At 35.6% G+C, this 144,179-nt stretch overlaps 3 protein-coding genes across 5 annotated transcripts; 2 read left to right on the top strand and 1 right to left on the bottom strand.

Moving 5' to 3' along the window:
- The first annotated feature begins 9,908 nt into the window (after positions 1-9,908).
- Positions 9,909-11,471, top strand: LOC136036545 (uncharacterized). The gene is made up of 2 exons (XM_065718848.1): positions 9,909-10,196; positions 10,236-11,471. Exons 1-2 carry the CDS (start codon positions 9,909-9,911, stop codon positions 11,469-11,471), a joined length of 1,524 nt encoding a protein of 507 aa, XP_065574920.1.
- A 32,397-nt stretch (positions 11,472-43,868) lies between these two features.
- Positions 43,869-54,174, top strand: LOC136036102 (uncharacterized). Of its 3 annotated transcripts, none has more exons than XM_065718103.1 (4): positions 43,869-44,518; positions 45,500-46,381; positions 47,295-47,515; positions 50,985-54,174. In XM_065718103.1, the coding sequence occupies exons 1-4, from the start codon at positions 43,897-43,899 to the stop codon at positions 51,126-51,128; spliced, it is 1,869 nt and encodes a 622-aa protein (XP_065574175.1). In that variant the 5' UTR covers positions 43,869-43,896; the 3' UTR covers positions 51,129-54,174. The 3 variants fall into 3 exon arrangements, with proteins under 3 accessions (XP_065574175.1, XP_065574176.1, XP_065574174.1); XM_065718104.1 differs by having other exon boundaries at positions 47,295-47,519; XM_065718102.1 differs by having other exon boundaries at positions 47,295-47,524.
- A 7,329-nt stretch (positions 54,175-61,503) lies between these two features.
- On the bottom strand, positions 61,504-140,088 carry LOC136036101 (lysophosphatidylcholine acyltransferase-like). The gene is made up of 11 exons (XM_065718100.1): positions 139,923-140,088; positions 120,516-120,661; positions 101,119-101,333; positions 97,188-97,300; positions 91,422-91,576; positions 83,245-83,382; positions 81,593-81,718; positions 76,829-76,985; positions 73,470-73,568; positions 65,469-65,535; positions 61,504-63,193 (listed from the first exon to the last, which is right to left on the bottom strand). The coding sequence occupies exons 1-11, from the start codon at positions 140,025-140,027 to the stop codon at positions 63,042-63,044; spliced, it is 1,473 nt and encodes a 490-aa protein (XP_065574172.1). The 5' UTR covers positions 140,028-140,088; the 3' UTR covers positions 61,504-63,041.
- Between the last annotated feature and the right edge of the window lie 4,091 nt (positions 140,089-144,179).

Here is a 144,179-nt window from a genome sequence, read left to right as displayed (position 1 = left end):
TTGAATTCTTGCTAGCCAAAGAGTCTGTCAGACAAAGGGCGAAAAAAACTAAAATGTAGCGTATTCTATCTTATGAGGGCCAGAAACCTACTAACGGTATAAAGAGAAATGCTAGCTACGGTTCAGGCTTCAGGTACCAGTTGCGTAACTTCACATCACATGATTATATGATATTTAGATACACTTTATAATTTTCAGCGTTGACGAGTATTGATTGGCTGGGGTTCACCAACATGGGGGGGGGGCAACAACATAGGAAGATATGAATAACACAAATAATAGGACACCTTCAAAAGACACAGTAATGTAAGCACCACAAATAACAGAATACTAACAACTGATTGAATACCGTGTCTCAAGCTAAATAGATGTATCTCACTTTTTATCAGGGAGATTCTTGCATGGAAAATATTAGCTTTTGTAATTAAATAACAATAAAATACAATTTAACATAATTTAAATTAAAATATAAGCTTTTGTAATTTGTACCTGGTGTCCCTCTTGATAATTGTGTTTTTATCAAAAAATAGCCGTGTTCTTCTACATATATACTACCTGTTACAAAAAAAAAACACATGCAGAGTATATTATATCAAATAGAATAAAAAAAAAATAGTCGGTAATCTGGTATGGGACAGTAAAGCCGATTCATTTAAGACGCTAAATATAGGAATTTAACTTAGTAATCGGTTTTCCATGAAGTATCTGAATAGGGTGCTGTATAATTAGGAGAAATCACTAGATAAATGATAAAATAATAATTCATATGGGACTTGACCTGCGAAATATGATGGATTCTTAACAGCGGCTCCATTTCATTCTGATCTAAGGTTGGGGGCTAAGAAACCTCTGTGGGCTCCCTAGAGTGGCCGGCTCACAGTTGTTTAAGAGTAATATTTCTTCACAGTGGTTAGCACACGTCTTTCTCACAATCAACTAATAGTAGTAAGAAACAATTTAAAATTACTAATGAATACAGTGAGAAATTAAGTTAGAAAGTAATTTACAGTTATATTGCAACACTGGGAATCGACAAGGTATCATTTTTTCAAGATTATCGATCATAGCATGGAAATCTTGAGATTGTGTCGCCTATTGTTAATCTTAAATATGTTTTACTCTAGCTTAGTGTAGAAAAGAATCTCTCATTACTATCCGTTGTGATAGGCAGAGTAATTAAGATTCGTATGATTTTCAAAACTTCGGAATATGCTATTGACATCACCTTCTGACAATCGTGAAGTTCAGAGAGATCTTTTGACTTATTGGCTAAAGAGTCGATACATCTTCCCACAAGATCCTTTTGCAAGGCCAACAAGGTTGTGTTAATGTAAGCTTCTTTGTATTGCGCTGCTACAGTCAGTGTTTCCACCTCTACAGATTTTTTGGGAGATCTACCGAATTCTCTATCCATCTCCCGACAAAAAAATAAGATCCTGAAACTACCAAAAATCTACAGAAAACTCTGAATCCCCGGAAACTGCTTCAAAATGAACGAAATACGACTACAATTAGTTTCAAAATTAAATACATTTCATTACTTTTCGATTTTCTATCTGCTTCCGAAGTTCCCTTCGAAACAGAGTAATTTTTAACAAAAATTGATCAACGAAATCCCGCTTTTCTTTCCAGAATCGCTCTCTGAGTTTTTAGAATGGGGTACTTTATTCGCAAATCGCTCAAACACCTACAAAAACATAACACAAAATGAAAAACAGTCCTACAGAAAATTGTAAAGAACCATGAGAGCCATCTACCAATTTTCTACCGAAAATTGCCGAGGTTTTCCATTTTGTTTAAAAGACAAGTGGAAACACTGGCTACAGTAGCTATTTGGCTAGTATCGAAAAATAGCGGCGAATCAACATCTAATGCATATTGACTCTAACAGTGGAAGAGTATTCATGAAGCAGTTTTCAAACTCAAAGCACAATCTGTCTATCAAAAAAAAAATAACCTCTTCTGAACACATCTTTAGTTGATTCTTTCACTTCAATAAGATCGCTGTTCCCTAGAGTCGACATAGTTACAAAATCACGTATGAGCCTGGCAGTGAATGTAAATTGCATGCCATGCAATTGCTTTAATACCGGCTTGCACACCTGAAAATTAGCCGATTATGACTGGCTTGGTATTTTCCTAGAAAAAATGAAAAAAAAATTGCCCCCTTCCTTATCTAGCTGTTGAACAGTAAATTTTGCCCCCCTCCCCTCTCATCCTAAATTTTCTTCAATTGACACAAATTGATAGGTCAGACTTTTTTCTTTCAGTGATCTTGTTGTTCTTGTGTAGCTCTTATTTGTTTGGGTTTTCAATGTTTTTTTCACTTTTTTTATAAGTTGGTTCAAGCTAAGCCCCCCCCCCCCTTCTTAAAGCTTTTCGTCTGTGAATTCAAAATATTTGGTCTTTGATTGTTGGTACAATTAATTTTTAACTGGCCTATTAACAAATCTTGTCCTATTTTCATATTCCCATTTTGCTATAATCTTAGGTGAATGAGATTAAGTGCTGTCCTTCAAGATTTTTATTAATTCTTTGAATTGTCTTTTTATCTAATATATTTTTATTATCTTTCCTAAAATCATACAAAAACTGGTCAGAAATTCACACTTTTATTTTCTTAAAATTCGAGAAGCCAAATTTCAAGACCATTCAAGAACAAAATTCATGAAATAACCATTTTGAATGAAATTTAATTTCAAATTTAACGTATTAACTGGAGACAATGAAGAAAAAGCGCAGGAAACCTGCAAAATCCCTTGCGATCTGGCGTCTATCATAGGAAGCGCTATTAAGCCAACAAGTCATAGTAGCGCTGCTTAAGCAAAGAACGATGATAGCACAATGCATTATGATTATTTTTTTTGGTCTTAGACCAGAGCACTTCATATCGAAGGAGTTGTCGTAGAAACTTCAAAAAGTGCTCATTGGATTGGAAATTGAAACGGCTAATGCCCTTTTTAATAGTGAAAGTATTTGGAGGGCAACTAACCCTCCTCCCACGCCCACCTTTTCCCCATACACATCCAATCAAAAATTTTGAGATAGCCATTTTGTTCAGCGTAGTTAAAAATACCAGAAATTATATATTTGAGGATGACAACTCCCCTACAGCCCTCAGAATGAAAGTTGTAAGTTATGCCCTGGTCGCGTATAAAGGTTTTATTTAAAGTTTTGTCTTAGAAACTTCAAATACGGCTCATTCAATTGCAAATTTAGAGGGCTAGCGCTCCTTTGATATTCAACAGTAATCGGAGGGTAACTACTTCCCCTCCCAAGCCAATCATTTCTTAAAACACTTCCAATCAAATTTTTAAGATAGCCATTTTGTTTAATGTAGTTGAAAGATCTAGAAATTATGTCTTTGAGGATGACAAAACCCCGCCAGCCCTCAAAGAGGTTTTTATGGCACTTGGTATTAACCAAGTGACATATAGGAATCGCAAATTCTGTCGGTCTGTCGGTCCCGGTTTTGCTACTTTAGGCACTTCCAGGTAAGCTAGGACGATGAAATTTGGCAGGCGTATCAGGGACCGGACCAGATTAAATTAGAAATAGTCGTTTTCCCGATTTGACCATCTGGGGGGTGTGGGGGGCCCGTTGATTCGGAAAAAATAGAAAAATTGAAGTATTTTTAACTTACGAACGGTTGATCAGATCTTAATGAAATTTGATGTTTGGAAGAATATCGTGTCTCAGAGCTGTTATTTTAAATCCCGACCGGATCTGGTGATATTGGGGGGGAGTTGGGAGGGGAAAACCTAAAATCCTGGAAAACACTTAGAGCGGAGGGATCGGATGAAACTTGGTGGGAAAAATAAGCACACGTCCTAGATACATGATTGACATAACCGGAACGGATCCGCTCTCTTTGGGGTGGTTGGGAGGGGGTAATTCTGAAAAATTAAAAAAAGAGGTATTTTTAACTTACGAACGGGTGATCGGATCTCAATGAAATTTGATATTTAGAAGAATATCGTGTCTTAGAGCTCTTATTTTAAATCTCGACCAGATCCGGTGACATTGGGGGGGGGGAGTCGGGAGGGGGAAACCTAAAACTTGGAAAACACTTAGAGTGGAGGGATCAGGATGAAACATGGTGGGAAAAATAAGCACAAGTCCTAGATACATGATTGACATAACAGGAACGGATCCGCTCTCTTTGGGGTAGTTGGGGGGGCGTTAATTCTGAAGAATTAGAAAAAATGAGGTATTTTTTACTTACGAAGGAGTGATCGGATCTTCATGAAACTTCATATTTAGAAGAACCTCGTAAATCAGATCTCTTATTTAAATCTAAACCGGATCCAGCGTAATTGGGGGGGAGCTATTGGGGGGAACCGGAAATATTAGAAAATACTTAAACCGGTGAGATCAGGATGAAACTGGATGGGAAGAATGAAAACATGTCTAAGATACGTGACTGACATAATCAGACCGGATCTGCTCTCTTTGGGGTAGTTGGGGGGGGGGGGGGAATTGTGAAAAACTAAAAAAAATTCAAGTGTTTTTTACTTACGAACAGGAGATCGAATCTCAATGAAATTAGATATTTAAAAGGATATCGTGTCTCAGAGCTCTTATTTTAAATCCAGACCAGATCTGGTGACATTTGGGGTAGTTGGGAGGGGGAACCTAAAACTTGGAAAACACTTAGAGTGGAGGGATCGGGATGAAACTTGGTGGAAAAAATAAGCACAAGTCTTAGATACGTGATTTACATAATTGGAATGGATCCGGTCTATTGGGGGGGGGGGGGGGTTAATTCTGAAAAATTAGAAAAAATGACGTATATTTAACTTACGAAGAAGTTATCGGATCTTCATGAAACTTCATATTTAGAAGGACATCGTAACTCAGATCTCTTATTTTAAATCTCAACCGGATTCAGCGTAATTGGGGGGGGGGGGCAGTTGGGGAGAACCGGAAATCTTAGAAAATACTTAAAACGGTGAGATCAGGATGAAACTGGATGGGAAGAATAAAAACCTGTCTAAGATATGTGACTGACATAACCGGACCGGATATGCTCTCTTTGGGGTAGTTGGGGGGGGGGGTTAATTTGAAAAACTAAAAAAATGAGGTATTTTTAACTTACGAACGGGTGATCGGATCTCAATGAAATTTGATATTTAGAAGGATATCATGTCTCAGAGCTCTTATTTTAAACCCGACCGGATCTGGTGACATTGGGGGGGAGTTGGGAGGGGGAAACCTAAAACTTGGAAAACACTTAGAGTGGAGGGATCGGGATGAAACTTGGTGGGAAAAATAAGCACAAGTCCTAGATACATGGTTGACATAACCGGAACGATTCCGCTCTCTTTGGGGTAGTTGGGGGGGGGGGGGGTAATTCTGAAAAATTAGAAAAAAATGAGACTTACGAACGGGTGATCGGATCTCAATTAAATTTGATATTTAGAAGGATATCCGTGTCTCAGAGCTCTAATTTTAAATCCCGACCGGATCTGGTGACATTGGGAGGAGTTGGGAGGGGGAAACCTAAAACTTGGAAAACACTTAAGAGTGGAGGGATCGGGATGAAACTTGGTGGTAAAAATATGCACAAGTCCTAGGTACATGATTGACATAACCGGAATGGATCGGCTCTCTTTGGGGTAGTTGGGGGGGGGGGGGGTTAATTCTGAAAAATTAGAAAAAATGAGGTATTTTTAACTTACCAACGGGTGATCGGATCTCAATGAAATTTGATATTTAGAAGGATATAGTGTCTCAAAGCTCTTATTTTAAGTCGCGACCAGATCTGGTGACATTGGGGGGAGTTTGGGGTGGGGGAACCTAAAATAATGGAAAACGCTTAGATTGGAGGGATCGGGATGAAACTTGGTGGAAAAAATAAGCAGAAGTCTTAGATACGTGATTTACATAATTGGAACGGATCCGCTCTATTGGGGGGGGGGGGGGTTAATTCTGAAAAATTAGAAAAAATGACGTATTTTCAACTTACGAAGGAGTGATCGGATCTTAGTGAAATTTCATATTTAGAAGGACCTCGTAACTCAGATCTCTTATTTTAAATCTCAACCGGATCCAAAGTAATTAGGGGGGCAGTTGGGGGGTACCGGAAATCTTTGAAAATACTTAAAGCGGTGAGATCAGGATGAAATTGGATGGGAAGAATAAAAACCTGTCTAAGATACGTGACTGACATAACCGGATCTGCTCTCTTTGGTGGAGGTGGGGGGGGGGGGGGGGGCTTATTTTGAAAATTGATGTATTTGTAACTTACGAAAGGGTGACCAGATCTTAATGAAATTTGATATTTAGAAGGATCTTGTGCTTTAAAGCTCTAATTTTAAATTCCGACCAGATCCTGTGACATTGGGGGGATTGGAGGGGGAAACCGGAATTCTTGGAAAACGTGAAAATTGGGGTATTTTTATCTTGCGTATAGTCGATCGGATCTTAATGAAATTTTATTTTTAGAAGTAATTCATGTCTCTGAGCTCTTATAAATCCCGACCAGATCTTTCGACATTGGGGGAGTTGGAGGGGGAAATCTTGGAAAACACTTTGAGTGGAGGAATCGGGATGAAGCTTGGTGGATAGAATAAGCAAATGATGTGATTGCAAATGATGTGAAATGAATGTGATTGACGGAACCATACTGGATTCGCTCTCATTGGGGGAGTTGGGGGGAGGGGTTCAGTGATTTGGCGAGTTTGGTGCTTCTGGACGTGCTAGGACGATGAAAATTGGTAGGCGTGTCAGGGAGCTGCACAAATTGACTTGAAATAGTCCAAAATATGACCAAAATTGATAGTCCAAAATTGACTGAAAATAGTCCAAAGAATATATAACAATGCATCTAGGGTTGACAAAGCCCCCTGGTGACGTGGAGATAAGGTTGTAAGCCATACCCTGGGGGGATATAAGGTTCCTATCGAATGGGTGGTCGTATAAACTTCAGATGGGGCTCATTTAATTTGAAACTGGAATTTATGCTGCTCTTTTTAAGAGTCAAAAGCGATTCGAGAGCAACCAGTCCCCCCCCCCTCAAGGCTCTTCATTTCCTAAAATACGTCCAATAAAAATTTGTAAATAGCAAATTTGTCCATTCTAATCAAAGGGTCCGGGGAAGACAATCCCGTGTCACAGCTCTAAGGGCAAGGGTTGTAAGTGCCCCAGGGGCATATGAGGTTCTTACAGAAAGGGTGGTCCTATATACTTCGGAGGGGACTCATTGGATTGGTAATCTGAATCTCGAGTGCTCTTTATGAGATTCAAAGGGATCTGAGGGCAGCTATCCCCCCAACACGTCGTGTTTTCCGGAAATACATCCAATAAAAATTTTTGAGAAAGTCATTTTATTCAAAATAGTCCAAATTTAATATAACAAGGCTTTTGGGATTGATACAAACAACCAGAGCCTAGGAGCAAGGGTAGTAAGCTATGCCGCGGGGCATTTAAGGTTCGTATGGAAGGGATAGTTGTTTAACTTTAGAAGAAGCTCACTTGGTTGAAAATTGGAAGTTCTAGTTCGTTTTTAAGCGTCAAAAGTGATGGAGGGCATTTAGCTCCTCTCCCTCCCTGACAATCCCTCTTTTCACCAAACGTACCTGATTGAAATTATGAGATAGCGATTTTGTTCAAAATAGTTCAAAAACATGTAATAATGCCCCTAAGATTGACACTACCTACCATCACCCTGGAGACAAGGTTGTAAATTAAACCATGAGGGCATAGTTTTTCAAGATGCATCCAATAGATATTTTGAGACAGTCCTTTAGTTCGAAATAGCCCTAAGATCGTATAACAAGGCTCTTGAGGTTGATACAAACCACCAGACCCTAAGGGCAAGGGCTGTATGTTATACACTTGAAGCATTTAAGGCTCTTATGAAAGGGATGATTGTATTAACTTTAGAGGTGACTCTTTTGGTTGAAATTGGAAGCTCTAGTTCCCTTTTAAGAGCCAATAGTGATTGAGATCGACTAGCCCCCCCCCTCCCCAACTTCCCCTTTTTCTCCGAATGTATCTGATTGAAATTGTGAGATAGCAATTTTGTTTAGAATAGTCCAAAGAATATATATTAATGCCTTCAGGGTTGGAACAACCCCCAAGAGCCCGGGGGCTAGGGCTTTAAGTTATGCCCTGGGTTAACTTATCCTCTTATGGAATGGATGGTCACATTAAATTAAGATTGGTCTCATTTGATTTTGAAATTGGAATTTGTACTGCCCTTTTTAAGAGTCAAAGTGATTTGAGAGAAACCAATCCTTCTCCCCCACACCCATCATTTCCATAACAAATATCCAAACAAAGTTTGAGACATCATCGCATTTTTGAAAAACTCAATAATTATGTGTTTGGAGATGGTACCCCCCCCCCCTTTCCCTCGAGACCTCAAGGCAAGGGCTGCAAGTTATGCAATTTGCTCATTTTTTACGTATAGTATATGTTAGTGAGAAAACATATACATATTTGACTTCTACTTTCCCAAAATACAAAGGACATTAAGATGAGTCGCTCAGGCAGTGTTGGGTCAGTACTTAAATGCATGTACTTATTTGTCACCTCACCTGAAGAAATCACTGGCCTGCTGAACTTGTGAAAATCTAGCCCAAATACGAGATACATCATACAACTTTTGGAAATCGGAAATTGAAGTTATCATCCTTATAGTTGGAATTAGGTAGGCCTTTTTTTGTAGCGTGTCCACCTTCGCTCGCATCAGGCATTTCTCAAATACAAAGAGGAAGCAGTAAAACGGTTTTCCGCAAGGAAAAGAATCCTAATGAATGATGAAGGAAATAAAGAAAGTTTGGAAGAGGGGACACTGCAAGATTCGCGCTCTCCCCCAAGCGAAAGTAGCTCTGAAAAGCTGCCAAATTATGAGAGAGCAAAAACCGCGAGTGGATAATTTTTTGAAAAGAGACTGGTGAAACTAAGAAAAGGTAAGTTGATGATTTGATAGTCAACTATGTAGTTGAGTCTAATTGCCCTTTAAGCACAGTTGAGTAATCTGCCTTCAGAGAACTGGTTCAAGGATTGGCCCCATATGTAACCGTAATGATACGAAAAGCGATATATTCGTGTGTTGAATCGAAGTATATTACAATGAAAAGATCCTTGGCTGAACTGTATCGTGAAACTGACAATCTTTGCACCACTGCTAACATTTGGAGCACAAATTACAAAAGCTACATAGGTGTTACGGCCCATTGGCTTGACTTTGATTATGTAAAGAAGTCGGCTGTAATTGCGTGCAGACGAATTATTAGTACCGATTTATTAGGATTTTTCTGCTTGTGCTTCCCATCTAAACTGAATTAATGAAGATCCTAGCTTATGCCAGACAAAAACAGTCAACTTAGTCACGGATAATGCCAGCAATTCTGTTAAAGCTTTCAGCGAGTATGCTGCTCCATCAGTAACAGAGGCAGAGAGTAAACTGCCAGTTTTTAGTGTTTCGAAAGATTTTGATGGTGGTTTTGACTGTGCAAACTGATGTCTGTGACTGGCAGTTGCCTCTCCCTGCCCCATAGCAAATTAAGCTCCTGGACCGGATGTTCGTTTCAGTGATATGTGTGACTACAACAAGGTCGTGTTTAGGAGCTGCTGTTGGAGTTTTCGTCTTTCACAAGACAGTATAATGGTCTGATTTCACCAATAATTCCAGGTAAGGGGGGTTGTGGTACAAGTTTTCAGCATTTATTAAAATCAAGTTTAGTGTACCACCAGCAACGTGATTAGCGGTTTTGACAACTTGTTTTCAGACCGAGGCTAGAAATCAAATATTGTTTATTCGTCTTATTGAAATCTCCAGAACTCTCCTGCCTTCTCGGAACTTGTAGTGACAAAAAATTAAAGTGGGTTATCGCAGGCGACATTAACTGTGATCTTTCGGACAAAACGTGTTCCCATACTCAGGTCTTTCTTGCAGCATGTCGCGATACTCAAGCGATTTCAATGAACTGCCCTTCACTTGTGTACATAACTCCGGAGCCGCTTCTTCCCTTGATTTCATGCTTTCCTGCCCTGAAGTCAAGTTTACCGGGCCTTCCCATGTGGATATCAGTGTTAGTGCTTCTGATCATTTTCCGTTAATTAACTCCGTCGAGATAGTTCTTGCTCTTCGACCACAAAGAAAATGGTACACGAAATCAGATTGGAGAAAAGTCAACCAAATGATATACCACATTGTGCTTGATGATATCCTGAATAAGATAAAGGTGCCCTTTCAGCTATTATAGGAAAAGTCATGTATCCAGACTCCCGAAAAGCAGATTCTCCTGAACATATATTGTTGTGAAATAATTCACGCACTTCACTGCGCAGAAGATGCTGCAGTACCTACCAGACGAGTTAAAATTGGTTCCGAAATACCAAATTGGTCGGATAATAGTTTCCTTCAAGACTCATGCCAACATTCAAAATTTTGGTATAAAATCTGGGTTGAATGCGGCCGTCCCAAGTGTGGAAAAGTGAATGAAGTACGCCTCCTAACTAAGAGGCAGTTCGCTAAGCGTCTACGAAAACACAGGCTAAATATTGTAGATGACTGGAGCCAGTCGTTTAAAGGCTCTCCAAATGAAGCCTACAAGTTCATTAAGCGTAAGCGGTGTGCGAGTGATGGTCAGAATATACCTGGGTCAGATGAGGAGTCTTGGGTTAAGCATTTTAGTGCCGAGTTCACTCAACCAGACCCAAATTTAAAAGCTAAGTATGAAAAGTTACTTGATGATTCATCATCCTCTCAGCGTTTTGGGTATGTTGTAGATATTTCGATGCTTCGTCTGGCTATTCGCCGGCTGAAGAAAACGCATTCTCGCGGAATAGATAAGCTTTGCGGAATGCATTTTGTTTATGGTACTGAGATTTTAATCATTTATCTCCAAATTTTGTATCAGATTATCTTTAATACTGGACTTGTCCCAGATATGTTTAGCGACGGAGTTTTAACGCCAGTTCCAAAAAATATTAAAGATCTTGCGCAGTGCAAGTCTTACCACCCTATTACTGTGTCACCTGTATTGTGTAAATTAATGGAGTTATTGGTAATTGATGAGATAAATGCAGTATGTTTTTCGCCTGACACACAGTTTGGGTTTAAGCGTGGCATTAGTAGGGAACATGTTCATACTATTCTAGCTAATGTATTAATAGATTGTTTTGAGAAAGGAGAGACTGTGCATCTTGCAGGGCACGATATACGACGTGCCTTTGACATGGGTATACATTCTCATTTGTTGTTTTCTGCAAGTAGTAGAAGTTTAAACAAATCGATTATTGCGGTTTTTAGAAACATGCATAAGAAATTGAATGTAAGAATTAGGTTGGCATCTAATGATATTTCGGTTGTTCCAATCCCGGTTAAGAAAGGCATCCGCCAAGGTGCAATTACATCACCACCTTTGTATAACAACAGTATCACAGATTCACAGACACGTGTTATGACTAGCTTCAATTTTTTGTGGATAGAACTTGCCACTGCTCAATTATGCTGACGACGCTCTAAATCTCAGTAGAGCAGTTTATATGATTGAAAATTATTTCGAGTTTTAAGTGAGTTTGACATGGGTATCCATTCTCATTTGTTGTTTTCTGCAAGTAGTAGAATGATTGTATGCTGCAAGTAGTAGAATGATGAGTATGCTACTACTGGTCTGTTTTTTAATGCAAAAAAAGTGAAGTCTTGACATTCCGCCGTGCCTATAGACCTCATAGTGCTGATACATTTAACCTTTACAATCATGAGGTGTAGTCCTCGATGTCCCTTGCGTATCTTGGACTGCCTATTGGTAGAACCATGAAGTCTACTCGGGATCAGTCATTTTATAAATCAAACTCGTAAGGCATATGGAGTGCTTTTACCATGCAAATCGAAATATAATCGACAGATCCTAGCCTGCCTCTATTCAATTTTTGTAAGCCCCCACCTTCTTGCACTTTCCCCTTTTTGGCCCATTCTTATAGCGACTGATGTGAACTATATCAGATCAATTTATTTTAAGTATGCCAAGTTTTTACTGAAATTACCACTTTGGATTAAAAATAATCATGTGGTGAAAAAATATAGTCTCACAAAACCAGTTCAGCGGGTAAAAGATCGGCGTGATCGGTTTGCGGCGGGCTTGGATGCTAATCGTAGCTTGTACCTTGTTATGGAGTAATTTAGTTTGTGGTGCCTCATGTGTTGTATAGATTTAGTTAATGAATGAATGAATGACTGTATTTAAAGCCATTTTTCAGGCCGTATACATACATATACAACAACAAATACATATACAATTTAAAATAAAACTCTTCGCCATAATTTTATATCACCTTATAGTAAGAACTTAAGCTTTCCGACTGGCTAGGGTCGTTCCACCATTTCTGAATTTCTTGATCTTCCAACCTTGTTTGGATTGCTGACAGAAAAACTTTGTGATCTGAGCGTGCCATCTCCTCCATTCCACGCATACGATAAACCTGTGCTGTCCAGGAGTTTTTTGACATGGAAGGGCCATGAATATTTTTATCCCAGGATAAGTAATTCATCATACGCTGTTCTGGTGAGTCTTGAGGAGGGACATTGCAGTATTTTCAGCCAAAACTGAATTCATTGGTTCTGTCTATGTTTTCTCATGGAGAAAAGTCCCAAATCTCCCCTGATGAAAAGTGTGTGGGTTGTGGCGTGCAGACCTAGCATTCGTTTATAATATTGTATCTGTAGAATTTCTAATGAATTTGCCACATCTAGGCCCCATACTTTTCCTCCGTAGTAGAGGATCGGCCTTATTTTTGAGTTGAACACATTTTTGTGCGTCTTTGAGTCACCTATTTCTGACAAATTACTGTTCGTGAACAGTGTTACCATTGCTGCTTTTCCTCGATTTTCCATCTTTGAAATATGATTGCTCCATCTTCCGTTCGATGGAATCCTAAACATATTGCCTCTGACACAACCTTCACAGTTTCACCATTCAAATTAAAACTCTCTTCATCTTTATTCCCTGTTGATTGTCTACGGCAAAAAATCATCACCTCTGTCTTTTTTGCGTTAATTTCCAGTTTCTTTTCCTCTAAATATTCAGCTGTCAGATCCAGCAGAGTTTGAAGCTCCGAACAGGGTCTGGTGACCAAGGCAATATCATCGGCAAATAATAGTAATGATAATACTTTATTCCCAAGGTGTACAACTGACGCCCATAGGGTACTACCCTGTTTTACACCTTTTACATTAAAAAAAAACTCTACATATACCGCTTCCTGCTATCTTTACCACATTTCTGGTCAAACAATACATCGAAAAAAGAACCCTTAAAAAATAGTAACCATTAATGTGGATTTAATGGTTTTTGTATGTAGGCTAATGTGGATTTACTGTTTTTTCTTGTTTTCTTGTTTGTTTTCTTTTTTCCTTTTTGTATTATTTTATACTTCATTTAAGACAATCTTTTTTTGTCCTACAAATGGGAAATAGATTTATCATCATCATCATCATCATCAATAACGGTGGGGCAGCTGAACATAGTACAGCAAAAATCTACCTCTTTTGCAAATGCAATAATAGTGCTTAGTGGTTTCTTGTGGTCTCCGGATATAAGGCGGGAGAAGTGCCGGGGTAGTACTTTAGGCCTTGTATAAATTCCTAAGGATTCATGGATGGGGTCTTCCAGCTGGGACAGGAGCCTGTGGGGAATGTAATTTCTGCAAAATATTTCTACACCTTAACCAATACGATGCTGTGTGATAATTCTATTCGTAAAACCAGGGACACCATTAGTTTGTTCAGTCACGTTCCAGATTTATGTAATAAAAGCAACTGAGATATTTGTAATACTGAGATCTTTGTAACAAAAGACTGTTTCCAGGTCTTCATCTTGTTCGAGGGTGACCGGGCGTTTCGAAGTAATAAATTTAACATAACTCTCTGGATTGAGGAAAGTTCTGGTCACAAAAAAGGAGGTGGAAGGTGCGAGCAATTAACTTGTGGCATAGTGATTGCCAGCTAGAGCTTCTAGGTACAAGACATTGTTGATTGTGTGGTTTGGGCTTACTTATGGGAACAACTCCCTTGTAGTTACAACCACGGGAACGAGATTACACATTAGTATTTCTCTCCTTTTTGCCTTGGTGCCGGCCCCGCAGCTACAGTATCTCCACAGTTTTGTTTCCTTAACAACATGCGCGTCATCTACTAATTCCAATTATGCTATGTTGTTTGGCTAGATGTCGCTAGAGCAAGTGAATTTAAGATCCAAGTTTGTGCAAGCGTAACTTCGCTACGGAGGCTTCGATTAGTAGGACATCTCTTCTTTGGGTAATTGACTGCATCAACTTCAAAATGCCCCAATTGATGTTCTTTTTCTGATAATTAATTCAGTTGGTCAGTCTAATAAATTACCATCAAATCCACATTTTTATTTGTTAGTGAGTATGCATCAGATTAAGGTCGCCAATCCAAACGAGATGGTAGTTTCTCTCCATTTTAACTCAATGCTCTTGGTTTTTGTTCTTTGTATGATGCATTGAAAGAAGTAACGAGTAGTGGCCATCCAGATTTTAAAGGTCTCTGAGAGACTTTTCTCGATTCCAAAACTGAATTTCTTTTATATTTCGCTGGTTATAATATGGAATACTTGAATCGAAGCAGCAAGGATAAGGGTAGCCTTGCTGTCTATGTTATGGTATATCTTACGTGTTTACATATTTTATGTGTTGACAGTCCTTGTAATTTGACCCATGTTTCTAGGTCTTCGATCCTACTTAGGAATTTAAATTCGTCACAAAACAGACAAGCTACCCCGGTCGTGGGCCAGGCTACGTCCCCATCGGTCCCGTGCCATCTTCAAGTGCCTTAGGTCCTAATCTTTCCAAGTCGATCCCTGAGTCAGTTCCCTGGTCAGTCCCAGTACACAAACTTCCCTTGGCCTATTTTGGTGGCTTCATTTCAGTAAAATGTCGTAACAAATCAGGTGATAATTTTTTTTTATTGAATATACTAAAAATGAAATTGCAATGGGAACTGGCACTGGCACAAGAATCACCAATTTACTCCTTTTATCTTCAACCATTAGCTCTCGACTTCTTCTTGAGAGTACCCTCGCCGTCTGTTTCCCTTATATTTCCCCCAAAGTGTTGACCCTCACTTCTAACAGATTTACTCCCCTTCTTTCAAGCCCTCAATATGATAAGATGTGCAGGGATGCTACTACTCCCAATATTAGGAGTCGAAAATCCCTGGTTCCCCCTTCTGGTCACCCTACTACGACGCAAATTGATCTTGAGCCTATCCATAGTAGCCTGCTCAATTTTGGAGCTTGGCTTTCGGAAGAGCAATGGGAATATGTATTTGCTGCCGACCAATCGAATAAAAAAGCCGAACTTTTCCAAGAAAAACTTATCAATAACTATGTAGTTCATTTTCCAGAGGTCAAAAAGAAAAGTTGCTCTAATGATAAGCTGTATATAAATGATGTAATAAAAAGTTTAAGCCGATAAAAATTAAGAATGTTCCGCCAAGGAAAAACATAATAAGGTCCCTAAGTACAGCCTGTTTATGTTGAGGCAAAAATACGTAAACTAAAGAGAAATTCAATATACCCCTTTGATATTTCAATTGATTTAGTAAAAGCAGTCCCTGATAAGCTATCAAAATCTTTAAAAAACATTTTTAATACAATAACTAGAATTGGCTCATTCCTTAAGTCCTGGACAAAAGGATACATTACGTTATACGGAAGAAAGGTGTTAGATTGGATTTTTATGGAGTCTGATCAAATACCTTAACACCAATATTCTCTAAACTGTATGACAGCTTCGCAGCAGATTGGCTTAAAAAGACGATCCATGTACTTATTGATGAACAACAATTCGGCAACATGAAAGGTTTATCAACAACACATTACCTAGTCAGTCACCTCGATACTGTATATACATTACTTGACGAGCCAAAAAGGCTTTTGATCTGATTAGTCAAAATGTTTTAGTTGAAAAATTGCTGAATGAATCTAATATAATATTATAATAGTTTTTTAGTCAATATTATTGCATCTTTTCTATCAAATAGGGGTCAAGTTGTTAAGTGCAAAAATGTTTATTCTGACTCACTCCCTATTTCTTGCGGAGTTCCGCAGGGTACGCTTTTAGGTCCTTTACTATTTTCAGAAATGCTTAACAATCTTACAAATGAATCAGCCGATCGATGGAAGTTTGTGGATGACAAGGCATTGCTCGAAAAGTGCAGAAGAAATATCAAGAGCAGTGCAATTAATATTCTCGAAGATGACCTCATATCATTACCTTCAGTTTTCTTAACTCAAATCCATCATTAATAGCTACAATACCTAATGAAATAATTACAACAAAAACTAAACTCTTAAGGGTCACACTGACTAGTGATTTGAAATGGGAGGCCCACATTTGCTCTATTGTTGAACAGGCTAGTACATCTCTGTCCCTACTTAAGCTATTTGCTAAATTTTCATGCCCAAAAGAAGATATCCCCTGCCTGAATATACCTTTTATCCGTCCACAGCTTGAGTATGCTTGCCCGATGTGGTATTTTGGTCTTACGGTGGATTAGTCTGATAGGCTAGAAATTATCCAGAGGAGAGCCCTGAGAATTATTTATGGTCAGGGCAAAGTACCTTACATTGTCCTCCACAAGGAATTCCATCTCCCTACCTTGGCAGCCCGACGTATTACTCTTTGTACCAACTTCAGAAATAATCTGTGTCGTAGCCCACACTTTCAATGTATATTCCCAGCCCATTATTTTCCTCCAAAGCCCCATTTATCCCAATCAAAAACACAAAAAGTCCCGGTTTTAAATCCAACTAATGCAATAACTGAGCATTACAGAAAGAGCTTTGTGCCAGCGCTCGTTGAAATCGTAAATAAATGGAAATTGTAATGCATCATGTTAATATGTCATTTGTATTGTTAATATGTTAGTTTTCTTGTTTCATTTTTATTTGACAGGCCAGTTGAATTAATCGCTGTATGTTTTTTATAATGTAGCCTACTTATGTTTTTACTTATGCCCTGATTTTTAATCAATTTACTTATATTACTTGCTTTTACTTATCTTACTTACATTTTACTTATGTACTTATGTTTGTTCACTTAAGTAATCATTTTTATTCATTGTACTCATTTTATTTGGCAGGCCCGTTTGGTTCATCACTGTAAACAATGTTTTAATATTACACTTATGTACTTATGTTTTTTTTATATACAATGTAGGCTAGCTGACAGAAGGCAATAAGTGTTTGCATGACACTTTGTTTGATAAGAAAGTACTATTCCAAAAAAAAGTGTCTTGTAAGAGGTGAACTGTGAAGAATATGAAAAAGGAATTTTCAAATACATTTTATTAAGTTTAAAAACCCAAGTTAAAACTCTAATTGTTGACAATACGTAACAGTCTTTTAAAGGGTCTATGACTTCTTTCGTTCAGATTCTTTATTAGGTCTTGGAAACAATTTAGTGTTATTCTTTTGGACTTGTCATTATGGTGACTGTAGCCTTAATTTGTGTGACCAGCAGTCATCCTTGTCTTTGGATTTTCTTTCTGCTATGCTCGCTCGCGGAATGTTGCCCTCTGGATGCATTCCAACTTTTGCAACCGAAACTAGTGCTTCTTTGCTTGATAATATTTTTTCTTCACTGGCCTTGCTGCAAAATTCTATGCCGTTGGTTGATTCATGGTCTAATTCATGGCCAATAGAGAGCCAAAAGTATGTTTTTCTTCATTAAAAATTAATGATACGGAGCTAAGTCTTCTTGAATAAATTGGTGAGTCATTCGTGGAGTATCTCGTAAATAGAATTTGATTTAGGTTCTCTGTTTTCTCTGTTTTCTTTGACTAGATTCTCTGTTTACTTGTTTCGTTGTTCGTTGATAAAATCGATCTCTGATTTTCTGGGTTTTTTTTATTAGATTCTTAACTCGTTTCGTAATTCATTGTAAGAATTTATCTTGGAAACATGTAGTATGTCCCACTTGAATACAGCATTGAAAGAAACAGCCCCATTAAATCTTTGGATGAATCCTGGACTCCTTTGAAGCTGAAGGAGGAAAAATAATGTTTGGAAGGCTAATCGGTGCTCTATGACATTTCTGCATGATTTTCTATTTTAACTTTTAAAAATTTACAGAAGAGTTTGCAATTTCCATTGTCGACAGGCTAAATAATCATTTTATTAAAGAAAAGTTTTAACGTGCGATAGAGACACTAGGAAACATTGAAAGTAATAAATTATTTTATCAGGTGACTGTAGCCTTAATTTGTGTGACCAGCAGTCATCCTTGTCTTTGGATTTTGGATTATATTTGATTGACGCCAAAACTATAGAACATGAGCTTAAAGTTCAAACACATTTACATCCTGTTTTCCAATATTATTAAAACTACAGCCTCATATGCGAGTGCTTTTGGCTCTCTACCTGCTTTTAGGCCTGATCATTGAAGTTCTTGTTCCAAAACCATGGGCTTAAAATCCATGGTTTTGGAACCTATTCTTTCTTCCTGTTATTATTCCCATCCTCACGAGCTTTGCAATCTTTCTTTCCAAAATGGTGTCTTCTCTTAACTTTGAAGCGCCCTCGAGTTATTATACTTTTAAATAAGTTCATGGAATCCTGTTATTATATTGGATTCAAATGATTACGACAAAAAAGTTCGAGAAATTTTAAATGATTCTAACACATGTGAACAATTAGCTACCGATCCCACAGAAAAATTTGTCAAGGCAGTCCTGAAAGAATTTCTTATCTAAAAGGAAAAAGTGAAACTACAGATCAATTATACAAAAGTTTTTTTCCCACGTGGGTGCACGTCTCCTCATTTTATGGTCTTCCTAAAATTCATAAGCCCGGTAAGCCACTTCAACCCATAGTTTCCTCATTTAATTCTCCTACAGCAAAAATAGGACAATTCTTATAAGTTGTATTTCGCCCAGTAATTCCGGCTCATACCTCAAATGTTAAAAATTCGGCCGATTTCGTTTCCAAGTTAAACAAAGTCTCTGTTAAACCAAATACAAGAATAGGCAGTTTTGATGCGGATTCAATGTATGCCACTTGTGATCATCGAAAGTCCAAGAGGATTTTGGAGGATAAACTCAGTTCTAACTCATCTATACCGGAAAAATCTACACTTTCTAATCAGACACTTCTTTCACTTAGAGCCCTTTATAACAGAACTTCTTTTTACTTCCATTATAGAGGCATTTTTTATAGACAGAAATATGAGCTTTCAATGGGCGTCTCCCTTTCACCAATTGAGGCTGATATCCTCATGGAAAACCTTGAAGAAAAGGCTATTTTGCAAAGTTTTGTAAACCGAAATTTTGGGTTCCTTTTAAAGATGACATTTTTTATTTGTGGGAGCATGGTGACGAATCTCTGGAGTCTTTCTTTCACTTGCTTAACTCCTTGAATCCAAAACTTAAATTTACTCAGGAATTAGAGGTGGAAAGGCGTCATCCTTTCCTAAAAAGGAAGTCCAGTTTGGTGTCCCGGCTCACCGAAATGATACATGCTTTCATTTTGTAGTCTATAAAAAACCCACACATAGTGACAGTTACTTAAATAATTTCTCTAATCATTCTCCTGCTGTGAAAAGAGGGATTGGTCACTTCTCTTGTTGACAGAGCATTGCAAGTTTGTTCTCCACGTCTCCTGGATTCAGAACTTGACCACCTTAGAGATATTTTATTTTGGAATAGTTATCCAATTTGTTTAATACATCCTGTAATTGCAAAACGTATTAAAAAATTATTAGATAGTTCCCAAATCTACCAAGGTAAAGACCCTATCCCGATAGGTGAAAACTCCGGTGTCTACATAATTCCTGGCTCTTGTGGCCTTTGGTACATCGGAAGAACTGATCAACGACTGATCATCTGATAAACGAATAAATTAACTCAGCCCTCAACCTCAATTAATAATACCCTTAATAATCAGAAAAAAAAACAGAAAATTTTAGACTCTGCCCTCTCAGAACACATATTTAATAATCCAGCCCATAAACCAAGCTAGCCTAATTTTGCATGACAAAGGTATTGTCCGGTACTACAAAAAAGCTTTTGCAGTTTATAAATACCAACATTTAGGTCTAGCTTTGAACAGTGATACATTTGATTTAAGATTAAAGGAGTCGTATTTCGGTTTTCTAATAAGAGAAGCTGATACTTTAGAAATCCCAAAATAAACATTGAACCACTTCCCAAATCACATAATCAAATACATCATCAGCCACTCAGGTCTTAAAGGATATCCACAGGAAATGCAATGGTTAAAATCACAAATCAGGTGACCAAGTTCTCCAATTATTCAATTACTACTTCGTCTGTTTGAGTGAATGACATTCTTTCTTTTATTTCTCAATTGTTCGTTAGTATCCGTCGTTGGCAGTTTAAATTTATTTATTTTTTGCAAATCACAGATATTGGCGAATAGCTTACTTTATTGTTTGTTAGGTATTTGATTTTAACTCTTTTAATTTGCGGTCTTTTATCAAATTTTATTAGATTTTTTGGCGTTTTTTTTCATCGGTTTCGTTGTACGTTCCGCGCTTGTTTTTTAATTTTATTTTTTCCTTGATCATATTATTTTGCTCTCGCTGAAGAAGAGAGGTAAATGTTTTCTCGAAATATTGGCTTTCTGTGTTTTCTTTAGTGTTTTCATTTGACCTTTGAAAACTCCATTTTTGATCGTTTTCTTTCTTTATGGTAGATGGTTCTTTTTCACATAAAATCGTACACAAATCATCCGAGACAAAGCTGCTCTTAGAGATCAAGCGGAAAATCGACGAAGATTGTATTACTTACTTGAATAAAATTAATTTTTTAGATTCTTATATTTTTTCCCCAAATCCTTAAGCCAATTGATTCAAGTACAGGAAAGTGACGATTTTAATAGCTTCTTTTTCCTTAAACAGTGCTTTCCAGATGGTGAAATGTATGATTTATTAATGTGTAAGGCCAAATACCCGTATGAGTACTACACCACAACCTCGAGACTAAGTGAGAAAAAATTTCGTTTTATGATTCATATCAAGATCGTAAATGCACTACTGCTAACTATGAATTTGCTCAAACAGTTTGGGACAAGGGAGGGTATAAAATGGGGAGGATTGTTGTAAAATGTACCTGGTGAGTGATGCATTGACGTTGTTGTATATTGTGCGTAAGAACACGGACAAAATTTATGTGGAATTTGGGGTATTATTTTTCAACTCCTCATTTGCTGATGGATTTAATTCTTGAAATCAGTAAAGAAGAAATAGGTCTGATTGCTGACGTGGATCAGCACTTATTCGTAAAGATATCAATGAGGGGAGGATATGTTTTTCAAGGGGATCGTATCCTGGAAAAAACGTATCCAGTCGTACCCATTCAACTGGACTACGCACCGGTGAAAAGTCAAATGCAGTGTTTCTGGATATGAGCTCCCTTTATCCGTCGACAATGTCTCATTGCTCCTTTTCGTGTGGGAATTAAAAATGGCTGGAAAATCCGTGTGCTCCAAATTTCCCCAACATTTACACTGTTGATGAGAACAGAGCGCAAGGATTGCTTTTTTCAAAATTGATCGTGAAATATCAATGGAGTTCGTGACTATGTAAAGGAATTTTTTTTCCCGTGAGTAACAGACTCGTACCTAGAGATTCATTGAGTCCCAATAATTTATCTTTGGCAGAGGATGCACTGGATACCTTCAAAACAAAAGCTTATTGCCAACCTTCACCTGAAACAGAATACTGTTGTATAGTTCTTTTGTGGTGGATGCTAGCCAACGGTTTCAATGTCACAAAAATTTATAGTGTCCTCCAATTCGAACATAAGCCATACATGAAGACATTCATTGACACCTTTGTCAGTAAATGATCTGAGACCGAAACCAAGGCGGTAAAAGAAATATTTCAACTCATTTTAATTTCAGCCTTCGGTAAGATGGGCGAGAGTTTGCGCCATACGAGTTGTTGTGACATTTTTAATGTTAATTTTTTAATATTAAGAAAAAAACTTTTACTATAATCGAAAACTTGCTAATCTTAAAAAAAGCTTGTTACTACTAAGAAAAAAACTTGTTATTAATAATTTCTTAGACCACAATGCTTTTCTATTTACGAAAAATTGATTGAAGAACAATCCTACGGGTGGCAAAAGACCAATTCAATTTTAATATTTTTGAATTTAGCAAAAAAACATGCCAATATAATTACACAACAAAAGTTTTTAGAAAAGTACAAAGAAACAAAATAATTCCAAAATAGTTTCGTTTTAAGTATTACTTAAATACATTTAATGAGGCTAATCACACGAGAAAGGTAAATTTACTAAATTTAAACCATGTATTGAAGGATAAACGTTTTCAAAGATCACAAGTTGTAAAAGAATAAGATTTCTTTAAAAATATACTTTGCAGGTTTTGGATATCCCGTTTCCTCTTATTAGAGCCTTCGATGACTTCCTTTCTAAGCCCTTGTCTGTCCTGTTTAACGAAATTACTAAGTCTGGGCAAATTCCAACAATTCGGAAACAGGGTTTCATTAACCCCTTGAAAAAGAAAAACGGAAAGCCTGGCTTTGAAGGCGTTAGACCTATTACTCTTACTCCTATTTTTTCAAAATTGTATGAAGGATTCCTTGCAGATTTTCTAAAGGAAACAATCCTACCTCTTACTGACCTGAAGCAATTCGGAAACCTAAAATCAACTTCTACTTCCCACTACCTCGTTTCTCTTATTGACCACATCGAGAAAATCCTCGAAAAGCCTAATTGCTGGCTAAACTTAATTTCTATTGACCTTCAGAAAGCCTTTGACCTTGTTAACCACAATATTTTAATTGAGAGACTAGTAAGCGAGTTCAATATCGATCCATTACTGGTAAAATTGGTTGCCTCCTTTTTAACAAATAGATCGCAGGTGGTTAAATACCAGAACCATTGCTCAAATCGTCTCCCTATCTACAATGACATACCCCAAGGAACTCTCCAAGGCCCCCTCCTTTTTTCAGTCATGATTAACAGCCTCGCGAAGGAAGTTCCAGACCGTTGGAAATTTGTTGATGACCTAACGATTGTTAAAAGTTGCTTCAGAAATTTAATAAGCGAACCTATGAGTATCCTTAATGAAATTGGAAGAGAGGCTTTGGACTTAAATATGACAGTAAACCCCTCTAAGTCCATGATAATGCCAATTTGTCTCCTCAAATCCTCGCCCTGTTTTCTTAATCCTATCCCTCCTGAAATTTACGTGTCCTCGGTTAAATTACTTGGAGTCACAATTTCTTCAAATTTAAAGTGGGATATCCACGTTAAAGACATCATCCATAAAGCTAATGCGTCTATCGCCCTCCTTAAGCTCCTAAATAAATATAGCGCCCCCCTTCTCACTCCTTAAGGTTGTACACGTCTTTTGTCCGCCCGCATCTTGAATATGCTTGTCCAGTCTGGCACCCTGGCATCTCTCGTGAAGAATCAGACAAAATTGAGTCAATCCAAAAAATAGCCTTGCAAATAGTTTTCAAAGAAGGCAAGGTGCCTTACTCTCTGCTCCTAAAAAAAGCTAAATTGGAAACCTTTGAGCGAAGGAGGTTGTCGTTGTGCCTCCGTTTTTCAAAAAATGCAATAACGAATCTTCGAACGGCAAGTATTTTCCCCAAACGTCACTCACCATCCAGATTTCGACAGCCTCGAGCTGTTTCTGAGCCTATCCCAGTTTTTTCCCCCATTCGCTGCGTTACTTTCAGATATGAAAAACCTTTGCCCCCTTCATCACAGAAAAAATAAATAAGATATCCAACTAGTTTCTCCCCCCCCCGCTTTTTTTGGTGAAGTGCTGCCTAGGTCGTTGCATTAATTTGCTTGTCCCCCGCTGTTTTGGTTTAGTTTCCCTTTTAATTCATATGTGTCTTTCGTGTGTTTTATGCTTCGTTCTTCTTCTTTTTGTGAGTTTTTGGACTTTTTTTAGTGTCCCTTTTAATTTGTAGATATATATATATTTATTTATTTTCTTTTCGGTATTATTTGATTATTTTTTACCCTTCCTTTTTTTCTGACTTGTATTTGTTCAAGTTTACTTTGACCGGTTTTTCTTTTTTTTTTTTTTTTTTGCTTTGTTAGTGCTTTATTACTGTTAGTGTTTTTTCTCTTTGTTTGCTTTGTTAGTCGACTCCGAAGTCCGATTTCGGCCCTTTGAGGGCTTATGATAGAGATTTTTTTTTAAATAAATATCTTATCTTAATACGTATGATTTCCAACAAATTATATCAATTTTCAAAAATTCTTTTGAACATGTTTTAAGGTTATCGAGGAAAAAATTAAACCAAAAATTTTTGCAATTAAAAAAGGAACATGAAAAACAAATATTTCAATGTATAAATCTAAACATTTACCAGGACCAGGTGTGATTAATTTAAGCAAAAAGAAGTTAACCAAAGAACAAAAGGAAATCCTTGAAAAAGGTATAAAATTTGGACTATCTCCTAAAAAAGTACCGGTAGAAGAAATAATTTCAAAGATTGAGACAGGGATTCATGTGTTTTCAAAAGATGTTAATAATGTAGATGATTTAAGACTGGGAGTCGTAAATATTTTAAAAGATTTTGGCAATTTTCAAGAAAACCTTAAGAACAAAGATACAAAAATTTTGAAAGATTTAAAAAAAGATGATTCTCTAATAATAATGAAAGCTGATAAAAGCAATACGGTAGTAATCCTAGAAAAAGATGATTATGATAGTAAAATAGAAACAATTCTAAAGGATATTTCAACATACAAAAACTTAACTCAGACCCAACTAAATCTTATGTTGCAAAATTAAGAAAGGATTTAGAAGACCTTAAAAATAACCAAAATATCCCACCACAGATGTACTATAAGTTCTTTCCGAGGGGATCAGTTTGCCTAAGAATATATGGTTTGCCAAAAATACATAAAACAGACATTCCTCTAAAACCTATAGTATCAAAAAGGAACTCACCAACAGAAAAAATTGAAAAATGGGTAGCAATGACGCTTAAGCCTTTATTATATCTCCAAAAGTCTTATATAAAAAATAAACTTAAAAATATTGAAATATCAAATAATTCTAGACTTTTTAGTTTTGATATAAAATAAATGTATACGTATATGCCTTTCGATAAATCAGTATTTGTTTTATCCAAAAAACTTGATGTGCATAAAAGTGAAATGGAAGAATTACCTGCAGGTATTGAGATTGAAACTATATTAAATTTAATTAAAATAACTAGCAGGTATACTAATTATTTCAAATTTGGAGATAATTTTTACCATCAAGTTAGAGGATTAGCAATGGGAGGATCCTTAAGTCCACTGTTAACAAATATTAATGTAGAGTATGTAGAAAATTTAGCTATTGATACATATTTTTTTAAACCTAAATTTTGGGGCAGATAAATGGATGATGTATTAGTTATTTGGAATTATGGGGAATCACAAATTGAAGGTTTTCTGGAACATTTAAATAATTTGGGAGAGGAAACTATGTTTTTACAATTGAAAATGAAACAGAGAATAAGTTACCGTTTCTGGATATTTAGATCCATAGAAAGAATAATAAACTAGTGTTTTCAATTTACCGTAAACCAATTAATAACAACCGCTATTTGTCTTTCGCATCAAATCACCCGATCCAAGTAAAAAGGGGGGTAGTTATTTCTTTAGTTGAAAGAGTGTTAAAATTAGCTTCACCAGAATACATGAGTAGTGAATTAATTTTTATTAAGGATATTCTAGTAGGAAATGGATATCCCGAAAATATGATTTCTCAAATAATTGAAAAAAGGAAAAAAAGTTACTGGAACCTATAATATTAGAAGAAAATGGATCAAATCAAAAAACAAATTAAATAACTTTGCCTTATATCCCAAGGTTGTCACAGAAATTAAGGAGAGAATTAAAAAAAAAACATAATATAAAAACAGCTTTTAAATCAGGACAAACTATAAGCTCATGGCTAAATAATGGAAAAGATAAAGTTCCAAGAAATATACAACAGGGGGTATACAAAATTCCATGCTCTTGTGGTAAATTTTATGTAGGTAGAACACAGCAGAATTTACAAAATAGGCTACAGCAACACAAAAATGCGATAGATTGCTCGCTAAGACAGAATAAAAAACCTGAAAAATTTGAATCCGCTATAGCGGAACACGTATATAATTTTCGTCATCACAGTATTTTATTTGATCAGACAAAAATTGTTGATAAGTCTGTAGGACTTTTACAAAGTTTCAGAGAAATTATAGAAATAAAAATGATTATCTATGGGGGTATTAGTATCAATAGAGATGAAGGGGATTTTAAAATAAATTCAATTTATAATAGTTTAATTATAGACCAGTCAAAAAGTTCAAAGAGTATTGATTTGCAAAATTGTCCCGAAACAAGTAATAACCTTGCAAACGAAAGTCAAAGCAAGGTCAATACTGTAAGAAGTCAACGGACTGCAGCTAAAATAGCAAATGAAAAAATCCATTCAATTTATAATTCATAGCTTTATTTCATTAACCTGTAAGATTTTGATTGGATTTGGGGTTGGGTGACCTGCTTTTGTTTTGTTGCAAGTATTTATAATTTTCATTTTTTAATAGATTCCCATTTATTCACCGAATGTGGTAGAGGAAGGTTTCATTATATACAATTGCTTTAGTTTTATTCTAAAGTTATTACCGTCAGTGCAGGAGTTTTGTTTTATAATGTGAGTTTGTTTCTTATTTATTTTATTGTTTATATTTTTTGTGGTGTTTTATTTGTCGTGGCATTTTATTTATGATGTCTTAAAAAAAGTCTTAAAAAAGATTTGGGGTTGGATGACCTGCTTTTGTTTTGTTGCAAGTATTTATAATTTTCATTTTTTAATAGATTCCCATTTATTCACCGAATGTGGCAGAGGAAAGTTTCATTATATAAAATTGCTTTAGTTTTATTCTAAAGTTATTACCGTCAGTGCAGGAGTTTTGTTTTATAATGTGAGTTTGTTTCTTATTTATTTTATTGTTTATATTTTTTGTGGTGTTTTATTTTTCGTGGCATTTTATTTATGATGTCTTAAAAAAAGTCTTAAATTTTCGGTTGGTAGTTTTCTTCTTTTTTTCCGCTGAGAAAGGATCTTGGACGTGGGGCCGAAATTTTCGGAGTATTTTTATTTCTTTTAGTTAAAGTGTAGTTTATATATTTTATTTTTGTTCACTGCTTTATAGAAATTAAATCCGTTTTTTCTTCAATCAATTTTTGTTATTATTAATACAAATATTTTTATCAAGAACAAATGTTATTATTACTCGTTACTATTTGAAAAACTTGTTACCACTAAGAAAAAAACTTTTACTATTGTGAAAAAAAGCTCACCACTAAGAAAAAAATTTTAATATTATGAAAAAACTTGTTACTAGTATGAAAAAACTTTTTAACATTATAAAAATTTTGTTAGTATTAAGGAAAACATGTTACCATTAAGAAAAAACTTGTTGCTATTAGAAAAAATTAGTTAGTATTAAGAAAAACTTGTTACCATCAGGAAAAAACTCTTACTACTATGAAAAACTTGCTACTGTTATAAAAAAAATTTCGTATTATGAAAAACATTTTACTATTAAGAAACAAACTTGCTAATATTCATAAAAAACTTTTTGTTGTCAAGATTAAGTTTGTTACTACTAAGAAAAAAAACTTTTTATTCTTAAGAAAATGTTTTTATCAAGAACAAAATGTTATTATGACTCGTTACTGTTAGAAAAAGTTTTTTAAGATTAAGAAAATCTTAATACTATTCAGAAAATGTTTTTACTAATTAAAAAACCTGCTAATCTCAAAAAGTTATGTTAATATTAAGAAAAACATGTTACCATTAAGAAAAAAAAACTTGTTACTATTCAGTTCAATTCTTGTTACAAAACATGTTAAGAAAAAACATGTTACTTCTGAGAAAAATTTTGTTAGCATTAAGAAAGAACTTTTTGCTATTAAGAAAAACCTTGTTAATATTCTGAAAAACTTTATTACTAAGAAAAGCATGATACTATTAAGAAAATAAACTTATAACTAATCAAACAAGTTGTTGGTATTAAGAAAAGACTTGTTATTGTAAAGAAAAAACTTAATAGTATTACGAAAAACTGTATTGCTATTAAGAAAAATATTATTATTAAGAGCAGTCTTTTTTCTATTAACAGAAAACTTGTTACTATTATGAAAATACTATATAAACATAATATAAAAGAAAAAATTTCTGCTATTAAGAAAAACCTTGTTACGGTGGCAATTGAAAAATTAACGGCTAGGGGAGATAATATCAAGCAGCTCGTTCCAAATACAATCACGAATCAACGACATATTGCCGTCGTTGATTCCTCATGGCCTGGAATATACAATCTGCACGCCTCGCATTAAAAACTTTCTCGAGCAAAGTGGAAATATATTATTCAAAATTGGAAACGATTACAATATTTTTCAACGAAAAACTGTTATTTTCATACCCTATTATATTTTACTGTCCGATGTTGAGGATATACCTACAGTGAATTTCTTAACATTTATGGTGATAATCCATGATTGAACAACTTTCTAGCTGAAAGTACTTTTCCCTACCTGTATAACATAAGTTTCAGTGCCATAAGAGTAAAATGCTTTAAAAATGTCTGTAAATTTGTTTATTAATAAAACTTATATATATATATATATATATATATATATATATATATATATATATATATATATATGTAAATATATATAATGAAAAGAGAAACCACCAATGCTACAGCACAAAAAAAAACAAAAAAAAACCTGTGAATATAGATAGATATATATATATATATATGTTTTTATCTACGTAAAACTTGCGAATATACAACATTCTTGGCTGTCCCATTGTCTGTGCATATAAATAGATTGTCAGGTTTACCGACTCTTGAACGTGCAACATATAATTGTCCATGGGAAAAACAATCTGTATTCAGATCTATACCTCATTATTCTAATGATTGCCCTTGAGCTTTGTTGATGGTGATTGCTAATGGAACATTACCTGTGTCCCCGTCGTCATTTATATATCTCCCTGTGCCCCCCGGCGTCCCCGTTGAAGTTGTGTTCCTGTGTCCCGGTCGTCATTTATATTCCCTGTGTCCCGGTCGTCATTTGTGTCCCGGTGTCCCAGTCTGTAATTTCTCTTTGAGTGTCGCGGTCGTCATTTATATTCCCTATGTCCCGGTTGTCATTTGTGTCCCGGTGTCCTGGTCTGTAATTTCTTTTTGAGTGTCCCGGTCGTCATTTATATTTCCTGTGTCCCGGTCGTCATTTGTGTCCCGGTGCTTTGTTGATGGTGATTGCTAATCAAACATTCCCTGTGTCCTGGTCGCTTTCTCTTTGAGTGTCCCGGTCTTCATTTATATTCCCTATGTCCTGGTCGTCATTTGTGTCCCGGTCTGTAATTTCGTCAGTCGTCAAACATGACGTCAGTCGACATACAAATATGACGTCAGTCGACAGACACACAAACAAACAGCTTATTTTTAAATATATAGATATATATATATATATATATATATATATATATATATATATATATATATATATATATATATATATATATACAAAATTCTGTGTCCTTTACATTTCTTCTTCCACGTATAGGTAACCATCGTTATTGATAAGTGGTTGCAGTTCGTCAGAATTCAACTTGTATTCATCTTGGCATGCTAAGTCTGGGTCTTATTTTCTACAATATAATATAACTTCATTTTTATCATATCTCTGCGTAAAGTCAATAATACCATTTTGATTCATATTACAAAATTCACGTGTTTTAACCTGTTTGAAGTAATGTCATGCACGAACTTCTCATATGAAGAATCACTTTTTATAACAGCCAAATAAAAATGAGTAGGCTTATAATCATAGTAGCCGGTATCTTCACAGTGATGTCGTATAAACCAGACTCTCTTATTATTCCAGCAATTGAAGCGTAGACCAGGTTATTCCTCCCAAAACCGTACAAACCATGACAATACCAGTCTCTTAAAAATGAACTAAAATCATGTTTAGGGTTTTTTTGCAATCATACCAGGGTAAGCATTTTTCTATTGATCACATATACCGTAGTGCCAATTGGAGCACAGGAATGAGAGTCACAAATCACAGGAAAGAGTCACAGGAAGTATGAGAGTCACAACTCTTCAAGACAGGAATTTCAGTCTTTAATTTACGCTGCATATTCTCTATGCAATTCACAGGGATTGCATAATCTACACTTTTTATCGAAAGCCCTCTCTCTTCCTCTCTCGTGTGTTTAATAAAGCTGATATGATTTGTAATGAGGAGCTGACGAGAGTTTATGGAGCACTTACGTGCTCACTAGGGAACAGAAATAAAGAACGAGAAGACTCCCTTCCGGCGTGCGGGATAGAACCTGAAATTCCATGATTCGTAGGCACAATTTCCTCCACTACATCACCAAAAGGTTTCCTCCCATCTACACTTTTCATTATAGTCATAAACAATAGTAAAACTCTCATAGGATGACCAGCTGCTCAATTGATACAGACAAAATGGAAATGTGTAAAACATTTTCAATGTTGACTATCTCACTGCTAAAAAGAAACTGGCTTAGGAAAAGGAAAGTCTTCTAGGATGAGGAGTAATCGAGTGACGTCACAAAACTTGTTTAGGCAAGATTTTCGACTTATTTGTTGTTGTCTTGCAAATGGCTGTCTAGGTAGCGGTTAAAAGCACAATCACAATATCCTTTTGTTTCAATTAATATATCAACAAATTGAGTAAATGCATCTAGGCCATGACGTAAAAGGTTTATGCAATAGTCCAAAGATGGAGACTCATTTCTCATTATATCGTTAAACATTTTTTGAGAAAATATTTTCCTTTGAAGAAATAACTCTTGAAAATCATCATCTAGAATCAAACCTTTTTCCAAAGTTGTAACATTCCAGATGATTTTTGGTTCTCAAATTCAGTCTTTTTTAATCTTGACATTCTCACTACTGATTATAGACTAGCAATGGTTTTTCCTGGCTAGTAACAAACTCACTCCTTTTTATAGTTTGATTAAGGTTGTTATCTTCAATAAATTTCGCTAATGCATTTAATCCATCTAAGCTTCATTTCACCATTGCTAGCGCCTTCAATATCCAATAGAGTAAAAGTATCCATTACTAAAGAACAATATCCACAATGTTGACCCACTGAACCCTTTTTCAACACTGAAGCAAATTGTAAGATTCAACAAGTCACGCACGATTGCGTTACCCTCACCTGTAAATATTAGACCATGGTAAATTTTTTTAAACCGGGACTTCCGTGCTTGACTAACGGACTCTAACATTCCCTATTACACAGCAATCAAAGGACTCCTGATTTGCTAAGGTATCGTAGGTTTTTTAAACACTCAAAGAATTTATTAGGTAACAACTATGGAAATCCTGATTTAGCGGGCCCTGACACTTTCTACCTGCACCTCTAGGTTCTTAAGGAGAAAAAACCTTCTCTATTGCATAACGTACTGGTGTACTATACCATTACACGTGTTTACTATAATAGTATTGTATTATAATAGTATAGTATTGCACACGACCCAGGTGTACGTATTAACGTCTTGAGGGGATGGTAGCTCCTTTTGTACACCCCCTATAGACGCTGTTGGATCCACACTCCTGTTAATGCTAGCATCCACTAATACGATGACCCAATCCTTTTCCTGAGCAAGTTTTAGATTGTTTCAATCCTTAGAAATTAGTTCCTAACATGGAATAATTCTCTGCCTCCAGTCCAGAAAGTAATTCCAGAGTAAAATATATATTTGTTCTACGGCAATTGGTTTCCCTTTGTTAGAGTGCTGTTTTGTATCAAACAGTTCATGGTAACGAACTGCAACTAAGGAGGGACACGGGCTAATAGTAACCAAACTATGAAGAAACAAAGTTTTGATAACAGTATATACCGTATGTCTAAAGAATTGGCTTTATTTCGTGATTCTGAATACGTAAAAATCAAGTTTAGGTTTAATGTTATCATTAAAAATGCAACCCAGATAAGATTTGCTCCATTTTCAAAAAAAGGGGAAAACAACCACAAAAGGGTAAAAGATACTAACGAAAATCACACCATCATATTCACATATCAGATTACTCTATTACAAAGTTTTAAAGCACCCACCTACAAAAACGTAGACTTTTTACGTTGTTTTTTTTTAGAAGAAAGATCACGGATGGGTGTTTATTTGTTATTTTTTTCCCAGGGGTGATCGTATCGAGCCGGTGGTTTTAAGAAACTCAGAAAAGGCTCATTCGAACTGAAATAAAATTTCTAGTGTCTTTTTTAAGGTGGATAGAAGATTGCACCACTGTAAAGTGGAGCTTTCTGTCATTTTTTGGCATAAAAGTGAGCAGCACAAAACTCAAAACTCCGGGACAGTCGCTTGAGTTAAAATTATTGAAAAAAATATATATTGAGTTTCCAAGCTTCAGAGTTCGAGAACAGGCATCACTTGCATAATTTGAGACATCAAGGAGGTCATGCTCATTGCCTTACCTGAAACAGCAGCGTCAGGGTTCACTTAATTGTGAACTTTGATAGATGTAAATAGCGCAGCTCTCCTTCTTCCTTCGTTTCCTTTTCTTATTAGTTTTACTAATATTTTCCGCGGGTAATTTCACCCCCTTCCTATAGGTGCGCCTCTATAGAATATGGTAAAGAAGTAAAACAATTATTAATTACAATGATATACAGTATTATAATTCTATTAATTTCAAGTTATTTCTATTCAATAATATAGTGATTTATGTGCTAATTTAGTGATTTTTTTTCAAGTATCTAGTGGTTTGATTTCCGCCTGGCGGCAACCCTGACTGTCCCCTTTAAGGGAATTATTTACATTTTGCAAGATTTCACCTATGGTAATTTGCTTTAATTGGGTAGATTAAGAAGCCAAGAATATTAACACAGACCAGACTATGGTCGATATATTTCAGTAGGCCTAATTGTAAAACAAATTTGGAAATAGAGCTTCTAGGCTAGCCTGATCATTAAAACTACAGTTTCTGGCTTTGGCCCAGACCTATTTTCTCGCCTTACTAATTTATGGGTTAGGGTAGTATAATCGAAACAATTACGATTTCTGGATTTAGTATAGCCTGGGTCTACGTTCTTGCCTTTCTAAATTGTAGGCTATCAGAGCTGGAGTTAGGTTTTTTCTTGGAAGGGGGGGGGGCAACTGTAGAATTTGCTGCCCCATACTGCACCATTATTACTGTAAACATTACAATCTGCCAACATATATTGCAATTTTAGCTTGTTTTGCTCCAGGCATGCCACCTGTTGGACTTGCCCCCTTTGAATTGGCCCTGTATGCTGTGATATTAGGTCATAACTACCTAATTTTATTTTCAGTGCAATTTAAGATATTATATTCCTGCAGAATAGATTGGCTACTTCAGTTAAGCACAATGACATTCTGAACTAGGAAAAAATTAACTAGGAACTAGGAAAGTGAATTTTGTTGACAGTTTAGGGCAAAATCAGATAGAATAAAAAGCAAAATTACAGTTTAGTATCTCTTGTGAAAGACTCATAAAATAAAGAGTGGGCTAGTAACAGTATATTCCTTTTTATTTCCTTAGATTCCTTATTTGTGGCAACAAATAAAAGTAGTAGCCTGCCATTAGGCCTAAATTCCTTATTTTATGCTATTTTGAAATATCATGATCACTTTTCTGATGATGCATCTCCCCCTGACGGTCCCAGATGTACTCTTATTATTGTATTTCTCTACTATTTAAATCCCTTCAAACATCATAGGTTATTTGTTAAACAGATTTCTGCAGTTTCATCTTGATGAAAATTAGTTTTTTCCTGGGTAAATTGTAATGAAATATGAATAAAATATTTAATAACTTAAAAATTGGATAAAAATAGAAGAAAACAGAATAAGTAGACTAGTAACTTAAAAATTAAAAATGAAAATAACTTAAAAAATTGGATAAAAATAGGAGAAAACAGAATAAGTAGATTAGTGGAAATATCTTGCATATTATAAAGTTAGAAATTCATTTTTTAATGTTTATTTTAGTTCTTCATACTGTCTTAGGTCTACATTTGGGACCATAACTGGAGGACAAGATAGGATATATTGTGAGAAGAGCAACCATGATACATCAAAATAGCATAAAATATGGAATCCAATAGTATGTTTCCTTCAGAGGTGGTCACCATTATGTGTTAACCTTACATTTCTTTGTTGTTTATCCTATCATGATGTGTCATGTATTCTTTGTTAAAACAGGTGTACAAAGCAAGGATTTCATTGTTTTGTATTTTCTTTTAGTTTTGTATATATCCTAAGCCTGTATCTAGAAACATCAGGGGAAGTGGGGTCTATTGTTAGCATATCCACTATAGACCTTAATTTTGATCTGAAGTGGAAATTAAGGTAATGACTGTTAGATTGAAAAAGAGCATTATAACAAGAAATCTAATAGTACCACTTATTTTATTAATTTGATTCCTTCAGAAGAGCCACTAGACCACAATTTCATCAAAAAAGGCTTAAGGTTAAGCAAATGCATAATAACCATTGCCCTCACAATTGTCTCCTCACCTTCCTCCTCCTCCTTCACAATTGACAGAGTGCAATAATTCTTTCCTGAAATTTTTAGAAATGTGTTATTTTGAGTTCTCAATGGTGAACTTTTTTACAAAAACTTGTTCAAGGTGGGTTCCCCAAATGCTGTTAGAAGAGCACAAAAACAAGCAAATGGGGCCCACATTGACTTTCCTCAGCCACTATCATAAAGGTGGCAATGAGCTTTTGAATCATTTTGCTACTCATGATGAAAATTGAGTTTTGCACCTCATTCCATAAACAAAGCACCAATCAATGAAATAGTGCAATTCTAATTTTTCATATTAGTTACCAAAGTTTTTATATGAAATGTTCTTTGCTTTCCAAATGGTCCTTTTACATGACATTAGTCAGTCTAATGTGCTTGTATTGTATATCATGCAAGTAAAGGCTCTAGAGATTTTCTATCTGCTGAAGTGTCTCTTTATGATCTATAAATTGAAGACCTAAGGGGTCTGATGAATGAATAAATTTTGTGTTAACCATGACTACTCACAAGGTGAAATGGCCAAACTTGCAACATTGTCAAATAAATGTAAAGATCTAAAATAACATGGTCAGTAACTACTTGAGATTCTGTCATATTGTCCCTTTTTAGTCTAATATTCAGGCAAAATAATTTAAATACAAATTGGTCTGCTTGTCACACTAAAAAGAACTAAAGAAATAATAAAAATAAAAAGAAGAGAGACAACAGGCTTCTCCTTGCTACCACTTATTATTGCTTGTATTGTAACACTTATTGAAGAATGAGGGCATAAAAGATTACCTATAGCTGTCATTGATAAACACCACAGAGCAAAGAATAAAACTTTTCTTTGTGCATTTACAGTGAATTTGTTATTTGGTGGAAATATAAGATAGGAGGAAATACAAAAAAGCCAAGGATCAGGAAGACCATTAACCCTAAACCTTTTGATAATTTTAGGGATGGGTGAGAATGTCAGAGGAAGTGGGGAGAAAATCAACAACCCAAGGATTGGGCTTTAATCCCAATCTTTTTTTTTTTTGCAAACCATTCCTCCTTGCAGTCAGAGTGGTTTGTTTTAATTTTTGCAGGTGAAAGTGGCAACAGGCTGGGTAAGTAAACTCTCAAATGATATTGAACAAATGACAAGGACAGCCCTAAGAGATGTTTTTCTGTACAGGAGGAGGGTTAAATTTTAGGGAGGGAAAGCCTTAGAATAATGCTGAAAAATACTTTTTTAAAATGAGTGATTTTTTTGTAGGGTTTGCCATCACATCTAGGGCAGTAGTTTCTGTTACTGTATCTTCCAGAACCTCCTGTTGAGTCACTTGTAAGATCTTTCTTGCAAATTTCTGCCAGTGAAAGTGTATTGAGGAAATTGCAAGGGTTATCATAACTAGATGTAGAATTGTTGACTATCAAAAAGATGAGTATTGGATCCAGCAGGGTCTTCTGGGATACATTGATTTGGAAAGGATTCAAAAAAATATATAGTTCTATATTTAACTGATTGAAACCATCAAGAAAGAATTGATGCTACAATTTTAGTAAAGAATGGTTGAAGACAAATTTTTTGCAGTATTTTTTCCATTTAAACTGAGTGACTTATAACATCAAATGCTTTTTGCAACTCAATTAAGAACAGATTAATTCAGGTATCTGGCTTTTTTAGATTTTTGTAAATTATATCTAACAAACTGCCAAACTGTTGAATATCAATATTATCCAGAATATCCTTCTTTAACAATTTTGTTTGGAAGCTCTGATGTAATAAAAAAAAAATAGAGTAAGAGTAACCAAGGTAGACCCCAGAAAAGTCCTCACTGATAAGTGTCATGTAGCCAAGTGTCCAAGATAGTGGATCTACTAGTGATGCTGAAATCTAGCCAGCAAATGCTAATATTAGGTTCACTGGGACGAAAGCAGGGCAAATTCTTGTTTTTTTTTCATTTATGCTATTTCCTTATTTATATCAGAGCATATTATGATGGTGATCTCTTCTGGTTAGGAAGTTGGGGATAAATGAAAGCTTTTGTTGTGGGAGAGGGGAGGGTGTCTAGAATATATGACAATCAATAGTCTAACTTCAGGAATCAGTCATATAAACACACAAATGTACTGAGAAAGAAATAGAAAGAGGTGCTATTGGAAAAGTACCTCAAAAACCAAACAGAAGACCACTATAACAAGTTTGCTCAGACTCAAAATACAGTACAAAATCTTTGTGAGTGATTTGGGTAAATTTTGAGTCCAGGCTGGCTTATAATTGTAAAAGCAACCTGAAGAAATTCTGGAATTACTGATCCAGTCAGGATCATAAAGGAATATCATTGTTCTAACATCATTTTATGGAAATAAGTTTGCGATCACGTTTGTGATTGCAAAGATTCTAGTGCATACTGTAAATGCTAACCCTCTGGTTCATGTTTTTAACAACAATCCTTTATTCCCCAGTCAGCCCAGTTTCCTGCAAGAAAAATCTGTTGATACTAACCTTTTGAGACATTTAACACTGTCACTAGTTTGCTCAGCAACTGTATCCCCATAGACCCGGTTCTTCTTGACCTAGCAAAGGCATTTGACAAGGTCCGTCATAAATGGCTTAGACTGAAATTCTTAGCAATGAATACATGTGCAAATTTTGTTATATGATTTCCTTTCAAAACATATACAACAAGTCTGACTCTCCTCTTGTAATGGTGCAAAGTTCTTCTCTAGTCCTTTGAAGTGACCAGTGGTGCACCATAAGGTACAGTACTGGGCCCTATCCTGTTTATTGCTTACATTAATGACATTAGGAAAGAAACAGAAAATGATATGACTCTTTATGTCAATAGTTCTAAATTTCTAGAGCTGCTAGTAAACCTAGGATACAATCAGATTGACCCAAAGCATAATTATATGACTCTTTGTGTCAGTAGTTCCAAATTTTCAGAGCTACTAGTAAACCTAGGGTACAATCAGATTGTCCCAAGGTCTAAGCATGGGCTGCAGACTGGAACTTAAAACACCCAAGTGCAGTGTGCTCCATTTTGGCTATCATAATCCTTGTCACTTGTACACTGTGTTTGACTCCAAGTCACACTGGCTTACAGTTGAGTGATGAAAAATTATAATTCCGTGAGCATTTGCAGCATGTTATATGGAAAGATATCTCAATGAAAAATTAAAATTCAATGAGTATTGGCACGTCTTGATCTCTGTAAACTTTCACTTTCAAGCTACTCATGGAAATTTTTTGAAGGCTCAGAAATGCCCATGTGAGACCCATTTTGGACTTTAATATCTGCTGGTTTCCCCCTCATACCATTGTGATGCAGCATTGCTTGACAGGGTTCAGAGGCATACAACCAATTGTATAACTAGTCTCTTAAACCTACAATACATCTAAGATAGGAGAGATTGAAAATGCCTACTCTAGTATTCTGATGCCATGATACAGATATGATGCTGACTCACAAATATCTTAGTGAATAAAATAATAATCATTTAATACAAACATTGTAACCTGTTGATTGAGAGGACATTCAAAAATGTTTTTATAAAGACACTGTTAGCAAGAGTGTATGAACCAATATTTTTACTGAATGAATCATTAATGATGGAATGGACTTGGTGATAACTACTCCAACTACTACGTTGTTCTTCAGACCAAAATTGCCTGCAGAGAACAACAAAGTCAAGGATCCTCCTCCTCCCTTGCAAGTACAAGAAGAGGTCACACAAAGAAGCTACAAGTCCCCCATTGCCATCACCGTGGGTGCCTGCAATTTTTTTCAGTACGCGCTGTCCCTTACTGGAACAGCCTCTCCAAAGACACCATCCAGTCCCAAACCATAAATGCTTTCAAGAAAGGAGTTGATCAGGACTGGGCCAATGCAGAGTGTGGACTAACCTGGGATGTCAGACCATAGTCATGTCAAACCACCAGCGAGATGTTCCATAGGAGGCTCATCACCACCTTATCTCACTGGACATGCGATTTAAGGTAATTTTAAGGTAAACCCTGGAAATAAAGAAGGCATTCATCATACTACTCAACAAATAACTAACCCTTTAGTATGGTGTGTCACTAGGCCTTTAACAGAGTAACAATTATTATTTCCCTTTATGTTTCACTAATCTTCAATGTTGAGCTTAGCAGACCCAAGTTGGACCTTAGTGCAAATTAAGGTAATGGCAAGTCAAATAGTCTAATATATTTCAGCTACTGAATTAGTCAATTCACTTAAAAACTAGCCCAAATTAGTGCCGAGAAAGGTAATGTCAAGTGCCTACCTTCACCTTCCCCCCTCCAGAACATTGACTTTTTATAAGCTTAACCAATCTTATGCTAGGCCTACTCGACTAAAACCTTCGCGATCTAAGGCCAAGTACTAGTTTGGTGCTTTGGGCCTCATACTTCTGCTGCATCCCAATTTCTAGTTTTTGATAAATTCTGTAAAAGTAGGTCTTAAATATTGTCTTCTCAAAATGTTTAAAGCCTTACAAACAAGAAATTGACTTTACTTGTACTTGTTATGGGACCATACGCAACGCCTCACCCAGCATCCAGAACATTTATGGTTGACTCCCATCTGTTGTGATCTTGTCCCAGCTCTTCAGCAAACCAGATTCAACATCTTTCCCAAATTCCACCAAACTTTTGATATCTGCCAATGGGTTTCAGGTCATTTTTGAAACAACTGAATAAAAAAAAGGAAGTTTATTTTAACTGCAAATAAGGAGCGAAATTAAAACTTAAAACGAACAGAAAATATTCCGTATATGAAAGGGGTTGTCCCCTCCTCAACGCCCCGCTCTTTACGCTAAAGTTTGACTCTTTGTCACACCTCTACTTTTTAAAACAATTTTGGCGTAAAGAGCGAGGCCTTGAGGAGGGGACAACCCCTTTATATACGGAATAATTTTTTGTTCGTTTTAAGTTTTAATTTCGCTCCTTACTTGCAGTTAAAATAAACTTGCTTTTTTCTTATTTAATTTCTGAACGTTTTTGAATCAGTGCATGTTTTGATTTTGGCTCACTGCACATGAATAATTAAAACGAAATTTCTATATAATTTTTTTTCGCTAAATGGCTTTCTCATACTTTTGATCTGACGATTTTGATAAAAAAAAGGGGGTTGGGGAGGAGGCTTAGTTGCCCTCCAGTTTTTGGTTACTTAAAAATGCAACTAGCATTTTTTATTTTTTTACGAACGTTTTCGTTAGTAATAAATATACGTATTTTATGAATTAACTTACGCAACGAACTTCTATATTTGTGTATTTTCATTACGTATATGAGGGGGTTCGCCCCCTCGTCAATACCTCGTTCTTTACACTAAAGCTTGAATTTTGTCCCAATTCTTTAAGAATGACCCCAACTATTTATTTACAAAGGCCGTAGAATAAATAGTTGGAATTACTAAGCTTAAGCGTAAAGAAAAAGGTATTGTGGAGGAGACGATGCCCCTTATATACGTAATATTTTCTGTTCGTTTTAAGTTGTAATACTGCTCATTACTTCCAGTTGAAATTTTGTATTTATTTATCTCATTTTTTTATTAATACTAGAAAATCCTGCGCCCGCTTCATGGAAATTTTCTTCCCTCATGGTGAATCCCTCCATGGAAAGATCCTCCCACGTAACCCCTTCCCCCCGACACACCCCCACCCCAACGCGAAAAAGTCCCCCTGAAAACGTCGTTACATTTCATAATATATATATATGTAACAATGTAACTATATGTAAACAATGGTCAAAGTTTGTAACTTGCAGCCCCTCCCCTGGGGACTGTGGGGGATTAAGTCGTGCCCAAAGACATAGTTATTAGGTGTTTTTTACTAAGCTGAACATAATGGCTATCTCAAAATTTTGATCCTGTGACTTTGGGAAAAAATGTGCGTGGAGGGAGCCTAGGTGCCACCTTCATGGAAAATCTCTTTCCCCTATGAAAAATTCCTCCATGGAAAGATCCTCCAATGTAACCTTCTTCAGTAACTTCTACAAGAAAACTTCTCCAGTAGGGCTTTCTAATACTCTGAATTGGATCGTGTGACTTTCATTAAGATTCTGTGACTTTTAGGGGGTGTTTTTGCCTCTTTTTTTTGAAAATAAGACAAATTTTCTCAGGCTCGTAACTTTTGATGGATAAGCCTAAACTTATACCTTATATATTTGAAATCAGCATAAAAATCCTATTCTTTTGATGTATCTATTGCTATCAAAATTCCGCTTTTTTAGAGTTTCAGTTACTATTGAGGTGGATCTCAATTACAGTTTGTTACCACAAACTGTTTGATGACTATCATAAGATATTATAAAATGAGTTCATATTTCTAGTAAAAAAAAATGCAATGAAAACATATTGAACGTGCATATATTGAATTTTCTATATGTCAAATTTCATGCAGATGCAGTTTTCTGTTGTGCCTAAATATTACTTTAGTGATTGAAGAATCAGGATCAGTAGCTTAAAATTCCCAAATTATTTGAGTATTCCAGTGCCGTAGGGGCAAACAAAGTAAATATTTAGCAAAATGGCAGAAAATTAATCAACAGACTGGTTGGCTTTGATCAGAATCTTCCATAAGGGTGTAACATTCAAGGTATAATGAAGAACTATTTACGCTTTCTAAAATCAGGCAAGGGTATTAAACATTTTCTAAGGAGGGTTGGGGGTCACAGCTGGAAAAATTTTGACCACTTCTTCGGCTGCTGAACGAGGAAGGGGCTTCCAAACCACTCAGAGCAGGGGGTGATGAGTTCCCCCTTCCTATATACAGTGGTGGCTAAGGTGTGAGTATTTTTAAAATCCCAAGACTGTAGAATCTCTTGTATGGTTTCTTTTTATTTTTGCATGTTGGAATATTTCTCAGATATTTTTTACGACATTGAAATTATTTTCGTCCATAGCTGTATTTAGACCTGTAATAGCCTGCAGACCTTTATTATGGGAAAACAAAACTGAAGCACAAGACCACCAAGTTAAATTCTCAGTTACTGAAACAAAATGGAAAGAGAAAGCAGATGTTTCTGGAAGGACCTCCACCAAGCCATCTTTAGTTCTAAGTAATTCATGAAGAAAGTTAATAAAGGAATAATTTTGATGTTTAGCAAATAAGAGAGCTTATTGAAAACTTTAAAACCAATTAAGGGAAACCTTATACAGCCAAAATGATCCATCTTCTTATGGTAAAGTTGAAATATGTGTTAATAAGAGGCTAAATATTTTTTATGAATGATTAAATTCACATTTAGATTTGTTTTTTGTGGGTTGGGGGGTTTATTGTTTGTATGGTTTCCCTCCTTCATATTATGAAAGACGGGTTAAAAAAAATCAGGAGGGAGGGGGCTAAAAAAAAGAATTTCAGTTTTTGATTTTTCTGGAAAAAGTTTTGTCATGTTTCATTGTGGAGAATTTTTTGTATGATTTCAATAGCTTCCCTGTCCCAGACTGGAAAACTATGTTTGCCCCTATAATTCTTATATTATAATATTTACTTTTCAGGGTGGTTTGAAAAGTTCTTGGACTATCGCTGAAAATGGCGTTTCGTGATCTCAAGGAAGCTCATATTTTTTAACATTATCACCTTAGCACTTGTAGATTTATGATTCACTGTTCATATGCCATTATCCAGTTTACAGGCGCAATAAATTCACTGTTAACACACTGTTAACACATTGTTTTTTACTGTTAACACTTTTTTGTAGACAAATACATTTTCCTTATAGAACTTTTTCTTCAAACTGGCTCTACCTTTGTGAACAATTTTGTCCAATTTCGTGTAGTACTCTCTAATACCCCCCCCCCCTCCTTCCTATTTTAGGAATATAATAAAATCAAAAATATTTGGTATTCCAAAGAACCTGTACCATAACTTTTCCCACCTGTGGGACCATCTCACCCTCTTCGGGGCTGAAGAACCAGCATTGATCCACTGTATGCCCTGTTGGTTTAATTTCAATGTGTAATCGATAGTCTGTTTCACCCACTGACACATATCGATGCAGAAAATTGCTTTTGTTTTTCATAAAATGTGCCAAAGACAGTTAGGAATGCATTGTCGAAAATAGAGGTTTTGATTCAGAAAAGCTTCAAGGTACCCATTTTGCACAAGGCTTTTTCTTGTGCAAAAATACTGCTAACATATTCTATTAATATGCTTACAGGATTAGCGCTTTTTAAAACCTTTTAGCGATTTTAAAATCAGTTTCGAGGAAGAAGAGTTATCATGTTTATTTACAAATCCTATAATGATTTTCGGTTGGTATACCTCTTTTTTTTATAAAGAATTGTATTACTGCTCAACACTCAATTTGTCCGTGTCTCATAACACACACTCCACACCTGATTTAAATGACTATCTACTATGAAATGCTGGATCGAATGACTTAAAATTTTATGTAGTCCCTATTTGCAGCCATGTTAGTATAAGAAAAAACAGCTGAATAGGTATGCCAATTCTTCAATTTCAAGTCTCGTTTATAATGTTTTCAGTGTTATGATTCTAGGTTCAGAATAGAATATTGACAATTTAATCTATTTCAGGTACAATGCTGAAATACTTTATTGTTACCCTCTCTGCCTTCCAGTTTATAAACAGCCTTCCTATAAACATTGTATTTAATACATGGAATTCAACGTTAGGGAAATGTCCTAGTTTATTTGGCCCATCCTCCAAGCCCCATCCTCCAACCAGCATTGATCCACTGTATGCCCTGTTGGTTTGATTTCAATGTGTAATCGATAGTCTGTTTCACCCACTGACACATATCGATGCAGAAAATTGCTTTTGTTTTTCATAAAATGTGCCAAAGACAGTTAGGAATGCATTGTCGAAAATAGAGGTTTTGATTCAGAAAAGCTTCAAGGTACCCATTTTGCACAAGGCTTTTTCTTGTGCAAAAATACTGCTAACATATTCTATTAATATGCTTACAGGATTAGCGCTTTTTAAAACCTTTTAGCGATTTTAAAATCAGTTTCGAGGAAGAAGAGTTATCATGTTTATTTACAAATCCTATAATGATTTTCGGTTGGTATACCTCTTTTTTTTTATAAAGAATTGTATTACTGCTCAACGCTCAATTTTTCCGTGTCTCATAACACACACTCCACACCTGATTTAAATGACTATCTACTATGAAATGCTGGATAGAATGACTTAAAATTTTATGTAGTCCCTATTTGCAGCCATGTTAGTATAAGAAAAAACAGCTGAATAGGTATGCCAATTCTTCAATTTCAAGTCTCGTTTATAATGTTTTCAGTGTTATGATTCTAGGTTCAGAATAGAATATTGACAATTTAATCTATTTCAGGTACAATGCTGAAATACTTTATTGTTACCCTCTCTGCCTTCCAGTTTATAAACAGCCTTCCTATAAACATTGTATTTAATACATGGAATTCAACGTTAGGGAAATGTCCTAGTTTATTTGGCCCATCCTCCAAGCCCGGATTGCTTGGAACATATGACAAAATAGAAAAGACATGCTTTGATAAAAAGGGACCTTTATGTGCTGGAGTATTGGGCTTATCCCTGGGGGTCTGCCAGATCCATCAAGGGGTCCATAAAACTGATATTGCGGCAGACCACATTGTACTTCCTCCACTAGCTGAAGATGCTACGCCAGATCAAATATGTGAAGCCATGGTAGAGCAAAATCTTAGAAAACGACTGACCTATCATGTCACCAAAAATTTTTTATTTAATGCATTTAAATCTAAAATATCTGGTTTTATTCCTATGGATAATACAAAGGCAGAATGTGTTGAACGGTGCTCCCCACCTGAACTTGAAGATTTAGATCCTGACAAATTTAGTGACGAAGACAGGACCTATCTCTGTAGGACTGCAGTGAGGGGAATTCAAACACTTGCTGCAATTCTTGGACCCACACCAGAAGAAGAACAAGAGTTTGGAGTGCCCAGTCAAGATGCTCAGGGTTTGTACTGTTATTTCTTATTTAAGTATGTAAATAGATTAGGGTGTGTTTGTGGAAAACATTCATTTGAAATCGTATTTACCAATCCTACCATTGTTGACTAGGTAGGATATAGGTTTGAAGGTTATTAGGTCTGATTATAGTAAGTTTGAATTTTTTTTCTCAGTAGGTTATGTCTATCAAAAACTATGTTATGTCTTGCTTCTCCTGCTTTTTTCCTGCTTATTTTCAGCTAAATTTTCTGGCCTGTCCATATTATATAAAAATATTCTCAAGGCCGGATACAAGCATGGACTAACTGCACTAGTATTGCTGATTCCATACATCTTTCCTTGTCGAGCTGCTACTGGAGTTACCGTAATAAAAACGATCAACGATTTTGACAAGACTCTTCCACACTTCATTAACCCATAAAAAATAAAAAAATTAAAACTCAAAATTAGCATATATTCTTTTCCTTAACTTTTTTTTCTAAATTCTTTAAGACTTTTATTTCTTTACTTCTGTTAACATTACTATTCCATAATTCTATTCTTAATATTTAAAAAGGATTTCACCTCGCAGTGGTAACAGTTTAAGCTCACAGCTCGTTCCTCGTGCGACTATCATAGGTGGGGCAATCAGGCCTAATCTGAATCTTGCCTGAGAAGCATAAAGGTTAATTATTGTGATTGTGAGATTCAGATAAGATTATTCCTCAAATGTGGATGGTGATATAGTTTGTAATATGGTCCACTTTCATGTGGATTAGTCCCAAATTGAGCTGTAAACAAAGAAAAGACACCTAACACAGTTCCAAAAGAGAAATATCAAGTAGGCTTATATTGGGAGCTAAAAGAAGTCCTAGGAGATATATTTGATCAGTTGATCTAGTGTGATTAGCTTAGGATTGTTTGGGGCAGTCTCAATTGCGCAGAAAATGTCACATAGGGTCTTTTGATCTACCGCGCGCATCTATTTTCTATGTTGTGTTTCTTTCAGGTATGGAACCTCCAAAAGCGCCATCAAAGATCAGTCCGATGGAAATGAACCAAGGCATTTTTAACATGATAAAAAATCCGGAAATATCTGCAGCATTGAAGAAGCCTGAAGTTCAGCAAGTTAAAGAAAAGGTAATGAATCTGTTCAAGGACGATGATGATGCTAATGAGAAAAATGAAACAGTTGACGAGGAAAGGAAAAACGACAAGGAAGACGAAATAGTTTTCGAAGAAAGGAAAATAGATAACAAAGAAGATGAAACAGATAATGAAGAAAAGAAGATTGATAACAGAGAAGATCCTGTTGGTGATGTGGAAAAGGATGAAATTAAAGTGGCCCAACCAAAAGAAGAAGAAAATTTTAATCCATACATTGAAAATAATGATGATGAACAAGGAAATAAAAATGATAAAATTGTACAAACCAATCATGAAGTGAAAACTGGCAATGAAGATGATATAAAAATTCAAGAATTGAGCAAACAAGAGGCTGATAAGACCGAAATTGGTAAAGAGAAGATCGGAATGATGGAAAGCAAAAAGGGTGACAGTAAAGCACTTGCTTCTAACCAAGAAACAGTAACACCAAAACCCAATCTAGGTATTGACTCGAATAAAACTGTTATTGCCAACCCTAATTCTGTGAACAAAGCCAAAAAAGTAACACCCACGCCTTCCTCCTCGTCAGACGATAAGGAAGCCAAGAACGTTGCCCCGATTCCAAATATAAAACAGGATTCAGACTCCCTTGTAGATAATATCGCTAATCAAAATATAGAAGAGAAACAAGCAGCAGATGAAGTGGGAAAAGAATTGAAGGAGAATTCCTTTATCCCTGGTGCTGAAAGCGAGGTTAAGGAAGAAGAAAATATTGATGATGAAGGTAATTTTTATAATCAATTTTAGTATTTATAATTATATATTAACACCCACGTGCACATTTAAATCCTTCGTGTGCATAACCACGTAACATTTATAACCATTATCTTTCGATGTTAAAATCCTTTAGAAAGCAGAATATCACCATTACAACCAGATGAGGATAATTCCATGCTCACTGAGCAGAGAAGAGAAATATCATTCTTATAAAAGAAGGATTCTTTACAAGATCACTCATAGAGGAATGCAGAGGGATCTCAGCCTCCTCCCCAGTGAGAAGTCCAAAAATATAAAAAATGCGGAATTTATAATATTTTTGGAGAATGTGATAGTTCTCCACTAAAAACTTCTTTTTATATCTTATGAAATGAAATTCTTATATCTTTATATATATCTTTTTATATCTCCATGAAAGAATTTCTGCTGTTTCTTTTGGCTCTGGTTCATTATTGCATAGTCTTTATGCTCTACTGCAGTGGGGGAGTATCCGTATTGAATAAGAGTCCTAAAAACCTCAGGGAGCATTTTAGGAGAGAAGGAATTCATTCGTCAAAAGAGCCCTAAGTCCCTTGAACAAATTAAAAAATAGCAGGCCAAAAACACACTTTTTTTCGTGTTCCCCATAAAAAATCGTCTAGTTCACCTCCTCTCTATTGGCATTATCTGTGTGCATGTATAGCCTACTTACATACATACCTGCAAACATAGCGGAATAGTCCCTTAATCCTCTTTCCTCCCGATATTGGATAGAAAAATCTTTTCGCCTCCGGAAATCGAGAAATAGTGGCTTAAGATGCAATTTTATTGTGTTGTCTCTGGGAAAATCTTCAAGTTCCGCTTAAAATCTTTCAGTCCCATTCCCATTTAATTTTTGAATTTTTTTTTTTTTTTTAATTTGTAACTGAGTCATTTTCCAGGCAATAAACAAGAAGAAAAGGATTTTGAAGATGATGATAATCTTGCAAACGTTTTGCCAGGAAAAATGGATTATGTTATCGATGAGAAACCACTACCTCCTCATCAAATACCTCCTCGGTATTACGAAGAAAACGTTGAAGATTCAAATTTAATGACTATTCTTTTAACAGTCATTGCATTTACCCTGCTGGCATACCTAGTCATCTATAACAAACACAGGGTAGGTAGGGTAAGTTCTTACTGCTTCTACTGCTAGGGTAAGTTCTGATGCTTTCTCAGCGTCAATAAGCTGTTTTCTATTCTTGGTGCGCTGATCTTCGTTCCAGCGTCTATTCGTTGCTTTTTATTCTAATGTGAATGCGCTGTTCTTTGTTCTGTTGTCAGTATGCTGTTTCTTTGATCTAATTTCAATGCGCTGTTCTTTATCCTAGCTTAAACGTGCTATTCTTTATTCTAGTGTCACTGCGTTGTTCTTTGTTCTGTCGTCAGTATGCTGTTTCTTCGATCTAATTTCAATGCGCTGTTCTTTGTTCTAGCGAAAATGCGCTGTTCTTTATTCTAGCTTAAACGTGCTATTTTATATTCTAGTTTCACTGCGCTGTCCTATGTTCTGTCGTCAGTATGCTGTTTCTTTGATCTAATTTCAATGCGCTGTTCTTTGTTCTAGCGTCAATGTGCTATACACTGGTCTGAATGATTTAGCAGTTGATGAACTGCTAGTACAGTCAGTGACTATTAGTGAGGAGACAGGGGTGTTGTTCCTTTTGTTACTAAAAATGATATTTGGAGCATTAGATAACTAACGATTATATGTTTATTCCAAAGGTACGCCCCTACCTCCGATATGATTTTGAAGTTAAAGTGCTTGTAAATACATTATTTTGTATGTTTAGTTAATAGTAGGGATATTTTCCCTAATATTGGTTTTAAGGACAACCTTCTGAGGAACACGTGTACCTAAGAATATTCTTTTTTAGTCATCAGACAACCCTCAAACCCCCTCTGTGGAAATTTCACTTAAATCCAAGGTTGTAAAGGTCATATCTGTTTCCACTTATTATGGAGTTTATACTACTGGAGGAAACGAAATTCCTTGGTTGGGGTTCTTGTATGCACTCGAATAATTTCCTGTTTCGATCATGATTACGACTAAATTTTAAAAGGGCATTAGTTTTTTTTTTTTTAGCTGAAAGTAAGGAGCACCATCAAAACGAACATAAAACGAACAGAAATTTCCATATATGAGGGGGCTGCCCCTCCTCCACCCATCGCTCTTTCGCTAAATTTTGACTTTTTGTCCCCATTCTTTAAGGACGACTTCTGAAGCGTTTTAAGGTGCTAAAAAACTTTCGCGTAACGAGCGGGAGATTGAGGAGGGTGTAGCCCCCCTTATATATGGAATACTTTCTCTTCAGTTTAATTTTTAATGTTGCTCCTTGCTTTCAGTTGAAAAAACTTGTTCAGTTTTATCGTTTTTCAAATCATGCCAAGAATTGACCCCCAACCCTTTCCGTGGACAATCCTCCAACAAAAATTCCTCCCATCAAAACTTTCCCCACGGAAAATTCATCCCGCGTAAAATTTTTCTCTCTTGGAAAATTTCCTCTGGCAATCCCCTCGTCAGTGAAATTCCCTCAGAAAATTTCTTCCAGACAATTCTCTCTAAAAAATTATATTTATTTTTGTTTGAAAAAAACTTGTTTTTTATTTACTTTCTAATCGTTTATCAAATCCTACGAGAAATCTTCCCCCTCCCTTCATAGAAAATCTTCCTCTCGTAAGGAATTCACCAACCCACCCCCGGAAAAATTCCCTGGGGAAGCTCCCTCCCCGTTGAAAATTTCCCCTGGGAATTGTCTCAGGGGGGGGGCAACGTAAAATTAAGTAGCCAAGATAAACTATGGCAAATAAAAGGAATTTTGTATATGAGTTCTGGAAAATTTCCGCCCGAAGATTTCCTCCCCATGGCATTAAGTATTGTGTGTCAGTTGGTTTCTGTATATTTTTAAAAGCCATTTAAAAGGGTTTGAATTATTTTTGTATTAATAACAATGCTATTTTTTGTTTCATTTAATGGGGTATTCACTTAGTCACTCACGTTTTCTTAGACGTTTCTGTTGCCTATTTAGGTCTGGTGTAAAGGTATGCAAAGGACGAAAAAGTAGTCAAACCATCATATTTCAATTTTAGCATACTACTTTTAACTGCCACTTTTAATTTAAAACCAAACAAAAACTTTTCATGGTTAGATCTGAACTCCAGATCTTAGTGTGACATGGAGAAATTATTGTTGTTTTACCACTGAGTCTTCGTAAACTAGAACAGATTATTTGCAAGCTCGTGTCAGGAATGGCTTAATATAACTCCAGTCGATAGTTCATGGCTGTCACAAAGTCCCTAAAAGCAAGTAAAGATCCCCATGGTCTCTAAAATTCTTTAAAGTTCCTTTTTATTCTTTAGTTAAAAGGTTGATCTATTATAAGAGATGTTTAAATAGGCTGTAGCGTTACTGCCTGGACAAAGTAGTCAGACTGGTCATGGTTACACTATTCTCTATAGTTAAGCCAACAGCCAGAGAAGCAAGGAGCCACGCAGTGACGGTAAAACCCGTATGATAATAATATCTGTGTCTGTAGTTTGAATTCAAAATATAAACATTCCGTGTGTCCTACAGTTCACAAAAATTCACGTGCCTAGTTGTGTTGGTCTTTGCAATCTGCCCAAAGCGATCTGCTGCAATGTAGTAAAGAGGGAACCACAGCCAATAGTGACTGAAATTTTACGAGCTTATTTTCGAGATGTCTTGTGAGGAAAATTACCCAATTATGACTGTTCGCCGCTGGAATTCTTACCTCTTGATTTGTAAACTCTATCCAGATTAAACTGAAGAATAGCCTGTAATTAAGGGAACAGACTTCCAGAGTCTATGCCAAAGAGTTAAGGCTCCTGGAACCAAGGAGGTTCAGAACTTCTGACTCATTTATTCGAGAGATCTGCTGTGCTTTTGATAAAATTTTTGTAATTGAGTGCTGAAATTACGACTTTTGGTGTGTTCGATAGCCACCAATGAGGAAAAGGCTGCAATGGCGAGTGACAAATTTCCTCTTATTGTGAAGACATTTTAATGTAAGATTTCTGTTAGGTGAACAAAATTACAGACTTTTAACTGTTTAAGCAATAAAGTGCTTGTAACGAATAGGATATTAACATGAAGTCTAAATCGATAGAATAACTCTATCTCTGTAAAAACACGATTGGGAGTCACGACAAGGATAAACATCAACAGTGAGAAAAGAAAATCGCCCGGCTAATAATAAATCTCTAGCGGGCTGTGACCCCAGCCGTGTGCACTAGAAGATTATGACCCTGGTCGGGAGCACAAACCCAGTGCTTTTACCGCTTAGCATACTAAAGATTGTTGACATCTTGCTACTTGGATTAGGCTGTATATGCAAGGGGTTGAGAACATCTTTTTCACCCTTTTTAATAACGCGCAAGCATCTCCATGCCTAAATCCACACACTTTAAGCATTAGAAAACTATCTTTTAAACACTAAAATCTTCTGCCCTCCCCCCAAAAAAATTATCTTTCTCTAGGAAACTTTTTATACTCCTTAAATTTATGTAGTATAATTTTTAGCTTAATTTTGGTCCATTAAGTTTTTCATGCAGCCTATCTTTTCTTTTAGATTATCGCCGTTGTTATAGAAGGCAGACGTCGAAGAGCAGGCCCAAGGGGACGCTATGCCAATGCATCATACAAAAAAGTAGGATCTGGTTTCGACGACACGCTAACATCGAATCTGCTAAGCAGATCTGAAGTTATTTACTAGTTTTACAAGAAAATGTTTTTTGAAAATGAAGATATATCTTTTCCCGCTAAAGAAGCGTCGTAACTTTGAAATCTTATACTTTTTATCTATATTTGCTGCAGTTTTTGTTTGTGTGAAGCCGACACGCCGTTCGAGTATTTATGCTGAAAATGCTACTCTTTTCTAACCAAAATCAACTTTTCCTGAATAAAAATAAAATCAATCTGATTTACAATAAAGTGATATCTCTCCACTATCGGGGAAAAAAGTAGATCGGAAACCATATTCAGCATTGTCAGATTTTACAGATATTACGCTCTTATCTGGGGAGGGGGGGGGCAACGGTGTTCATATTAGTAACGCGCCGTGTGTATTTACCTCCGATTTATGTTTGATGCACTAAACATGTTTGTTGGCCTTGATGTATCGATTAGATCAGTCTGAGAAACTAATGATTGTCTCATTTAGACTTTTGGGAATTCAAAATACAATTCAAAATTATCCTTCCTTTAACCTTGTAAACTTCAAGTTTTTTTGTTTTTTTTTATGGATGGTCGAGCACAACTCGGTTACCTATTCTATGTACGTTTCATTTGTTGTGTTACCAAAATAGACTCTTAAGAATTTTGAAGTTTATTATGAAATACAGCACAGTTTATTATACTAGATAATGTACTATGAAAATGTGTATGTCCCATGTATTTTTGCACAAAAAAATACTCTCAAAGAACTTGTTTTCGCTGGTTAGCTTTTTTTACTTGTTTTTCTCTTCAATGCACTGTTTGAGAATAGTTTTTGTATTGACGGACCCTACTATATTTCACTGTTGAAGAGAAATATAGTTACTGAAATTATGGCTTATAATGTTCATTTTAAGTTTTTGTTGTTTGTTTTTTTCTTCTTCTTACTGAGAAAATTTTATTTTGGTGGATAATATTGTTTCTATTTACCAAAGTTATATTTCAAATAAGGCATCTAGATAGTTTAATCGTTGTACGGGATAGTGCATTTTTTGACCTCTTAGAGCCTTTGTTGGTGAAATGGTTCTTAAAAGTGGCCTTGTTGCTCATTCCCACAAAGTTCGGCATCCTTATAGTTTGTAAAGTCGACTCAATGTGGAAAAATACGGATATAACACTGGTATACTAAAAGAGTAGAACTAAAGAATGACAATAGCGGATATTATTTTACTGCTGTCTCCATACTTGATTGGACAATGTTGTGCAATAAGTATCTAACCCACAGAAACTTGAAGTTTAGAATAGGTCCGTGTCCCGAGTATAATTTAGAGTATTCAAAGCGTAGATGGCTCTTTATGTAAATGACCAAAGACCTCAGAGTAATATTGACACCAATAACATTCAGTGTTCAAAAGGATCTTTATGAAGAATTTTTTGAAGGTAGAATAGACTTTACATCAAAATCTTAGAAGAGAGAGGAGCGACAGAATACCCATATAGCTAATCCTTTACACTCTACCCGCGGAAAGTATTACCCATCATCGGGTTTTTAAATGTAATTTTATCCACAGCAACGATTTACTGATATACGGTCTTTCTATATAGCTAAGGGATGTCCTGGCCAAGTGGGTTGGTGCGCTGGATTCAGAATCCTTTGTCTGAGAGAACGCGAGTTCAAATCTCAGTGTACCCAATTGTTCAGTTTGGGACTGGGGTCAGTGGCGTGACTCTGTAAGCTTAGCCAGGGTCGACCCAGCTCTAAATGGGTACCTGGAGAAATCTGGGGAAGATAAACAGGAAGGGTGTGCGAAAGCACAGGATGGCTGGCCCCCAACCCCCCATTGCACTTCCTGGCTGAAGGGCCAAGAAACGGAGATCAGCACCGCCGGTAGGGACTCTAAAGTCTAATGCCGTATCCTTTACCTTTTACCTTTTTTTATATATACATCCTGTTAATTCAAAGATACGCGTAAGCAAACATGTGTGCCGTCTGTATTATCCCAGTCCTAAACGCTACTCTCAGACCACCCTTGGTGTCTGGGTATTAACTGCGAACCAAGCCAAATACCTATGGGTTTTATGAGAATTTTCCACGAAATTTGATACACGCTTTCCGACAATTTAATATGAAACCTGAGGAAAAAAGCAAGGAGCAAAAGGCATTCGCAGGGCTAGCATTAGCATGCTTGTTTATTACCTATTCTTCATGCTATTATACTTGTCGCTTAAACAAAGATAACCGTTTGACCACCTTTCTATCAATTTTAAATTTAATGAAATAAAAATAATATAGCAATAGCCATTTAGCTTCTAATTAACGATTGCCATATTCCAATAATAGCCTACTGATCCATGTGGGACCACTGAAAAATTATTGTTCCGGAGTAGGGCTAATAGTAAATTCCAAATCTCCAGTCCTGGAGATCTGTAAACTACATTGGGCTCAAGTAATTAAATTTGTGATATCGAATCCTTCCAAATCTCTTCACTGAGAATGTGACTTTACTGCTAGCTGGTTTTTTATTATGTGGGTGGGATGCCTTCTACATAGCTACGGTCAAGTTTTTTTTTTTCTTTAAATTTATCTAGTTGAAATAACTTGAGATTTCTTGATAGCCAAGGTTGTAACCTGAAGAAGGGTGCTGGATTTAACCTTACCACATAACTGAAAAATCACATGAAATTCAGACCTTTCTGTTATTCAATGGGAAATAGTTTTTTGGCAGGCCTATTTAAATCCCACTTCCCCCACACCCAGCTTCATTAAAAATTAAGCTTGAGCCTAAAAAGAAGTTTAGTCAACAGATTTAAGAAGCTGCAAAAAGAATAGTTAGCCCTTAAAAGCTTAAGAGTCTTTTGCTTCGTTATTTTGTTGTTTTCTTTTTGCGTTCGACGCCATCTAACTTCCTGTATGTATGATGTTAGTCTAATATAGTTATGTGACTAGGTTCTACCGGAGTTGTTTAGAAAATGAACCTGAAATTCCGTTTACATTATCCAGTGACGATCTTTTAATATTTTGTTACAGGTTTATGGTGATTTTGGATATGTTAAATAGATACCTTTTTATATTTATTGCATCTCTAATAAAGATATGTGTTATGTTATTTTAAACTTCTGATGTTACATATTACTGACTTCACTATAGATCTTCCGCCTTCATTCGGCTTTTACACCTTAATATTTGAAAAAACAATTACACTGTTTCAAGGTACATTTTTTTTATTGTATTACAGCAATATATCACGTTCTGGTCCCCTCAAAACTTTTTCCTTATATTTCTGAAACGCTTTCTTTTTGTTTCAGGTGCATCCTCGAAACATTTCTTTGAAGCAAATCTTAGTTTATGGGTTGTTCGTGTGGGGGGGGGGGAGTCATGGGAGAAAGAAATGTATAAATGTACGTGAGTTCTTTTAAATATTGCGCAGAGTATACGGAATACAATTTTGTAGAACCAAATATATATTCTGGCTGTTATCAGCTGTAAAGTGACGTGACAAAGATATTAGGGAGAATAGCCTGTATCGGTTGGACGTTGAAGGTCTAAGCTATGATAAAATTTCTGAAGTTTTCTTTGTCATTGTTTTTGCCCTGCCACCGATGTGATGGTAGTTATTTCATGACAAATTTTCATTATATAATATATGGTTTTATTGGATTGTTAAAAGATAAGATCACCTATGTAGTTCTTCTGTCTGCAACTTTCTCATCAGCCTTCTCCCGCTGATGAGAAAGTAAGCTATGTTAGGGAACAAGACAGAAAGCAAGTAAAGATGTCTTCATTGGAGAGTTACACCCTTAAACCACAACTCAGTAACTCTCGTTCCAGTTGTGACGCTTATCACAGTATTACACCATCTTGTTGATGCCTTCTTCCTAAAACATCGCCGCCTAAGACTTCAATCAGTTTGTTTTGGCTTGGAGATGGGAGGAGTTTGATTGACACTGGGTAATTTTGTCGAAGCGATTTTCCTGCCCAGTATATGTCTATCAACGAAAGAGCCCATTCTTTTTCCTTTAAGAAGTTGCCATGATCCTTTTTTATGTTGGCCTGCACTTCTTGGGTTTTAGGGAATGTTTTTTGGTCTCATTCAACATGGCTTCTCTTTCAACATTTTTTTTTTCAAATGAGAAGCAGCATGACCGTCTCTACTACAACCGGATGCTCACTAAGTTAAAAAATGTTCAGATGCAAAAAGGTAGAGGCACTTCTCCCATCTTCTAGACAAAACAACCTGTTGGAATTTTAGGTGGCTGGGTCCTTACGAAGAGGTGGCCAAAAAGCTATTGCATTGTTGTGTCAAGTGTCTTAGTTTCGCTTGAATCTAATAGTGAAGACATAACAAATATTTAATGTGTGACGCTTTTTATATGACCATACCCTGTTTCATCACTTTTTAAACATTTCCCTGTAGATTGCATCTCAAATAGATCCAGATTCTGACAATTACTAAACCGTGTTTAACCTTTTACGTACCAAGCCTATCTCGTCAACGTTGTTTACCAAATCAGGGTCTTTTGAAGACCCCTGATTTTTTTCTTTATTTTTCAACTATTTGTTCGGAAGATTGTTCAAAATACACTTTTCGGGTGTCTGGAGATACATTCCAATTAAACAAGTGGTGTGAGCAATTTTTTTTGCTTATTTCTACACAATTTCTGTATGCTATTGTATGAACATTTGTATAACATTTTATAGACTTGTATTTGTAAATCTGAATAAATAATTTTGACAGTATATTGTACCAATATTTTATTATAAACTTTTGTATAATTGTGAGAGGAGAGAGAGAGAGAGAACGGTTTATTAAACAACTTTCGTAGCTATTGGCTAATCTGCAGTTGCAAAAACATTAAAAACAAAAATTATGCACTGTTAAACATAGACGTAAGAAAAGACACAAATGAATTATAATATTGGTTTGTCCGTGCACGTATAGGAATCAATTTGAACTTCTGCCTGGTTCTGCTGTCAGGCGGGTGTGCGGGTAAGATGTGTCGATGGGCCGTGTCTAAAAGCAATGATTTGCCAAACCTCTTGATGAGATCACACAGTCTTTGTCCTAGGCACTGAATGTTTAGTATAATGAGTGCTTCTTGGTAAGGAATATCTCTAGAACCCAGGATAATCCTAACTGCCTTTTTTGCACTTACTCTAGGTCGCGCATCAGGTGAGCAGTGTGTAGTACTGAAGGGCCCCGCACAGGGCAGGCATACTCCAAGACTGGTCGCATAAAACAAAGATAAGCACGGAGGAGACTTTTGACATCGAAACCAAAGCGGCACATTTTGGACAGTGTTTGAAGGGAAGCATTACCTTGCCTAATTGCACTGTCAACATGTGCGGCGAAAGAACAGTCTCTGGAAAAAATAACACCGAGTATCTTCACTTCAGGGGGGGGGGTAAAGTCTTTATTTTAGGGGGACGAAGCCGAAGAATTTTTGACTTGGTGGCGGTAATGATAAGATTGGACTCACTACACAGGGAATTTAGTTGGTCAAAAATGTCAATAGTAGACTGGGCTATAGGAGTATTACCCTCAAGTAGATACGTAAGCACGACTGATAAGTCATCCACAAACTTATGCCTCTCTTTTTGCGCGCTCAATATGTAGTTGACCACAGCAAGAAATGTTATGCCTGCGAATTCGGTGCCTTTTGGGGCCCCGAAGGCTATATCACTCCATTCGGAGTCAGTGTCTTCTTCAAGGAGGGCAAATGCTTTCTTTTGGTGTCCAGACAGAAAATCCAGTAAGATTGCCAGAGTTTGATGCGTAGCTCCCATTTGTTTTAAGTTCAGGCATGCAACGTGGTGACATAGGAGGTCAAATGCTTTGCGAAAATCGATCGCAGCTAGATCAACAAAATGACCCTGGGTCCCAAGCCCAATTCTACAATTTCACAAAAAACAAATGACACAACTTCATTGGTTTCTTCCGATACAGTCCTTAATACATGTCATGGTTGCGGTTGTTTTCCTCTGCGTCTCACAGACAAAATGTTTGCATTCCCCAGAGACGGTGTGTACTTCCTTGTCATTTTTTCTGGGACACTTTGAACTTATTCCCCTCTTTATATGCTGCTGCCTTGATGTTGACGCTGTGCTTTGAGCTGCAGTGGTGCGTGCAACCAATACTCTCGCAGCTTCAATTGCTCTAACAACGGTAAGATGGAGATCATTTGGATTAGTTTCCTAAAGCAGAATATTAGGTTTGTTCAGTTCCTTGCCTAGCTTCTACAGGAACTGATATAACATAGTATACCAAGCGGGGTTCTGCCGGGGCACCAAACGTATTAATATATTTTTTTTTTCTTTTTTTAGTAAATATTTTTTATGTATAACTGTGAAATTTTTATCTTTACCCCATCCAGGAAGAATAGAAAAATTTAGGTTAAACTGGTTGTCATAATTACAGCAGAAATCGCCAAAAATTGATATCATTTAAGGCGAGTTCCTTCTGCCATATTTTAAGCCCAATACTTCTTTGGATGGTTTTTCCTTTACTAAGTCTCCCAAGTGAACTGTGACATTAGTAACCACCTGTGAGAAAGAGCTAAGATCAGAGTTTTTCCGTTGAAATTAATATTTTTAGCCTGACTCTTCTTGTGATCGTTTTTTTCTTCTTTCTCATACCGTGTCTCCCAAGTAAATTTTGGCATTGGTAACCACCTGTTACCAATGAGGTAACATAATATTTTATTTGTTGAAATCATATCGTGAAATTGTTGCTATTTAAATTTAGATTAAAAAAAACTTTATATATCAAAACCATAGTAAAACAATTTCAAATTTACTTCAGTTAAAATTTACAAACGAAACTTAAGACAAGTGTACATATAAAATGTAAAAAATATATTAGAAATATCATGGTTCAAAGCTACCCAAAGCCATATAATTAAACATAAAATATATGAAAAGGTTGTGAATATATAAAAAATCTGTTAGAATTGGAACCTGTCAGTTCTGCTTTTTTTCAATCCTTTGGTAGAAAAATTTGCTTTTTTCTGAAGGGCACTTCTCAAGGGATTATTTGTTTTAGGGCAAATCTTGACCGGACTTATTTATCCTCATTTTATCTTTCAGAGTTTCTGCTATATATTTGTAGCTCTTTTCTAACATCTTGAATAGCTAAAGTCGGGTATTGAGGCTTGCAGCTATATTCAAAGGTAAAGGTGACCGTTTGGTAATTATAGTCTAGAAGCAAAGTGGTCAAAGCGCATATAACTGTGACTTCAACACCTTGGCAAGACGACTTTCCTGTCTAAAGTCCACTTACTACAAAGCAAAGGATTCAATGGAGTTCCTCCTGTGTTAGTGTCTATAGATTCTACTGAGGCTAGAGTCGGGGCTGCATTCGTAGCTTTTTTCTCGCATTAGTATCTAAATTCTTAAGCTCACCACAGTTTACTCGTCTATATTGTTCGAGGAGAAAGCTCAAGACATTTTGTCCAATTGCTCGTTTCAAAAGTGCACTAGACTTGCCTGTCAGTGGCATCACTTTACGAAAATTTAGAGGGGAGGCAGTTTTTAAATCTAGGGGGACCAATCTGTCCTTTTTTTTCAATGAAAATACCAAAAGAGGTATTATTTATGAAATTGTCCCCCCTCCTCCGCTAAAAAGATATTTTTCAAGTTATCCAAAGATCACCAAAAATTAGCACATTACTGTACCGATTTGAGAAGGCTAAAAAATTGAAAAGTTTAAAACTGTTTTACATGTAAGCAGTCAAAACCCTCTGGCCACTGTCATAATAGAATACGCTGATTAAGGATTTTCAGAGGGTTCGCTTTCTTATTAAATTGGCTTTATTTAAGTGGGATGGTATTTCCCCAAAAATCATTTTTATAAGGGAAAACCTAAGAACTGTTGTTGACTATTTGTCCCAATTCTTTAAGGAAGACCGCTCAGACGCAAGGGCTATTAAATTGGAATGAGAAGTATTTTTAAAGTACTATAAAACTTTTGCACAGACCCTCCTATGGAACGATTTCTGTTTATCTCAAGTTTAAGCGTTGCTCTTTGCTTTCATTTTAAGAATTTATAAAGTTATTTTATTTCTTTTCGTTTTTAGGATTCACCATATTTTCATATATATATATATATATATATATATATATATATATATATATATATATATATATATATATATATATATATATATATATATATATATATATATATATATATATTCACTTTATAAGAAAAGAAGGAATCTCGCCTTTATTGCCTTTAGGTCTCTCATATATTTTGAATCTTATTGAATAGTTTCCATAATGATGGTGCCCCTTTTGGGGGGTGGGAGTTCCCTGTTTCTAAATTTATATACTAATTTTCGTTTGCTAATAGGTTGACACGAATGACGTAGGTATCTGTGTATAGGGGGGGGGGTAATATCAAAAGAATTTCTTAGGAGGGGCTGACGAACTCCAAAAGCTGCATTTTAGGTGGAACATCTTTATCAATCCCCCCCCCCCCTCAATGGTCACTTTAATTTTGTTCGTTTTTGTGCTTCATTTATTCAATGATTGTAATTTCTTTCATTTTAAGTTTGAACTATTATCTGATTTGTTTTTCTAGTCCTCAGAGGTTTTAATATGGCTGTTAACTTTTCATTGAAGATTCATATTTCGTTTAAAGGCTTTTTAAATTAATTTCTATATGTTTTTTCATTGACATAGTTAAATTGTTGATAAATACCAGGAGCATTTGAAATTATTTCAATTTTTCTCTTAGGAATTTAAATGTTAGATTGTAATTTGAATTTTAAACAGGACTTGAAGATTTAGGCAAAATTTTCGATCAGCATTAGTTTATGCACAATACATTTTCAAATAATAGCATTACTGTAGAATTTTGGGTAGATAGGAGGGGGGAAGATTATTCATGTGAATTGTAATTCTTTGTAGTTTTTACCTACCATAGGGCTGGCTGAAACCACCCTAATCCCCATTATATAGAAACTATCATAGAATATTTTGTTTTTATTTCAATTAAATCCATGTTTAGGTTATTTATTAAAAATATATCTGTCTTGTCGTCTTAAAAAAAAATAGGACGTCATGAATCAATACAACCAGATTTATTTGCCTAATTTTCGTCTAATTAAGGTTCCCTTGATCCTGATATTCTAAATAAAGTTTCTACACTCTGTCTAGATGCCCTATAAATTATAAGCCTATCAGAGAATAAACTAAAAGTTTTGACTCGATCCCAAGATATTGCAGATACACTATTTAGATGGACTTGGTAAATATACTGACTTTCCATTTATCTCACAATTTCAAAGTAATTAGATCAAAAGTTGTACTATGGCTAATAATGCCAGAACTTTTTGGCGGATCCTAGATGTACATTTGCTGCCCCTCATACCGCTCCTTCCAAGTACGAAATACGAGGTCCCCTTGCCTGCCACCGATACTCTGAAATTTTCAACTCGATCCCCACAAGTCGCTCCTGAGATGTTGCAGATATGCTATTTTGATAAACCTTTATATATTTTTCGTTTCTTTTACGTCTGCATTTCCCTCCAAGTCCAAATCCAAGGTCTACTTGACCCTCAGTCCCTCCCGCGTGAAAATTTCAATTTAAAACCCCTTGGCGTTGTTCCTGAGATAATGCAGATACGCGATTTTGATAACCTGAGTGTACATGGTTTCTTTCGGTGTACATTGCTACTTCACCTGTATCTAGTTGGCCCTATCTACATATCTTGTAAGTTACATGTCTGTCAAAGAGGGAATCTGATTTTGGATCCGATTTTTAAGGCGACAGGAATCGAAACAGTCAAAATTAGTTTCAAATTTGCTTTTTGGCACAGGGGTTCAGCATCCAGAATCCTGTTGTGTTTTGGTTGGGAATGAACAAACGCATTGAAACTCTTGTGACTGGCCTAAACAAATGCAGTATGAATCCTGACTAATCGGAAAAAAAGTTTTAAGCGAATCAATTTGTTTTTCAAGTTTGTTTTTGTATTCTATTTTTCACGAAAGTGACACATTTGTCATTACTGTGGGCGGGCAGATACTGTCTGATAGTAGCCTTACTCGTTTGCTTTAGTTTCTTGTTCTTTCTGTTTTGTGTAGTGTTTGTTTTGTTTCTTTTATTGGTACTCCGCTTTGATTTTTTTGTAGCGGTTAAAAAATAAATTATTATTATTATTATTACATCACCCCAAAGGAATATTCCTAACGTGTCCTGAGGCTCCACATGTGAGTTTTCAAATGCAAAGAATGGCTCTGACAGGACTTTGAAATGTTGTTCAAGCTAGCCCTTTTAACAGTATTATCTGCTCGTCATGTAAGATAATAATTATCCAAAACTGTTTTCAAGCTCGCTAAAAACACTATCTTTTTAATTTCAGCCATTTTGAAAAATCTGCATTATGTTTTTAGTGTAAGATTTACATTTTGACTATACGCAAAGCGAAAAAATACGTAATAGAAAAATATATGTTTATTTACAAGAAAATACAAAATAAACCATAAGAAAATCCATAAAATTCAAACAACACAACAATCATGGTTCTTATTCAAAATCATAAACTTTTTACAGTATTTCAATATTTCCATGGAGAAAAAGGATTCATGCTCTTTGATGTAAGAAAAATAATCATGCAACTGAGAGGGAAGGGGATTGAGCGGCAAAGAGGTAAAAAAAAAATAAAAACAACTAAATATTAAGAAATATAACATATCATGGGTGCAACTTGAGCTTCCTTTTACATACTGAGGAAGGTGAGAGGAAAAGAGAGTTACGCCACCTACTGTCTATCGTTATTCACCATAAAATGTATTTTCAATTGGTTTTAACGAAAATAAGTACAATAAGACATTTTACTTTCATTTCCAGATTTGAATAATTACAAACCAAATTTCCATTTCCCTTTTTGAAAAGTTTTATAAATCACGATTATTTTTCCTCCATTGAAGAGCAATTGAATAGCGCAGAGCTTAAATAACACGAGATCAATAAATATAGTACAGACGAATATTGAAAGATAGTATAGCTATTAATTGCATCTTTTTTTTCTTCATAACACACACTATAATAAATACGTAGAAAGTATGGTGTCTCTGCAGGTACTTTAAGTCGGCATTTCTCTATTTTCAACCGTTCACTAGAAAAAGAGGCCATTTGCAGGAGGGCCAGGGGTCGTGTCCCTTTTTAAGGGTGAAAAATACAAATACACACCAAAATTGAGCAAAATATTAATAGAGTAAAATCAGGCTATAGTAAAAAATATATTCTACGAGGGGGGGGGAAGAGACTTTTCAGTATATGTTTCAAAATTAGGCCCTTTTTAAGCTTTTGTTTTGGAAATTTGCTAGGATATTGTTGGAGTTCTATTTTCCATAATCCTAATTGGTAGTCATTTTTGGGATTGAACCGTTTTGGTTCAGTCCTTGAACTCTATTACCCATTTCTTCGTTGTCTCCCCCTTCGCATATTTTATAGAATTTTATTCTTATCGGCGTGAAGCCTAAAACAAGGAACTTTAAGGTATTTGAATGTAAGTCTTAATCTAAGCCATCCTGCAAATCAAAGCTTCTCAATATTTTTTTTTCTTCTGGCCCGGTTTCTTTTATTAATGATTTTCAAATGAACGGTGTTGGATCATAAAGCATACATCCTTTGCATTTTTTTTAATTCCAATCTTCGATGAGTCTAATTGCACCTCAAGTGTAAGAAATACTTGCATGTAAATCAACCCCGTCTGAGTTGCCTCCGTTTCAAAAATTGTTTAGTGGGGTCAGTCGGGATCACTTTTACTTGGCACTTAGTACAAACCATGTCATCATACAGAGAAGTTCAATGGTTATCAATCGGTATGTCCTTGAAAATTTATATCACAATCTCATACAAACTTTGAGTTTAAGTAGCATCAACACTTAAGTATTCTTGCGGAAATGACGACTTAAATTCTGGTACCAGCGGGACAATCACTCAGCTGTTTTCTCATAACTGCATTAGACTCACTGGTTTTCCGATAAGTGGCAGTTCGATACTGGCAGTCTCGAGTCTGATATTAACTGTCGCATCTCGTGTGAATTATTGTTCGAAGAGCACACGATTTCAAGGTATTTGGCTAATTCTGGCTTTTTAATAACTGAAGTCCTGAACGTTTCTGCAATTGTAAAAGAAATATTAGACAGAATCTAGGTGTACTATTGTTGACAAATAACATAACGTAAATAATACAGAGTTTCATCGAAATTGAATGTTCTGTACTGTAAACTTCTAGGCCTAACGGAAAGCAGGTAGCACCCGAATGGAATGGGGAATTATTATACAAAGGGATTTAAATGACAATTAAACTTCATCAGAGTGAGCTTTGAACTTCGAATTTTGAATTGGGGCTGAGGAGGAGCATGTGGAATATGAGCATGTGTAGAAGTGTTTGCCTCTGGCGGTTTGGTCCCTTAATGAGTTTCTAGTAGTAGCGGTAATGGTAGTGGTGTAGCCAAATTTTTCTGGGCATATTACTAATTGATTGTCATATTCCTGTGCTGCACACATGAGGGGGTGATAGGCAACTTTATTAGGATCATAAAAAACTTCATATCCCAACAAAATGTTGAGTAAAAAGCGTTAATATGTTCGAGAACCCAAATATTTTGGTGCAAAATTGTTCTTTCCGCATGCATTAGGACCAAGCTGAAACATTAATGCATAGCCACTAGATTTAGTGACCGTTCAGATTTAGGAACCGTTGTTTACTCGCAGCCTAAGAGTATTTGTTATTTTGTTGTTTTTTTCTGGTGGGGGGAGGTTCCTCTCAGTTAACTTTTAAACTCAGAAGTCAAATGAAATGATTAAAAAGGGAAAGCTAATATTTTTTGTTCGCAAATTTTCTAAAAACGATGAAAGTTCAGTTTGTGAGAAAAGCCAAATGAAGAAAGAACATCAGTGTGTTTGCATTTATAGTGATTGTTTCTTTAGTTTGTTGTATTCCTCATACATCCAACTACTGAAGTACTTGAAAACCCAAACTGCACACATTTTTGTGCATTCAGTCGCGAAAATTGAGCAGCTTCCGTCTAAAATTTGAATCGATGAAAATGAATCACAGCATTTTTTTTTCTGGGTACCTGCAGCTTGAAGAGACATGACCAAAATTTTGCATGTTAAAAATGAGGCCATTTAATCTGCAACCAACTTTGATATTGCTAACATTAGGTTGCTGGGCCCGAACACAAAGGCATAGGGGGAGGAAGACATCAGGCACATGCCACCACTGTTATCAAAAGATTTATACAATGAATATTATTGTTTTGGTTTTAGTACTTCTTTCTGGCAGTTGTGCTTATTTAATATACTTAGATAAAAGTAATCCTGACGAGATAATATTTAAATCGAAGATAGCTTATATGTCATATCTGAATTGTAGTATTCTTTTTATTTAACCAGAAATAAAGCTTCGATACAACTTTTCAAACATGTTTTCTCAAACTTCTTCTACCCATGATTAAAGTACCCTGTTGAGATTATTTTCATGCAAGATCTTCAAAGTAATAATTCCTCTTTAGTCTTTACTTCTTCTATATACCAGAAATAAACCTGTTCAAGGGTTGTTTCTCTAATAGTCCCCAAAAAATCATTTAGTACTTTTTCGCCACATATACAAAGTACGAAGGACAATAAAAATGAAATCTAATTCTTCACATTGGTTAAGTGGAAAATTAACACAAACATAAGGAAAACACGGGAACTCAATTCTTCATACAAAAGATGTTCGACGCAGCTATTCAGTTTTGGCACTTGGTAGGCGCCAAGTATAAAAATAAAGAACGTGTGAGAAAGGTCATCAGAAATTGAGCGAAAACTATTATCATGGAGTGCTAGAAAGTATAACTTCCCTGATTGCTGCAGCGAAAGACAAACACTGCCATTAATTGGAAGTAAACTTGGTACAAAAATACTAATTCATTAAAAGGAAAATCTTTTTTTCTTCTGATTAAAAAAATATCAATTTGTTACTTAATTTTTACATGTTCCCGCTAGTCTATAGTTTGTCAATAGTAAATGGCCTTAGCACCACATTTATTGTTAAAATACTTGACTAAATGATGTAGGTAAATTGAGCGGTACAATCTTTAGCTTTGTCTTTGTATGCGAACACGACAAGTTTTCGCCTGTTTAGTTTCGCGATTCAGTGTGGCAGCAAGGAGAAACTTTACTCAATGAGAAGATCTTAAAAATTGTACGCCAACCAAAAGGAAAATAGTATAAAATACCAGTGGGAACAGACCTAAGATTCAGCTAGGGGGGCAAAATGTTTAAATTTTGATATTTTCTTCGATATTCATCCTTAATAGATGGTTCACAACCTGATTTTCCCTCTCCAACAGAACGTTACAAATTTCTAATACTAATGTAAAATATTAGCTATAACAACTCACCATAGGAGAGCAGATTAACGTCAAGTTCTTTGGTTAATAGCGTAGTTGCGTTGTATTGCTTAATAATCTGAAAGAAGAAGGCTGTGTTTAAGCGTAAATTTGACAGTAAAGGTCACTAAAAACATATGTTTTTTACACCAGGAAACTAAACCGTTTCATAAAATTATGAACTTTCAATATATTAACTTCACTTTCCATATATATATATATATATATATATATATATATATATATATATATATATATATATATATATATATATATATATATATATATATATATATATATATATATATATATATATACTTTCAAATTCCATATATATAAAATTAATTCAACTTTCCATTTCCATATGTATATAAAATTAATTTTCTATAATAAAAAGTTCAACGTTTCCAGAGCACTAATACTTTAATCTCAAAAACGCTATTACTGTATGTTCACAAAAAAGAAATATTTTACAGTAGGCAGTTGTCGTGAATTACATCTATGGAAATCTTCAACAACATTTATGTTCGCATGGCATTATCTTCTCTCTGCAGCGCATAAATATCATATGATATTTATGCTTTACTACGGTTTACTACGTTACGCTTATGCTTACTACGGTTCGTTACATGAACTGTTTGAAAGACAGTGTCAATAGAATGATTATTGGAATTGGTAGAATGAAAATTGTACAACCATAAACGTCTTTAGAAATTAGGAAAAAAAAAACTTGCAGTTATGCAGTTTTTAGTAGTAGTAGGTATCAAATTTAAATATGTGAAAAAAATAAGCAACAAATAAGCTAAAAACAGGTGACACCTTTGAAGGTGTCACCTTTGCAGCGCATAATATCATATGACATTTATGCTGTGCTTCTATGACTGTTGCTGTTACTCAAGAAAAAAAAGAAGCATTACTACAGTAGGCAGTTTTCAATAACATTTATGTTCCCATGGCATTATCTCCTCTCTGCAGCGCATAAATATCATATGATATTTATGCTTTGTTTCTATGACTGTTGCTGTTGCTCCTTACTACGGTTCGCTACATGAACTGTTTGAAAGACAGTCTCAATAAAATGATTATTGGAATTGGTAGAATGAAAATTGTACAACCATAAACGTCTTTAGAATTAGGAAAAAAAAACTTGCAGTTATGCAGCTTTAGTAGTAGCAGGTATTAAATTTAAATATGTGAAAAAAATAAGCAACAAATAAGCTAAAAACAGGTGACACCTTTGAAGGTGTCACCTTTGCAGCGCATAATATCATATGACATTTATGCTGTGCTTCTATGACTGTTGCTGTTATTCAAGAAAAAAAAAAGAAGCATTGCTACAGTAGGCAGTTTTCAACAACATTTATGTTCGCATGGCATTATCTTCTCTCTGCAGCGCATAAATATCATATGATATTTATGCTTTGCTTCTATGACTGTTGCTGTTGCTCCTTACTACGGTTCGTTACATGAACTGTTTGAAAGACAGTGTCAATAGAATGATTATTGGAATTGGTAGAATGAAAATTGTACAACCATAAACGTCTTTAGAAATTAGGAAAAAAACTTGCAGTTATGTAGTTTTTAGTAGTAGTAGGTATCAAATTTAAATGTGTGAAAAAAATAAGCAACAAATAAGCTAAAAACAGGTGACACCTTTGAATGTGTCACCTTTGCAGCGCATAATATCATATGACATTTATGCTGTGCTACTATGACTGTTGCTGTTACTCAAGAAAAAAAAAGAAGCATTGCTACAGTAGGCAGTTTTCAATAACATTAATGTTCCCATGGCATTATCTCCTCTCTGCAGCACATAAATATCATTTGATATTTATGCTTTGTTTCTATGACTGTTGCTGTTGCTCCTTACTACGGTTCGTTACATGAACTGTTTGAAAGACAGTGTCAATAAAATGATTATTGGAATTGGTAGAATGAAAATTGTACAACCATAAACGTCTTTAGAAATTAGGAAAAAAACTTGCAGTTATGCAGCTTTAGTAGTAGTAGGTATCAAATTTAAATATGTGAAAAAAAATAAGCAACAAATAAGTTAAAAACAGGTGACACCTTTGAAGGTGTCACCTTTGCAGCGCATTATATCATATGATGTTTATGCTGTGCTTCTATGACTGTTGCTGTTACTCAAGAAAAAAAAAGAAGCATTGCTACAGTAGGCAGTTTTCAATAACATTTATGTTCCCATGGCATTATCTCCTCTCTGCAGCGCATAAATATCATATGATATTTATGCTTTGTTTCTATGACTGTTGCTGTTGCTCCTTACTACGGTTCGTTACATGAACTGTTTGAAAGACAGTCTCAATAAAATGATTATTGGAATTGGTAGAATGAAAATTGTACAACCATAAACGTCTTTAGAAATTAGGAAAAAAAAACTTGCAGTTATGCAGCTTTAGTAGTAGTAGGTATCAAATTTAAATATGTGAAAAAAATAAGCAACAAATAAGCTAAAAACAGGTGACACCTTTGAAGGTGTCACCTTTGCAGCACATAATATCATATGACATTTATGCTGTGCTTCTATGACTGTTGCTGTTACTCAAGAAAAAAAAAGAAGCATTGCTACAGTAGGCAGTTTTCAATAACATTTTTGTTCCCATGGCATTATCTCCTCTCTGCAGCGCATAAATATCATATGATATTTATGCTTTGTTTCTATGACTGTTGCTGTTGCTCCTTACTACGGTTCGTTACATGAACTGTTTGAAAGACAGTGTCAATAAAATGATTATTGGAATTGGTAGAATGAAAATTGTACAACCATAAACGTCTCTAGAAATTAGGAAAAAAAACTTGCAGTTATGCAGCTTTAGTAGTAGTAGGTATCAAATTTAAATATGTGAAAAAAATAAGCAACAAACAAGCTAAAAACAGGTGACACCTTTGAAGGTGTCACCTTTGCAGCGCATTATATCACATGATATTTATGCTGTGCTTCTATGACTGTTGCTGTTACTCAAGAAAAAAAAAAGAAGCATTGCTACAGTAGGCAGTTTTCAATAACATTTAAGTTCCCATAGCATTATCTCCTCTCTGCAGCACAAAAATAGCATATGATATTAATGATACGTATGCTGTGCTTCTATGACTGTTACTGTTGCTTAGATTAAAACTTAACTACAATTTTCAGGACTGTTGCAAAGATTTATTATAATACCATTATAGAAAATGCATTGTAATACGCGTACAGGTAAAAATGACACTAGATATCTCACAACACTAATGGAAAAAAATTCTGTAATAGAGAAGGAGACTTCACAGCATAGTGTTTACCTGGAATGACTTTCAGCTTACAAAGTCAATGAACAATAATAATAGTAATGCAAAATTCATTCATGCCTTTACTGGTAGCACCGAAAAAAAGCACAAGGAGCCCTCCAAAAACTTAGTTTTTATAGTCAATTTTATATTATCAAGTCTATCAGCTGTTGCTGTTGTGTCGAAAAAATTGTCTAATGACCGATAAAAGGTTAGTTTTTTATCCCAACAACTGATTTCATAAAGCAACTATAAATCTTTCATTTACCAACTAAATTGCAGAGACAAGCGGATGTTGCTCACGTATGAACAATTGTGAGAACCAAAAGTAAGAATTTCTGAGATAATAAGTCATCTTAGGCATTAAGGTTTGAGTAGCTGATCCTATAACAGCGAAATTTCCTGTAACACTGGTCTATGAAACTTAATGCATTGAATACATCGAAAAATAGCACTTCTCTTCGTAATCTCGAAAGATTGAACAACGCTAAACAAAACAAAAAATACCATATGACCTAATTGGGCTGGTGGAAGAACACAAAATAATACGAAAAAATATTAATCAGAAAAATTCTAAGATAACAAGCATACTTTTTTAAAAGACTTCGTTTCATTTCTAGAAATTTTAATTTAATTTAATTAATATCGAGGAAAACAGTTTTATCAAGGAGGCACACTCGTGCCTTTATAAAGAGGCGAACCACGACAATGTTAAGCGATCTTCGGTTCAAGTGGTCGCAGTGGGATGGGGAGGTATGCATTTCGTAGCCCGAGCTTCAACTAAGAAACCTGCCAAATTTCATCCCCCTCCGACTTTTCCTTCATGGGGAAAATCTGGCCGAAAGTTTCGACCCACCAACCCCAGCCCCCCTTTAACGTTGTCCGATCGGGCTGAAATTCACAAGTTAAGGTCCCCTAGGGCCCAGGAGCTTATCCGCGAAATTTCAGCTCGATCCGATAACTCCTTCCCTGTTTTCCAGAAACCACGCATAACCACTTAATCTTCATATTCTTTTTTTTCCTCGATGCCTACAGGTCACAGCCGACATCGGATCTGGGTGTACGAAGACTCATTCGATGCGGAATTCTCCGAGTAAGTTTCCTTGAAAGTTTCGTAGGAAAATCTTAACCCCCCGAAAGTTTCGACCCCCCAACTCCATCCCACCCCTTTAACGTTGTCCGATCGGGCTGAAATTCACAAGTTAAGGTCCCCTACGGCCCAAGAGCTTATCCGCGAAATTTCAGCTCGATCCGATAATTCTTTCCCTGTTTTCCAGAAACCACGCATTAGCTACTTAATTAACCCATTTCTCCATAAGAGCCCATGTTAATTTGAAATTTTTTAAAATTATTTAAAAGTTATATTTACACACATGCAAGTGGTTAGCACAGTCGGTAGAGTGTGGGGCTTCTAATCCTCGGGTCAATGGTTCAAGTCCCTTACGGGCGGTTTTTTTTCACAAGATCAAAATAAAAGTGTATAATTTTGATAATACCTGGACAGCTTATCATTTGAGAGATAACAGAATATTAGCTTCTTATGAGCAAAAGAAACGTTTCGGTCATTCTATCTATTTTTTTTTTCTATTTTATACAATGATTTAATGAACCGTGGATATTTACTTATTTTATATAAATAGTTGCTAAATAAGATAAATAATATATAATTTACTATAATTACCTAAAGATGTTTCCTATATGAGAAGGCATTTTTAGAATAAATTCTTTATTATAGGGTTTTGGACGTAGCGATCAAAATAAAAGTGTATAATTTTGATAACACCTGGACTGCCTATCATTTGAGAGATAACAGAATATTAGCTTCTTATGAGCAAAAGAAACATTTCGGTCATTCTATCTATTTTTCTATTTTATACAATGATTTAAAGGCGGGGGGTTGGGGGGGCGGCAGCCACCCAACTTCCTCTCCTAATTCCTGTACGAGGAGTACAGGAATTATTAAATTACGTCCACCATGGATTGTAGAAAAACGTACAGAAATAATATGAAAAAAACTTCGTTTTCTTAAAGAGTTAAAGAGGCTGCGTCCCAAAGTCGAACCTTAAAACGTACAGGAATTAGGAGAGGCAGTTGGGGGGCTGCCGCCCCCCAAACCCCCCGCTTTTAAAGACTATTTTGTACAGGTTTTTTGTTGTGGGGGGTTACCGCCCCCCTAAACCCCCGCTCTTGGCTTCGGAAAGGCCCTCTTTTAATTAACAAAAAATTGAAATGAATGAATAATGGAATAACTTCGCAAAATGTTAAACACAAGAGGACAGGAGAACCATTGTGCCGAAACTAGTAATTAGTAACAATCAAGTCCCCCCACAACAAAAAACCTGTACAAAAGAGTCTTTAAAAGCGGGGGGTTTGGGGGCGGCAGCCCCCCAACTGCCTCTCCTAATTCCTGTACGTTTTAAGGTTCGACTTTGGGACGCAGCCTCTTTAACTCTTTAAGAAAACGAAGTTTTTTTCATATTATTCTAATTAAAATCAAGTAGTTGCGGGCATCAAGCCATTGCTAGTTGTAGAAAAAGCCCAGACAGATAGTCTGGGTGAGAGGCAAATCTGGCATAAAACCTTTCTTGGATTGTATAAAAATACTGCCATTTCAATTGTTGACATTCATAAACCTCTGATTTTACTGATTTTAAAGTTTAACTTAAAGCTATGGTATGAAAATCTAAACCGTAAAGTTTTGAATGTTTTTAATCATAGGATTACAAGAAAAGTAAACCGTATGAAAAAACAAATTATTGACCTTAATCCACGTATGCACCAATGTGTACTTAAGTAAGGCAATGATGCAAAAAAGTCAGATCCTTAGGTGAAGAGGGGAAGTCGGATATTACTCTCTAGGTGGTGAAAAATCAGGGAAATGTGCTTTTAGGGCACAGTATTTTCCTGAGTTCAATTAAATGTAATGAGGAACAAACATTGATCGTATGCTAATCAATATTCTAAATCGTATGTTTTTGCATGTGCCTTAGTTTTCGCAGTACATTTAACGTGACACAGGTTGCAAGTAAAATCAAAAAGATTCTTGTTACAAATTTTTTTCGATTATATGTCTGTGATCTTTCTGATTTCTAAGCTTATCGACCAAGCCGGTGTGAAATGTTAAAGTTTTGAGTTAATATTCTGATGAAAAAGAAGCTGGTAAATAGGCTTTTTTGCTGGTAAGAGGCTTTTTTCTTTTTTCTTTTTTCTCTTTTTCGAGAGAAAGTTGCGTAGGACAGATAATTTTACTGATAACTAAGAATATAAAATTGGATGAATTATATAGCAAATCAGTGTCGTGGAGCTGAAAACTTAGTGTCAAGTAGTCAATGTCGAGTAGATAAAAATAAAAATAAAAGAAAAATAGAATGCAATAAACAGGAAAAGGTCTAGCAACAACATTGGAATTTTCTAAATCGGAAGCTCAACACAGTTGACTATGAACATAAATACATATTACTTAATTGAGGGAAAAGGCATATTTTCTCTAATCTTACATTCTGATATCCCTTTTTTCGTCCTTTTTCAAATTTTTTGAAAAGTTTTATTTTCTCTTTTTGATCACGTTTTCCTTATCTATTCTTCCCTTTCTTCTCAGATGCATATCTAATATCTACTATCATCTTTTTTTTCTGCTTCAAGTGTATTTTCACTCGCGAATTAATTTTTTGTATTTTTCATTCTTCATCTAGATGTATTTACTTCTGCTAGATTCATCTACATTCTCTGCTACTGGAGCATTGAATTCGGTTCGTCCCAATTATTAACTTGGCCAAATTTTAACTATTATTCATATTCTACTTCTTGGTTTTTTTCAACAGTATGTCTAATTTTTGTCATTATCTTTCCTTTTTCACATTTTCAATTGTTCACTGGTCTCCAAATTCGCAATTAGCTTTTTTCACTCTGCATCTGTATTTCTCTATTCTGAATAAACTTCTTTCCTCTTTCTTCTTCTGGAAGGACCGTACGATGGAGCGGGTGTGGAGGGGGTTCTTTTGCCCAATTATTGAGACAATATTTTGCAGAATTTGGAGGGAGAAAAATGTGAAATAGTAACTTGATAGATGGAAGGTAGAATAATAACTGACAGACAGCATTACTTGTAAACTGATTGTCTTTTTTTAGTTGTGTTTGTTTCATTGGGTGGCCCCTGGTTGGGCTTTTATGCAGTGTTGGCTCTTTACAAAGGACCAATCGAAAGATTCCCATCCTGTGGTTAGCTAAAATATTTTCTAGAAATGTTTCTGAAGGAATTATATTGGGATAATTATTGACAACAAGGCTTTGTGAAGAGGTTTAAAACTTGAGTATTGCGAAAGACTTGTTTATCCTGAGACGTAACTCTCAAGCTAGAGCAGTTAAACAGGACACCCCATATTTGAAAAAAAAAATGAAAACTATACAAATTCATTAAAATGTCGTAGGTTTTTATATGAAACAGCAAAAGCTGTTTTCTTATTATTATAAGAAACCCAGAAAGGGTGAAACTAAGGAAGACTGTTCACCTACGTGTTTACTATAGGAAACTTAGAATTTTTCGAAGAAGAAGTGGTAAATTTGATGCCAAACAAGACAACTTTTAGACAAAGAAAAATGAACAAGTAAATGCAACACTCAGGCGATACCACGCAGATCTGGGACATCCTTTAAAAAAAATTCCTTAAGAAAAGGACTGTTTCAAAAATAGTATGTATTACTTGTGATGAATGCATAATAAAATTTACATACCACATATAACACAGGTAAATTTTCTTCCGACATGCAGTTCCTTATAATATCCAAATATCCCAAGATGTAGTTCTTGAAGTTAACATACCCGCTAAAATCCTAAAAATATAAAAAGTTAATGTTTAAAAACCTTTTTATTGTTGCCAAGTAAAAGAAGACTGGAGAATAGGAGGGGGTAGGCTTCCTAGAAAAGTGTGTAACCCTCCTTCAAATTTCTGGGCGAAATAGGATGGAATCAAATATGTTTAAAGAACTCAACCCTTGGGAAGGGCCCTTATCTCCTCTGGGCTATACCGATAGATGGGATGCAATATGACATCTCTAACGTTACGCAATCCAGGAAAGTTTGCCAAAAAAGAGAGGGATGAAGAAATTCTAAAAATGGAACAAGAACATAATTTTTTTTTCCGCATTTCCCCACTCAATGGTTACTTGGCTCTTTCCCACCATTCCTTTGATGAAATCTAGAGCGATATATCTTCGAAACAACTATAGTAACGGACACAATCTGATAACTATTCAGTTGCGATTTGACATTTACCATGACTTATTCCAACTCAGGCGAACCTGGTTCATAGCTTTAAACTAAATTTTCAAGCCCTAGGAGTCCTTCTGGAGAATTTTGAAATATCCCTTGGCTTTTATTTTGTGTAGGTTTTTGTGAGATCAACTGCCAAAATCTGTTCTCAATCCAAATTTGTTGTTGGGCAAGGAATCATATTAATTGGCAAGCCATAGCGTTGTGAAAAATAGAGCAAGAAAAAAAAAATAAACTAAGGGTTCTCAACCTTTTGAAGATTCTAGAAGCTCAGTGAAATTCCTAATATGGTCCTATGCCTTCCTTGCGTTATTGTGGAAAATAATCACGCCATTCCTTAGACTAGTTCCCACCATGACTTTCAACCACAGCTCCGAAATAAATCCTGAGAAAAAGGCGTATGGGCAGCCCTTGGTAGAGTCCCAGGAATAGATGATCGAATATTAACTTACCGCAAAATAGTAATATTTGAGTATTTTTGAAATAATATAGTGCTCCTGCAAGCACTGTTAGTATGATGACATTTAAACAGTTTGGTAGAAATATGGTTTCTGAAATAGTTTAGTTGTTACTTATTGTCACTTTCGCTAATAAAAAAAAATAGCAATAACAGAAAATTATAATAGAAGCTTTCTATATTAAATGTTTCTAAAAACTAAATCATTACAGAGGTAAATTAATGTTAGCAGAAGATTAAGATTTGTGCTTTAAACACCAAATATAGAAATTCAGATATTTACGTTGTTTTCGAAAAGTAATTCGAAAAGTAATCATAGAAAATGAGGGAACCAATCATGAAATCGTCAATTCTGAAAAGGTATATACCCAGAACACCCCAGCCTTCTGTATGTATCTGTGCAATATTTCCTTTAAACATATTAAACGTCCCTGGACATACCACGGCTGCTGAATATACGAATAGACATTTAAATAGTTTTAATTACTAGCTTTAAAGTCCTATTGAATCTCCGTTTGGAGGAATCACCGGGCAACTTAAAAGGAGTAGCCTCCTAAGGATGACAGTTTACATAGAAACAATCACACCGAGTCCGTTGATTTTGAATTAAAATCAAGTAGTTGTGGGTATCAAGCCATGGATAATAGTAGAAAAAGCCAAGACAGATAGTCTGATTGAGCGAGAGGCAAATCTGGCATAAGCCCTTATTCGGATTGTATAAAAAAGATGTCAGTTCATTTGTTCATAGATGTCTACTTAACATCCGTCCATGTGTCATTCTTGTCACCTTGATTTTTGATGGTTTTTGAGGTTTTAATGATCAAATCTAGCGATATCAGTTAAACCTGACAGAAGTTGTGCACAAAACAAAAGTGTTTTTAATTCCAGGAGACGAAAATTAATTTTTAACACTTGACACAAACGCATATTCACTCAGACAAGTGAAGGAGAAAAATTTCAAACAATAAATTTAAAATTTATTTAATTTCTTCTTTAGCCCTTATTTTCACATTGAATTTGACACAGTGTTTTTAGTAGAAAGAAAAACAACAAAATTATGTTTTGTTCGTGATGTTTGATCAGCAGCCTTGACTCACTTGGTTTTTTCCAAATTACGAAAGCTCTTTGTTTGCCAACATTGCCCATTGGGAATACCTTAGCAATATGCGTAGACGTGGTTTTAATCTGTTTTTTTTTTCTTTGAAATTTTGCACGAGAGAAAATCAGGTTCAGACAACACTGCAATGTTTGTAATTGCACCTTCCTATAACGTTTCTTTAAGTCGTTAAAAAACCGAGGTGGCAAAATCGCAGCAAAAAACCCACAATATTATTGATTTTGATACTGCTTTGTTGAATTTTACCGAAATAGATATTTTTCTTGGTAAAAATGACTAGGCAGTCGGTAAAAGCGACAGAATAAAGGAAAGAAACTCTGTTTCTCAAGGATATACGGGAAAGACGGCACACTTTGGCTCTCCGATTACAAAAATCAATAATATTTGCATGATACCAGTTCAAACAAGGTGCAAAATGTGCAGCTCTTTTATACCCAACAAGTTAGTCCGAAGCTTGTGGTTACAAAGTTATAATACGATTATGTATCATGATGCTAATATAATCGTCACACAGTATTAGCGTAATGATAGTTATATGTATAATTATACCCCTTCTTCTTGGAAACGCTTACGTACTATTTTCAAAATCTGTTTTACAGACTACTTTTGGCTCGTAGTTTTTTTTTGGGAAATAGAACTTGAAACGTATGTTGCATGATTTTTCACAATTTTAGCACATAAAAAATTAAATTAGTGAACAAGAAGTCTGAAGATAATAAGGAAAATACCTCAAAAACTGGACACTTTCTATTCTATATTCTGCAAGCTTCAATCAAGTTAATAAATTTTAGTCATGCTATCCATTAATTTTCAAGTTTCATAAAAAAAAAACTCAGTTGAGAATGAGTTTACCCACATGACTTGGATACGTTTATAGGCAAGTGTGTATTCTCCTGATGAGCCCTTGTCTTGGGTGGTCCTCTTTCAACTATTTGTCTTATTTATTGTTTTAAATATTCGGTATATGACGATTTATACTTACTTACTTACGACTGCCTGTCGTGTCGTAAGTAAGTATTCTTAGTTGCGACACGTTCTTTCTTTGTAGTCTTTTTTCGTCTTTATTGCTTTTAGCTCTCTTTGAGGTAAAATAAAAAAAAAATGGCTATCATTAGACTAGATGGGCTGCATTTTCATTTTGAAGTTAAAAAAAAAAAAAAAAAAAAAAAAAAAAAAAAAAAAAAAAAAAAAAAAAAACTTACCTTTTGGTAATTAGGCTACTTTACAAAAATAACCAAAGTACTTACCTTATCGAAAAAATTTAAAAGTTTAATTAGACTCTTGCTTTCTTCTTCAATGCCAAGATAGCAAGAAAGCGACATCAACGTGATTGTACCAAGTTCTTTGTCGGCAATGGAAGCAAATTTCTCCAGTAGTTCCCCTTTTAACATCTTCTGATTGATTCTGAAAAAGAAATTTATTAGAAACTTTTTCATAGAAACACGTAGTCGTTGTTCTATATGTAACTATATCATATAACTTGTTTATGAAAGTAGATAAACAGGATACTATATAATGTTAAACGTAAAAAAACCCTTAATATGAAATGCATGACCTTGGAAAAACAGCAAAGCATAATTTAAAAAATGAATATTTTATAATTATAGAAAGTTTCTTTAAGATAACACCGTTGTATGTGGCATACAGGACTAATTATCAACTTGTTGAAACCGACTGAAGACCAAACTCAAAATGTAAATAATCCTTGATGGAAAATTTTATTATACTTAATGGTACAAAGCAACTATTAATAATGTACAGTGGCGGTGATAGGGTGGTAGGGGGCATATACTCCCCAGACCCCCCTAAATTTTGAAAAAAGTACCTTTTTTTTGGGGGGGAGGATAGCTGAAAAATACTTTTTTTATGTTTTCATTTAAAGAATTGAAAAAACGACAAGTTTGCCCCCCTCTTAGATTTTCAAAAAATAAAGTTTGCCTCCCTCTGAATTTTCGGGTATTGTAGCCACAATTAACTTAGTGACAGATTAAATTGTTTCTAACACAAATAATAGGGAAAAAATTCCAAGTATTCCATGCGAATTGCCCTGATTTTCATTCTCTTGCAGTAAAATTTTATTTCAACCCACCCTTAGGGATTTTTCATAAGATCTCAGGATTTCAGTCCAATGCTTACGGTCCAGGAAAAGTACATATATTCAACATTACCCTCGGACAGCATATTAGGAGTATTATCTGATATCTTCGGATTTTATTCAAGCCTTTGAATTTTTCATAACTGCCCCTTTGGATATTGTTAAATTCTCAGTGATATCCCTCATTTCAGCGCCCTAGAAGTGATTTTATATATATTATGCTAACTTTTGATTATGATTCAAATAAGTCCCTCCAATGCAGGAATAAAAACTAAGACATAATCGAAAATGACATAAGATGGAGTTAGATTAAGCAATAGAGTAGTCTTGATACTTTAGCGAATGAGAGAGGAAAGCCAGGATAATTTAAGCTTTTGCTAACTAATAAAGCAAATAGAAATGTGATGTATTATAATCAATAAATAAGTCTGTCGCGATTGAAGATTTAACACGGAAGAAGTTTGATTAGTTTGAAGAAGTTAGTCATCGAATTAGTTTTAAGTTACCGTTTACGAAAAAAAACTCGAACAAATTACTTCATCCAAACACATATCATTCTTGGGATACTGAGAAAAACCAGTTTCAAAATAATGAAACCTCACTTTCTTGGAATCAAACCAAAATACCCGTCAATTTTTCTTCTATTGCAGCTCATTTTTGACAAAACAGGAAAAAAATTTTCAAGCTTGAAGAGATCTTGGGAAACAAATAGTTACATGAAAAAAAAATTAGTGAAGGTAACCTCCTAAGCTAGAATACTATTGGCGGATTTAAGTATTTTATTCAGTTTTTAATAAGAGCTAGAATACTATTGAGCTAGAGCTAGAATAACCTAAGCTAGAATACTATTGGCGGATTTAAGTATTTTATTCAGTTTTTAATAAGAGGCAGCGATTATATTTAATTAGTGAAGATACAACGCCAACTTCCAGGCAAAATGAAAAGAACTGGCTTTCAATGTTGCCAAGTTGCCACGAAAATACTTTGTTGCATATAAAAAGGAACAGTATTACGATGACTCCTGAACTTTTTATAGCCTAAGATACTTGTTGGAAGTGAAAAGGTAAAGTGATGGATAACTTCTTGTGTGGAAAAAAAAAATTATATTATGAGACTCATTCTCAATAAATATTCCTAAGGCACAGAATATCAGCTGTTCCTGTCTCTTATTTGCCGCTAGTAATCACTAGTAATGAATTAATGATTGCTTATAGACACAAATGTTGACTGGCAAAATATGTCGGTCGACATTTGTGTCGACCAATTGCATCTTAAAATAAAACTTGCAAGTTTTGTCTTTAAACTTTGAATTGCTTAATACTATGCTAAAGATGATCACCCTTAGTAAAGCACAATTACATGAGTGATATTTGCCAATCATTGTTTTTGAAAGAACACATTTCTTAGTAAAAATAGTTTGTAACCTTTTGTGGGGAAACACCAGAAACGTGATTTGGAGACATATTAATGGTGTGCACTGGATTTCTTGAAATAGTGACAGATAATTTTACTAAACTATGGTTCCTTATTTTACATTACATCTTCCTATAAGTTTGACTTTCACAGATGATCAATATGTTCATATTACAATTTACCTCAACAACAGATTTGCAAAAACCTTACAGTTTATTAAATTCTAGGGATTATTTGCCTAAAACACTTATTGTCTACAAACGTTTAGTAGTCAAACCAAAAAAAGTATCAATTTTTCTGAAAAAGATTGTGATGTATTACCATTTTTGAGATTAATTGATAGCCCTTACTGTGATTTCAGCTTTTATGATCTTGATTTTGCAAATTCACAAGCCGATCAATAATGAACGCTGTCTATTTGGTAAGAACAAGAATCAACGGGCGACTTTAGCTTCCCCTTCTAGTATTTTCTGTCACCCTTAACCATCTCGCTCAAAAATTCTTGTAATGCATTCTTTTTGCTATATTCTTTTACCTATATCTACAAGATTTATACCAGACTTGTAACTCTGTTCTTCATCTATTATCCTCTATAATTTCTTTTTCTTTTCCAAAACCTTTACTTACGTTTTGCTTACTTACTTTTACCCTTTACTTACTTTAGAGCTAATCTGTAAGAATAATTGAACAGATCCCGGGTTTCCTTTATTCTTCAATGTCATTCACCTCTGATTTATACATATAAGTTAAACTTTACTGGAATCTATCGAACTGACACAATTCAATTAACAGATATTAATTGTTTTTTCTTTGCTTGAAACAGTTCACTTCATACTATACTAAATAAAAAAAACAAGTTTTTTTAACTGAAAGTAAGGAGCGACATTAAAACTCAAAAAGAACAGAAATTACTTCGTATATGAAAGAGGCTTTTCCTCCTCAACGACCCGCTTTTTAAGCTAAAGTTTGACTCTTTCTCTTGACTCACTTTTTAAAACAGTAAAAAACTTTAGCGTGAAGAGCGGGGCGTTGAGGAGGAAAAGCCTCTTTCATATACGGAGTAATTTCTGTCCATTTTGAGTTTTAATGTCGCTCCTAACTTTCAGTTAAAAAAGACTTGTATTTTTTATTTCATTTCTGAACGTTTTTGAGTTAATGCATGTTTTGATTTTGGCTCTCCGCGAATAAATAGTTAAAACGAAATTTATATATTTTTTTGGCTAAATGGTTTTCTCATGGTTTTAATCGGAAAATTTTGAGAAAAAAGGAGCGGGGGAGGAGGCTTAGTTGCCCTCCAATTTTTTGATTGCTTAAAGAGGTAACTAGAACTTTTAATTTTTTTACGAACTTTTTGATTAGTAAAAAAATATTACGTAACTTACGAATTAACTTACGTAACGAACTTCTGTATTCGTATGTTTTTATTACGTATATGAGAGGGTTCACCCCCTCGTCAATACCTCGCTCTTTACATTAAAGCTTAAATTTGTCCCAATTCCCTAAGAATGGCCCCTGAATCACAAAGGCCGTAAAATAAATAGTTGAAATTACTAAAAAAAACTTTAGCGTAAAGAGCAAGGTATTACGAGGAGGTGAACCCCTCATATGCGTAATAATTTCTGTTCGTTTTAAGTTTTAATGCAGCTCCTTACTTTCAATTGAAAAAAATATTCATATTTATTTTTTCACTTTTTTTTAAATAATGCTAGAAAATCCTGCAGCCCCCTTCACTGACATTCTCTTCCCCCATGACAAATTCCTTCATGAAAATATCCTCCCACGTAACCCCCCCTCAACTTCTCCCCCAAACCAAAAAAATCAAAATTCCATTTTTTAGAGTTTCGATTACTATTGAATCGTGTCGCTCCTTACTACAGTTCGTTACCACGAACTGCTTGATTAAATGAAGCTAAGAAATAAACCTAATTCATTTTTAGTACTTATTGAAGAAGCGTTATAAAGGTTTTTTGAAGTTTACTAAGAATAAGAAAATAAAGAAAAAGACAAGAAGAAGAAGAAGAAGAAGGAGAATAATAATAAAATCTTCATTAAACACAAGGAAGACTGACTAAAAGTCAAGCGCCTTTAGCAAGGTCTTATCCATTATTTTTATTCGGGGGTGGGGGTATTTTCTTTCCTTAAAAAATATTTCTTTTTTTTTGGGGGGGGGGGCAAGCAAAACTCTAAAGTCCATCGAAAATTTGTTTATATACATTTTGTTACGATTTTAAGAGGCGGACAAAAACTCCTGAGGGGTTCAAGCTCCTTAGCTCTCCCTTTTGGATACGGCCTGGTCTTAAAATCACTTTTAGATCAGTCTATAAGAAAGATTTCATAACAAAGAGCGTTAATGCTTTAGCTTTCATTCTTCTGTTAAATTTTACCATTCTTTCAGGCTAGGTACTGTTTAGAATTTTAGACCTTAACACACAAAACTTTAAATATTTGGAAGTTTTTTTCTTGAAACAGTTCATTTCATACTACATCAAATGCATCAACTTACCCATTCTCAATTTTCACTGAACGAGCGTTAAGAAGTCCCACACACGACGGTAGTCCAAGCTCCTTAGATTTGGCAACAAGCTGAGCATCGTCAAAACTATAGTCTGCAACAGGGACACCGAGATGCCTATAAGCAAACACAAAAGAGCCTGTGTTGATTATCCCAATTCTCCTTTAGTATTTTGTAATCTCAAATTCAACTATTTCACGAAAAAAAAAGATTGGACGCTTTTCAGGCAAAATTTGTTTGGAACTTTCCCAACCCCTTGGAAAGTATGTACAGGATCCCACCTCCTTCATGCAATCTCAATGTTTGATGTTATACCCAACTTTTACTCTATTTTTCATATGATTTGCCTGTTTTGGGCAGTTTTAACACTCTCCTCCCCGAGGATAATTGGGATGTCGTAAAAAAGAAATGTTTGTGTACCTAATGTCCTGTTTGTGTAACTTGATTTCCATGGTAGAAAAAAAAACCTCATTCAGGCTTTGGTCCATCAAAGTCAATTCAACATACGTCACATATATCATTTAAAAGTCTAATACTTCAAAGGACAACATTTTCAGGAAGCAAAAAGTGTCTAACATAATTATAATATTTAATCATAAGCACATATACTCCTTGGATTATTGCTTGTTTTATGCCTAACTTATGGAAATAAGTTCTCTATTTTAAATGGTAACTATTCCCGTCACTGGAACTAAATATTTATAGTTGTTTCGCAGAACTTTTTCACTAGAATCTTGAGTAATCAGTACATTCAAATTTATTTATCAAACTGGGTTAAATTCTCTCCCTTGTCAGACACTGCCTGCTTGATTAGTAATAACTCGTATCACTTTAGTAAAATATGTGCGATAATCGAAGCTTATCCATGAAATATTTTTCATTAAACGTTATCGCCCTTCAACTTCTTGTTTTAAAACAATTAATACTTTCCAGATTGAGTTCCTCCCCCTCCCATTGTAATAATAACAATGAAACTGGCAAGGAAAATTATGCCATCAATGAGGGACTAAAACATATACTTGTTTGGTAGTATACAAGTGTCTTGACTGTAGGCCTACACACTAGAATGTCCCTGGAAAAATCTTGTGTATTAAGATTTTTTCATCCCCCATGACAATGCTTTAATTACACATATATGTAAAGACAAATCAAAACAACAATTATTAGTGCTTAAATCATGTTCACTCAGTGTGATAAAGTGGATAAGTAAGGTTATGGCCTCGTTCAAGTACTGATCTATATTAATTACTAAAGTAGGAAAACAGTCCCTTTCTCCTTCTGTCTTTCTTTTTTGCTTATATGGTTTAATTTTTTTTTAGTATTTATTATTATTTTTATAGTTTATATTTTTTATGTTTGGTTTTATGGTGTGTGTTTACTTCTGTGTTTGTGCTGTTGCACTAGTGATTTCTCTTTTCATTATAAAAAAAAATGGGGAATTCAAACATGTGCTCCCATTCAAACCGATAAATGCCAACGATCTAATAACGCCAAAGCTTAAATAGGAGTGGCCAAGCTTACCTATCTGTGTGATCCTAGAAGCAACAAATGATAATAAAGCAGCAGTTAAAGACAGATAACAGCAGAACATTAGGCTGATAAGATAATGAAAAAAAAAACTGGGTAATAAAAAGCAAACTAACCTGGCCATTAGCAGTTGAACATTTTCAGCAAAGAGGTTGGGATCAAGCTTTTCTTTCTCTGAAGGTACAACTGAAGGTAAAAACTCAATAGTCATGGTTGTAATGGTTTTTGTCAATGTTAACCATAAGATTTTCAACCTAAAAAGGAAATGAATATTCAAAATATGTGTAACTGCAATAATTGTAAATGGTCGATAATTTTGCTAGACGATAATTTTGCGATAATAAAGACGATAATTTTGCTAGAATTCGATCAATTACATTCAGCTTTATCCATCTACCAAATTACATTTTTGAAATTTCTTCAGATTTTTTAGAATGAAACGTATTTCTAAAAGGTATGAAAAACATGCAAAAGGGGAAAATTTTCCTATTCCTAAGCAAGTAGGGAATACTAAAAAAAGCATAAGTAATATCATAGCTCCGTTATAGTGCATAGATAGACCTTGAAGTAAGAAGTCTAATCTTATAAGTATCTTGTTCTTTCAGTTGAAGTTACAGTGGTATGTTTGTCACAATTCGCAAGGTTTACAAGGATCGAGAACCTTGATGAGTTTACATAAATTTATTCTTTTATTCTATATTTATATAAATTTATTCCTTAATAACTTATTCATATACAGAATCCCATCTCTGCAAATAGGTCATCTCGCTGTAGTAATAGAAAATATATCAAGTTAAGAATAATATCCTCTAAAATCAATACTTAATTAAATACTAATACGTATCAAATACTTAAATTCTAATACTTATTATAAAACTTATTAAGTTGCATGATCCTGAAAAAACTTGAAATTGTAGTTAGCTGTTCAAAACATGTTTACTAGTTTCTTTTAAGATGGGTACTTATGAGAATTGATAATTGTCTGTTTTGCCCTTAGTTTCGTAGCCCTCAGTTTTTTAGATTATTAACAGGGTTTGATCCAGCTGATAGAAACACTTTAGCTAATGTCCTATCCTTATCCTATGGTATACCAGAAGAGTACATTAAAGTGAATAGTGCTATGTGCGAGAGTAATATGGTTGCGGTCAAGGTAGGAAGTGATGTTAGTATTTGGTTCGGTGCGGAATCAGGAGTTAAACAGGGTTTCGTTCGATCCCATTTATACGAATTATTTGCTAGATTTTTTCCTAAGGAGTGTGACAAGGACTGTCGAAGATCTCGGTATCAAATTGAAAGGTAAAACTCTACCAGATTTAGATTATGCAGATGATTTGAGTGTCAAGATAAAAATGATAGAAAATGAAATGGATTTTGGAAGTTTTAGGAATATAGGGTGCAAAAACAGATTCAAAAGTTAAGGTTAAGAAAACATTGTGGCTTAGACTAGGAAATGAGGATAAAGATGTGATTTTAGATAATAAAAAACTCGGTAGAGCAGAAAGCTTCACTTATCTGAGTAGCATTACGTAATTGTAAGGACGATGGATGCACTAAAAATGTAAAAGCAGAGAAAGCTACGGCGTCAGGTGTTTTTTTTTTCGGTATTGAAAAAAGTTTAGAAGAATAAGAAGATAAGTCTGCGAACTAAGATTAGAATATTGGAAGCTGCGGAAACTATAGTGGCCAAGTATATCCCTCAAGTGTCGGCCCTTTGAAAGGCTTAGGGAAGTTTGCTAAATATTTTCCAGAGGAATTAGCTAAGGATAGCTGTAGGTAACACTTGACTGACCATATATCGAATAATAAACTCTAAAAAAATATGATTTATAGGAAAATATGGAATTCACTTTAATCTGACTAAGCCACGTTTTAAAATGAAGATGGCAGATTAAAAAAAAATGTTTCTGGTCATCCATCTGGAGCCAAACCAGAAGCAAATCCTCGCGAACGGGAATAGAAGAGGTCATCAGAAAACAGTTAAATTAAATGGACACTTCATGGGAGGGGGCAAGAAGTCAAATTTGAATAAATTGGAGATCGGGGAGAAGGAGCGTGTGCACCTGTGTGGACCTCAGGTGGCTCGGTGCATTTTCTTGTTAGTAATTGCTAGTAAACTATTCAAAAATTTTGATATTATTATAGAAATTTATAGGCCCTGGTCGGTTGTTCTTGAAGAGGACTTTAAAAAGTATTTATTATCTTTGTGTCACAATGATGCCCAACCCTAAATTGAATTAGGCATTGGACAATGCATCGCCTGCTGGCCAACAATGGCTTGAAGAAAGAAGAACTCTACGTCCTTCCCGCTCCCCCCCCCCAAGAACTCATTTTGCTGAGTTGCTTAATTCTCCATTAAATATACAGCAAAAAATAGCTTAGGTGTTTTTTGTTAATGTCACAGCTTAACACAGGCGCAATTAGCCAGAATGTTGGAGGAGGGGGAGCCAATGGATTTTGCCGACTAGTTGGTCATTTTTACAGGCTAATTTGTTCAATACTACTATTAAAGCTACTTCATTTTTTTTTTCGAGTGATACCAGTCTTTAATTTTTTGTCATTTATTTTCACTCACCTATTTACCAAATAAATAGAAAAGGGCCAGTAAAATAATGGTCGTTCATGCCCCTATTTTATTGACTAATTTTTTTTTCCGAGTCACTGAAAACATTGGGGTTTTCCTCCATCTCCCCCCATAAGTGACCCCATGCAGCTTAGTATATTACTTAGAATGCTAAAAAAAAGTGTTCAATGAATTATGTTACACAAATAGCTAAGCAAGGAATGTGATTATCACTATCTCGGAAGCTACTGAATTACAGTCGCTTCTAATGAATGGGGTTATCGAATTATTCATTTAACCACTAACTTTTTAAAGCTTTACCTACCCCAAGAGTTGATGAATACCTTTCAGTTTGCGTAATTGACTGCGGTAATCTAAAGGATGAAGTAAAATCAAATTTAAAGCTGAAATCCAGAAACATTACAAAACTACATTCGATCCGCGAGCCTGATTCTCATATTTTAAGTTTTTAATAGAGGTAATGAACAAAACGAAGTTCTGCAAAAATATATTCTTAGATGTACAATTTTTCACATGTTCTTAGACGCATAGACATTTTAGGACCTTTACCTACTCTTGGCACATGCCTTTTCACATCACTTTACTTAGCATACATAATCGGCGGTAGCTTCGAAACGTAAGCCAGACGTAAAATAAGAAAAAAAAACGTTAAAAAAGACATCTGTAACTTGCTATCAAGGAGGCACACTCGTGCCTCTATAAAGAGGCGACACACGACAATGTTAAGCGATCTTCGGTTCCAGTGGTCGCAGACGGATGGGGAGGGATGCATTTCGTAGCCCGAGCTCCAACTAAGAAACCTGCAAAATTTCATCCCCCTCCAACTTTTTCTTCATGGGGAAAATCTGGCCGAAAGTTTCGACCTGTCAACCCAAGCCCCCCTTTAACGTAGTCCGATCGGGCTGAAATTCACAAGTTAAGGTCCCCTATGGCCCAGGAGCTTATCCGCGAAATTTCAGCTTGATCCGATAACTCCTTCCCTGTTTTCCAGAAACCACGCATAGCCACTTAAAATTCATTTACTTTTTTTTTCTAGACGCCTACAGGTCACATCCGACATCGGATCTGGGTGTACGAAGACTCATTCGATGCGGAATTCTCCGAGTAAGTGCCCATGAAAGTTTCGTAGGAAAATCTTAACCCCCCGAAAGTTTCGACCCTCCAACCCCCCCCCCCCCCACCCCTTTTAACGTTGTCCGATCGGGCTGAAATTCACAAGTTAAGGTCCCCTACGGCCCAGGAGCTTATCCGCGAAATTTCAGCTCGATCCGATAACTCCTTCCCTGTTTTCCAGAAACCACCCATTAGCTATTTAATTAACGGATTTCTCTCCATAAGAGCCCATGTTAATTTGAAATTTTTAAAAGCTATTGAGAAGTTATATTTACACACATGCAAGTTATTAGCTCAGTTGGTAGAGCGTGAGACTTTTAATCCTCGGGTCAAGGGTTCAAGTCCCTTACGGGCGGTTTTTTTTCACAACATCAAAAAAATTTTGATAACACCTGGACAGCTTATCATTTGAGAGATAACAGAATATTAGCTTCTTATGAGCAAAAGAAACATTTCGGTCATTCTATCTATTTTTTTTCTATTTTATACAATGATTTAAAAGCGGGGGGGCGGCAGCCACCCAAGTTCCTCTCCTAATTTCTGTACGAGGAGTACAGGAATTATTAAATTACATCCACCATGGATTGTAGAAAAACGTACAGAAATAATATGAAAAAAACTTCGTTTTCTTAAAGAGTTAAAGAGGCTGCGTCCCAAAGTCGAACCTTAAAACGTACAGGAATTAGAAGAGGCAGTTGGGGGGCTGCCGCCCCCCAAACACCCAGCTTTTAAAGACTCTTTTGTACAGGTTTTTTGTTTTTTTGCTAACCCCCCGCTCTTGGCTTCGGAAAGGCCCTCTTTTAATTAACAAAAAATTGAAATGAATGAATAATGGAATAACTTCGAAAAATGTTAAACACAAGAGGACAGGAGAACCATTGCGCCGAAACTAGTAATTAGTAACAATGAAGTCCCCCCCCCCCAAAAAAAAAAAACTGTACAAAAGAGTCTTTAAAAGCTGGGTGTTTGGGGGGCGGCAGCCCCCCAACTGCCTCTTCTAATTCCTGTACGTTTTAAGGTTCGACTTTGGGACGCAGCCTCTTTAAATCTTTAAGAAAACGAAGTTTTTTTCATATTATTAATATGAAGGATGTTGGTATATCTACAGGAGCTATCATCAAGACAAAATTAATCATACTTATTCATAAGAGATAACGATTTCAAAACCCCTTATTTAAGTAAGCAATATCCAGAAAATCGTATACAAACTTATATACAATCCTTACCTTGCAGATAGTATTCTTCTTCAAAACATACTTTTAGAAAGAAAGAGAATTATGGTGGTTAAGCTGAGGACTTTGTATTGTAATGGGAGTATCTAAGATACCCAAAGGAAATTTTGACCCCAAATACTTGAAGTTACCATTGTCTGGGAACATTGATAGGAGGGGGATCGTTAGGACAGAGGAGCCTAACTCTACAGTGACCTATTTTTATGTTTTCACTAATTTTCGCCTCTCCGGAATAAGCTCGTGCGTAACATGTTGAAAATTTCCAAATGATAAGACTGATTTTGGAGTTTTGACGAATTTACCCCCTCCTCCTAAAAAGGTTTGCTCTGTGCTTACGTGCCTCTACGATTACTGTACAAGAGTAATCCGCTTTGTCCTGCGCAAGAAATCAGTCTACATGACTTTTAACACACATAACGTTGCAAGTTGAATGCCCAAAACTTGTTTATTTTTTCTTCTTTTTGTAGTAGCCTAAGCATCATTGTAACTTGGTAGAACAGATACGGTTGCTATGCTGTAAATGAAATACTGAATGCATCTTTTGCAAAGGGAGTTGACCGTAAAAGTAATTCGTTTAGTTTTTTTTTCTTTGCTTTTCTAAGGGTGTTTGACGCCATCATATCTGAGAACTCGTAAACATAGGTCTTCGCTACCATCTACAAAATAAGAAGTTTTGGACTTTTCTTGTGAAAGATCATCCCGGATGCCTTTTATCGTCATTTTTTGGTGGTAATCCTGTCAACATTGGGAGGGCTCATTTAGATAGATATTTTGAATTCTATGGTTACTTAAGTAATAAAAAACAGTAAACTATGGCCCTTTTGGCCTTTCTGTCTTAAAAAATGACAATTTCGGTCCCAATAGCATCAAAAGATAAACGAACTCAATGCCTCGGGTTTTCGTGAAAGGCCTTCCTCTTCCGTCTAGCCTGTTATTAAAAAAAAATAACATATTTAGAAGAAGCGTTAACAATGGGCGACGAGGTTGCAGCAGCTCACCTCTTATAATGAAAAGGTAAAGAAAAGCAAGCAAAGACTGGGAGCCTTAATAAAATACTGCTGTTTAGAATTTTTGGTGTAGGATGACAAAATTTTCTGGAATAATATACTGATTTAGGCTTACATTGGGCCGATATGCCTTAATCTCCAAATTACGAGACTGCTGTTCGGTTTAAGGCATCAGCAAGCCTTATAGTACCTATGGGTTTCCAAGAGCCGATTTTGTTCCTTTTTTAAGCACATTATTGAGCAGTCTACAATCTGCTTACTATAAAGTAAAAGAAATTGAAAATAGTCAAAAACTACATTTGAAAAAATATATTTTTCTTGTAAAAATAAAATGACGCTTAAAATAAAAATTGTTGCAAATGAAGGGACCCCCCTGATCTTTATGCCAAAGCCTAAAAAGCGTTCTACAATGTTACAAATACAGCCGGTTGGTTGTTGCAAGTGTGTTTACCTATTGCCTTTCAAAAAGTTCGATTGAAACTGTTAACTATCTATGCAAACAACGTCCACTCTTGATGCAATGAATGCGTGACACAACGCTTAGTGTAATTTATTAAATTACATAACGAGTATGACAAGTTATCTATGTATTTTCAGGAATTCGAGCAAAAATTAGGCCGACTTGTATTAAATTAGTGAAAGGCAACTGCTAAATAATTGCAATATTCAATTCCTTTGGGTCAAACATTTAAAAATTATTTTTAGCGGGTCGAATGGTCAATGTCAGCTATATATTCATCACATTAAAAAATTAACTGTCGGGAGAGCTAGAATATGTGTTAAAGCTGTGATACTGGCATGGCGTTGTTTGTTGGGAGGCTATATGGAATAAAAAGCCCTTCCTGTGCTCAAAACTGGCTTTATGGTCATCAAAATTCCAGAGATTCCACTATTTCACCAAAGTTTCTTACAATGCTCGTATGGTCCATTGTTTTTGGCTGTTTTGATGAATCCCATCCCCCGACATAAATAGCTACTTTTCTGTTTTGATGAATATCCCTTCTCCCATTTCAACAGGTGAGAGTCCAAAAGAACTTCCTATCTAAGAGCTCTAAAATGTTTCAAAGCTGACATTTTTCTTAAAAATCTGCTAGGAATTAGGCTTTCTCCAATCATTTTACCTCCCTAGGAGTTATAGGAGTTATTTTTACTCTTACTTCCTACCCGGGCAAAAAAACTGGCAGCTTAGTATAGCTGCAAGTGGTACAGCTGAAACAGTGTTATTTTATTTGCACTTTGACTGCTGCACCTTCACCCAGGATCTGGTGAAAATCGGGATATCCCGAAACATAGTTTTAAGGCATAAGACCCAACTCATTGAAAGTTCTGCCAATGCCATTCCCAATGAGAATTTTGGCTCTCTACATCTAGTCCATCCAAAATTAAAAGACATTGCCAGTAAAGGGATTTACCTGTTGAGAGTGTGCCTATATTTTGGTTGACCTAGCTAGATTATTTTGTCAATTTCGCGAAAAACGTTACAGAGAGTAATCTAGAATCGTACAGGAAATGATTACACCCGTTATGCAGGAATTTGTTTCGGAGGAAGGAGGAGGAAACAACTTTGGAAATAGGGAAAGTGTGGAAAAGTCTTATAGTTTGGAGGAGGTGCAGAAGTAGTCTTGGCATACGATCTTCAATCATCATTATAATTCTTAAAAATTCATAACGGTTTTAATCATGGGAAAATACAGGGGGAGGAGGATTGCTCCCCCGCCAAGATTTTTTACTGGCACCCTAATTTTTTGTTTTTATGGTTTTTACTCTTTTTTTTTAACATATTTGTCAATTTGGTCAATTATTGGTGCCCTTATCACATTGGGCCCCCAGTATTCTACTTATTGGCATCCCTGTCACATTACCCACCTCCCCCCACCAAGATTTTGATCTAGATCTGTCCCTGCTTTTTCTTTACGCATATGTTTTGTTACGAGTAGTGACTTTAGATGATTTTTTACATAGAGTAATATGTTTGCAAAGCTGGTGCAAAGATACAAATTGCAAAGCAATTTGTAAAACTAGGGGAAATCACTTAGGTCGTAGAACTTCACACAGAGGCCATGCACGGATGTTCCTGCATAACTGCCTAACCAAACATTCATTCTCAGACATGCATTAATTACGTTCACAGTTCTACTTTTACAATAGTCAGATACACAGGGGGGTATAAGTCCCTGAAATATTCAAGAAATATATTTTTTAAGATCCTGTACAGTCTCAGTACATTTTGTTACTTCCCCCCCCCCCCGATTTTTTATCCTGGTCCCTGGCTTTTGACGACTTTTAGATACTTTGTCTTGTGCATTTTTTTCGTCAGCGTACGACAAACTTGAGGTGATGCAATCGAAAAATAAACTTACACTCCAGGTCCATCCCAAGTCCATGAAATAGTATCCTCGGATCCCGCATAACGAAGGCAAACAGGCTGCACTGGTACTCCGGGGTAAAAAGCTCCGGGTTTGAAAGTGATGACAGCTTTTCGGTTAGTACATGTTCCTTCAGGGAAGACCATCACCTAGAAAGTTTCAGACGTGATTACAGGAATAGAAATCGCCCTTTTGTTTGGTAAACACAAAAGCTTCTTTTTTTAAGCAAAGAAAGGTGCATTAATGAATTATTCCTTTGAAGGAGCGCACAGACTATCCAGGAACATAATCTGTAGCTATGATATTCCTATAAAGACATTCTCACCAGGGGCGTAATTTGCTATGGGTTAAGGGAAAACTGCACCTCCCAGCTCCAGTTTGCCCCCAGCTGAAATATAGTTTCTTCAAAAATCTTGTCAAAACTAGGATAAGTCTGCAAATTCCAGCACAGTTTTCTTTAGTATATATTAACCCGTATGGTACTATAAAATACCTTTAGAGACTAGTATACTACTAAATAGTACCTTTAATGTACCAAATGGCTCATTTTTCAGTTTTTACTGCCATTTACACTTGATTTGGAATAATTAGCTCCAACTTTGCCCCCCTCCAGGATTTGGACAAAATTACGCCACTGATTCTCACCCATTATACTACCCTATTCAGCTTATTCTTCTCTTTTGTATGAGGTCAGTGATCGTAAAGTAAATAATTGTACTATACGGGAAAACCATGAGAGGGCTATAAGAGCTAAATTACTCCATTGGTGAACCTGGTATGCCTTGTGTTGGGACTTTCCACTTTACTGTAGCTTAAGTTGTACTTCTCACTTTAAATCATACTTAAATGACATGGATTGGAACAGGTCAAGTCTTTTTAAAGATATTACTGTTAGATGGATCCCCTCCCCCCACAAAAAAGAAGAAAATTCACACTGCCAAGCTTGGGTTCTTATTTAAAAGAAACTGTGAAAAAGTATGGAAAATATTTTAAACGAAGCACAGATCACATGAGAGGTTTCAAAACTACAGGTGGCCAAGAGGCTATTGACCATCTCCAATCTTGGCATTTGGATGCATCAATAGAAATATGGAGGATAGGGCTTTGAGTTCTCTAATAAACCCTTCTTAAATGTTAGTTTGAACTGTTGAGCCAATTTCAAAGGGACTTGGAAGTGGATAACTTGATTAACTGCCAAAAAAAGTTCAGTCTGTCTTTCATAAGGCAAACGACATTACATATGCTTTTAAATAATTAAGCCTGTAGAAAAATTGGTACAAGTTAATTGATAAAGAATACAACACTATCGAAGATATATATTGCACATGGATTTGAACACGGTCTGCTGCAATTGTACATGGTTTTTTCATCCAGCCATGTTTTTGGTTTTGTAAGCACAAGTAATTAATTTTTCGATTCTACAACCTTGTTTTCCACATATTCAAATCTGGATTTGTATTTGCATCTCTGGCCCTGCATTGCAGCCTACAGCGCATCCGACGCTTTTTTTTATTACTTATTGTTTTACCTTATTGCTGATGGCTGGCCCCAAACTCTCCTTCGCACTTCCTGGCTGAAGGGCCTTGAAACAGAGATCAGCACCACTGGCTTGGACTCTTAGGGTCTAGTACCTTATCCTTTACCTTTTTTTACTTATTGCTGAACAAACAAGAATAGATTTTTTTTTTAGGCCATATTTTTGGTAGATCTGTTTTTCTTCTTCTATGAGTCGGGAGTCCTTATTGTTTTACGGAATAAGAAAACGTGACCTTCCTTACTAGACTTGATTAACCATCACTTGTTTTTGTCCGTAAAGAAAGCTAACGGTTTCTAACGCTTACCAACTTGCAAAAGACACCACAACAGTTATTGGGCAAGATATGACACTGAATATAATGGGCATGTATAATACACATATAATGACACATATATATATATATATATATATATATATATATATATATATATATATATATATATATATATATATATATATATATATATGTATATATATATATATATATATATATATGTATATATATATATATATATATATATATATATATATATATATATATATATATATATAATGACATATATATGGCCCTGAATATAAATATGACACTGAATATTAAAATTTAAAGTGAAGATATTAAATGAATTCAGGAAAAATATCCACACAAGATTTAACGTGAAGCAGATAACAAAACAAGAATGATGTATTTGCTACAGCTACCAGGAAATCCTAGATTAAAAACCTCTTCTCTCTAATAGACTTGATGGTGTATATTTGGAAACATTATAGTTATAAAAAAGCTTTCCTAGAAATAGGTAATCCTACCGTTGGGGCCCTTCCCCCCTCTAGACTCCTATATTCCCTACAGTGAATAAATGGAGTGTTAGCAATAACAGCTTTATCGTAGATTAAGTATAAAAACTATCGTAAAATAAAAAAACAAAAAAGATATGCAACGCAAGGATTGTCTGATGAGAAAATAACTGCGTGTTGATTATAACACAAAGTAAACTGTCCAAATATGATATCTATGAAATCATACGGCTCAATTCCAAGTTTATTTTTTAATTAGGTTTAAAAGTTTAACGATTATTAGATTTTTTAAATATCCTTACGCATCATACCCTCCATACTATTGATCCCATATACCTTAAATTAAAATTCTGTTTGGCAATATTGCGAAATCGCTCATTACAATAGATTCCAATTGTAATTCCGGATATTAACCTCCAAACCTTGACACGGCAACTTACCAATTGGATAATGTACCCACTTCCTGAGACAATCGTCTAGAGATGTTTCTCTGATTAGTCACTGGCTCACTAAACATTTCTTGCGAGCCCCCTATTTTTATTTTCTTTAAAATTATTTTATTTTTTCTTTTGTCTTTAGTTACATTTAGCAATAAATGTCATACTTTTTTGTGCATTTTTTTGACCTGAGCGTTCAATTTCTGTCCTAACTAGTATGCATTTATTCACAATTATAATTTATTTACACTATTCTCCTGTGCCAAACATGCCGGTAATCTTTTATTTACTAGAGTAAAGCTTTCAAATTAAATAACTAATATATATATATTTTTTTTTATTGTTCTCTTTTTAGTTGAACCCATCGAAATACCTTGATGATATTACAATGGAATATCAATTGGAAACCAGAGGCGGTTTTAGGGGGGACACCGGGCACAGAAATTTTAGGGGCCCAAAATTTGAAACAAATAGTCAAACGTAATAATTTTAAAATTTAATTGTTGTTAAAATAAGTGAAGGGCACAGTTAATTAATCAAATTAATTAAGTAATTATTTATCATTCAATAAAACACAAACAAACTAAAAAATAAAATAAATTAAAAAATAATTAAATAATTAATAATTAAATAATTAAATTTATCATTCAATAAAACACAAACAAACTAAAAAATAAAATAAATTAAAAAATAATTAAATAATGATAATTGGATACTTATGTAATAATAATAATTAAAATAATAGATTGAAGATAATTAAAAAATAAATTATTAATTGACTAATAAATAGAAAATAATGTCGTTAATAAATGATTTTTTTTTAAATTAGTCCTAAAATTTGTGGGGGACAGGGGGGGGGCACTAATCAAGATTTTGCCCCGAGCGCAAGAGAGGCCAGAAGTGCCACTGTTATAAACCTAACTCTTGCTAACAGTGTAATCAAACAGTTTGTTGTACCGAACTGTAAGTAAGGACTGACTCGGCCCAAAAGTATCCAAAATTTCAAACACAAATAATTTTGATAACAGTTAATGTATCAAAAGATTTGGCTCTTTATACTGAAACCAAATATTAAAAATTCAGTAAGTTTAATATTACCCTTCAAAAGCTACAAGTTCGAGAAAATTTGCCTGATTTTCCAAAAAAAATGGTAAACCCCAAAAAAGTCCAGAAATCCTAATAAAAATATCGTCATCAGTTTCAGCATACGAGAGAATTCTACGGTAGAGGTTTCAGGTTCCTACCTTCAAGAATGTGGAATTTTATATTTTTTACCAGAAGAAAGATCAAGGGTGCGTGTTTATTTGTTTTTTTTTTGTTTTTTTTTTCTTCTCAGGGGTGATCGTATTGCACTGATGGTCCTAGAAGATTGGGAGAGGGCTCCTTCAAACGGATATTAAAAGTTCTAGTGCCCTTTTTAAGTGACCGCAAAAATAGGAGGGCAAATATTCATCCTGATACGCTCCCTTTTTCCCCAAAGATATCCTATCAAAAATTGGAGATGGCCATTTTATCCAGTATAGTTGAAAGATACAATAACTATGCCTCTGGGGATAACCCGCAGAGTCCTTGTGGAAAGGGCTGGAAGTTATGAAATTTGCCCATTGTTAATGTTAGTATTTGTTTTTAGGAAATATCCGGACATTCTTCGGGGAGAGGGATAATTTTATGCAGAGAGAAGTGTGTGCAGGGGGGAAGGGGGAGGGGGTAGTTCCTGGTATTTTCGTGCCAAATCTCTCCCTGTGGTGGATATTTTACACGGGACATTTTTATGATGGGTGGAAAGTTTCCGGGGGAAATTTCCAGGGGAAATATTACACAGGAGGAGGATTTTCCAGGGGAGGTTTTACACGGGGAGAATTTGTCAGAATTCATCTGCGGCATTTTTTTTATCTATCCCACTTTCTTCTTGACTGCTCAATTTTACATGTGGAGACGTTCCAGGGATATTTTTAGTGGAGAGGGAATTGTCAGGGGAGGTCTGTGAGAGGGATATTTCGTGGGAGAAATTGTCCAAGGACGGGGGTTATCCGGCATGATTTGAAAAACGATCAGAAATTAACTAAAACCCTATCTTTTTTTCACACGAAAGTGAGAAGAATTTTATATAGCGATTTGTCCGCAGGAAATATTCGGGGGGAATTTTCAGCGATGAGGTAATTATCCGGGGGGGAATTTTGTGTGGGGATTTTACGCATGAGGGATTTTCACTGAAGAGATTTTTGTGGGGAGAGGGAATTTTTCCACTCGGGGAGGTGGATTTCCAGGGATTATTTGAAAACCGATCAGAAATTAATTGAAAAAACAAGTCGTTTCAGCTGAAATTAAGGATTGAAATCAACTGAATTCAATCCGTCACTTTTTATGCTAAAGTTTGACTTTTTGTCCCGATTCTTCAAGAACGATTGGCTGTTTACTTGGAATAAAAGGCTTTTAAAAAGTATTTTAAAGACTTCAGCGTATTCTGTATTTGAGGGGGTCTGCCCCTTCTTCAATCCCTTGCTCTTTATGCTAAAGTTTGATTTTTTTTGTCCCAATCCCTTACGAACGAGTCCTGAAACAATAGTGTCATCCAAAAGTTCAGTCAATCGTTCCCTGCGTTCTCTAGCCAACCAAATAGACTAACACCAATACTCAGTTACCAGAGATGTCGCCGAGTCAGATCTTCAATGATAATTCAGAAATTTTCAGAGTCAAAAATGGTCAGAAATTTTGAGGAAAGTCAGGCTTTTCTTTTTTATGAAAAGCCAATTTCATTGAATAGACCACATGTTCGTGTTTTCGTCACGCCATAAGGCGTGAAAAAGTTATAAAAATAGTAAGAATAAAATCATTTTCTCATATTACGTAAAAAAACCACTTTTTTGTTCTCATAAGAAAATATAAACAGAGAAGTATTACTAAAAGCTTAAAGAGTAATAAAATGGTAAGCCTAATAGTATAATAAGATGGTAAGCCTAATAGTAAGCCTAAACCTAAAACAGGTTAACTAACCTGTCTCCAGTCCGCTGAGGACGTTGCACGTCTGATCATTTCTTTAAGGGTATTCTGTCTTGAATTTGCATCGTCGCGAACGACGTAAACTGGTTGGGAATACTTCATAATCGCTGGAAAATAATGAATAAATAAATAGTACTTTACATATCAAATTCAGTATAGAACCAATCAAGGGGCCATGAACTTGGCCATTTTTATAACATACAGTGCAAGAGCCATACAAAGCAGAAGGCAGGGTTGTAAGCGTGGCATCGCTTATGCCTATTCTCCAAGGTGCCAGCACAGTACTCTTTATTTATGCACCAGCCAGTAGGGAGATATTGGTGCAAATTTTTGTGGGTGGGATCAGGGGGTGCCCAAAGTCTCAAAGCTGACTTTTGATGCCTTAATTTCTAAATTATAATGAAATGCCCTTAATAAAATACGGAGATGATGGAGAGGATTTAACCTTTAACCAACTATCTTTTAAAAGAATGTATCTTGATTAAATGCGCGATATGGTCGCTAAGGGTTGATACCCTCTTATTGCAGAAATGTTCTCTTTTCGGAAATGGGGATGACACCCTATCACATTTGAGACATCCCTGCGTATGATGTTTAAACGAACAAAAATAAACATAAAGCAAAACGCTTTTTTATATGAACAAAAGGAGAATCATGAGGTTCAAAACGAATAGAATTTATCCTCTATAAGAAAGTTGTCTTGGTAGCCATTTTTAAATATTGGAGAATTTCTGTTCCCTTAATTAAACATTTCCCTCTCCTAGGCTGATGTATGTCTCTGATCTGGGTTCAGGCAGCCTGAAAGGCTTGAAGATTTCAATCCAGAAAACCAATTATAAATGATGTTATCAGGCAATTATCATAGTCATAAAGAGGAAAGTTGCGAAACTATAGTCTACTAATTAAATGTTGAAAAAAACCCAACCAAGCCTATACATATGCTGTTATACCATTGTTTTAAAAATAACGTAAGTGAAAATAACGTGCCTCCTAAACACGTTGGCATGACAGACTTTCTCCGGGTTCGACGGCCGTTATAATAATGTACAAACGTGAATGGATTGGTTGCAAATTCCGGTTTCTCCTAATTAGTTTGGTACTCTCTGCTTCAATGCTTCTTTCAATTTAAACGAGTCTATGAAGGCAGTGATAAGGCTTTAGACTATCACTTAATCTTGATCGCAGAGGGATATCTGTCCTAACACTAAGGATAATAACTAATTTAGTAACTTTGTCTTGTTTTTTTTTTAGAAAATTGCGCTCAAAAAATTGAAATTTCGTAGTTCAAAGCGTGTGTTTTTGTGACTTTACAACGTTTTTCTTTGCCCAATAAGCTCGCATAGGGCAAGAAAAAGCTAGAAAAGTCCGAGCAAAAACAAGAACGAAGTTTTTCGTCTCCTCCCCCCCTCCCAGCCAAATTCCTGATATGCCCTCGAGCTTGTGCAGCTTTAAACAAATTGCCACAGCAACAGGGAAAAAATTAGCCCTTCAGAATGCTTTAGATTTCCGCTAAATCAATTTTTGACATATTAGAGTTTTGTAGAAGCAACAGGGTCGTATCCAGGATCTTTTTCAGGGGGGGGGGGGGGTAAAAAGCTTCAAATGGCGCATTGAAATTTTACGGGTCAGACAATTTTTTTGCGAGGGGGGGTCCAAACCACCTAATCCCCCTGGATACGCCCCTGAGCAGCAACAAATAAATTAGGCTGTTAAAATGTTTTTTTTTTTCATGTCTAGTGGAAACCCACCAATCTTTAATATTTCTTGATCGATCATCATGTCCATAATCCGATAGATTCAGGTCGTCAGGGTGGGCATATTAAAGTATCAAAGACAGTGAAAATGAGATATGATTCTCTGAACTGGTTAAATGGAAAGTAGTGAAACCAAACACATTTTAAAAAATGGAAAAAACAATAAATACATTTTTAATGAAAAATCTCTCTAGATGCAGTTATGAAATTCGTGGTAATAGTTTGATATGATATGGTATAATTATCACATGAAATATTTATTTAACAACAAGAACAACAGTCTAAATACAAAAATCAATATGATTCACCCTAAACCAAACGATTGGCATCGGGTGAATCACGAAAAAAACACATCAATATAATATCATTTAAATTCACTACAATAAGAAAAAAAAGTCATTTTTCTATTGTCAGGGGATTTTTCTATTATCTTCTTTATTTTCCTTTACTTAAATGAACTAAGTTATAATTCGCCTGCTTTTTACGTTTTATTTAAAGTTGGCCTCCTACGAAATAAGACCCTGCTTAATTGCCTGATATAAGCCTTAATTAAGCGTCCGCGAAGATTAATTTCAAATCAAACTTAACTTTTCTCTGTTCATCGAAAACCTGCCCGTAAGGATTTAGTTATTTATATTGCATAATTAAGTGGCCAAGGATAAATTTGCGATTATGCAAACTAAAAATTACTTCCTGAACTTTAGTGATGAATCACCCAGCTTTTCTTTGCAGGCACTCAGAATAAGTAGTATATAAACAAAGCTCACACAGGGTTGCCATCTATAGTGATTTACCACATTTCTAGCAATGTTTTATATTGCCTAAACAAAAAAAAACTCTAAATCAGCATATAAATCACCAGATTATTAAAGAAAATCACAAAATAAACCGAAAAGTCAGCCCTGATCTCACACCGTTTAGATTGGATAGTGATTTTTAGAAACTACTTATGCTCTACATAAAAAAAAAATACTTTGAAGCAAATATGCTGAATAAGAAAAACGTGTGCAACCTTCTATTTCCGTAAACAAAAATAAAACCAATTACACAGAACGTATTATTTGCCCTTGACAACAAGATAACTTAGTTTTATTAATTGTTTAAGGTATTGCAGTTTTGCAAGAACATTTTTTGCCCCTCTCCTGCTCTAACTTGTTACATTCATCGTGTGTTCCCTTGCTAGTTGTGTTATTTCGTGTCTATTGGTGTATGATAAAAATAAAAAAAAACTGATCATAGGTAGCCTATACTTAAAGTTTGGCTCTCTACTGTTTCTGTTTTGATATTTCTATCTATTTATTTCGTATGTGCTAAATCATTGCTACCCTGCTACCTAATTCACTACCCTGCTTTATCTTGTCACCCAATTCACTAATCTTGGGGAGTCTCTCTGATGAAACATCAGCAGACCTAATCACGAAAAATTATTTTAATGTTCAGAAATTACACTTGTGCTTTATTTTCATGTAAATCGCAGAGTTTCTTATAGTAACATGCACGGAACTTAAATAACAGAATACGCCACAACCAGATCAACAAAAGTTGGAATAATTATATGATGAAACAAAAACTTCTAATAACACGGTTTATTTTAAGAATTTTTTTGAGAATATTATTCAAATTATGAGTTTTAATTGTGTTGTGTTTCTTGGAGGTTTAATAGTTTTTTTTTTGCTTATTTAAGATTAGGTTTCTTGTCTGGCCTGCGGGAGGGAACTCTTTCTCTTTTTTCAATCTCTCTCTCTCTTTTTTTAAGTTACATTTTTCTTAAATGTCTCTCTGTCTTTTAAGTTATGTTATTTTCTTTTTTCATTCCCTCTCTCTCTCTTTTAAGTTACATTATTTTTTTTCAGTCTCTCTGTTTTTTAAGTTATTCTATTCTTTTTCTTCAATTTCTCTCTCTCTCTCCCTTTTTAAAGTTACGTTATTTTCTTTTTTTCAACCTCTCTTTCTCTTTTTTCAGTTACGTTATTTTCTTTTTTTCAATCTCTCTTTTTGTTTTAAGTTAAGTTTTTTTTTGGTGGCTTATTTATTACGTAGGATTATTGATTTAAACAAAGAATCTGAGAACAGTAACAAGTTACTTCAGACTTCTGGTATAAACAATAGGAAGGCGACCATTTAATGACAAAATGCTGATCTTGTAAGAGTCAAAGTAATAGACTACTCACATCCTACTAGCAAACTTCTGCTTTCCTCAGCACGGCAGACTAAGTGAGGCAGTCCCATCCACATTCCAATTACAAGGTCTGTAAATGATGAATGTGGTGCAACGACAAGCACAGGAGCTTCTTGTCGGGTGGCTTGCTCTCCTTTTACTTGAACTCTGACTCCAAAAAACCAAAACCCGAGCCTTCCAAAAAACGACAGGTACTTTCCAACCAACCTATAATTGCAATTGAATTACAGAAAATTCATTCGTTACACACACACACAAAAAAAAAGCGTTTCTCTTTGTCTGTCTCTGGCACACATTCTTTATCTTACTCTCTTTTGGTACTTATGTATTATAGCGACCACACTTGGATCTTGATCTGAAATGAAACCGGTTTTCCGTGTCCACTCGGAGATAATCAGCTAACCTGAGCGAGAAAAAATACTATGCGGGTATATTTAATATATATATTTAATACATAGAAGTGAATATGTTAGGCTAAAGTATAACATTTTCAACATATTTTGGTTTATTTCATTAGGGTTAGCCTAACTTCGCTTCTGTGGTGTGGTCGCTATAACACGTAAGTACCTATCTTTTTATACGCATCAACAATATAAGAAATATTTTTTTTCTTAGGATGGACCCAAAGGGCCCCATTGGTTGCACGCTTGCACCTATGAATATATCTTTGCCAATGAATACCTCTTAGAACTACAATCCATCCCTAAAAAAAAAAGACAAAAAGAAAAAGGTGATAATGTGACCGTCAAACTTTTCAATACCAAGTTTAGAAATCACGTGTATTATGTAGAGATAACAAGATAAACACGACAGGACGTGCACCTTTCTCTGCACGTGATTAAAGCGAAAGTTTGTCCACACAAAAAGTATATAATGGAGTATAAATACACGTTTACAAAAAAGGGAGGGACAGATACCGGTTTAAAATTTCTAGGCAAGATTTTGATTCACCTGTATATTTTAAAACCGACACAAGATTGGACCAGTTAAGCCTGATCATGAGATAGAAAACTGTTTTGCGACAAAAAACGATTGACGGACCCTTTTGGGGTATGGTCATGGGGCACGTATGCACGAAAACATCATTGGGGGGCCCTTATTTGGAAAGGAAAATTGTCTAAAAGAACAAAAAAACATTTCAACCCACAATTAAGGGAGTTATTATGAATTTGTTGGAATTTTTGACATACGCAGAAATTTTAGTAGAGCCTTAGCCATGAGTTTCCCGTATGAGAAACATGCGGCTAACATTTGTTTTGGAGTAATTAATGAAATTCTCCAAATTAATTCCAGTTAATATTTTAAGAAACGTCCACATTAAGCCCATGTTTTTCTTCAAGTTTTACTTTTATTTTATGTTTAGCAATACATTTATTTTTCTAGATTTGTTATATTTGATTTGTATTGCTTAGTATTGATACGTTTATATCTATTTCGTTTTCTTGCGTCATATTGTGAGGGACAATTTAGTTTACTTTATCTTTTTTATAATCTTAGACTGTCGAGGAAGACAAAATGATTGAAATAGATTTGGATTTCACGGTACATATGCAGACCTTTTGATCCATTTTGTCACCAAACTGCAAATGATCGCTGTACTTACTAGTTTTTGTTTGCGAAAACGCACTAAATACAGTCTCTCAAGGTGTACATCACACGGGAAGGGGGATTTGAACATCAGCCAGAGGTCAATTCTGGCCCAGAATTAAAAGGCTCTGTTTATACACAATCGCTCATAAGGGAACTGTGGAGATTCTGTAAAATCAAAATAGAAATTGGATGAATTTGTGCGTGTCATTTTTTTATTATAAATCTTATTCATCGGGCAAACCAGGTGGCTTTGGAAATTTCGTTTTGCTGAAAATCATAAGGAAAAAAGCATTGAAAGTAATTTCTAGATAAATTAAGTAGACTACAAAAGCTATTAAAAGCACTACTACAGCTACTACAATGCAGTACCAAGTCACCTTAGGCCAACATAGTTAGGCATGCTCCTCATACACCCCAACCTATTTCAAAACTTCACTTTTTACCCCCTGAATTAACTCCTTGAACTCCTTCCCTATAACATTTTCCCGCCTTTTTTGGCGATGGCCTGCTATTCCTTTGGTCCAAGATAATGGCCCTAAAGGCACAACCTTTGGCAATCTGGCTAAATATTCTAATGTTAGTTCGGATATTTATCTTCCTATCCTCCCAAACCTTTTTCAGCTGTAAAAAAAAGCCTGCCTCTTAAATATTCTACTTTTTACATCTTCACCGAACACACCATCCTTAGTAACAATGCTACCCAGGTAAGTGAAGCTATTCACTTGATTGATTTTCTCTTTCCATACCTTCACTTCTTCACCCCCATTCAATCCCAGTCCAAGCGTCTACTTTGTATTAGTTTTAAAACTTCTTCTTGCACCCTAAACTCTTAAAACTTCCAAAAATCTATTCAGTTTTGACAACATTTTTATCTAGTACAATCAGATCATCCGCGTGATCGAAGTCTAGGAAAGTTTATCTTCCCGTATGATTTCATGTTTCACCGTTACCTTTTGCCGCGTTTGTTAGACAAAGTACAGCCAAAATAACCTATACAAGCGTGGATGGGACATAACCCTGCCCGACTCCTGATCCCATATCAAATCAATTACTAACCTCACTCCGTACCTTAACCACAGCAATACTATTATTCGTACATCGGACTAATCACTAAAATGTACTCAGTTGGCATCATGGCTGTAGCAAATTCAAAAACGTGTTTTGAAAAAAAAAATGTTAAATGAGAAAGAATTACCATTTAGAGCTGATTCAGGAATCGTAACTGTTATTTTATCATACAAGGACATCTTCATTTCCTCTTTTTTCCAGGAAACGTTTATAAGTCTTTTTTTTTACTTTAAAATGCAAGCGGATCTTTTTTTTACATGCGAAGAACAAACTCTTCAAATTCTCAAATCCCTGTTCTTATTTCTTTTTTTTATTATTAGTACCCTAGGCCACAAGTAAAAGGAAAACAAATGAAGCTTGAATTTTATGGGTTTGGTAGAAATTCCTTTGGTACAAACTCAAAACATCAAAAGTACAGCATCAGCCACTACCTTGTAAAGAGTTGCGGATAGTTGGCGAAACTTGGAAAACAGTTTTTTTTTTTAAACTAACTGTCTTGTGACAAATATTTTCTGCATATACCGCTATTATTAAAACCATAATTTTCATTCAGATTCATTGTACAGTTGATTTTTAGTCAGAAGAAGAAAATGTTGACAATTTTGAAAGAGAATGTACTCCCCTCCCCACTAAAACCCAATTGAATTATAGCGTACACCATTCAAATTGTTCGGTTGCTTCATTTGCATCACTGGTTGCAGTTTAGCATCGGTTGCTTCATTTTTTCTCAAGCGTAGTCGTAGAACATAAAAAGGGGGTCGATAGGACGGACATAAAAAACACCTCAACACATTTTCAAGTAGTAAAATTGATCTACCCCATCAAACTGTTGTTTTTTGTTATTTTGTGCCGCAAAACATCTATTTTGGCACAAATAGGGCCAAAATGGAAGTGATTACGAATTCAGAGACAGCCAATCAATTTGTCATGGGCTACACCCCTTAATTGGAGGTTTATAGTTCTCTACCATAAAAACAGAGGAAAAGAATACTTTAGCATGGGTAGCATGACTGTTGTATTTCCACTGGATTTATAGGAGCTCTATAGGAACTCCTCTTTAGACTTCTATAGAGGAGGTTCTCTAAGGGAGACATTACCCAAAATTAGCAGATAGTTAAAGATGATCAACTACCGAATAAAAGAGTATTGAAAAATAACTAATAGCGAAGAAGCTAAAGATTTATGAAATCATAGGAGCTGGCGAAGAAGATTTGAAGATGCATTAACTTAAAGGAAGGTTAATTCTGAAAACGTATTTATAAATAGAGAACTATCGAACAAAATGTGAAGAAACTACTGAAACTGGGTAGTTCATTTATAAACAACAATATCAGCTAATTTAATGGTTGCTTCTTTTAAATTTTCTTTTTTTTTCTACACCAGCTTTGTTCTCAGAAGATCACCTTCTTATAATAAATTATAAGTTATTTATAAATTATAACCTTACACATTATAATAATTCTTATAATAAACACCAACTTATCAGTCTTGCACATTTAGAATTAGTATCAAAGGGGTAATATTAACTGTCAAAAATAAACAATAAAGGTTTCTTTTTTATTTGGAACTTTATGAAGTTTATTCCCAGATTCCAGAAATTAGATTTCACCTTGTCTTAAATCATGTATAAGACGCTTAAAAGAGACCCTGTCATTCCCTCATTTGCTAATCTCGTTATTAGTAGAGGTGTAACACGGTTAGAAGAAACTTCCTTTCCTTTTGAAAAAAAAAACTATTTTGGACCTGTAACCAGGTACTAATACGAATAAAAAAGAGGGCAATGTCCCACATTAGCTTTATTAGTGCTATTTGTTTTATTCATGTTCGCGCCCAACATGTTTGGATCATTATTACCGTTATGTGACAAGCTACTACTTCACCTAAGACGAGGTTTAATGCTAATTCTGACGCTCCGGCTCCGGCTAGCAAAGTATTTAAGGATTATGTATTTACAATCATTTAATACATTGATTCCCATGCTCAACAGAAAGCTTTGAAAATGATGTTCATGTAAACATTTTCTACGCTTCAAAAACGAACCTATGTCGGCAGTGGTAAGAAAAATGAAATCGCACCATCTTGACTACTTATTGTAGAGAAACCTTCGGTTACAGTCGAATGCTGAATGAGTATATGTATTTAATTTTATATTGTACTATTATTTAAGTGTTTTTTACAAATATAATCTTATTCATATAATTTATATCTAAGGCAGAGATGTCACGAGGTCACACACTTTGATGGAATCACAAAAGCCTCTAAAATTGTTACTTAAAAATAAGATGAAAAGTTTCAGGCCATAGTGTTTACTTTGATTTTTTCGCTTTTACAGCATAGCAAGGACGGATCCAGAGGACAGTTTTAGGGGGGAGGACCCCCCCAGAAGGTTGAAAATTGCACTACTTACAGTGTCAGAGGGGCAAAATACCAAAAGGGAGCCCCCCCCCCCACTCTCAAACATTGATTCTCTGTCCGTCCCTGTGATTGCGTCCTTATCCTAAAAGCTTATTTCCTTGAGGGATTCAAGAGACCAATACCGTGCAGTATCGCTAGTATTTTCCCAACCTTCCATCAATATAACTTAATGACATTTTTTTTTTCATTGCGGTTGCATTTATATAGCGCCTTTTCAATGCGCAATAAAACGTAGTAAGGACCTATTCAATTCGGTTTTTGTAATTAATTCTAACATTAACGACCGGAGCAAAGAAAATTATTTGTGAAAAAGAGTTAAATTACATGTAGTATGTAAAAGAGTCCAGGCATGTGCAATCCAGCCAAGGTTAAAGTCGCCCTAACAACCATTTCAAGCTTATGCTATTCTACTCATTTGATTTTTCTACCGGATCCCTTCTTATTAACATCCAAAATAAACTGAAAAACCCTTCAAGAGTCTAGCCAAAAAAAAAACCAAAAATGTGTTTCATGTAAGTAAGACAGTCTGGCCAAAGGATTGGCCAGGGCACTTTTTATCGAAGGACTCGTCGTAGAAACTTCGAAAAGGGCTCATTTGATTGGAAATTAAAACTTGTGTCCTTTTTATAAGTTGAAAGTTATTTGAAGGCAACTAATCACCCTCCGACGCCCACAATTTCCCCAAATACACTATATCAACATTTTAGATAGCCATATTGTTCGACATATTTGGAAGGTCTGGAAATTATGTACATGAAGATGACAATCCCCCAAAGCCTTCAGGGTAAGGGTTGTAAATCATACCCTGGGGGCATTTATGGTTTATACAGAAAGGTTGACCGTATGAACTTCGAAGGCGGCTCATTGGATTGTTAATCAGAAGTTTTAGTGCCCTTTTTGAGATTCAGAGTGATCAGAGGGTGGGAATGCTCCCCCACACAGCTCATATTTTCCTGAAATGCATTTGATAGAAATTTTGAGATGACCATTTGATATCTTAGAAACTTCGAAAAGAGCTCATTTGATTAGAAATTGAAAGGGCTAGTGCCCTTTTTAATAGTTGAAAGTGATTGGAGGGCAACTAACTCCCCTCCCAAACCCAGCATTTCCCCAGACATATCCAATATCAATTTTGAGATAGCCATTTTGTTCAACATAATTAAAAACATCCCCAAATTCTGTTTTTGAGGATGGTAACCCCCCCCCCCACATAGACCTCAGGGCAAGAGTTGTAAGCTATGTCTGGGGCATATAAGGTATATATGGAAGGGGCGATCGCATAAACTTCGGAGGGGCTCATTGGATTCCTAATCAGATCACTACTACAAATAGCTATCAATAAATAAATGAATCTGAAAACGAACACAAATCACAATAAATACCCGATTCAAACTCAAAACGAGAAAAAACTATTATGAGTAGGGCTGATAACCCCTATGCCTTCTCAAACCTTAAACGTAATTTGTGCTTTACTGAAAACAAAATACGTTTGAAATGTTTTCACCTTTCTTACTTTCATAAATAAAAATTTATCAAAACCTTAACGAGGAAATATCAGTATATGTCAATTTAACTGACAATCCACAGTCATTTATTTATTTGTTTTTTGAGTAAAGCGCAAGTTATGTTCTAGTCTTGTAAATGCATTAGGGTTATCAGCCTTACTCGTGTTAATTTTTGATTGTTGAGTTTGACTCGGCTATTTATTGTAATTTCTGTTCGTTTTGAGACTCATTTATTTATTGATAGTGGTTTGTGATAGTTTTATGCTTGGAAGATTTTTTACTTCTTTTTCGCTCATTCTTGGCTTACTGGAACTCTTTAATTTTCTTTGAAAAATTTGTCTTGTAGAAAAAGTTTTTAAACTAATTCGAAAAAAGGGGAAAACACCTCTTACAAAACTTGAAAAAAGGGACTAATTTTCGTGCATTTGGATTTGGAAACCCCAACATTAGGATTTCTAGAACTTCCCAATAAACAATTTCAGCGGTAAAGAAACGTAGGCATGGCTTTAATTTTACAGAATGGGGGGGGGGTGGTCACAGTGTTCCTTCGGAGAAGTGAAAAAATGGAGGACCTTGTTCACATCCTAATAGAATGTCTAGAAAAACATTAAAAAATTCATGCACCCTCGTTGTTTTCCCATTCTTTTGATCCAAAAAAGGAAGAGGTTTGAACGCTCTAGGGTTACGAGAATTTAAGCCTCCTCCACTATTTTCAGGGGCCCGAGATATCAATATAATACAGAAGAAACGGGTATACCAAACATTCAGAGTACTTGGCTTAGGGTATGATATGCAAGTCGCACTTTGATAAATATGTCACGGAATTTCTTGTACAGAAAGCTAATAGACATAAACAGCAATGGCAACTGAACCTCAGTACAATCCAAATATGCATGTACACAGGACTTTATTTCTGGGTGAGGGTATTATTTGGGGACTAATAGATGAAAATGTGAGGAGTATAAGACATTTAAAAGAAAATGGGATTACTTTAGTAGGTGGACTCTTCAGAAAGAAACATGTTAATAACACAATTCTTACTTCACAATGTGCAGAAGAATTGTAGTCAGCATATATTCCAGGTGCTTCCGCTTTTGCTTGTTTTTTCCAACTTTTTATTTTTATTTTATAAACAAATGAATTTTAGAATGAATTTTCCATAGGGCGACTTGTGTCTTCCCGCCGATTCCGTTGTCTAGCCTGTTTACCGTCAAAATGATTTGAAGAGAAGAGTTGGCCTATGGAAATCCATGGTAAAAACTCATTTACCTGCAGAAAAAAATCGAAAAAAGAAGGAGATAGTAAACGAATGTGAAAGTGGCTGTAATATACGTTAACTAAAATTTTTCTGCATGTTATGAAGGAAGAACTATTTTTATTCTTTATGGTTGATTGTGTATGGCTATGCTGTTTGACCTATGTGATTATATGGATGAGTAGGGTTAAGGCCTCATTCAAGTGCTGGTCTATATTAATCACTAATTTAGGAAAACAGTCTTCCTTTTCTCCTTCTGTCTCTCTTTTTTTTCTTTTTTTTGTGTTTGTGCTGTTGCATTGGTGATTTCTCTTTTCATGATATTACGCGTCTAAAACAATGATACCAAACCATAAATGGTATCTATACAACAAGAAGAGTCCGTCTGGCGTTAAACCCCTAGAAACCATTAATTTTGTTTTTCTCCTAAAAAAAATTCAGTGATTTCTGCTCTAATCCGATGATGCACTTATAAATCTACCAAAATTATCTTTTGCATTAACTGTGATGAACGAAAAGAAGAACTCAACCAACATTTGTAGGTAGATCTTGTAAGTAGGAGATCTTACCATTAAGGAATTTTTCATGGGGGAAGAGAATTTTCAATGAAGGGGCGCCGGATTTCCCAGCATTATATAAGAAAAAAAAACGATCAAAAATTAAATAAAAAAACAATTTTTTTCAACCGAAAGTAATGAGCAACATTAAAACTTAAAATGAACAGGAATTATTACGTGTATGAGGGCGATCGTCCCCTTGTCAATACCTCGCTTTTAACGCAAAACTATTTTTAATACTATCATGGGCCGAATTCTAAAGGTCAAAGTGCCAACTGCAGATAGGGAGTTGAAGTTCAACCACCCCTGACATATAGTTTAGTAGTAGTTACCCCTGAAGCATGAGCCGTGGTGAGCAAAAGAGAACAATTTGACAAAATTAGACCATTCAACTAGACTATATAATTTACGGTACAAGCACTAAAATTAACATTCGCTTTCATTGCGGAACTTCGACCCAACCTTGTAAAATAAACATCTTGCATGGCATATCAATATTAATTGCTATATTGCATAAATCTGGAGTATCTGATGAGGGAGATGTTAACGTATCCTTGACTTAGAATCGGGGCTCAATTGGCAGTTTAATGAAGTTATATACACCACCCAACTGATGCTCAACCTTCAGTTCAATATTTGCTTCTATGCTAGAGTTTATTTGGAAAAGAGCTACGATCCCTCTTCGCTCAAAATCCTCTTAGTTCGCAAGAAATTCACCAGCAATATTAAAAAAAGATGACTGAATGAAAACTCTTGGCTCCCTCCAACAATAAACTTAAATCACTTCCCCATTTCAAGCTTAATTAAGAAGAGGTTCTAGTCAGAAGTATCTACGTAGAAATTTAGTTGGAAAAAGGGTAAATTATTTTTTGAGCGAATTGTGATAAAACTATTTTATTAACGGAAGGAAAATATAGTAATAACAAATTTAAGAAAATACTGAAAGTATTAGGGTGATCTAAAAGCTCTTTGATTCAGTTGGAAGAGGGCTGAAAATCCCTCTAACATGGTTAATATAGGCATACAAACTATACAAATGTCAAAACACATCCCTTGAAAAATTAGTTCCGAAAGATGATTTTTTTTAGGCTATCCTGACTAACGGAAATAATGGGTAAGGATATTTAAGTTTACCTGTAGTTACAGAAGAAATAGGCAGTGATCTTAATTATATTTTTTATAGTTAATTTTGAATTAGACACATGATACATTCAACTCCCTGTCAAAATAATATTGTTTGCCCTCCTTGGTTCCCTATACTTGCTACAGATTCTTGGTGTCGCTAGCCCGCAAAGGTTTTTCACCCCCTGCCATAGATCTTGCATCAACTGCGAACAAGCAAATTGGCGCATTTGAACTCCGTCCCAATTAACTGCAATTAAAAGATACATCTGGACTACATATCAAACGCGGTTCAGGAAACTCTTACTGAAGTGTGCGCACCAGAGTATAAGCATACATATTCCCTTTGCTGTGGTGCGCCCATTCACCATCACTAAGGAATTAACCAAAGACTATGTGTAACTGATAAGAGTGAAAACTCAAATTAGTGCCAAGTATATGTCTTTTTAAAAGTAGATTAGCCTCCCCTAAATAGCCAGATACTTTCCTTTTTAGGCATTTTGAAATGCAGGGGAGGTTAAAGAGCCCAAAACTATTTAACTAGTAGGTCTACCAATTTAAACCTAGGCCTACTTTGTGCAGCCTGGACAGGTCTATTGAATAGTCTTTGAAACAAAACCATTATGGGTAATTTGTTACTTACACAGAGACTACAAATTTAAATCGTATAAATATCCAAATTAGGCTAGGCCTATATCATTATCGTACAAATTATCCAGTTTTATTTGAAATTTTTCACTTATTTAGAAACCTTTTTAATGCTTTTGCCAGCCATTTCGCTGCGTTTGACACTAGTAGTTTCAATTTCATATCTTTCCATGTTAAATCGCCATAGTTACTCATACTCTTTGGAACTAACATGAAAATGTAGCTTTTCCAAAGCTGCATTATTTGAGTAAAAACTATTGAGATAATAAGGACAACCTAAAGCTTAGTTTGTAAATTGGCAGTAGCTAAGATTTCTGTTTTTTTCTGGGAGGGGGGGGGAGTCAACTATGGAAAGTTCCTCTCAGAGATATTGCCCAATGAAAACCACATTTTTTATACTTTTAAGTTTTGGAGAGGAGGGTTGAGTTTTTCTCTCTGGAACTCTTCATGGACAAATACAACTTAGCGCCCGAAATATTAAACGTTATGATTATAGGTTGGACCGGGCTGCCGATAAGAGGGTTCGGCGCTGAAATTGAATAGCTTTAGAAAATGCAAGTGCAGGCTTCTGGAATTAGACGGGTTAGGGCTAAGATTAAGATTATATGGCTAAGATTAAGATTAAATGGCTAAGATTAAGATTAAATGGCTAAGATTAAGATTAAATGGCTAAGATTAGATCACACAACTTCGACTGTATTTGTGTAAATCCTGTAGACACTCGTAACACCGATCTGCTATGATAACTGTCATTTACACATATATCAAAAATTCAGCTATTTTCAGAAATGGATCGTAAAAAACATAAATTTACATAATATATTTACATAACTTCAATAATTTGAAAGTTTTACATCAGAAATGCCTTGCTCATTAATTTTCTGAGAGGTTTTCCCAATACCTTGTCATAGTGATTATTTAAAGTTAAGTATCAGTTAAAAATCCATAAACGTCATTTCCCTATCTTGGTGCAAGGGCACCCATAAGCTAAATTTTAGGGGGGGGGCTTGCCTGGTCTAATTGGCACTTCTAATGTTGTATATAGACCCCAGCACTGCGCCAGTGCAAGCATCAAACCCCGCTGACGAGAGGTCCGGTCGACCACCGTCAAAATGTCGTAATGCCACCAGTGCGCGCCACTGGATGTGGTGGCGGCGTTTAGCTGACTTAAAATTAATTTGAACTAATTCTTTATTGCGTCAATCGCGATTTTGGGGCTTTTCTTTTCTCGTGTGACTAAGGATTTCAATTTTCCTGCTTAGAAATCAAGTGCGGTTTTCAAAATTAAACAAACAAGTGCGCACACAAACAGTTTGCAAGAATTCCTTGTGCTTCCAGGGTGAGTTTTTATTCAGCACTAGTTCTTGTAGCACATCCATTGAATAGACAATTATCTTTCGAACAGACACCCGATTAAATTCCAGGTAGGAACTTGAGATTTAAGGACCTCTCTATTTCAAGACACCTTGGTATAGCAAAGAATCAAAACAAAAATATAAAAATTTAAGATAGTGTCTTCCAGCCATGGGGGAAGTAATTTTATACAGTATTTTCACATAATATCAATAATGTAAAAGTTATTATTTCAATAATCTTACGTTCTGAGAGGTTCTTCCACTACCTTCTCATAGTGATCATTTGAAGTTCAGCATGACTTAAAAACCCATAAATACCCAAAAACCTTCTCATAGTGATCATTTGAAGTTCAGCATGACTGAACTTTTTTTTTTTTTCTTCTTCTTTTTTTTAATTAGTGTTAGCCTTTATTTATTTATATTCTGGTATTAAGGAGTAATTGAGTGAGAGTGTTTTGCCCTTCTTTAGTTTCCGTTTTTTTTAGTTTCTGTTTTTTTTTTGTTTTTTTTTCTTATTAAATTAGGTTGAGAATCAGAGGATTGCAGCCGTCCAACATCAGACTCTTTGAGCCTTCCCCAGGGCGGTTGTGTGTATTTATAGTTTTTGTAATTAGTAGTTAATAAAGATAGTTCTAATCAAAAAAACTTAAAAACCCATAAATGTGAAAATCGTTACCATAGTCCTTTATAATTTTACATAATATCTTTACATAATATCAATAATTTAAAAGTCTTGCATTAGAAATACCTTGCTCGCTAAGTTTCTTATAGGTTCTCCCACTATCTTTTCATTGTGATCATTAAAAGTTCAGCATCACTTAAAAGCCCATAAATGTGAAAATCCCTACCTCGGCGTAGTAAGTTTTACATAAATTTTTACATAATATCAATAACTTAAAAGTCTTAATTGTAAATACCTTGCATCTTCTCCTAGTGATCATTTAAAGTTCAGTATCACTTAAAAACCGATAAATATCAAAATTATAAACCTTGGTGTATTATGCAAAATCGGCCGTGATAATTAAAAGTGCCACATTTGCCATTTTTGTAACTTTTCAGGAGAGTCAAAAAATGAAAAGAAGTTGGTCGGCTGTCGTTGCTCAGAAGGATGTGGCTAATGGGGATAAAGGGAACTTTTGCTGATAAGAAAGAGACATAAACCACTTAGAGGATCATGGCTCTTTTTATCTTCGTAACAGTACACAAGATAGGACAATTCTGACTGCACCATTCGATTCCTCGTACTTATTTTACCTATGATACATGGATAACTCATTTTCAACCAAAATGGCAGGTGTCGCACTTTTAATTATCACAGCCAAAATGTTTCCCTAAACTTACTTCTGGCACTCGTCTGAGCCAGATCTTACAAATTTTTCAGGTACTTCAGTCACCCTGTATTATTATTATTATGTATTATTATGCATTATCATTATTATTTATTATTATGTATTATTATGTATTAGTTGAATTAGTAAGATAATTTGAATCAACCGAAGGATGAATTAAAGGTTGTTCTTCGCAACAATCCATTGCAGGGCTGTCAAATCAAATCCTTTAAAGGACTAGTTCAACCCTTTAAAATGTGTCTGCGCGACATAACGTAACTCAATATTCATTTTACCACAACTAATAATTATTGTATTGAATACGTAGCATAGATCAAATCTAAATGGCGCGAAGTTACAATGGATAAAACAAGTATAACGCACTATACTGAAGATTCAGATTCTTCATATCTATCAAGCAGTTCGTGGTAACGAACTGTAGTAAAGAGCGACCCGGCTCAATAGTAACCAAAACTCTAAAAAATGGAATTTTGATACCAATAGCTACATCAAAAGAATTGCATTTTGATGCTGATTTTAAATATATACGTTTCATCAAGTTTAGTCTTACCCATCAAAAGTTACGAGCCTGAGAAAATTTGGCATATTTTAGAAAATAGGGGGAAACACCCCCTAAAAGTCACAGAATCTTAACAAAAATCACACCATCAGATTCAGTGTATGAGAAAACTCTATTGTAGAAGTTTCAAGCTCCTATATACAAAAATGTGGAATTTTGTATTTTTTGCCAGAAGGCAGATCACGGATGCGTGTTTATTTGTTTGTTTGTTTTTTGTTTTTTTCCCAGGGGTGATCATATCGACCCAGTGGTCCTAGAATGTTGCGAGAGGTCTCATTCTAATGGAAATGAAAAGTTCTAGTGCCCTTTTTAAGTGACCGAAAAAATTGGAGGGCACCTAGGCCCCCTCCCACGCTAATTATTTTCCGAAAGTCACCAGATCAAAATTCTGAGATAGCCATTTTATTCAGCGTAGTAGAAAAACCTTATAACTATGTCTTTGGGGACGACTTACTCCCCCAAAGTCCCCGTGGGAGGGGCTACAAGTTACAAACTTTGACCAGTGATTACATATAGTAATGGTTATGGGGAAGTGTACAGACGTTTTCAGGGGGATTTTTTGGTTGGGGGAGGGGTCGAGAAGAGGGGGATATGTTGTGGGAACTTTCCATCGAGGAATTTCTCATTGGGAAAGAAAATTTCCATGAAGGGAGCGTAGGATTTTCTAGCATTATCAAAAAAAACAATGAAAAAACAAGAGCTAAGAGCTCATATGGCACTTGTGACGAGGCGAGAAGAGCTAAGAGCCAAGAGATCATATGGTATGAGCTCTAACAAAATTCTAGGAATCAATAGATTGATTTAAAAAGGAAAATAAGAGGCTTAATGCCGGTCAAGATTTAAAATAAGAGCTCTGAGTCACAAAGTCCTTCTAAATATCAAAATTCATTAAGATCCGATCACCCACTCGTAAGTTATAAATACCTAATTTTTTCTAATTTTTCCTCTCCCTTTTGCCCCCCAGATGGTCGAATCTGGGAAAACGACTTTATCAAGTCAAATTGTGCAGCTATTGACACGCCTACCAATTTTCATCGCCCTAGCACGTCCAGAAGACAAAACTGGCCAAATCACTGAACCCCGCCCCCCAACTCCCCCAAAGAGAGCGAATCCAGTACGATTCTGTCAATCAAGTATCAAGGACATTTGTTTATTCCATCCACCAAGCTTCATCCCGATTCCTACACTCCAAGTGTTTTTTCCAAGATTTCCCCCTCCAAATCCCCCCAATGTCAAAAGATCTGGTCGGGATTTGAAATAAGAGCTCTGAGACATGAATTCCTTCTAAAAATCAAATTTCATTACGATCCGATCATCTATTCGTAAGATATAAATACCCCAATTTTCATGTTTTCCAAGAATTCCGGTTTCCCCCTCCAACTCCCCCCCCATGTCACAGGATCTGGTCGGAATTTGAAATTAGAACTTTAAAGTAAAGGATCCTTCTAAATATCAAATTTCATTAAGATCTGGTCACCCTTTCGTAAGTTACATATACCTCAATTTTCAAAATTACCCCCCCCCCCCAATTCCACCAAAGAGAGCAGATCCAGTCCAGTTATGTCAGTCACGTGTCTTAGACAGGTTTCTATTCTTCCCATCCAGTTTCATCCTGATCTTACCGCTTTAAGTATTTTCTAAGATTTCCGGTCCCCCCCAACTGCCCCCCCAATTACGCTTGATCCGGTTGAGATTTAAAATACGATATGGGAGTTACGAGGTCCTTCTAAATATGAAGTTTAATGAAGATCCGATCACTCCTTCGTAAGTTAAAAATACGTCATTTTTCTTATTTTTCAGAATTCCCCCCCCCCCGCAATTGAGCGGATCCGTTCCAATTATGTAAATCACGTATGCAAGACTTTTGCTTATTTTTCCAACCAAGTTTCATCCCAATCCCTCCAATCTAAGCGTTTTCCATCATTTTAGGTTTCCCCACCCCAAACTTCCCCCAATGTCACCAGATCCGGTCAGGATTTAAAATAAGAACTTTGAGACGCAATATCCTTCTAAATGTCAAATTTCATGGAGATCCAATCACCCGTTCGTAAGTTAAAAATACCTCATTTTTTCTAATTTTTCAGAATTAACCCCCCCCCCCACTACCCCAAAGAGAGCGGATCGGTTCTGGTTATGTCAATCAAGTATCTAGGACTCGTGTTTTTTTCCCACCAAGTTTCATCCCGATCCCTCCACTCTAAGTGTTTTCCAAGTTTTAGGTTTCCCCCTCCCAACTCTCCCCCCCCCCCCAATGTCACCAGATCTGGTCGGGTTTAAAATAAGAGCTCTGAGCCACGATATCCTTCTAAATATTAAATTTCATTGAGATCCGATCACCCGTTCGTAAGTTAAAAATACCTCATTTTTTTTTATTTTTTCAGAAATACCCCCCCCCCCCAACTACCCCAAAGGGAGCGGATCCATTCCGTTTATGTCAATCATCTATCTAGGACTTGTGTTTATTTTTCCCACCATGTTTCATCCCGATCCCTCCACTCTAAGTGTTTTCCAAGTTTTAGGTTTCCCCCTCTCAACTCCCCGCCCCCATCACCAGATCCGGTCAGGATTTAAAATAAGAGCTCTAAGACCTCATTTTTCTAATATTTAAGAATTACTCCCCCCCCAACTACCCCAAAGAAAGCGAATCAGTTCCGATTATGTCAATCATGTATCTGGGACTTGCGCTTATTTTTCCCATCAAGTTTCATCCCGATTCCTCCACTCTAAGTGTTTTCCAAGATTTTAGGTTTCCCCCCCCCCCTCCAACTCCCCCCAATATCATCAGACCCGGTCGGGATTTAAAATAAGAGCTCTGAGACACAATATCATTCCAAACATCAAATTTCATTAAGATCCAATCACCTGCTCATAAGTTAAAAATACTTAATTTTTTCTATTTTTCCGAATTAACCGGCCCCAACTCCCCCCCCCCCCCCAGATGGTCAAATCGGGAAAACGACTATTTCTAATTTAATCTGGTCGCTTGCCAAATTTAATCGTCCTAGCTTACCTGGAAGTGCCTAAAGTAGCAAACCGGGACTTTAGGTTTTCCCCTCCAACTCCCCCCAATGTCATCAGATCCGGTCGGGATTTAAAATAAGAGCTCTGAGACACAATATCATTCCAAACATCAAATTTCATTAAGATCCAATCACCCGCTGCTAAGTTAAAAATACTTTATTTTTTCTATTTTTTGCGAATTAACCAGGCCCCCACTCCCCCCCCCAGAGGGTCAAATCGGGAAAACGACTATTTCTAATTTAATCTGGTCGCTTGCCAAATTTAATCGTCCTAGCTTACCTGGAAGTGCCTAAAGTAGCAAAACCGGGACTTTAGGTTTTCTCCTCCAACTCCCCCCAATGTCATCAGATCCGGTCGAAATTTAAAATAAGAGCTCTGAGACACAATATCATTCCAAACATCAAATTTCATTAAGATCCAATCACCCGCTGCTAAGTTAAAAATACTTTATTTTTTCTATTTTTTGCGAATTAACCGGGCCCCCACTCCCCCCCCCAGATGGTCAAATCGGGAAAACGAATATTTCTAATTTAATCTGGTCCGGTCCCTGATACGCTTGCCAAATTTCATCGTCCTAGCTTACCTGGAAGTGCCTAAAGTAGCGAAACCGGGACCGACAGACAGACCTACAGACAGACAGAGAGAGAGACCGACAGAATTGGCGATTGCTATATGTCACTTGGTTAATACCAAGTGCCATAATAAATATGAAAAAGTTTTTTCAACGGGAAGTAAGGAGCAGCATTAAAACTTAAAACGAACAGATTTTATTACGCACATGAGGGGCTCACCTCCTCCTAATACCCCGCTCTTATACGCTAAAGTATTTTTAGTAAATTCAACTATTTATTCTACGGCTTTTGTGATTCAGGGGTCATTCTTAAGGAATTGGGACAAAATTTAAGCTTTACTGTAAAGAGCGAGGTACTGAAGGGGGGGGGGGTGAACCCCCTCATATCCGTAATAAAAACATGAGAATACAAAAGTTCATTACGTAAGCTAATTTGTAAGTTACGTATATCTTTTTCTAATAAAAACATTCGTAAAAAATTAAAAGTTCTAGCTGCCTTTCTAAGTAACTAAGAAATCGGAGGGCAACTAGGCCTCCTCCCCCGCTCTTTTTTTCTCAAAATCATACGATCAAAACTATGAGAAAGCCATTAAGACAAAAAAAAATAAATTTGGAAATTTCGTTTTAATTATTCATCTGCGGAGAGCCAAAATCAAAACATGGATTGATTAAAAAACGTTCAGAAATTAAATAAAAATAAACAGGTTTTTTCTAACTGAAAGTAAGTAGCGACATTAAAACTTAAAACGAACAGAAATTACTTCGTATGTGAAAGGGGCTGCTTCCTCATCAACGCCCCGCTCTTTACGCTAAAGTTTTTGCTGTTAAAGTATAGTTGAGAGAAAGAGTCAAACTTTAGCATAAAGAGCGGGGCGTTGATGAGGAAGCAGCCCCTTTTATATACGAAGTAATTTCTGTTCGTTTTAAGTTTTAATGTCGCTCCTTACTTTCAGTTAAAAAAACTTGTTTTTTTTTAAATTTAATTGTACTATAGATCCAACATGTTATGGATGTTAGTCATCAAAGGAGTTCCAATTATATTTCCAAATTAGCTGAAGACCTACTTATATGATATAAAAAACAACACTCAAGAAGTGAAATTAGGATCATCATAATAAAATATACCAAAATCTGATGAAATATAATACTTTTGTGACAAAAATTATGGAAACTACAACAAAGAATTATGAAAATTGGGCCGCCCAGAACTTATTATATTAAATACCCACCCTAACCAAAATACCAACTCTATATATTCAATATCTAATTAAATTATACCTACACAGTAGTTTATATCAATGTGTCTAAGCTAATTATCTCTAAATGCAGACAGGCAAACCGGTTTTAAACATATGAAACAAATCAAACTTCTTGATGTCGTCAGTTTATCACACAAGTACCACTGAAGACGCTCACATGCGAGTCTAAAGTCAAGTAAAAACACAAGAACGGGGGGAGGATTGAGCCCGTGCCCGTCTCAGAATTATTTTGATGTTTAATATTTCTCCTGTAATGTCCCTTTTCGGGTATTTTACATATTTTAGCTGCTTTTTTTTGCTTAGGTCCTCCCCACTAAAATGAATTTATGAGTGCGTGCCCGTATAAAATAACAGTAATAATAATATGCACATTTAATTCTTTTAAAGAGTAATTACTATCAATATGCACTCCTGTAGGTGCTTCATATTGGATTATCAGATTTTATTGTAAGACTCAAGCACAATGTTCTTAATTACAACTTCATGGTTCCGTTAATTGAAATAATTTGATGATCATTCCAGAAAGAATTGGTTACAATGTTACCCCTAAAATCTCAATGCGACTGGGAAATTATTTAAACAATTACAATTTACGTGTAACAGTAAATTTAGAGTGCAGTTTAAAAAAATTGGAGAAATTTGGCATAGACTTTGTACCATGGGGTGGCACCCAGTTCAAAATAAAAAGAAAGCTTAAAACACATCCCAGCACAAAATCAACTGATGCCAACACAGTCCACCAATCCTGTGTTTCTTGTCTATTTTACCTGAAGGGTTGCTACTCCTTGAGTACGTATTTTTAAAAACCACACTGCCTTTCCATGACGTATAAATAATAGTTCAATAGGGAAAATTCTTTTATTAGACGTGAAACACAAGTACAAAAAGAGATATCTGGATATTTCGGTCACATACACAGAGGCCGTCTCCAGCAGATAAACTCTTATCTGCTGAAAACTGCCATTGTGTATGTTACCAATATATCCAAGTATATTTCTAGGTGAAATAGGGCTAAATAAATTTTTAGTTGAGGAGTATATTCCCAAAACGTTGTTGGGAAATTCTGACTGAAATCAAGGACGAGAAATTGATATAGACAATTTTACAATGCTTACCTCCTTTTTCCTTCCAGAGGATAATCTCTTATTTCCTTTTCTGTTACACCATATGTTCCTGCGACAGAAAGGATCCAGCACACAGCAACACAAATTGCAACTCCTATCAAACGAATGGGCAGTACGAGTATAGTAAACAAGGCGATCTGAAAAAAAAATTAACATAAGCACCATTGTCATTGTTTTCAACTAAAATCATCGCTATAAATGATGTTTGTAAGCACTTTCTAGAATCCTTAGACAGGAGCGCAAAATTGGAATGAAAGTTCTGTGAGTTCATCCTTTCCCTAATTTTATTTTACGATTTTGTCCGTAAAACAACATACCTGTGTCTTGTTGTTCTGAAGATTTAGCTTCCTTCCAAAAAAAGGACCTTTCCAAAATTATGTCTTATCTGAAACTTTCATTTAAAAATACACATTTCTTTATTTAGCTAGTAGCTCATTGAAACCCCCTCCTTTTTCTGTCTTTCTTACAATTCATATGTATTTCTTACATCTTTTAAATTTACCTTTCCCTTACTGGTCCCCCCTCAAAGAAAATATTCTGGGATCGCTCATGTAGTCCAATATTAATTAGAACCACTAAATTCACTTACTATTGTAAAATCCCTTCAACATATAAGCTGAAAATTGCTTTTGATTGTATGGCGTGGTTGCTGAGTAAAGGCCTGCCGCCTTATGACCCGTGTGGGCTGTATTCAAATGAGGACGTGTCTACATTTAGTTCCAATAAGAATAGAATCAGTATCAGTAGCTGGCAAGCAACAATAAAAAAGAGAAAAGTCCAGAATTTTTTTTTTAACATGTATTGTTAAATGCTAAGTTGTAAAGTAAGGTGTTTCAATCTTGGATAAAATTGTGTGAAAAACGTGTATCTCCTACTATGTTTTTTCCCCTCGGTGTTGAAAACAAAAGTATAAGATGTGTATCCGTATTGTTTGACAATTTCTGTTTTCCAGTGTAAAAATTGCGTCACCGCAGCAGCAAAATGAAACAGAGCTCAAAATTGTCAAAAACAGACCCAAAGCTAAAACTAAATTTTAGAACTATAAAATGAAAGAATAACAACCATAAATCTGTAATTTGGCATCATTCGCTGACATCCCTTCATTAGGACCCCCAGTGGGAATTTCCCCAATGTGGGAAAATTTAAGCCATTAAAAATAACTTAACGTTTTGAGTCGCAACATGTGATGAAATGTTGCCAAGTATACCCTGAGTATATCTGTTCCGGCTACAAAATATAATGTATAGCCAGAACAGGTACAATTTACGTACGGTTCAGAAGCTTTATTTTACAAAATATCCTCAAAAACTACCTCAGACTGAATAAAAATCATTTTAAAAAACAAAGTTTTTCCGAGGGACGTAAAGAGCGAAGTTGAAACTTAAAACGAAAAAAAATTCACAGCCTATGTAATATATATCAATAAAACTGATTTGGGAGTCAAAAGTGAGTATGTAGCCTGACAGCAATAAACGAATCTATAAAGCTTTTCATAGTCTTACACAACTTATGACATCAGTAGCTTTCAGTATACAATGAAAGTTATCTTAAAAGCATAAGCGTAAATTACATTTTTTTCATTAACCGCGAAGTAGTTGAACAGCATACAGAAATATTGGTTTAATTTATTAGGTAGAATTTTGGTCTCGCCATCTATAAATACGTGAGTAATATACAGTCTTAAATTGTAAGAAATATGCTTTGGTATTACTTGAAATGAAGATCAAACATAATCTAATTCTAGAAATCTGATTATTTATCTCTATACAATAGTGGATTTCAAGCTATGATACAAATTCTAAAGCTATTCAATAGTTTTAATACTATCAAGATAGCTTTACTTCGAACTTGTATACAAAATAATCATGACTTGTCCTTTTCAGAACCAAAACAAGAGCCAGTCATTGAACTGAGCCATTGTGCAGAGGTGATAGCAAATTAAACGTAAAAAAAGCAACAATTATAAAATGTATTGTTGCTTTACCTAAAAGGGATTGATCCTAAAAGCGATTGATAATATTTTTATTCTGAAAAAAGTGTCCTTAATTGGTTTGCTTTCACTGTACCTAAACTCCTACACTGTTTTGTGTTCTCAGAAAAGCGCTAGTTTTCTATAATCCCAAAAGAATAAAAGGTAAGGTAAAGAATACGGCATTAGACTTTACAGTCCCTACCAGACGTGCCGATCTCCGTTTCTTGGCCCTTCAGCCGGGAAGTGCAATGGGGGGTTGGGGGCTAACCATCCTGTGCTTTCGCACACCCTTCCTGTTTACCTTCCCCAGATTTCTCCAAGTACCCATTTAGAGCTGGATGACTCTGGCTAAGCTTACAGAGTCACGCCACTGACCCCGTCCCAAACTAAATAATTGGGTACACTAGGATTCGAACCTTAGCTCTCTCAGACAAGGGATCCTGAATCCAGCGCACCAATCCAATCGGCCAGGACGGCTAAATAGTTGGTTTATTTGTACTATTTTTGTTGACATACGATATATTAGAATTGTTTTGATAGTTTTTGTCTGTTTTGAGTTTCAACTTCGCTCTTTACTTCCCTCGGAAAAACTTTGCTTTTTAAAATTACCCTGTTCTTTTTCGACTAAAATTTAATGTAAAAAAACAAAGCTGCCATGATCTTTTCTATTTATAAGGAATAATGTATGTTCGTTTTAAGTTTTGATGTTATTCCTAAGTTTCAGTTGAAAACTTATTTTTAATATAATTTCTAACAATCATCGATCTAGGGGAGATAAGACACCTCTAGAAAATACTGTAAACAACCTTGACAGCTACTTAACATAAGTTCATTGCTACTTAACATAAAGTTCATTATCCATGTTTCACAAGACAATACATGATTTTTAGGAAAGTTTGTTTTTCGATCAGCAAAAAGCAGCTTTTACTCGGCCGAATTCACCTAAAAAAGCCATAGTGAAGACAAGGCCTTATAAATCGCCTACTGACAAACAGAAACTAGAAGGCTACTGTGAAGAAAGAGATGCTTTTTAAGGGGCTCATTTAAAAGCTTATATTTATATATATATATATTCGCTTTTTATAAATTTGACCTGATGGCACAAAGTGCACTTTCGGTCGTTTCCCCCATTTTTTTTTTAAATGAAAAAAGTGCCATTTTCAATGAAATGACCAAAAAAGGGTGTTTTTCAAAACCTAGGGAGAAGCAAAAACTAAGGGGGCAAGGACATCCCTTCCCCTCAATTACCGCCGTTAGAAGTAACACACAGGCTTTATTGCAGAGTGAAGTTTGAAGGTTCAATTCAAAACTGTTGATCATTCAAGCTTAATTTTTGGTAGATTTTTAGTTGAAAAGCTTTTAGTTTTAGTTGATATGTTTTCAGAATAATCTTTTACTTTTTAGATGAGTAGGTGATTTATGAAACATATTAAGAGGGTCTGGTGGGGGAGTATGTGTGAGGGGTTCTTATAAACCTCCAGTTAAGTGCTTTGGACCATAATTATTGCAATGGTACTGTTATATGCTTCCAAACTCTTACACTTAAGAAGTGGTACCAAAAGTGCCGTTTTTAGTGCTATATGGCACTTTTGGATGGCGAAATTGATAAAAAAGCACGTATATATGACCAATAGATTTAAAATGAACCTTCCCGGGATATGCTTTAAAAAATGAGTGCATCACATTTGCAAAAATAGTGGATTATCTGAAAAGTAATCATAAAAAGGGACAAACCATGATTAAAAAAAAAATCCAAGCTGGAACTGAACGCATGATAATCTAAATTGAAGTCCTGCGCTGTACTAAGAGAGCCATGCCTCTAATAATGTAATATAATATACTGGTGTTTGTAGGACTTTAATTAGGTAGCTTATAAAGGGGCCTGGAGGAGGAATTTGTGGGAGGTGTTCTTGCAAAACCTCCAGTTAAGCGTTTTGGACCCTAATTATTACAATGATACCGTTTTATGCTTCCAAGATTTTCTACTTAAGAAATGGCACCAAAAGTGTTGTTTTCACAAATTTTTTCACAAGGCAGTTTTTTTTTCAAAACGAGCTTTTAACTTTTGGTTACTATGGGCTGTGGTTCACTCTTTACTAGGTTGCAGCTACCGCTACAACTATGATCTCAAACAGGCTTAACCAATAGATCCTGTGTACTCGGCACAGCAGAAAGGGTGAGGTGGGGGGGGGCTATAAATATCAATTTCACATAAGCGCCACGTGACATCGTATGGATAATCGCAACCATTATGCGGCTTAACTTGATTTACTTCGGACTTAAAATGTGGGCCAATTATATTGTGTTTATGTTGAGCTTTAAAAGAGTTAAACTTCTTGGAAAGAGGGTATCCCCCATCCCAACATATTTGGCTTTTCAGTGAAAAAAAAAGGCCCGTCAAATATTAAAAGGAGGTCGTACAATTTTTAACAACTTATTATAGATTTACCATAATTTTCACCAAATTCTCGATCGGTAATACATCAGTAAACATCTGTATATATTGGTAAAATTACTGTTCCATGGGGTCAGTTTTTGCGTGGATGGATAAGGATTTACCAGGGCAGGCTTTTTTGGATCTATTGTGCATCTAAAAGGCGCAAAATAAAACGCTTAAGAAAACAAATTTCTTTTATGTATTTTAAATAAAAAATCAAGAATGGAGTAATAATACTTGACTTTAGTCTCATCTGACCTTGGTGGTCGTCTCGGCGTCTTTCTCCTCACGAGCGAGTGTATGTGTCGCCTATACTACTCTCTGTTTTGTGCCATCCTGAGAAGACTAGGGGGGTTGCAGTCGGATAAGTTCTCTTTCCAGCGCTTCGGAGGGCAGCCACGAGGGCGAAAACCGTGGATGCGACCTTTGAAGGGAATCTTCAGCAATTGGACATGCGCTGTAGGTGGCCATGCCACTTGGATTGTTGGACACAGCCCTCGTCCAGGAAGGTAGTATTATACTGCAGTATTTCGAGTGGGTCGCATTTGAAACTCGATCTACGTATGTTATGCCAACGATTCGACACAGCAGCTTTGTCTCAAACGCGGCGACTCACCTGGAGTCCTTTACTCTGACTGTCCACGTTTCATAGCCGTACGTAGCTATAGGAATGATGATGGAGCAGAAAAGTTTTAGCTTCACAGAGATTCGATTGTGCTTCTATATTGGCACCAGAAGTTTAAAGCCGGTGCTACCCAAAGCGAGGCGTCTTTCGATGTCCACTCAGAGATTATTGTTGCTCGTGATCTGGCTCCCCAGATATATAAAGCTGTCTACCCATTTTATTTCACTCCATTAAGCTTTACTTTTGGCGGGGATGGGTTATTGAACCTTGACATGCGCATGGCTTTCGTTTTATCGTCGTTGATCTTCATTCCGAAGGTTCGCGTAACTACTTCTAGGATTTTAGAATGGTATTTGATAATACCATTCTCAATTCCCTCATATCTTTGGATCGAAATTGGGAAAATATCACAAAATAGCTTATAAAACTATACTTCTCCAGATTAAAATAAACAAACGTGATTATAAAAGATCTGTCATAAAATGCCTTAGAGCTAGATAGTCGCAAAATGAGAAAAATCTTGTCGGAAGTTTCAGATTACGAGAATTCACCGCATTAATTAAACATCCATTACGCGCACTTCGGTTGGTCTTTTAAAATTCAGGGACGAGTGACGAAGTACATTTAGTCAACAAAAACGCGGAAGTAGCTTAATATACAGACGCTATGACCAAGTATTAATGTATCACGTAGTAGTCAGGAAGGACCTACCAAGTTAGAGCTGAAGGCTAGGTGGTTGACACCTGCCATAACATTTAATATTTTATAAAACAACGTATTATTTCTAAAAGAAAAAAATTTATGCTTGGAAAATTATTTATATTACTTCTTTCTTATAATCAAGTTCCGAATACACCACGCTGATGCAATTTATCAGAACAATTGGTCATCAGCTATAGACCCTTCCGCAAATTTCAGATTTGGTCTTCGTTCTCAAAAAGCCTCATAAGTTGTTGTAAAATAACTGCTACTACTACAAATAACTCATTGCATCACCAAGCCGCCTGAGGCCAACATAGCTGCGTGCACTCATTCTCCGTCCCAACCTAGTTAAAACATTACTCCATACCCTCCTACACATCCTAAATTTCCATAAATTCTTTTTTATGACCTATTCCCGTTCCGTTTTTCGTGTTGCCGCGGAAAGATGGTCAAAAGAACGATCTTAGGCAATATAGCATTCTTTAGCTAAAAAAATTGGCTTTGACATCTTAGCCTTTCTTTCATTATAGCGCTAGAAATATGGAGTCGAACCACGTTTTATCGCAGCTTGTTGTTAATATATGTAAGTCAAACTATTACCGAAAGCTATTCTTAGGTAGTTTCGATGGAAAATCCTTAACAAATTTTCCTTTCAAAGTTCCCATGTCTCAGAACTATTCGTTATTACTGTCATTAGCGTGACTTTTAATCTGAGTCTGCAGACTTATCTTTCTGTTCTTCCATACTTTCCTTGACCGCGAAAAAACACAAAACACCGTGGCTATTCTACTTCTTCAGTATTCTTACTATACATCAGTACACAATATTCTTACATCATCAGGACATCCAACATCCACCACTACCGAGGTAAGTAAATCTATCCATCTGATTGATTTTCTAAGGTGTCTAAGCACCTTAGTCTAGTCTTCTTAAAATTCTTACACCGTTAACTTTCAGAACCTCCAAAGTTCATACACTTTGTTAGTATTTTTATCTAGGGTTATCCAATAATCTGTATAATTTAACTCTAGGAGACTTCACCTTCAAACTTGATACAATGTTTTCTCAGAGAATTTACCGTGTTCCTTAGGCAGAAGTCTCTCAAAGCGGAGAGGACACAAACCTGATTAACTTCTGATTCTGTATAGAACCAACTACTAACCTTAGTTCCTTGCTTGAACACAGCAATATTATACTCATGCATGGTTTTAACCATTTTAATGTACTTGTTTGGTATACGATAAAGATAAGACCTTCACAAAAGCCTTTTTTCAGTTGAATCAAATGTCTGGTCATATTTTGATGATCCAGACACTTCCTAATTATTAACTTTAAAAAAACTAAGTTTTTCCGAGGGAAGTAAACAGCGAAGTTGAAACTTAAAACGAACAAAAATTATTACTTCCCAGCCTATCTAACATATATCAATAAAACTAGTGCAAATAGCTAGGTCGACTCTGGGTAAAGTTACTGAGTCACGCCACTGACCCCCTTCCCAAACCAAATAACTGGTCACAACTGGGATTGAACCTGTTCCCTTGGACAAAGAATTCTCACACCATCCCGACCACTTAGCCAGGACAGCCAATAATAATACACTCATACCGATACAAGTGATATCGGCACTTCCAGTAGCGATACAACATATAGTCCTTTCCTCAGGGACTATGGAGGGTCATATCATCACTAAAACCATAGATAGTGAACCTTTGAACTATGTTGAACAAAATAGCTGTCACGAAATTTTCATTGGATAACTTTAGATGGAAGGGGCCTTTGGGGAGGGGGGCTAGTTGCCCTTCAATCTTTCCGATCACTTAAAAAAGACATTAGTAAATTTAATTTCCGTTCAATGAGCCATTAAACATCTCTCTATGATGCTCTGGTCATTCACTAGCCCCCTTGAAAAAAAAAGAAAAAAAGTGGACAAATCAGTGCTAAAAGTGATTTTCCTTGGTGCTCAACATGGAGGACTGTAATTGTCCTACTATAGATTTTTCACCATGCTATTCCAATGGTATAACTTTGTATTTTGATCTGACGCCATTTTCAAGGGGGTTCAGATTCTTTTTGAAATCACCATAAATTTCTTTTCACAATAAACTTTTACTTTAAAGATTAACCAAAACAATAGTTATCATTCCTGATTCAGTCTTTTATGGCATTTTTTTTCACTTGGAAGTTGTGGTTCGTTCTCTACTAGGTTGCAGCTACTACTGCAACCATGATTAATCTGAGGGTGAAAATTAGTCAGCATATACTCTCCCCTTTTTAAAACCACACTCTTAGTCTCTTAAAACTTTATAAAACTACTAAAAACTATAATTAATTATAATAATAATTATACACTATCAATACTATTGATGCACTCGATGCTCGCACCGGGGTTTCTCATGCCCCGTGTTTATTTGCCTTACAGGTTCCGTAGATATCAAAGTGTAAATACGTACAAAGAACTGCAATTTTCCAAAAAATAGGGGCAGCAGGACTAGCACCATAGGGGGAAGTGGTTGGATTTGAATGTTTTATAGAACTGAATTGCATTTCATTGGGTTTCGATTGGAAAAATTGGATTTACTAAGTCACACGAAAAGAACAAAAACAAGTAAATCGTGTCATATTGCTGGCCAAGTCCTTGGAAAATTCGGAAAGACCCAAAGACGAGAAAATAGGTTAAAGTGTGGACTGAAAATGGGTATATCCCAGACAAAATTAAAATCATACTGGATCATTGTTTTAGGTTTTCCAATGCTATAGTCTAGCTTCTCAGAATTATCTTTCCATTCTTCCAAACTTCACACGTGAAGAACAAGAACAACCAAGAACAAGTGCTCTACCGCAGGCTCTCAGTATATCCCAAAAGCTTTCAGCGGAGAAAATAGAAGCTACATGTGTGTAGGCTATACTTTTTCTTGAAAACGTTCAGATAATGTTTTCTGACAATTTGTATACTAACAGTTTCTCTTTTGAAGAGACGATTTAGATAAGTCAAGACTTCGAAAAATTCGTTTCCCCTACCAGCACCCTTAATATATTTTGTATTAAGTTTGTGCTAATTGAAATAGCGACAGAACAACCAGAAAAAACTCCAAAATAAAGGTTGACAGTCAGACAAGGAGGTTCGAGTGTCAATTATGTGATTACTTTCCTTAAGCGTTCCAAACTCGATTAATTTTGTATTGTATTTGAACTCCAATTTGAATCAAATTTGTATACAGCAAGTGTCTAATTAATCAGCCGCCATGCAGGTCAATTTGACCTTGTAGGTGGACACTACAGGTCCATTGAACTTTGAGAGTGATCTTAGCAAGATATTCAGCCAAGAATACTATTATTTTATGCTGGATTTTTAGTAAAGTATGTTTGTTTTTACTTTGTATGGTTTAGAGATTAGAATTTACGAAATGATTTGGCAAAAATAAAATTAATGTCAATTCACCTAAATCTAAGAAAGTTGCACAAAACGTCTTTTCTTTTGTGAATAAAGGTGCGGGGGGGGGTCGAGTTCACCCGAGGAGGATACGCGGAAGCCGTTTTTGTGTGTAGAATTCGCTTTACCAAGTGAAGCTCGGTCTGCTGGTATAATTTATTTATACTGTGCTAAATATAAAATAAGTAGCAATCCAATAAATATGCAGGTTTAATGAAACGAGTTTAGTTTTGTTAGACAGAAACAAGTGACAAAAAGGATTAGACATTTGTCTTCGTCTACTGGGTTCAATCGAACTTTAAACTGCCGCATCTGTTTTACCTGGTTCTGTTCCTAACTTAAGAACATAACTTTAGGTTCTGTTCGAATTAAATGGAAAAAAAAATAATTTTTTTTAACTGAAAGTAAGGAGCAACATTAAAACTTAAAACGAACAGAAATTACTACGTATATGAGGGGAGTTGTTCCATCCTCAACACCTCGCTCTTTACACTAAAGTTTTTCAGTACTTTCAAAAAAGTTTCTTATTTTTCTAATTAAACAGCCCTTGTGGTTCAGGAGTCATTTTTAAAGAACTGGGACAGAATTTAAACTTTAGCGTAAAGAGCGATATGTTGAAGAGGGGGAAACTCTCCACATATTCATAATAATTTCTGTTCGATTTAAGTTTTAATGTTGCTCCTTACTTTCAGTAGAAAAAACTTGTTTGTCTTTATTTAATTTCTGATCGTTTTTTAAGTAATGCCAGGAAATCTGGCTCTACCTCCACTAAAAACCCCCTCCTCTCCACGCATATATCATCTGGAAAATTAAATCCCATTGAGAATTTACCCTGTACAATTACCCTTAACATCTCCATGCGCCAAATTGAGTCGGTAAAGAGAAAGCAAGTTATAAAAAAAAAGTTCGTATAGAATTTACTGGCAAATTCCCCCAGTGTAAAACATCCCCTAAAAAGTTCACCCTTGGAAACTTTCCTCCTTCTGGAAAATTCTCCCCGTGTAAAATCACCCCAGCAGTAAATTCACCCTCCGCTCCCCATCCGAAAAATGTATGCATACTTCCCAATAACAAATATTATACGTAAACAATGGGCAGATTTTATAACTTAAAGACCTTTCACCAGGGGACGTGGGGCCATGTTATCTTCAAGGACGTAGTAATTGTATTAAATATATTAATTTATATGCCTAAAAATATAGCTATCTCAAAAATTTGATTGGAAAATCTTAGGAAAAAAGGCGTGGGAGGGGGCCTAGTTGCCCGCCAATCTTTTCGGTCACTTAAGAATGACACTAGAACTATTAATTTCCGTTAGAATGAGTCCTATTCTGATGTTCTAGGACCACTGGGTCGATAAGATTACCCATGAAAAAGAACAAAAAACGCGATCTTTCTTCTAGCAAAAATACAAAATTCCCCATTTTGGCATATAGGAGCTTGAAACGTCTACAGTAGGGTTCTCTAACGTGTTGAATCTGATTGTGTGATTTTCATTAAGATTCTTTAAATTTTAGGGGGTGTTTCCCCCTTTTTCAAAAATCAGGCAATTTTTCTTAGGCTCGTAGCCTTTCATAGATAACACTAAACTTAATAGTTACTTGTATGATATAGCGCCCACGACTCAAGTTGTTCATCCAATGAAGCACTGTAGAACCAGTTTTTTCATTAGTTTCTTTCAGCTTAGCGTGAGACAAGACAAAGAGAAGTGACAAAATAGATTGGAAATATATAATTTGGGCTATATATTTGAAAACTAGGGGGTTGAGGTAAAGTATTTGTACAGTGTGAAGTTAGAAAACAATTCTTACTTCATAATATGCAGAATAATTGCACCTAACACATTAGGAGTGCAGACCTATTATACTTTAGCCCCCCTCCTAATGTGCAAATATATAGCCCAAATTTGTTTCTAAGGTATTATATTTTTATCATACTTAGGTACATTTCATTAGGATTCAGCATCAGAGAAACAGATTCTACTTAGAAAAAGATTATTAGGTCGGCGCCATATCATACAAGTACCAAACCTATGTATTTGGAATCAGCATCATAAACCTATTCTTTTGATACATCTATTGGTATCAAAATTCCGTTGTTTAGAGTTTTGGTTACTATTGGGCCGCATCGGTTCTTACACTTCGTAACCACGAACTGATTGACTTTAAGCTGTTAAATCTGTGCCTAATGCCTGGACAGCTGCCTAGTATGCAAGACCAAGAACAATATAGTGATACTTCTGTGCACCAAAATGTAGAACTAGTTTAATGACTAGCAACAGTAGCTGTGGACTGACACTCAGCTAAACTGATACCTGAACAAATATTTGGGCAAGCTGGATTCAATAACAATAAATATTGTAAGCAACATAGGGTACAGTCACTGCTTGGCTCTTCATAAAACTTTGAATTTTTTTCTTTTTAAAAACGAATTCACGTTTATCATGACGGGTGAATGAATGTGACTAACAGAAGTTTTGAAGAGAGGCAAGTTACCCTAAACTAGGTATGTCCACCGAAACTTATTTCGGAAAGACGGTCAAAACCTTCGGGAAAGGGGCATAAACAAAAAAATTGATAACATGACACGACATAAAGGGATCGTGCTCAAAGCCCTCGTCCAGCGTATATCCCCTTAACCGAAACTAGAACTAAAAGTGTACCTAGGAGGATCAGAGACGACTGGAACAGATTTTCCTAGTGGTATATCAACAAAAGGTTTTAACCATGTGCAATTGTCTTTGATATTCCAAGCAATTTTCAAGAAGATCATGTACCATCGCGAACAGACTCGGCTCCTACAAACTTATGGTTGCTCTCCCGCTTAAAGCCTGTACATGGTAATTTGAAGCGTCTGAAATAATTTTCAAAAAATATTTACTTATCTGTTCTCAAAGGGATGAAACAGTAGGGCAATATATGACAGAACCAAACTAACCGTACATCGTTCTACTGATCATTTCTTTGTGAACAGAAAAGGAGATGGTTTTTGGCAAAAATTTCAGGAGTGTAAAAATCCACAAATATGATCTTTAAGCGTGATTGCGGCGTTATGTCTTATTGCAGTAATGTAATTTAACGTTCGTAGACGGATTTACTGGGAGTACGATGGTGAATACATGATGAGAAATCAGAAAATGGAAACAGCCATTTTTTACATTTCTTGCAGTCTAACAATTTTTCTGCAGCCTCGACCGTATATCTTATTTTATAAAGAGTTTTCCTAATGTCACGATTGAAATCCGTCGTGATTTTGAAGAGCAACTAGTTCCTGCCAAATTCTTTTTCCACTTCAGGCTCTACGCGTTCGTTCGAGGACTGTAATTATAAATTTAATTCGTCTCTCAAAGTCATATCTTCGAAAAATTCTGTGTCTTGCAACCAGTTAAGACAAATGCAGAAACACTCCCTTATTTTCAACTAACAACATTCTTTGAACGATCTTTCCAAGATAGGTTTGTCATCCCTAACTCCTGTTTAAGGATGAGGTGGACTTTTTCTCAATTGTTTATGGTGACTTATACGATCAGGCGGTATCCAGAGGGATTAATAGGCTTGCCCCCCCTCAAAGTATTTCTCCAACTCCAAATTCGGCCCTAAATCTCGATAACCGATTCCGTTCGAGAAAGTGCAGATTCTCTGTGAAAATCACTGTTGAAATGCATGAAGAATGAGGTGCTCGAAGTCATTGACTATAAGAACCAGAAGAAGGAAGATGGTTTTGTGAATTGGCAGCTGATACTGGAACAAAACGATCCAAAAATCTTTCTGATAAATACTCGCCTAGTCATTCATCTATTCATCCTCTTGACAGGCAATGCTGTGTTAATTTAAAAGAAATTATTAAAGTCTCCAAGGAATGACAAAAGTAAAGATGCTAATAATACCGCCACCGAGGTGGAAAAAAGTAGCAAGCCGAGTTGACAGTAAATTGATTCTTGACGAGTTGATCCTTGAAGCTCTCTGACTCTCAAACCAACAAACTCGTGCAATTTCATAGAGGACGAAAGTGGTCAGCAGCTTACTATGCCCGGAGGTATCCCGAACTGCTTAGGGAATATTTTCGGATTCTATGTAGCAGACAGTACCCCAGCAGCCACCGGCCACTCCTGACGTGTCAACGTTTAACTTGGATATCTATTCGGGCCCAATCCTCTTTAAAGAAGTTGATGCAGCTCTGAAGTGGGTCGCTCAAAAATCACAAAGCACCTAGTTATACTGGCGTGCCTCCAGAACTATTGAAATGTGGAACCATTTGCCGGCCTAAATTTCTTAGTAAAGCACGGGATGATAAGAACATGCGTTCCTACTGGAATAAAGGCAACCTCAAGAGCAATTACTTACGTCAAATCTTTGCAATCCCCTGGAAAAACAAAGTGAGGAATGCCCAGATAGGGGCAGATACTGAACAACCATTATTTTTTTTTTAAGAAAATCTAAAAAATATTTCTGAAAAAAACACAAACAATTATCTAATAAGATACTGAGTGTTAATGATTTCTTAATCATTGCCGAAACCTAGGCCCATGCCAAAAATCTATTGTTATAGGTTTTCATTTTCATTGAAAGTTCGTTTTCTTCATGATACAGCAATAATGTGTTTGACAGAATAAGCTTTTAGCATATCCGTGTCTCGACAAGACTAGAATTGCTAAATGCTAATAAGAAACACACAGGTGAAACTTATGTTCGTCGACTTGGGTTAGAAACACCCAAATCAGTGCATCATTAAAACATTGCTTGTTAAATTATAACCAAGATTACACATATTTTCGGGACCTCCTGTCGAAATCTTTTTTAACTTACGGGTTTTTTGTAAAAGCCCTTCCGCGTGATCTTTTTTTGCTGGTAGAAAGACGACTCCCGCTCGGAAACCGAGAAATTAGTCAACGTTGAACTTAACACCTTTTGCGGGCTTACATTTGGCACTAAGGATCTTAGTGATTAACGAATAATGCTCCAACAATATTTACAAAGCACTCCTTAGATAGCTTCATAACTCGTGAACATAGCCAATAGTTGACCTGAAGGGAGGGGTCTAAACCCCAGTTTTTTCAGGAGAAGAAGAAAATATAGAAAGCCCTATTTATCCAAGGCTTTTGAGAAAACTTGGAGCGATTTGAAACGCGTTTTACGCACGTTTTAGGCTTTAGGGGATAAGTCCCACTATCTCCTGGCTACTGCTGTAGCTTGACCAGATGCAATGACTTATCTGCCCTTAAGTAAATCTTAAGGGCAGATAAGATTCTTAACCAAAAGAATTTTGTATTAAGACTGACAGATTACTGACAGACTAACTATTCAACATTAACTGCTAAAAGACTCGCAAGTTCAATAAAGTACTGGATAAGCATATAAATCCACTTTTTTCACAACCTCTTAACACCTGAATCGCAATTATTCTCCTTACGTAAAAAAACACAATTTTACAGATTGCGAGCGATTTCCTGAAAGTCACCTGTGGAAGTTCATCTTGGTATATTTTAAGGTATGCAGAATAAGGCTAATTCAAAGAATAATTTATCAGACAAGTTTAGTATTCATCTTGGATTAGCTGTAAAACAGAAATATGGAAATCGCCATTATAATCGTTTTTTTCCTTCTTTACTTTTTTTTCTCCAAACTCTGTTGCAGTCCTGATAAGGGTTTTTCTTTAAAAATGGCCTACGAGGTTTTAACTAACTAAACATTTTTACAGCAAGACAAAGGATTATTTTGCACTGCTGGGGGGAGGGAGGGGTGGTAAGAACTCATAGTTTTATGACTAATCAGTGACTAAATGAAACAGAAGTTCTGCATGGTATGGCGTCACTTTACTGGGTAGAAAGACCTGGTATTGAAGTTAACACTATATTGTCGGTTCCACTATGATTATGGTATTCTAAGATTATGTCTTTTTAAGGTTTTTGTTACGTTTTTTTTCTATTTCAATTTTTTTCAATGTTTTGGAAGTGAAATCGTGAATAATTTGGTGTTCGATGATCTCGAACGAGCGCAAAATTAAGCATTACAAGTGTGGACAATTTGCAACGTCAGCCTGACTAACAAACAAAAATAAACTGTTTATATTAGGAAATCCTATAGACACTGGCGGACAAAAGGAGGACCCCTCCCTCAAGATTTTTCTGGCACCCTCATTCCTTTTTTTCTGTTTTCACTCTTTTTTTACATAAATTTGATAATTTGGTCAATTAACGGCACCCCTGCCCAGGCACGTACGCAGGAATTTTTTTCAGGGGGGGGGGCCAAAACCTTCGAAACAGCAGATATAAAGTAGCACTTTTATTTTATTTAGTAATGCAAAAAGCACGTATATCGGAAAATACAGAATAACTTTAATCTGTAGTATTGTACCTGATGGGGGGAAGAAGACTGAAGCCTCAAAAGTGCGTTTTAGGCTCAGGTTATGTTCATAGCGATTTAGAACCAGTGATTAATCTATTATATCCCACTGAAAGGGAAATTTTAGGGTTAATAGTGCAATATGGGTGCTGTGGGGGGTAGTTCTTCTATTGCAAAAACGTAGATTTTAATGAAAAATGACTGTTTCCAAAATTAATCCAGTAAAAGCTGTACTTTATCCTGAAAAGGGGGGATAAACGCCCTAATATCGAGGATAATTCTATTTTGCTGTGGAAATCAAACTCTCTTTATAAAAAAAATAACAGTACAATTGCTAATTACTTCAAAGAGAGTTATTAGACAGAAAATGGGTTAATAATTGGGCAGTGACTTGACCGGATAATCGCATGCTGTAAAATCCCCCAAAGAAGGCGTCACACATGTATCTAGATTTTTAATAAATGTCCTACTTTTCCCAGAAATCCCAAGAAACCATGGGGAAATTTAACATTTCACAAAATTTCGGGGGGAGCCCGGGCCCGAAGGCCCTCCCCCCCTGCGCACGTGCCAGCCCCTGCCATATTGTCCCCTGGTCATATTGGGCCCCCAAGCCTTGCCTACAGATTCATAATTGTGTTTGTGATCAAATTGCATAACAAGATAATATTAAATTTTTGACTTCACATTGCCAAGACTAGATTCTGCGTGGGAATTCTTTGGCGAGAGGAGTTTGATTTTTTGGGGACTCAAATTTCTTTTCCTGGGGGAGAGGGTGACATTTCGACTGTTGATTTGAGCCCCAACATAGGTGAATTATGCAAAAATAGAAGATAATAAGGGGTAGGCAGTAAATATGTGGAAATTTTACGGGTTTCAATGTGCGTAATGTTGGGCTCTGTGTGATTATGACACTTTAAAATCCTTTTACGCCCTTATGTGCCTGGTGCGATAAGAATTTTAATGTCAGTCAACTCTAAGCAGGCACATACACCTGGATTTTTTGCGGAGAGTGGACCTAATTTGTCAAGACAGAGCGTTCCATATCACGATAACAACAGTAGGCTAATTACTAAAAGTGAGTGACTTTTACTTTCGCAATCTATTGAATTAACAAAAGAGCATCAAAACGGGTTTTTTAGGCAGGCATCTCAAGAGTGGTTCAATGAACTACTTGAATAAGAAAAAAAATAACAGCGAAGACCTTGAATTTAAATTCATTTTCAGGCGGATCAATGAAATCTTGACCTAGTTAGAAGAGAAGATTAATAAGTCATTAGATTTTGCGTGTGTTTAATTGTAAATTTAAACCTGTAAATTACAGGTTTAATGTAAATTTAAACCTGTGCAGCTAGTGCATATAGAGTGCAGCAATTACGTACAAAATTATGCTTATATATCGTACAATGATTTTAAATTTTGGCAAACATAGCAGTATTTTTATTATCAATTGAGATCTAATTTACAAACCTTATAGTAAACTTATTACCGAGTTCCACACGAGCTTGCAGAAGTATATTTAAATTAAATAGCCATGGGATAACATGATTTGGTATTTTTTTAATTTGACAAATCAATGGCACTTAGATAGCCTTTATAATTGCCTTGGGCAATTCTATATTAAAATATTTGAGTTTATGTAAGAAAGGTGACTTCCATACATATATAATGTGCAATATTCCCTATTCATGCTTGGTAGTAAATTCAATGTTTGGTAACATCAACCACATTTTACTAGCACACAATGGTGACAGGAAGAAATTGTATTCTCCAGATTTTGCAAGGACATTCCACATCGAAATTTTTATGAAAAACATAGCTAAATCCAAAGATTTGGGCATGAAAACTCACTTTCGATGAAACATCCGGCCCCTCCCAGAAAAACTTCTTAGTTCTTCGCTGTTTGTACCTACAGTTCATACCAGTAGAGTGAACTTGGGAGGGGGCATCTGCCTTTAGGCTAATAAGTTTCAAAAAATTCTCACTGAAAATGATTTTTTTCAAATATTCTCATTGAAAAAATCTCCCCCTAGATTGCATCATAGAAAATGCATTTTGCCCCTATCCTGAGTTTCAATAAATTGACACCATTGGTTCATAACACAGTTCCGAGTCAGAACTCATTTTTTGATGGATTTAATAAATTAATGCATAGCCAATGTTCTGAATCGAATATTGCTACAGAATTGACCAAAATAACCAACTTCAAAATTGCCAATTTGATACTCGTGTATATTACATGTATCATACCCAATATATGGTAACAAATTGTTGCTTCAATTATTTAGTTATGCTACCCGCTGAAACCAAGCTCGCACTTCACCATTGTGAATAGGCTATGCAATTCTGTTCCAAGACTTTTTTTATGTAAAAGAAAAAAAAAATACCCTTCTAGAATAGCATTCAAACTATCGAGCTTCGATCCTGGTCAAATTAAACATCTGTCACAAAACGACGTTTCCACTGAATTTGCAAATGTACGCGTTTTGCAAAACGTTTGAGAAACTTTCACAGCCGCGACGAACTTGAATGTGATTGAAAATGAATTTGTTTCAACTTTCATCACAGCCGACTTGCAAAATATAGAATGTCCATGTCTTCTGAAAGTATGCCTCCTTAGAACCAAAAGCTGAAGTAAAAATTCCGAATTATTCATATGTAAATGCTTGTCGGATTCAGAACAGCCAAATAACGTGATGCCAGGTACTTCACTCCATTTGGCTTATTTAGTTAACAACCCATTTGGCTCTTTTAGTTAACAACCGCGAACGAATATTCAGTTAACTTCTAATTGAACTGGAGACTAATGGTTCTCTAGTCATTAAATGACATTGGGCCCCCCTCAAACTTCTTAGAGGCCCCCCATAAATTTGTAGACTGTGGAATTAGTTTTCAAGATGTAAGATAAACATCCTTTCTCTTCTCTTCTTAAAGCTCTTTTTAGATAGGTACAATAATCACTATCGTGGCTATCCCCCCTTAATGTATGGGTACAGTCTTGGGCTATATGCAAAGCTTCGCCGGTTTTCTTGGTTTGTACCATTTTCTGTACATATTCTTCGCCAACAGTTGCCGTCTCATAATACCAACTGGTTGTAGTTAAAGGGAAAAAAAACAGCATCGTTCTTTATATAGCATAGGGGTATGTACAGAAACTAGGGGGGGGGGCTTTTATGGAATTGCAGCAGTAGTAAATCTTTTTTTTGGAAAGAGCGTTGCATGCCAAATCAATAAATAGGCCTGTGTATATCTTTCAATTAGCGAATTATCTAAAATTTGAAATATTTACTGGGCCCCCTCCTCCCTAAAGAAGTAAAAATCTTCAAAATTCTATCTTGGGACAAAAACTTCATGAATCGTGATTTTAGCCAACCATATCTAAAACGCGTGGGAGAAAAGTCAAACTTCGAAATGTTGAGAATAGTCGAAAATTAGAGTAGTTTCCCTATGGTTTTATGCCCTATAATGAAGATTGTAGTCTAACCACAAGAACCTTTCCCAGCCTTACAATATTTTACCCAACTTCCAGAATCTACAAGGGCCTCTATGGAAAGTCTTTGCCAATAGTGGGTTCGGTTTAGTTACACAGATATTGTATCACCCTAGCTGATGCTAAAACTGTACCTATTCTTGCCCCACCCTATGAGAAATCATGAGGGTTTGCGGGTCCATATCACTACCCATTGATTTTCAGCTTTATCCGTAAATAGCAGACTATGCTGCAATTTTTTACTAAACTTTTAATGGTTTATTTGTTGCCACGATTTTAATAGACTAAAGATTTCCATCTCAAGGACTTTTCATGACGAAGTCTTTTTTAAGTAAGTAGTGGTGTTAGTTTCAACAGATAGTTCGTAAAAAAAGCAAAATGTTCTTGTAAATTAGAAAACTTACTCGAATTTTGTCTAAAACCGATAAAAATATCCTGTTATAAAAAGGATGAATAACATCATAAGAATCGGGCACAACAATAATTTCTTCCATTCCGGAGTGTTTCATCTTCACAAGACTGATGCTTCGATCAATCTGATCACCTATCAACTAAGCCAGGATTCCTAATGCTCTCTTTTTTTCTGCTGTGAACGTAACCGAACGTTAACAGGCCCGTCTTTGATTTAAGGAACCCGTTGTTGACGCAATCTCAAAGCTTACCAAACCGCAAGTTGTCTCAAAGACAACTAGGTAACTTCCTAGTTCCTGTCTTCGTGTTACATATTCCGAGCCTCCTCGTTAGCAATATTTACATATGCATTTGCAAAACCCGGCTATTTCAGAGCACAATTTTGGTCGTATCTATGCGTACAATCATTGCGGTAAACAAAAAACAAAACATAAGCTAAAATGGTTTAAACACTTTTACTTCAAGTTAGATCGAATTAAGTCAACATGAATTCATACCGAGGGCCGACATTTGACCGGAGTAGAAATAGTCATGTACCAGGTTTACGCTTAAAAGGATGATTTTAGATCAAACTTGCCTTGCACTCCAAATTATTCCTCTCCACTTATTCTCAAAATGGAGGTCCGGCCCTGACAATGCTTGTTTTCAAATTGTGGCGTAATTAAACCATTCACGAGAAGAGGGAGCGTTGTTGGATGCCAACTATGATCCTCCCTTGATTTCCAGAATAAATAAAAACATGCTGAATAATTTCTGCTATTGCAGCAAAATAGTCCCAACGTTAAGACGCCTGGATGCTATAACGCTGGTGAGCAGTCCATCTATATTTCAAAATCTTGCCCACTCGCACTCCCTGACAAAGGATATTTCAATACACGTGGGACAATTTTAGACGATAGCATATGCCTTACCCAAGGCCGTATCCAAGGAAAGGGGGATACGAGGTTCCCCCCCTGAAATTTTGTCCAACTCATAACGCATAACAAAATTGCATACAAACAAAATTTCGATGTCATTCTTAAATTTTTTATTGTAACGCCTCTCTCACGAGTAAAAATCTTAGATGCGTCCTTGGCCTTGCCACCCTGCAAAAGTGATCAATACGGATGGCAGAGGAGCTGAAGTCATGCTCCTTTCTATGTGCCGCAAACGGGACACATAAAAAAGAATTAAGCCCCATTCACAACGAGATAGTATTACTACAGGATCGTATCCAGGATTTTTTCGGTGGAGGGGGCTTAAGAAAGGATTTTTTGGGAGGGGGAGTTTACAAAAAGATAAAATAAAATACACATCCATATTTGTTTATATTCATTTTTTGTTACGTTTATATGAGTAAGACAAACATTTCGGGGGAGGTTCAAATCCCCCTAACCCTTCTTGAAGGGGTTCTATGAAAAATCTTATCGGCTTGAATTAACGGTAATTGAAATAAAGCGGTAATTATTCAGCATGTTTTTGTTTATTCTGGAAATCAACGGATGATCATACTAGGGGAATACAATGTCAGTGCAACAAAACCGAACCCACTATTGGCAAAAACTTTCCATAGATGATCTTGTAGGTTCTGGAAGTTGGGTAAAATATTGTAAGGCTGGGAAATGTTCTTGTGGTCAGTCTACAATCTTCATTATAGGGCATACAACCATAGGAAGACTACTCCAGTTTTCGACTATTCTTAACATTTTGAAGTTTGGCTTTTTTCTCACGCGTTATAGACTTGGTTGGCTGAAATCGCGATTCATGAAGATTTGTCCCGAGATAGAATTGTGAAGATATTCACTTCCTTGTGGGGGAGGGGGCCCAGCAAATATTTCAAATTTTGGATGAATTCGCTAGTTGAAAGATAGACATAGGCCTAAGTATTGATTTACCACGCAACACTCTTTCCAAAAACAAGAACTGCTACTGCTGCAATTGCATCCAAGCCTCCATCCCCTAATTTCTGAACATACCCCTAGGCTATATAATGAATGTTGCTGTTTTTTTTCCCTCAAACTAGAATCATTTAATATTATGAGACGGCAATTGTTGGCGAAAAATATGTAGTACAGAAAATGATACAAACCAAGAAATCCAGCGAAGTTTTGCATATAGCCTAAAACTGTACCCATGTATTAAGGGGAAATAGCCACGGTAATGATTAGTGCACCTTTCTAAAAAGAGTTTTAAAGAGAGAAGAGAAGGGATGTTTATCTTTCAGCTTGAAAACTAATTCCACAGTCTACAAATTTACGGGAGGACCTCTACAAAACATTTGAGGAGGGGGGAATGTCATTTAATGATTCACAACCCCCAGAGCCCTGGAAAAAGGGCTGTAAGTTATGTCCTGGGGCATATAAGGTTTTCCTGGAATGGTTGTCGTATAAACTCCAGATGGGGCTCATTTGATTTCAAATGGGAAGTTATAGTGCCAAGAGGCAAAGTGATTTCAGAGCAGCCAGCCCTCCCCCGCCCATCATTTTCCTAAACAAACTTCCAAATAAAGTTTTGAGACATCTATTTTTTTCAATATTGTTGAAATGTTTTGTACATATGTGTTTGGGGATGCCCCCAGACCTTCCAGCAAGGACTGTAAGTTATAGGCAGTTTGTTCGTTGTTTACATTAAATAAAAGAAACAAGTTTTTTTTAAATGAAAGTAAGGAGCAACATTAAAACTTAAAACGAACAGAAATTACTCCGTATATGAAAGGGGCTTTTCCTCCTCAACGCCTCGCTCTTTACGCTAACGTTTGACTCTTTCTTTTAACTCTACTTTTTAAAACAGTAAGAAACTTTAGTGTAAAGATCGGGGCGTTGAGAAGGAAAAGCCCCTTTCATATACGGAGCAATTTTTGTGCGTTTTAATTTTTAGTGTTGCTCCTTACTTTCATTTAAAAAAACTTGTTTTTCTATTTAATTTCTGGACGTTTTTGAATTAATGCATGTCTTGATCTAGGCTCTCCGCACATAAATAGTTAAAACAAAATTTGCATATTAATTAAGTGCAATTAATTGGAAGATTTTGAGAAAAAACGAGCGAGGGAGGAGGCCTAGTTGCCCTCCAATTTTTTGATTACTTAAAAAGGCAACTATAAATTTTAATTTTTTACGAATGTTTTTAATAGTAAAAGATATACGTAGCTTATAAATTAGCCTACGTAACGAACTTTTGTATTCTCATGTTTTTATTACATATATGAGGGGGTTCACCCCCTCGTTACTACCTCGCTCTTTACACTAAAGCTTAAATTTTGTCCCAATTCATTAAGAATGACCCCTGAATCACAAAAGCCGTAGAATAAATAGTTGAAATAACTAAAAATACTTTAGCGTAAAGAGCGAGATATTAGGTGGAGATGAGCCCCTCATATGCGTAATAATGTCTGTTCGTTTTAAGTTTTAATGCTGCTCCTTACTTCCAGCTGAAAAAAAAACTTTTTCATATTTATTTTTTCTTTTTTTTTAATAATACTAGAATATCCTGCGCTCCCTTCATGGGAATTTTCTTCCCCCATGACAAATTCCTCGATGTAAATTTCTCCCAACATATCCCCCTCTTCTCAACCCCTCCACCCAACCAAAAAATCCCCCTGAAAACGTCTGCACACTTCCCAGTAATCATTACTATATGTAAATACAGGTCAAAGTTTGTTACTTGCAGCCCCTCCCACGGGGACTGCGGGGGAGTAAGTCGTCCCCAAGGACATAGTTATTACGTTTTTCGACTATGGTGAATAAAACGGCTATCTCAGAATTTTTATCCGGTGACTTTTGGGAAAAACGAGCGTGGGAGGGGGCCTAAGTGCCCTCCAATTTTTTGGTTACTTAAAAAGGGCACTATAACTTTTCATTTCCGTTAGAATAAGCCCTCTCGTGATATTCTAGGACCACTCAGTTGATACGATCACCCCTGGAAAAAAACAAAAATAAACAAACAAAAAAACAACAAAAAAACAATTAAACACGCATCCGTGATCTGTCCTCTGGCAAAAAATGCGAAATTCCACATTTTTGTAGATAAGAGCTTGAAACTTCTACAATAAGGTTCTCTGATACGCTGAATCTGATGGTGTGACTTTCGTTAAGGGCACTTTCGTTAAGAGATAGTTGACCAAGTGGATGGCTACTCTTACCTAGTTAGCATAATTGAAAAATTGAGCATTAGATAGAATAGAAAGATACGTCTTAGAATTGAGATTGGAATACCAGAAGCTACTGCGATGACTACTGTTAAGTACAGTTTTAAAACGCTGGTGGTTCAAAAAG

This window comes from Artemia franciscana, chromosome 15, assembly GCF_032884065.1.
Source record: "Artemia franciscana chromosome 15, ASM3288406v1, whole genome shotgun sequence".
In the NCBI taxonomy this organism is placed as follows: Eukaryota; Metazoa; Arthropoda; class Branchiopoda; order Anostraca; family Artemiidae; genus Artemia; species Artemia franciscana.
This window is presented reverse-complemented; position numbering and strand designations above follow the sequence as displayed.

What these genes read in the sequence shown, in the direction of transcription:
- LOC136036545 (XM_065718848.1), top strand. Translation starts at nt 9,909, where the DNA reads ATGTCGCGATACTCAAGCGATTTCAATGAACTGCCCTTCACTTGTGTA. An exon ending in ATATCCTGAATAAGATAAAG is followed by an intron (nt 10,197 to 10,235) that starts GTGCCCTTTCAG and finishes TCATGTATCCAG; the next exon opens with ACTCCCGAAAAGCAGATTCT.
- LOC136036102 (XM_065718102.1), top strand. Translation starts at nt 43,897, where the DNA reads ATGCTGAAATACTTTATTGTTACCCTCTCTGCCTTCCAGTTTATAAAC. An exon ending in AGAAAATATTGATGATGAAG is followed by an intron (nt 46,382 to 47,294) that starts GTAATTTTTATA and finishes GTCATTTTCCAG; the next exon opens with GCAATAAACAAGAAGAAAAG. An exon ending in ACAAACACAGGGTAGGTAGG is followed by an intron (nt 47,525 to 50,984) that starts GTAAGTTCTTAC and finishes CTTTTCTTTTAG; the next exon opens with ATTATCGCCGTTGTTATAGA.
- LOC136036101 (XM_065718100.1), bottom strand. Translation starts at nt 140,027, where the DNA reads ATGAAACACTCCGGAATGGAAGAAATTATTGTTGTGCCCGATTCTTAT. An exon ending in ACTTGGGATGGACCTGGAGT is followed by an intron (nt 83,383 to 91,421) that starts GTAAGTTTATTT and finishes TTTCCTTTTTAG; the next exon opens with GTTGAAAATCTTATGGTTAA. An exon ending in ATTTACCTGTGTTATATGTG is followed by an intron (nt 65,536 to 73,469) that starts GTATGTAAATTT and finishes TTCTTCTTTCAG; the next exon opens with ATTATTAAGCAATACAACGC.